This window comes from Macaca fascicularis, chromosome 10, assembly GCF_037993035.2.
Source record: "Macaca fascicularis isolate 582-1 chromosome 10, T2T-MFA8v1.1".
In the NCBI taxonomy this organism is placed as follows: Eukaryota; Metazoa; Chordata; class Mammalia; order Primates; family Cercopithecidae; genus Macaca; species Macaca fascicularis.
Genome location: NC_088384.1, coordinates 31,475,901 through 31,594,153, shown reverse-complemented (window position 1 = coordinate 31,594,153; position 118,253 = coordinate 31,475,901). Strand labels below are relative to the sequence as shown.

At 51.7% G+C, this 118,253-nt stretch overlaps 5 protein-coding genes and 2 non-coding genes across 18 annotated transcripts; 5 read left to right on the top strand and 2 right to left on the bottom strand.

Annotated features, from left to right (window-relative positions):
• The first annotated feature begins 11,315 nt into the window (after positions 1–11,315).
• On the top strand, positions 11,316–11,459 carry LOC123567357 (small Cajal body-specific RNA 17). The gene has a single exon (XR_006690272.1).
• Positions 11,460–11,543: 84 nt separating this feature from the next.
• LOC123567353 (small Cajal body-specific RNA 18) lies at positions 11,544–11,626 on the top strand. The gene has a single exon (XR_006690268.2).
• Positions 11,627–12,405: 779 nt separating this feature from the next.
• Positions 12,406–17,868, bottom strand: LOC102116596 (RIMS-binding protein 3A). Its single transcript, XM_005567872.5, has one exon. It carries the CDS (start codon positions 17,755–17,757, stop codon positions 12,823–12,825), a length of 4,935 nt encoding a protein of 1,644 aa, XP_005567929.3. The 5' UTR covers positions 17,758–17,868; the 3' UTR covers positions 12,406–12,822.
• Positions 17,869–31,768: 13,900 nt separating this feature from the next.
• On the top strand, positions 31,769–83,426 carry UBE2L3 (ubiquitin conjugating enzyme E2 L3). 3 transcript variants are annotated; one of them, XM_045363921.3, is made up of 4 exons: positions 31,769–31,821; positions 59,203–59,298; positions 73,419–73,605; positions 80,943–83,426. In XM_045363921.3, the coding sequence occupies exons 1-4, from the start codon at positions 31,795–31,797 to the stop codon at positions 81,095–81,097; spliced, it is 465 nt and encodes a 154-aa protein (XP_045219856.1). In that variant the 5' UTR covers positions 31,769–31,794; the 3' UTR covers positions 81,098–83,426. The 3 variants fall into 3 exon arrangements, with proteins under 3 accessions (XP_045219856.1, XP_073860399.1, XP_045219858.1); XM_074004298.1 differs by having other exon boundaries at positions 31,769–32,347; XM_045363923.3 differs by lacking the exon at positions 59,203–59,298.
• YDJC (YdjC chitooligosaccharide deacetylase homolog) lies at positions 80,941–89,736 on the bottom strand. Of its 10 annotated transcripts, none has more exons than XM_074004291.1 (5): positions 89,536–89,736; positions 89,219–89,447; positions 88,994–89,093; positions 88,695–88,889; positions 87,760–88,463 (listed from the first exon to the last, which is right to left on the bottom strand). In XM_074004291.1, the coding sequence occupies exons 1-5, from the start codon at positions 89,697–89,699 to the stop codon at positions 88,438–88,440; spliced, it is 714 nt and encodes a 237-aa protein (XP_073860392.1). In that variant the 5' UTR covers positions 89,700–89,736; the 3' UTR covers positions 87,760–88,437. The 10 variants fall into 10 exon arrangements, 9 of the variants coding, with proteins under 9 accessions (XP_073860394.1, XP_073860397.1, XP_073860392.1 ...); XM_005567874.5 differs by having other exon boundaries at positions 88,695–88,872; XM_074004295.1 differs by having other exon boundaries at positions 88,695–88,872; positions 89,229–89,447.
• Positions 89,737–92,287: 2,551 nt separating this feature from the next.
• On the top strand, positions 92,288–96,721 carry CCDC116 (coiled-coil domain containing 116). The gene is made up of 4 exons (XM_005567867.5): positions 92,288–92,651; positions 93,430–93,984; positions 94,099–94,683; positions 95,847–96,721. Exons 1-4 carry the CDS (start codon positions 92,382–92,384, stop codon positions 96,555–96,557), a joined length of 2,121 nt encoding a protein of 706 aa, XP_005567924.3. The 5' UTR covers positions 92,288–92,381; the 3' UTR covers positions 96,558–96,721.
• A 5,223-nt stretch (positions 96,722–101,944) lies between these two features.
• SDF2L1 (stromal cell derived factor 2 like 1) lies at positions 101,945–103,924 on the top strand. The gene is made up of 3 exons (XM_005567866.4): positions 101,945–102,163; positions 102,511–102,707; positions 103,523–103,924. Exons 1-3 carry the CDS (start codon positions 101,977–101,979, stop codon positions 103,802–103,804), a joined length of 666 nt encoding a protein of 221 aa, XP_005567923.1. The 5' UTR covers positions 101,945–101,976; the 3' UTR covers positions 103,805–103,924.
• Positions 103,925–118,253: the final 14,329 nt, after the last annotated feature.

Genomic DNA, 118,253 nt, shown 5'->3' with positions numbered 1-118,253 from the left:
AGTTGAGGCTATGATCGTGCTACTGCATTCCAGCCTGGGTGACAGCCAGATTCTGTCTCAAAAAACAAAACAGACAGGGCACAGTGGCTCACCTCGGCCTTCCAAAGCGCTAGGATTACAGGTCTGCACAACCATGCCTGGCCTGACAGTGCATGAATTAAAGTTTCTATTCTCTTGCTAGTCTTTCATTGCTTCCCTAGTGTGTGGGAACCATACTTGTCCCCGCTTCTCTGTCAGAGAGCAGCCTGCCAACCTCCAAGCCTGTTGTCCCTCACCCAAGAGGTCCCAGGCTGTCCCCTCTGCAGAAGCAGTTGTCTTGTGGCTTGCTGTGCTCAGACTCCATTTCTAGGCTGTGGGCTCACAGGGATCTAGTGCTTTGAAAAAATGTAAAGAAGAGCAGCGGTATTATTCACAGTAGCTAAAAGGTAGAAACAACTGAAGTATCCATTGACAGATGAATGGATAAACAAAATGCGTTACATAACACACAATGGACTATTATTCAGTCTTAAAAAGGACGGAGGCCAGGTGTGGTGGCTCACCCCTATAATCCCAGCACTTTGGGAGGCTGAGGCAGGTGAATTACTTGAAGCCAGGAGTTGGAAACCAGCATAGACAGCATGGGGGAACCCCCTCTCTACTAAAAATACAAAGATTAGCCAGGTGTGGTAGCACATGCCTATAATCCCAGCTACTCTGGAGGCCAAGGCATGAGAATCGCTTGAATCCAGGAGGTGGAGGTTCATTGAGCCTAGATCATGTCACTGCACTCCAGCCTGGGTGACAGAGTGAGACGCTGTCTCAAAAAAAAAAAAAAAAAAAAAAAAAAGATGGGGTGGAAGAAGGGAAGAAAATTGGCCAGGCACACTCTGGTAGGGGATGGTTAGATGAAGACAGACAGTCAATAGAAAAACCTAGATAAAGACCTGGCGCAATGGCTCATGCCTGTAATCCCAGTACTTTGGGAGGCTGAGGCAGAAGGAACTCTTGAGGCCAGAAGTTTGAAAGCAGCCTGGTAAATATAGTGAGACCCCAGTCTCCTAAAAAATATTAATTGGCCGGGGCCGGGCACGGTGGCTCAAGCCTGTAATCCCAGCACTTTGGGAGGCCGAGACGGGCGGATCACGAGGTCAGGAGATCGAGACCATCCTGGCTAACACGGTGAAACCCCGTCTCTACTAAAAGTACAAAAAAAAAAATAAGCCGGGCGAGGTGGCGGGCGCCTGTAGTCCCAGCTGCTCGGGAGGCTGAGGCAGGAGAATTGCGCGAACCCGGGAGGCGGAGCTTGCAGTGAGCGGAGATCTGGCCACTGCACTCCAGCCTGGGCGACAGAGCCAGACTCCGTCTCAAAAAAAAAAAAAAAAATATATATATATATATTAATTGGCCGGGCGCAGTGGCTCACACCTGTAATCCCAGCACTTTGGGAGGCCGAGGCAAGCAGATCACCTGAGGCCAGGAGTTTGATACCAGTCTGGCCAACATGGAGAAACCCCATCTCTACTAAAAATACAAAATTAGCTGGGCATGGTGGTGCGTGCCTGTAATCCCAGCTACTCAGGAGGCTGAGGCAGGAGAATTGCTTGAACCTGGAAGGTGAGGTTGCAGTGAGCTGAGATTGTGCCATTGCACTCCAGCCTGGGCAGCAAGAGTGAAACTCCGTCTCAAAAAAAATAAAAATAAAAAAGGAGGCCGGGCGCGGTGGCTCAAGCCTGTAATCCCAGCACTTTGGGAGGCCGAGACGGGCGGATCACAAGGTCAGGAGATCGAGACCATCCTGGCTAACACAGTGAAACCCCGTCTCTACTAAAAATACAAAAACTTAGCTGGGCGAGGTGGCGGGCGCCTGTAGTCCCAGCTACTCGGGAGGCTGAGGCAGGAGAATGGCGTGAACCCGGGAGGCGGAGCTTGCAGTGAGCTGAGATCCGGCCAATGCACTCCAGCCTGGGTGACAGAGCGAGACTCCGTCTCAAAAAATAAATAAATAAAATAAAAATAAAAATAAAAAAGGAATAGGCCGGGTGCAGTGGCTCATGCCTGTAATCCCAGCACTTTGGGAGGCCAAGGCGGGTGGATCACTTGAGGTGAGAGGTTTGAGACCAGCCTGGCCAACATGGTGAAACCCCATCTCCACTAAAAAAATTAGCCGAGCATGGTGGCAGGCACCTGTAATCCCAGCTACTCAGGAGGCTGAGGCAGGAGAATGGCTTGAACCTGGGAGGCAGAGGTTGCAGTGAGCCGAGATTGCCCCACTATACTCCAGCCTGGGCAACAGAGTGAAACTCTGTCTCAAAAAGTAAATAAATAAATAAATAAAACTTGTAAAAAGTAACAAGAAGAAGAAGAAAAAATATGAAAATAAAAAGAAAAAAAGAAAAAAAATAATAGGCCAGGCACGGTGGCTCATGCCTATAATCCCAGCACTTTGAGAGGCCAAGGTGGGCAGATCATGATGTCAGGAGTTAGAGACCAACCTGGCCAACATAGTGAAACCCTGTCTCTACTAAAAATAGAGAAAAATTAGCCGTGAGTGGTGGCAGGCACCAGTAATCCCAGCTACTCGGGAGGCTGAGGCAGGAGAATCACTTGAACCTGTGAGACAGAGGTTGCAGTGAGTCAAGATCATACCATTTTCCAGCCCAGGTGACAGTGCAAGACTCCATTAAAAAATAAAATAAAATAAATATTAATAATAATTTTAAACAATATAAAAATATGCTTTTTTTTTTTTTTTTTTTTTGAGACGGAGTCTCGCTCTGTCGCCCAGGCTGGAGTGCAGTGGCCGGATCTCAGCTCACTGCAAGCTCCGCCTCCTGGGTTTACGCCATTCTCCTGCCTCACCCTCCCAAGTAGCTGGGACTACAGGCGCCCGCCACCTCGCCCGGCTAGTTTTTTGTATTTTTTTAGTAGAGACGGGGTTTCACCGTGTTAGCCAGGCTGGTCTCGATCTCCTGACCTTGTGATCTGCCCGTCTCGGCCTCCCAAAGTGCTGGGATTACAGGCTTGAGCCACTGCGCCCGGCCTGCTTTTTTTTTTTTTTTTTTTTTGAGACAGAGTCTTGCTCTGTTGCCCAGGATGGAGTGCAGTGGCATGATCTCAGCTCACTGCAACCTCCGCCTCCTGGGTTCAAGTGATTCTTCTGCCTCAGCCTCCCAAGCAGCTGGGACTACAGGCACACAACACCACGCCCGGCTAATTTTTGTATTTTTAGTAGAGACGGGGTTTCACCATATAGGCTAGGCTGGTCTCGAACTCCAACCTTGTGATCCACCCGCCTTGGCCTCCCAAAGTGCTGGGATTACAGGCATGAGCCACCACACCTGGCCAAAAAATATGTTTTTTAAAATAATAGAGATGAGGCCGGGTGTGGTGGCTCACACCTATCATCTCAGCACTTTGGGAGGCTGAGGTGGGTGGATCACTTGAGGTCAGGAGTTCGAGACCAGTCTGGGCAACATGGTGAAACCCCATCTCTACTGAAAATACAAAACTTAGCTGGGCGTGGTGACACATGCCTCTAGTCCCAGCTACTCGAGAGGCTGAGGCAAGAGAATCACTTGAACCCAGGAGGCAGAGACTGCAGTGAGCCAAGATTGCGCCACTGCACTCCAGCCTGGGAGACAAAACAAGACCCTGTCTCAAAAAATAAAATAGAATAAAATAAAATAAAATAAAAGAGATGAAGACCAGGTGCACTGGCTCATGCCTGTAATCCCAACACTTTGGGAGGCTGAGGCAAGTAGATCACCTGAGGTCAGGAGTTAGAGAGCATCCTGGCCAACATGGTGAATCCCTGCCTGTACTGGAAATACAAAAAAATTAGCCAGGCGTTATGGCGGGCAGCCGATAATCCTGGCTACTCAGGAGGCTGAGGCAGGAGAATCACTTGAACCTGGGAGACGGGTGTTGCAGTGAGCCAAGATGGTGCCACTGCACTCCAGCCTGGGTGACAGAGCAAGACTCTGTCTCAAAATAATAATAATAGAGATGAGGTTTCGCCATGTTACCCAGGCTGGTCTCCAACTCCTCGGCTATAGCGATCCATCCACCTTGGCCTTCCAAAGTGCTAGAACTACAGGCTTGCGCCACCACCCTGGCCTTAAACAATTACTCATGAAACGATGGAAATTCTGACACATACTACAACATGGATGAAGCTAAAGGACATTATGCCAAGGGAAGGAAGCCAAGGACCTGCCAATCAAGGTCGCAGGCCATCAAGGGCTCCAGTGAACAAGAAGGATTGAGCAGGTCTCTGGGCTGAGCAGTGGGGGCTCTGCTTTGGTGAGAGTGTGGCACGGGTGGAGGCAGCCTTGGAGTGCAGGCGCCGTGGAGCAACTGGACACTCTGTTGAACGAAGTACAAGGTGGTAGGTTTTTGCTTTTTCTTTTTCCTAAGACGGAGTCTTATTCTGTCTCCCAGGCTGGAGTGCAGTGGCACGATCTTGACTCACTGCAACCTCTGCCTCCCAGGTTCAAGCAATTCTCTGCCTCAGCCTCCTAAGTGGCTGGGATTACAGGCGCGAGCCACCATGCCCAGCTAAATTTTTTTTGTATTTTTGGTAGAGACGGGGTTTTACCATCTTGGCCAGGCTGGTCTTGAACTCCTGACATCATGATCCACCCGCCTCGGCCTCCCAAAGTGCTGGGATTTTTTTTTTTTTTTTTTTTTTTTTTTGAGACGGAGTCTCGCTCTACCGCCCAGGCTGGAGTGCAGTGGCCGGATCTCAGCTCACTGCAAGCTCCGCCTCCCGGGTTCACACCATTCTCCTGCCTCAGCCTCCCGAGTAGTTGGGACTACAGGCGCCTGCCACCGCGCCCGGCTAGTTTTTTGTATTTTTTAGTAGAGACGGGGTTTCACCGTGTTAGCCAGGATGGTCTCGATCTCCTGACCTCGTGATCCGCCCGTCTCGGCCTCCCAAAGTGCTGGGATTACAGGCTTGAGCCACCGCGCCTGGCCTCAAAGTGCTGGGATTACAGGCGTGAGCCACTGCGCTCAGCCACAAGGTAGTGGTCTTTCTCAAGGACGCTGGGGCAACCCCATTGCATCTTCACCAACACCCTGGTATAGATCCTTCAGCTGCAGTTTACCCTGCATACAACATGTGCAATGATCCCTAGCTAGGCAAGGCATTCAGAAGTATTCCATAGGCCGGGTGCAGTGGCTCCAAACTGTAATCCCAGAAATTTGGGAGCAAGGCGAGGCGGGTAGATCATCTGAGGTCAGGAGTTCAAGACCAGTCTGGCCAACATAGCAAAACCCTGTCTCTACTAAAATACAAAAAATTAGCTGGGTGTGGTGGTGCATGCCTGCAATCCCAGCTACTCGGGAGGCTGAGACATGAGAATCACTTGCACCAGGAGGCGGAGGTTGCAATGAGCCGAAATCACACTACTGCATTCCAGCCTGGGTGACAGAGTGAGACTCTGTCTCAAAAAAAAATTAGCCAGACATGGCCACGTGCGGTGGCTCACGCCTGTAATCCCAGCACTTTGAGAGGCTGAGGCAAGCGGATCACGAGGTCAGGAGATTGAGACCATCCTGGCTAATATGGTGAAACCCTGCCTCTACTAAAAATACAAAAAATTAGCCAGGCATGGTGGCGGGTGCCTGTAGTCCCAGCTACTTGGGAGACTGAGGCAGGAGAATGGTGTGAACCTGGGAGGCGGAGCTTGCAGTGAGCCGAGATGGTGCCACTGCACTCTAGCCGGGGCAACAGAGCAAGACTCCGTTTCAAAAAAAAAAAAATTAGCCGAGCATGGTAGCATGCATCTGTAATCTCAGCTACTCGGGAGGCTGAGGAAGGAGAATTGCTTGAACCCAGGAGGTTGCAGTGAGCCAAGATTGAACCACTGCACCCCAGCCTGAGTGACAGAGTGAGACTCCATCTCAAAAAAACAAAAAAAAAAATCGACTATTCCATGGGAGGCAAAGTCAGGATGGTTTCAGGCCAGGAGTTGGAACCAAACTAGGCAACACGGCGAGAACTCCTCATCTCTACATACACACACACACACACACACACACACATAAATTAGCTGGGTGTGGTGGTGCGTGCTTCCAGATACTCAGGAGGCTGACGTGGGAGGATGGTTTGAGCTCTGGAGGTTGAGGCTGCAGTGAGCTATGATCATGCCATGACAGAATGGGGACCAGGTGGAAGAACTGAAAAAGTTGGGGATCCACTCCACCCTTTCAGATGGAAAGAAACACCAAGACTCAAAATGAGGGTGCCCAGGTCCTCACTGAGCAGAGACTCATTGCTAAAAAAAGCCTTACCTATTTGAGTTTTCACTAGTAAGCTAACAACTGCTACTACTGATCTTTATGGTTTGTAAGCAGTTGGTAATTTTAGTTTGTCTGGGTTTCAGCCAAGGATATTCTATTGTAAACTTAATTATGACAACTGCACTGTAATAATTCAATGTCCTATTATGATATTGCTATAGACAAAATTTGCCTTTACATTGTCATTTATTTTGTTTTATTTTTCTTTTGAGACAGGGTCTCACTCTGTTACCCAGGCTGGAGTGCAGTGGCTCGATCTTGGCTCACTGAAACCACTGCTTCCCAGGCTCAAGCAATTCTTGCACCTCCGCTTCCCAAGTAGTTGGGACCACAGGTGTGAACCACCATACCAGGCCAATTTTTGTATTTTTAGTAGATACGGGGTTTCGCCATGTTGCCCAGGCTGGTCTTGAATTCCTGTGCTCAAGCGATCCATTTGCCTCGCCTCCCAAAGTGCTGAGATTACAACTATGAGGCACTGATATTTATTCTTTCTTTTCTTTTTTGTTTGAGACAGGGTCTCACTCTGTTGCCCAGGCTGGAGTGCATTGGCGCGATCTCGGCTCACTGCAAGCTTCACCTCCCAGGTTCAAGCGTTTCTCCTGCCTCAGTCTCCCAAGTAGCTGGGACTATAGGCGTGTACCACCATGCCCAACTAATTTTTTTTTTTTTGAGATGGAGTCTTGCTCTGTCACCAGGCTGGAGTACAGTGGTGCAGTCTTGGCTCACTGCAACTTCCGCCTCCAGGGTTCAAGCAGTTCTCTGCCTCAGCCTCCCAAGTAGCTGGGATTACAGGCACCTGCCACCACACCGAGGTAATTTTTGTATTTTTAGTAGAGATGGGGTTTCACCATGTTAATCAGGCTGGTCTCGAACTCCTGACCTCGTGATCCACCCGCTTTGGCCTCCCGAAGTGCTGGCATTACAGGCGTGAGCCACCGCGACTGGCCTACTTTTTTAAATTAAATTTTAAAAATTAACTTTATTTTTAATGTTATTTTTTATTTATTTTTGAGATGGAGTCTTGCTCTGTCGCCCAGGCTGGAGTGCAGTGGTACTATCTTGGCTCACTGCAACCTCTGCCTCCAGGGTTCAAGTGATTCTCCTGCCTCAGCCTCCCTAGTAGCTGGGGCTACAGGTGTGTGCCACCAAGCCTGGCTAATGTTTTTGGATTTTCTTTTTTTTTTTGAGACGGAGTCTCGCTATCTCTGAGGCTGGAGTGCAGTGGCTGGATTTGGCTCACTGCAAGCTCTGCCTCCCGGGTTCACGCCATTCTCCTGCCTTAGCCTCCCGAGTAGCTGGGACTACAGGCACCCGCCACTATGCCCAGCTAATTTTTTGTATTTTTAGTAGAGACGGGTTTCTTTTTTTTTTTGAAACGGAGTCTTGCTCTGTCGCCCAAGCTAGAGTGCAGTGGCGCGATCCTGGCTCACTGCAAGCTCCGCCTCCCGGGTTCACGCCATTCTCCCGCCCCAGCCTCCCGAGTAGCTGGGACTACAGGCGCCCGCCACCTCGCCCGGCTCATTTTTTGTATTTTTAGTAGAGACAGAGTTTCACCATGGTCTCGATCTCCTGACCTTGTGATTCGCCCGCCTCGGCCTCCCAAAGTGCTGGGATTACAGGCGTGAGCCACCGCGCCCGGCCTAGAGACGGGGTTTCACCGTGTTAGTCAGGATGGTCTCGATCTCCTGACCTCATGATCCGCCCACCTTGGCTTCCCAAAGTGCTGGGATTACAGGCGTGAGCCACCGTACCCAGCCAATTTTTTTGTACTTTTAGTAGAGACAGGGTTTCACTGTATTAGTCAGGCTGGTCTTCGACTCCTGACCTTGTGATCTGCCCGCCTCAGCCTCCTAGAGTGCTGGGATTACAGGTGTGAGCCATGGCACCCTGCCTTATTTATTTATTTATTTATTTATATTTATTTATTTTGAGACAGAGTCTCGCTCTGTTGCCCAGGCTGGAGTGCAGTGGTGCGGTCTCAGCTCACTGCAAGCTCCGCCTCCCAGGTTCATGCCCTTCTCCTGTCTCAGCCTCCCCAGTAGCTGGGACTACAAGTGCCCACCACCACGCCCAGTTAATTTTTTTGTATTTTTTTTAGTGGAGATGGGGTTTCACTGTGTTAGCCAGGATAGCCTTGATCTCCTGACCTCATGATCCACCCGCCTCGGCCTCCCAAAGTGATGAGATTACAGGCATGAGCAACCGCACTGGGCCCAGCCTATTTATTTATTTTTAAAGAGTTGGGGGCTCACTATGTTGCCTAGACTGTAGTGCTGTGGTGCTATCTTGGCTCACTGCTGCAAGTGATTCTCCTGCCTCAGCCTTCTGAGTATCTGGGACTATAGGGATGCACCACCACGTCCGGCTACTTTTTGTATTTTTAGTAGAGATGGGGTTTCGCCATGTTGCCCAGGCTGGTCTCAAACTCCTAACCTCAGGTGATCCACCCGCCTCGGCCTCCCAAAGTGCTGGGATTACAGTCATGAGCCACCGCGCCCAGCCATCTGGTGTGTTCTTTGAGGATAAGGCAGCAGTAAGTGTGTTGGGTTGAGACAGCCCTCAGGCCTGTGCCTTCCCTATCCCCACCTTTAACCGCAGGGACAGTGTGGTAGAACCCAGTGGCGCCAGTTCATGAACTTTCCATGGAACCAGTTGGTAGCTCTGGTCCTTCTGCCCCAAGGTGCTTCTGGTCATTTCTGATGACACCGAAGAAGTCAGTGTCCTTTCCTTATTTTCTCTCTCTCTCTTTTTTTTTTGTACCTGGGTATTCTGGAAGTGTCTTCCCTCTGACAGTGTTGCTGGACATGGGGAAGCGAAAGGGTATGAAAGAGAAGGAGAGAAGGATAAAGACCACTCCTCATTCCCGCCCTCCCAGAGGGGCAGCCTGGGAAGTCTATGGAGGAGGTGACTTTGAGCCATGATGTGACCTTAGATGAGGAGCCCCTCTGAGCCTTAGGAGGCTCTTCTGCAAAATGGGACAAATAAAGAAATGTCACCGGGCGCGGTGGCTCACGCCTGTAATCCCAGCACTTTGGGAGGCCGAGGCAGGTGGATCACCTGAGGTCGGGAGTTTGAGACCAGCCTGACCAACATGGAGAAACCCCATCTCTACTAAAAATACAAAATTCGCCGGGCGTGGTGGCACATGCGTATAATCCCAGCTACTACGGAGGCTGAGGCAGGAGAATTGCTTGAACCTAGGAGGCAGAGGTTGTGGTGAGCTGAGATCGTGCCATTGCACTCCAGCCTGGGCAACAAGAGTGAAACTCTATCTCCAAAAAAAAAAAAAAAGAAAATGTTCACTGTGTGCAGTGGCTCAGGCCTGTAATGCCAGCACTTCGGGAGGCCAAGGCAGGAGAACCACTTGAACGCAGGAGTTCCAGATCAGCCTGGGCAACATAGCGGGACCCCATCTCTGCCAAAAAATTAAAAAATTAGCCAGGCACCAGGTGTGGTGGCTCCGGCCTGTAATCCCAGCACTTTGGGAGGCTGAGGCAGGTGGATTCTTGAGCCCAGGAGTTTCAGACCAGCCTGGGCAACATAGTAAGACCCCTGTCTCTACACACACACCAAATTTGCCAGGCGTGGTAGTGCACATCTGTGGTCCCAGCTACTTGGGAGGCTGAGGTGAGAGAATCATTTGAGTCCTGAAGCTCAAGACTGCAAGTGAGCTGTGATTGTGCCACTGCCCTCCAGCCTGGGCAACAGACGAAGACTCTGCCTCAAAAAAAGGAAAAGAGCCGGGTGTGGTGGCTCACACCTATAATCCCAGCACTTTGGGAGGCTAAGGTGGACAGATCACGAGGTCAGGAGACTGAGATCATCCTGGCTAACATGGTGAAACCCCGTCTCTACTAAAAATACAAAAAATTAGCCAGGCGTGGTGGCGGGCACCTGTAGTCCCAGCTATTCGGGAGGCTGAGGCAGGAGAATGGCATGAAGCCAGGAGGCTGAGCTTGTAGTGAACTGAGATTGTGCCACTGCACTCCAGCCTGGGTGACACAGCGAGACTCCATCTCAAACAAAAAAAAAAAAAGGAAAAGAAGGCCGGATGTGGTGGCTCATGCTTGTAATCCCAGCACTTTGGGAGGCTGAGGCGGGCGGATCACGAGGTCAGGAGTTCAAGACCAGTCTGACCAACATAGTGAAACCCTGTCTCTACTAAAAATACAAAAAATTAGCCGGGTGTAGTGGTGTGCACCTGTAACCCCAGATACTCAGGAGGCTAAGGCAGGAGACTCGTGTGAACCTGGGAGGCAGAGGTTGCAGTGAGCCAAGATGGTGCCATTGCACTCCAGCCCGGGCAACAGTGCAAGACTCTGTCTCCAAAGAAAAAAAAAAAAGAAAAAGAAATGCCATCCCAAGGTGGTCCTTCACAGGAAGGGACTCAGAAAAGCAGTGAGCTGGCCGGGCGTGGTGGCTCACGCCTGTAATCCCAGCACTTTGGGAGGCCGAGGCGGGTGGATCACGAGGTCAGGAGGTCGAGACCATCTTGGCAAACACGGTGAAACCCCGTCTCTGCTAAAAATACAAAAAAAAATTAGCCAGGCGTGGTGGTGGGCGCCTGTAGTCCCAGCTTCTCGGGAGGCTGAGGCAGGAGAATGGCGTGTACCCGGGAGGCGGCAGAGCTCGCAGTGAGCGGAGATCGCACCACTGCACTCCAGCCTGGGTGACAGAGTGAGACTCCGTCTCAAAAAAAAAAAAAAGAAAAAGAAAAAGAAAAGAAAAGCAGTGAGCTACAATAGCTATCTGAAGCTGGGAGACACTACTGACTACTCACTCTTCGCAAAGGGCTCAGCAGCACACAGCCTCCCTGTGGGGATGCCCTCGGGGAAGATGTGGCCCAGAGTAGTCTTTTAGGCCCTGCTCCTCAGTCCTGGCTCTTAATAGGACCCTCAGCAGTCAAACTAGCACAGCCCGAGCCAGGCTGACCTTAAAAAGTAAGAATTCAGGGCCTAGGGACCTTGAGCAAAGCAGAGAAGTTAGCGTCAGATGAGGTGCAGCAGGTATGGTAGAATAAGCTGTTCTCAGGTCCCCAGTGCAGCCCCCAGATAAGACTGCAGTATTTTCCTTATATGATCTGGTCCCACCGTGGGCAGCGCTGCATGCCCAGAGCCTGAGAGGATTATGAAAACATGGCAAGGGAAGTGAGGCCAGGGAACCCAGCATGGGGGCGTGAGGAGCAGGGGACGGTGGGTGGGGCTAGAGGACAGGGAGTTTAGGGAGGCCTCTGCTGCTGTGACTGTGAGTCCCAGCCAATGATGATGTGGCCACTGCACAATCTGAGTTCTGGGAACCACGTGGTGGAGTGTGTTCTGGGAATAGACTGCAGCAAGGAAAAAAAAAAAAAGCAGAAGGGTGCACCCTCCCTTCCCTGGCCAGGAAAACATTTCTGTAGCCCTTGCAGACCCACTGCACGGTAGTGAGAGGGAGGAAAGCCAGGCTCATGTTTTCCTTGGTTGTGCTTCAACTTCTAAAATATGTTTTTACTATGAACATTTTAATGAGGGGTTGGACATAAGACAGAAAAATAACATTCTGATAGCTTGTTTGGAGGTCCTAGCAGGGGAGCGCAGCTACTCTTTTTTTTTTTTTTTTTTTGAGACAGAGTCTGGCTGTGTTGCCCAGGCTGGAGTGCAGTGGCCGGATCTCAGCTCACTGCAAGCCCCGCCTCCCAGGTTCACGCCATTCTCCTGCCTCAGCCTCCCGAGTAGCTGGGAGTACAGGCGCCCGCCACCTCGCCCGGCTAATTTTTTTTTTGTATTTTAGTAGAGACGGGGTTTCACCGTGTTAGCCAGGATGGTCTCGATCTCCTGACCTCGTGATCCGCCCGTCTCGGCCTCCCAAAGTGCTGGGATTACAGGCTTGAGCCACCGCGCCCGGCCGAGCGCAGCTACTCTTATACCTTTGACTGAAGACCGATCCTCCTCTATCGGGGATGGTCATCCTCTTCCACTGAGCGCACAGCTTCTGGAGGGACACACACGGAGCAGTGAGGGAGGAAGGGGTACCTGCCCAGTCAGCCAGATCAGCCGAATCAACCCTGGTGATCAATGGGGTGACAGATGTCGCAGCCAGATCACCCTCACATCCCAAAAATAACATTCAGATTGCATTTTTTTTTTTTTAAGATATAGACTTTTCTTGAGACTTTCATACATACAAGGCAATGGATAGACAACCTTAACCTCCTAGAGAAAACACACATTGGCCACAGAAAAAAGGCACTTCTCCATATACCTACCATAGTTATCAGCAACTTTTGAAATGGTCTCTCAAACTCTCAGGGGTTGGCTTGTTTTGCTTGCTTTTGCAAATAACTCAGGCTTAAGTCCTGCTACTTTCAGAGCCTAGGGAACACTTAAGGACTACCATCAGTTTAAGGACTACCATCAGTTTAACATGGTGGCACTTGGAGCACATGCTACTTATGGTGGTGAGGAGGGGTGCTGGCGTGAGGGTCTGCAAGATTGCCTCTTCTCTGGCAGGGTGTGAGCAGCCAGAGACCACTACCTGGGCAAGGATGATTGCTCAGTGTCCATGGAGGGACATGTGATCCAGCAGGTGGGCAGGGACCAGACCTCTGTGGCCGCCCAACTCTCCATAATAGAATCCTTGATCATCCATAGGCCCAAAAACCATGACCACATCTCCTGCCCTCAGCGCCAGCCTGCCCTTCGCCTGGCCCCCTGTTTGCCCATCCATGGGATCATAGTCCAGAGCTGCTATCATGGTCTTTGGAGTCCACAGTGGGGGCCTCTTGGAGTTCCCTTGGAGCACCAGGGAGGAACCCTGGGGGATGGTGAGCCCCTGAAAGTCCTCAAGGTGGGCCACAGAAGGCAGGTGCCCTTGGGCCGGCAAACGCCGCATCCTGTCAGTCTGCTCTGTGCCCACCTCCATCTCAGCCACTAGGTGCCCAGGGATATTGCCCACTTGCCTGTTGCGCTCGCTGAGATAGAAGCCGTGGGTGTCCTGAGAGCCCCACACTCTTAGCAACTGCCTTTTCTGGAAGACCAGCTCCTCCTCTGCAGCCTTGGGGTTGGCAGACATCACCAGGGGGCTGTAATCAGAGAGGGCCACAAAGACCCTGGCTGGAGTGTTGGCCCCTGTCCCCAGCTGTTGGGGGCCACCCCTGGGCATCTCGATGACTTTGGCAGATGGAGCTGGACACGGTGCTGAGCTGGGCTTGTGGAGCTGGCACTCTCTCTTGGCCCCCAGAGCCTGTCCTTGCCTGCTCTGGGGCTTGGGCTCCCTCCTCTCCTCTTGCCTCTCTGTGCCCCACGGATCCAAGCACAGTGCCTCCTGCTCCTCCTCCAAAATGTTATGGAAGTCAGATGCATACTGTTGGCTGGCGCCCAGCTGGGGAGGTGTGAACCCTTGGGCATCTTGCTTTTGCCGAAGTATCCTCTCAAGGGCAGCCTTTTCCTGACACGGTTCTTTCCTGGACCCACACTTGGTGTGTAGTTGGATGAATCCTGCAGCAGGGCTTTTGCTGGTGCCCATGTGCTGGTAGCAATTTTCCTTCTCCCCAGGCTGGTCACTGAGCAAAGGTGGTCTGTGATGCTGGGGACTCTTCTGAAAGAGCAGGTCCTTTCTACAGCCCTCCCAGGCCTCTGCAAGCTCCTCGGCTTGGCTGCCAGTCCCTGAACTCAGATATTCTCCTTCTGAGCCCAGGTTGGACACTGGGGATTGCCTCCTTGGTGGTTCTTCAAAGAATGCTTCTAGGAACTTGTCCTGGGGCTCCCCACAGCTTCCAGGGTTGTGGGGGCTGGCCTTGGCATTCAGAGGAGCCAGTGCCAGCTTCTGGGGGCAGACGGGGAAGGTGACTCTGTAGGTGGATGGGTCGCCACAAGTGTAGCTGAAGGGTGGAGTCTCTGGCCATTGGTGACACATGAAGCAGTCCTCAGGGATCTGAGCTGGCACCGAATCCAGGGACTCACCACAGAGTGACATGGTTCTCACTGAGACCTTCTGCCACGTTAGGGGCACCTGTAGCTGGGAGAATTCCAATAGAGTGCTCCCAGCAGTGGCATCGGTGACCTCACAAACCTTAAGCCCATCTGCATACACAGCATAACCGGTGACCTGGACTCCATTGGAGGACCCAGCTGAGTCAATGGTCACAGGGAGCCAGCTGACCACTAGGACGCCTGGCGAGGCATGGCGCTCCACCAGCACATCCAGTGGTGGGTGGGGAGGTCCTGCCAAGAGTGTGTCAAAGGTGATGGTGGAGGACATAGTTCCCCAATACACCTGCAGCAAGTCCCATGGCAGCCGCACCTCCACCCGCGCCCGGTAGTGCATGCCAGGGCACAGGCCCTGGAAGGTGTAGCAGCTCACACCCGCTGGGGTCAGGGCATGCTCTCGGTCATCAAGATACACCACGTGGGGGTGGCGGTGGCTGCTGTAGACCCAGGTGATCTTGGCCGATGTGGCTGTGACATTCTGCAGGTGTAGCTGCATGGGAGCCATACGGAGCACCCCTTTGGTCCCCAGAAGGGATCTGGAAAGGCCCTGCTTCCCCATGCTCTGCAGCAAGCCCAGCTGGCAGGCTTCCATCTTGGTATCCAGGATCTCTGTTGCTACTTCTGTCTTGGAGCCCACCCTTACCATCTGGTATAGCCCTCTGTCCACCACTCCCTGGGCTTCCCCAGGTAATAAGCTGTCTTCCTCCAGAGCTTCATCCTGCCCAGCTGGGAGTTGATGGGGGCGTAGGTCAGGGGATTTTGCAGGCAGGCAGCCTGAGATATAGCTGTCTGGAATCTGCTCCACCAAGTTGGAGGGCACCAGCCCCCGCCGGCCATCCTCAAGCTCCCCCTCATAGAATCCATCTTCATCCATGTCCCCAAAGATATATATGTAGTCCCCAGCTGTGAGGGGCAGCTCACCCTCGGGGTGATCATTGGGCCCCTCGAATGGGTCATAGTTATACTGAGCCATAAAGATCTTGAGCTTGGGGGCAGCAGGAGCTGCTGAGCCCCCCACTTCCAGGGCCAGGGACACGCTGTCAGGCTCCAGGTCATCCACCTCACTGGCTGTGTCCCTATCCAGAGTAGGGCAGGATGGCACGGTGGCCCACATCGACCCCTCAGAGGAGGAGTTTGACTGGGAGCTGGTTTTCTTGGACACAGGTTGGCTGGCAGGGACTGTCTCTGAAACTTGGGGGACACTGGCTGGCTCCCCAAGGGCAACTGGGCTCTCCTCGAGGGAGACTTCCCTTTTCTCATGTATGTCTCTGTTGGGCTGTGACACTGTGTAGTCTTCAGGCAGTGCCTGGAACTTGGGCCTTCTGCTACCCTTAACTTGGGACTCCGGCATTTGACTGGTCTCCCAGGGCTGTTCGGGAGGGTGAACAGGCTGACACTGGAGCGCCTGTATCTCCTTCTGGGAAGCATGAACGTCACACAGGGCCTTCTGCGGGTCGCATTGCAGCTGCTGCTGCCTGTCCTGCCCGCGCGCCGCCTGCTGCAGCAGCTGTTCGGCCATCAAGCCGGCGGCATCACGCTCTTGACACGCGCGGCCCACCTGGCCGCGCACTTCGCTATTCTCAGCCTTCCGCACCCAGTCTGTCTTGGCCTGCAGCCGCCCATTCTCCTCCGCCAGCCAGGCGTTTTTGAGCAGCGCCGCCTGCAGCTGTGTCTCGGCCTCCTCGCCGCGTCGCCGCGCCGCCGCCGCCTGCGCGCCCAGCTCCTCGCACTCGCGCCGCCGCTGGTCCAGCTCGCTCTCCAGCGCCAGCATCTGCCGTCGCACCTCCTCGCAGGTTGTGCTCTGGCCGCCCGCCTCGGGCCTGGCGCCACCGTTGCCCTGCTGAAGCGTCAACTGCCTCTGCAGGCGCAGCACTTCCCGCTGGGACTCGCGCTGCAAGCGGTCTAAGTCTCTGACGTTGAGCCACTGGGTGCAGGGGCCTCCCCTTCCAGTATGCGGGTCGCTGCAGGGGCCCGAGGCGACACGCGCCTGCAGGAGGTGGCACTCCTGCCGCAGCTCTTCGATCTGCTTGTCCTTGGCCAGCAGCGCGCTCGCCTGCTCCGACAGGTCCTGGGCGCGCTGGCGGGCAAAGGCTTGGCATAGCTCCAGGCCGGCGCAACTCTCGCCGGGCACAGGCGCGCTCACCGCCCGAAGGTTGGTCTCCTCCAGCTTGCGGGCGCGGTCAGCTAGGCGCCGCGCGAGCCCGGTCAGCTCTGCGCGCTTTACCTTGAGCCGCTTCACCTTCTCGTCTGCCTGGTAGGGGCAGCCTGCACGCCGCAGCTGCTTGTTCTCCTCTTGCAGGGTAGAACAGCGGCGCGCCAGCACCCGCAACGCCTTGGCCAGCAGCCAGTTCAGCTTTATCAGCTCTTGGTGGCCCAGGCCCGGGGGTGAGGGAGTCAGGACTTTGCAGGGCTGGCTCTCAGAGCCTTCTCCTCCCTGCGGGTTGCTGAGTTTCCTGGGGACTGATGGTGGTAGTGGTGGCAGGAGTGGCGATGGTGGCGGCCGGAGTGGCGATGGTGGCGGCGGGAGACTCTGGGAGCCAGGGATGGAGGTGTATGGTGAGGAGGACCGCTCCTCGGATTTGGAGGCCTTGGGGAGACTCCGGGTGCTGTCAAGCGAGCGGGAACGTGCTGGTGCAAAGCAATCAAGGGAGCTGGCGCGCGTCGAGAGCAGTCCGTCTAGGGAGCTGGAGCACGCAGAGGACACCAGGTCAAGCGGGCGGGAGTGGACACCGACGTCGGCACTCAGGCTGTCTAGAGATCCGAGTTGACAGGCGGGTTTAGGGGCGTGGCAAGAGCCGCTCGAGGTCTGGGGCAGCGGCTCTTCCAAGGAATGCACAGCTTGGGGGTCCGCGGGTTCCGACAAACTGGGGTTCCTGCGGAAGTGCTCCAGGATGTACTTGAGGAAGAGCTGGCGCTCCACCTCCAGCGCCGCCTGCAGATAGCGGATGCGCGCCGCCTGCTCGCCGTCAGTCTGCCAGCGAAGCTGCCCCAACACTTCCTGCAGGCGACAGCGGCACTGCCCCGCGGAGACCTCGGACGCCCCCGGGCGGCTACAGTGGCCGCGGTTCACCAGCTCCTCGGCCAGCTGGCGCTGCAGTTCCCGGGCTTGGCGCACCACGCCATCGCGCTCACGGTGCAACAGCTGCTGCAGCTGCCGCTGCTCGGCCTCCTTCCAGCGCAGCAGCTGCCGGATCTCGGCCTCGCGTTCCCGCTGCATCTCCTCTTGCAGCTGCCGCAGCTCCCGGCCGCGCTGTGCCTCCCACTTGGAGCGCAGATGGTCAGCCAGCTGCCGCCGCTCCCTCTCGGCCTCCTCCCGCAGCTGGCGCGCCTGAGCAGCGAAGCGCCGGCGTTCCGCCCGCCAGCCCGCCCGCTCCGCCTCCAGCTCGGCCCGTAGCTTTTCCAGCTCCCGCCTCTGGTTCTCCAACACTGTCGCTGCCGGGCTGGAGCAGCCCAGCTTCTTGGGCGACGCGCCCAAGGGGCTGGGCGAGTCCTTGGCCATTGCGGCCGCGGCCCGGCTGGACTCCAGACTTCGCCTGGCCGACCGCAGCTCGCCAACGGCCGCCGCCCCGGCAGCGGCCAACCGCCCGGCGTGCCCCTTCCGGCGCCCCCTGGGGGTCTCCGCGCGCCCCTTCCGTCTCTTGGAGTGTTCCCCCGCCTCCTGCCACGGATGTCTGGCCCACGTGCCTCTCCACCTGGCAAGGCCAGGGCTGCACTCCCACACCCCTGCTCAAACTGGCCCATGTCCCTTCCAGGATGCACGAGGGCTTTTCTGGTCCCTACACTTTTCCTGCTTTTAGCACCAAGTTCCTTGTGACCCTCCCTAGGCACCCTCCCAGGCACTGTGCAGTCCCAAGCAGGCTGAGGTGCCCTGAGGGAAGTCTGGGCTGCTGCTCCTGGACTTGGAGAAAGGGGCAGGGTGTGTGTGTCAAGGCCACCCAAGGGGTGTGGGCATACCTGGTCGTGGGTTCAGGTGGTGTATTTGGGTCAGGTGGCTGGAAAATGCAGTAGGATATGCCTCAACTTGGCTAGACCTGGACTCCCCAGGACACTTCAGCCCCCATAACAGCCCTGATCACCCAACTGGTCATCCACCTTTTGGGGAAAGGATGTGCCTGATACCCATTTGTGTTACTGTGCAGAGTCGGCTCAGAGGAGGTATAAACGAAAAGACCCTCCCCAGCAAGGTGGCATAGGGACCCAGGGCCAGATAGGCATGAGGGGCACTGCCCAAACTGGCCATCTGGCCTGCCTACCTCCCACATCCAGGTACCACCTGGTGACAAACGCTGGAGCCCCAGTGTCTGGGCTACTCATTGGCACTTTAGGTAGAGGCCTCAGGATGGGCCAGGAGTGAGAGTGAGGCTTCAGCAGAAATGCTGGAGGCATCCTGAGCCACAGAAGACACACACACACACACACACACACACACACACACAAAATGAGCTGCAGAAGAAACATACAGACACACACACACACAATGAGCTGCAGAAGAAACATACACACACACACACACACACACACACACTGCCTGTCTCTGACTGGTGGCCACCTGTGTGGCTTGGAAGCTAAGGAGCCCTGCTTCAGTCTGGCTCCTCTTTGCCCTTCCTGCCTGTTCCTGGTGCCAAGTGGCTTTTGGGAAACATGGATGGACACCTGATATCTGGCCATCTGCATCGAGACATTGGTTTTTAAATTATTATTATTATTATTTATTTTTGAGACAGATCCTCACTCTGTCACCCAGGCTGGAGTACAGTGGTGCAATCTCGGTTCACTGCAACTTCTGCCTTCCAGGTTCAAGTGATTCTCCTGCCTCAGCCTCCCAAGTAGCTGGGATAACAGGCTCGTGCCACCATGCCCAGATAATTTTTTGTACTTTTTAGTAGAGACAGGGTTTCAGCATGTTGGCCAGGATGGTCTTGAAATTCTGACCTCAAGTGATCTACCTGCCTGGGCCTCTCAAAGTGCTGGGATTACAGGTGTGAGCCACTGAACCCGATGAGACCTTGATATTGAAGTCACATCAGAGGCCCCTTTACTTCTCGGTCTGTCGTGTCTCCCTGTCCCCAGGAAGCACCTGGGACCTCTTGCAACTGCTGTGTTCACTCAGCTTATGACTCTCTGGCTCCACTCCTTCACAACACTCAAGTTTTTCAAATCAAGTTCCCCTGAACCCACAGAAAATGCCTTTAGGCAGTGTCAAGTAACAAGAACATCAGGAATTATGGCTCCAAATGTTCTTTTTTCTTTTCTTTTTTTCTTTTTTTTTGAGATGGAGTCTCGCTCTGTTACCAGGCTGGCATGCAGTGGTACGATTTCAGCTCACTGCCACCTCCGAATCCCTGGTTCAAGTGATTCTCCTGCCTCAGCCTCCTGAGTAGCTGGGACTACAGGCATGTGCCACCACGCCCAGGTAATTTTTGTATTTTTAATAGAGACAGGGTTTCATCATGTTGGCCAGGATGGTCTCGATCTCCTGACCTTGTGATCCTCCTGCCTTGGCCTCCCAAAATGCTGGGATTACAGGCGTAAGCCACCATGCCCAGCTCAGATGTTCTTTTTGAGAGGTGAAGCAGATGTAGTGTGTGTGTGAGAAGGAGAGGAGGTGAGATGCAGGGATGCCCTCAGCCTTGAACTGGTGCTGGGCTCCTGGAAGTGGTAGCCACAGGGAGAACTATCTTCAGAGAATCATCATCACAGCCCTGTTTCACCGAAGAGAACCTGAGGCTCAGTGGGAGCCACTGGCTTGCCAGGGCACATGGGCAACTGAGGCAGAGCTGGTGGGTGGGGCTCCACAGCCTGGATGCCCTGCTGCAGTCTCTGGTAGGGCCTTAACTGTCAGGTCAGGAGGGCAGGCTGGGCCAGGCATGGTGGAACAGGCCTGTAATCCCAGCCCTTTGGGTGACCAGGGTGGGAGGATCACTTGAGCCCAGGAGCTCAAGACCTGCCTGAGGCCGGGCGCGGTGGCTCAAGCCTGTAATCCCAGCACTTTGGGAGGCCGAGGCGGGTGGATCACGAGGTCAGGAGATCGAGACTATCCTGGCTAACATGGTGAAACCCCGTCTCTACTAAAAATACAAAAAACTAGCCGGGCGTGGTGGCGGGCGCCTGTAGTCTCAGCTACTTGGGAGGCTGAGGCGGGAGAATGGCGTAAACCCGGGAGGCGGAGCTTGCAGTGAGCCGAGATCACGCCACTGCACTCCAGCCTGGGAGACACAGCGAGACTCCGTCTCAAAAAAAAAAAAAAAAAAAGACCTGCCTGAGCATCATAGAGAGACCCCGTCTCTACAAAAAAATAATTAGCTGGGTGTGCTGGTGCATGCCTGTAGTGCCAGCTACCCAGGAGGCTGAGATGGGAGGGTCACTTGAGCCTGGGAGTTTGAGACTAGCCTGGGCAAGAGAGTGAGCGAGACCCAGTCTATAGTTCCAGCTGAGGTGAAATGATTGCTTGAGCCTGCAAGGTGAGGTCAAGGCTACAATGAGCCGTGATGGCACCACTGCACTCCAGCCTGGGCAACAGAGCAAGACTGTCTCAAAAAAAAAAAAAAAAAAAAAAAGTGCTGGGCGTGGTGGCTCACTTCTGTAATCCTAGCACTTTGGGAGGCCGAGGCGGGCAGATCACAACGTCAGGAGATTGAGATCATCCTGGCTAACATGGTGAAACTCTGTCTCCACTAAAAAATACAAAAATATGGCCGGGCGCGGTGGCTCAAGCCTGTAATCCCAGCTCTTTGGGAGGCCGAGATGGGTGGATCACAAGGTCAGGAGATCGAGACCATCCTGGCTAACATGGTGAAACCCCGTCTCTACTAAAAAATACAAAAAGCTAGCCGGGCGAGGTGGCCAGCGCCTGTAGTCCCAGCTACTCAGGAGGCTGAGGCAGGAGAATGGCGCGAACCCGGGAGGCGGGGCTTGCAGTGAGCTGAGATCCCACCACTGCACTCCAGCCTAGGCGACAGAATGAGATTCCATCTCAAAAAAAAAAAAAAAAAAAAGAGAAAGAAAGAAGGAAAGAAAGAAAGAAAGAAGAAAGAAAGAAAAGGAGCTGGTCAAAATTCCTGTGCTAATCAGCAGTAGGATCGTGCTTGTATGAATAGCCACTGCGCTTCAGCCTGGGCAACATAGTGATGAGATGCTATCCCTAAAAAAAACACACATAAACTGGGTGCAGTGGCTCACACTTGTAATCCCAGCATTTTGAGAAGTCAAGGCAGGAAGCTTATGTGAAACCAGGAGATTGAGACCAGCCTGGGCAAGAAAGAGAGACCCTCATTTCTACAATTTATTTATTTATTTTTTTTGAGACAATGTCTTGCTCTGTTCTGCAGCCTGGAGTGCAGTGGCATGATCTCAGCTCACTGTAACCTCTGCCTCCCGGGTTCAAGTGATTCTCCTGCCTCAGCCTCCCTAGTAGCTGAGATTACAGGCGTGTGCCACAACACCAGGCTAATTTTTGTATTTTTAGTAGACATAGATTTCACCATGTTGACCAGGCTGGTCTTGAACTCCTGACCTCAAGTAAAGTCATCTGCCTGACTCGGCCTCCCAAAGTGCTAGGATTACAGGCATGAGCCACCAGGCTCGGCTGCCAATTTTTTTTTTTTTTTTTTGAGACGGACTGTGCCCGGCCCCAGCTGACAATTTTAAAAACATTTTTGGGCCAGGCGCGGTGGCTCATGCCTGTAATCCCAGCACTTTGGGAGGCTGAGGCAGCGGATCACGAGGTCAGGAGATCAAGGCCATCCTGGCTAACACAGTAAAACCCCATCTCTACCAAAAATACAACAAATTTTTTTTGTAGGCTGGGCGCGGTGACTCATGCCTGTAATCCCAGCACTTTGGGAGGCCAAGGCAGGTGGATCACTTGAGATCAGGAGTTCAAGACCAGCCTAGCCAACATGGTGAAACCATGTCTCTATTCAAAATACAAAAATTAGCCGGGCATGGTAGTGTGAGCCTGTAATCCCAGCTACTCAGGAGGCTGAAGCAGTAGAATCGCTTGAACCCAGGAGGCAGAGGCAGAGGTTACAGTGGGCTGAGATGACGTCATTGCACTCCATCTCAAAGAGAAATTTAAAAAAATGTGGCCCAGCATGGTGGCTTAAGCCTGTATTCCCAGCACTTTGGGAGGCGAAGATGGGTGGATTGCTTGAGCTCCGAAGTTTGAGACCAGCCTGGGCAACATGACACCCCTCTACAAAAACCACAAAAATTAACTGGGCATGGTAGTATATGCCTATAGTCCTAGATACTTGGGAGGCTAGGTGGGAAGATTGCTTGAGCCTGGGACGCCAAGACTGAAGTGAGCCATGAGTAAGCCACCACAGTCCTGCTTGGAAGATATAGTGACACCCCGTTTCTAAAATAAACAAAAAAAGTCAGGCATGGTGGCATGTGCCTGTAGCCCCAGCTACTTGGGAGGCTGAAGCGGAGGATAGTTTCAGCTCAAGAATTCAAAGCTGCAGTGAGCAATGATCATGCCACTGCACTCCAGCCTGGGCTACAGAGAGAGACTCCATCTCTAAAAAAAAAAAGTAAAATAAAATAAATTTTAAAATTGTTTTATTATTTATTTTTTGGAGACAGGGTCTTGCTCTGTCATACTGCAACGTTTGCCTCCCAGACTCAAGCAATCCTCCCACTTCAGCCTCCCGTGTAGCTGTGACTACAGGCTAACACCACCATGCCCGGCTAATTTCTCTTTTCCCCTCCCCTCCCCTCCCCTCCCCTCCCCTCCCCTCCCCTCCCCTCCCCTCCCCTTCCCTCCCCTTCCCTTCCCTCTCTTTATATATTTTTTGTAGAGATAGAGTCTTACCATGTTGCTTAGGCTGGTCTTAAACTCCTGACCTCAAACAATCCACCTGCCTCGGCCTCCCGAAGTACTGAGATTATAGGCAAAAGCCACCACACCTGGCCAATAAAAAAAAATTTAACAGGCCAGGTGCAGTGGCTCACGCCTGTAATCCCAGCGGGGAGGCCAAGGTGGGCGGATCATAAGGTCAGGAGTTCGAGACCAGCCTGGTCAATATGGTGAAACCCTGTCTCTACCAAAAATACAAAAATTAGCTGGGCATGCTGGCAGGTGCCTGTAATCCCAGCTACTCAGGAGGCTGAAGCAGAATTGCTTGAACCCGGGAGGCGGAGGTTGCAGTGAGCAGAGATCACACCATTGCACTCTAGCCTGGGCAACAGAGCGAGAGTCCGACTCAAAAAAAAGAAAAAAAAATTAACGACAGGCCGGGTGTGATGGCTCATGCCTGTAATCCCAGCACTTTGGGAGGCTGAGACAGGCAGATCACTTGAGCTCAGGAGTTCAAGACCAGCCTGGGCAATATGGCAAGGCTGCATCTGTATTAAAAAAAAAAAAAAATATATATATATATAAATTTAGCCAGACATGGTGGTGCACGCCTATAGTCCCAGCTATTTGGGAGGCTGAGATGGAAGGATAGCTTGAGCCTGGGAAGCAGAGGTTACAGTGGACTGAGATTGTGCCACTGCACTCCCACCTGGACGAAAGAGCCAGACTCTGTTTCAAACAACCAAAAAAACAAAAAACCCAACCCCCAAAATAAAAACAATAATAAAAAATTAAAAAAAATACAACACAGAAATACCATAGGCCTGTTGGGAGGAGACCTGCAGGAAGTGGATGGGGAGACACTGCCCCTACTTGCTTCAGTGGGTAGATCTACTCTTAAGTGTCATTTGGCTGGGTGCGGTGGCTCAAGCCTGTAATCTCAGCACTTTGGGAGGCCGAGACGGGCGGATCATGAGGTCAGGAGATCGAGACCATCCTGGCTAACCCAGTGAAACCCCGTCTCTACTAAAAAATACAAAAAACTAGCCGGGCAAGGTGGCGGGCGCCTGTAGTCCCAGCTACTCAGGAGGCTGAGGCAGGAGAATGGCGTAAACCTGGGAGGCAGAGCTTGCAGTGAGCTGAGATCCGGCCACTGCACTGCAACCTGGGCGACAGAACGAGACTCTGTCTCCAAAAAAAAAAAAAAGTGTCTTTTATCAGATTCGAAGAAGCACTTTGGTTTAATAAAAGGTTATGCTCCTTGAAATACGTTTGAGAACCCCTGGGTTAGAAGACCTCTTGCCTATTATGTGCGCACACACACACACACACACACACGACACACACACCCGCCATCCCAATACGTCATGAGTTCTCTGACCTGGAGAGAAGGTGTTATGTCCCCTTTACATCTCAGTTGGCCCCATAGCGCCAGCCCTGTATTCCACTTTCCCTCTCTCTACAGCCCCAGTCTATGACTTTTGGGCCATAGAATCTGGGTTCCTGGGCAACCTGGTTCACATCCTTCTCCTGCCGGCCTAGCCTGGCTCCATTTCTGTTCGGTTACCAAAGCCCCAAGCTTTGTAGAGCCTGCCTGGCCTTGAGGAGGCGAATGGGCTCCATCCGAGAGCATGCAGGAGTGTTTAAGCATCCCATCCCCCATTGCTACAGTAGCTCCCCCAGCTTTTCATTCCATATCCTTTATTTTTATTTATTAAAAACTTAAATTTTTTTTTTTTTTTTGTAGAGACAGGGTCTCCCTATGTTGCCTGGGCTGGTCTCAAACTCGTAATCTCGAGTGATCCTCCCACCTCAGCCTCCCAAAGTGCTGGAATTACAGGCATGAGCCACCATCCCCAGCGGCATATTTTTTATTTTTGTTTCTATGTGTTTTCTGTCTGTTCTTTGCTGTCTCCTCCATGTCTAGAACAGTGCCTGGCACACGATAGGTGCTCAGTAAATACATGACTGAAGAAGACAGAGGCAGACAGGCCAGATGTGGCTGCTGCCCTCAGGGAACTGACAGTCCATGATCTATGAGAATGAGCTGCAGACTGGGAAGCAGGTGTCCCAGCATGAGCTCACCATACTCCTGCCCTCTCCTGGTCCAGCTTTCTCACATATTAAATGAAAGCGAAGCTGGACATGGTGGCCCACGCCTGCAATCTCAGCACTTTGGGAGGCTGAGGTGAGTGGATCACTTGAGATCAGGAGATTGAGACCAGCCTGGCTAACATGGTGAAATCTCTACTAAAAAATACAAAACATAGCTGGGCGTGGTGGCAGGTGCCTGTAATCCCAGCTACTCCAGCGGCTGAGGCAGGATAATTGCTTTAACCTGGGAAGTGGAGGTTACAGTGAGCTGAGGTTGGGCCACTGCACTACCGCCTGGGTGACGGAGCAAGACTGTCTCAAAACAAACAAACAAACAAACAGTAAATGAAAGTGATGGATTACCTGAATGGTTTTCAAACTGGGTTCCTCAGGGCTCAGTCTGGGGGAGGATGCAAAGGTCAAATACAAATAACAATGGAATGTAGTAACATTGGTGCTTGGGCAAGTGCTCTGGGTGAGGAATGTGGCGCTGAGGGGGAGAAGAGCCACATCAGAGCAGGATTCCTGGATGAGGCAAGGAGGAAACACAGGGACTGAGAGCTGAAGGAGAGGGAGTGAGGGCTGCCAGAAGAGCTGAGAGGCGATTTCGGGCAGTGGGAACTGGAGCTGCAAACCCCCAGCCTCCTGCAGTCTGGCTGTCTGTACCGGCCCTCACTCATGCCCACCACCCTCAGGGCAGGCACATCCCTTCTTGCACTGATATTTGCCCATCCTATTATGACCCTCATTTGAGGGTGCAGGGAGGACTGGAGCTCAGAGAGGGAGGGTCACCTGGCCAGACTCTAACCAGCTGAGTTCCAGTGGAGTTCCTTCCATCCCCCAGCACTGGGTGGGGCTGGATACCTGGAGAGGTATCGTGGTGCTCTTCCTGGGCTCTGCAGCCTGCCCGGCTGGTCCACATCTTCCTGGGCCAGGAGGGCAGCATTGTGCCAGCTTCTAGGTCTCTGGCAGGGGCCCCCTGGCCTGCTGGGCTGGCCTACTGCCTTGGTGGCCCTGGCTCAGCTCCCCAGCTCATGTGCCTCTGCAGCAAGTGGTCAGCCCCTTCCCATCTGCACTTTACAAGCCTCATCCCTGAATCCCCCCTATAGCCATGGAGCCTAGCACTATCCTCTCCAGAGAAGGAAACTGCCCAGGGTCACACAGGGACTTATGTGCAAGTCTGTGTGACCTGAGTCTGGGCTCTGAACTGGTGCTTGCAGGGTCTTACCCGCTGGCTCTGGCAGCCTGAGTGTTACTGTAATCCCTGAGCCTTTGGACAAGCAGGCACTGCTTCCTGAGATCCCCATTGCTGCTGGCAGTGTCTCTGTTTCCCAATTCCACACTGCTACCAGGACAGACATATCTTCTGTCTTCTAGCATCTGCATTTCTCTTCCCTTTGGATCTATTTTTTTTTTTTTTTTTTTTTTTTTGAGATGGAGTCTCGTTCTGTCATCCAGGCTGGAGTGCAGTAGAGCGATCTTGGCTCACTGTAACCTCTGTCTCCTGGATTCAAGCGATTCTTCTGCCTCAGCCTCCCAAGTAGTTGGGATTACAGGTGTGTGCCACCACGCCTGGCTAATTTTTGTATTTTTGGCAGTGGCGGGGTTTCACCACATTGGCCAGGCTGGTCTCAAACTCCTGACCTCAGGCAATCCGCCCACCTTGGCCTCCCAAAGTGCTGAGATTACAGGCATGAGCCACCAATCCCAGCCTGGATCTATTTCAATCACCCTCCTTCCTCTGCAGTCTGAAGCTTGAGGCTTTGCCCACTTCCCAAAGGCACCAGTAGCAATGACCATTTGTTCTGTCATTTGGCCATAGCTCTAGGTCAGAGGACCGTCCTTCATCAAATGTTTATTAAGCATCCAATCTGGCCAGGGGATTACAAGGGCTAGTAATGTGCTAATTTCTTCATTCACCAAGCGCAGAGAACGGAGTAGAAGGAAGGTGAAAAGGAGAAGGAAGGAAGGAAAAGCGAGAGGAAGAAGGATAGAAAGGAAGGAAGGTGGGAGGGAGAAAGGAAAGAAAGAGGGAGTCCTTTAGGTTATCTAAGCCCCTCAGGACTTGGTCTGGTCCTCACAGTCCAAGAACAGACTTGGGCTTCAGCCTCTGACCAGTCAGATGACTGAGAAGTTGAGGAACAGCTTGAGCCTCAGTTTTTTCCTCTGTAAATGGGGTTGATAGCAGTTCTGACCCAGAGGGCTATAGCAATTCTGACCCAGAGAGCCCCCCAACAGAGGGCTGTTGGGGAAGTCACAGAGATGCTGGGTGTTGCCTTTGCACTCAAAAGCGTCCAGGCCAGCTGTGGTGGCTCACACCTGTAATCCCAGTACTTTGGGAGGCTGAGGTGGGAGAATCTCTTGAGTCCATGAGTTAGAGACCAGCCTGGGCAATATGGAGACAATCTGTCTCTACAATTTTTTTTTTTTTTCCAAAAAGTAGCCAGGCATGGAGGTGTGCACCTGTAGTTCTGGGAGTCTGAAGTGGGAGGATAACTTCAGTACAGGAGGTTGAGGCTGCACTGAGCCATGATCACACCACTGTACTCCAGCCTGGGTGACAGAGCCAGACTCTATCTCAAAAAAAAAAAAAAAAAATTCAAAAGGGTCCAGTATGCATCTTACTGTCAGCTTACCCAAGGGAGCATGATAAATTGAGTCCCTGACATGTGGACATGGGGAGTATAGGGGGAGGGAATGGCAAAGGCACCACAGGCAGAAGGACCAGTCTGGGCATGGTGGGGGGCGTGATGTGGCACAGCACTGATTGTGGGAAGCAAGGGATGTGGGAGATGAGGCTTCAGGTTGTCAGAGGGAGGTTGAGGCAGAGCCTCACCTGCATACTCTAGACAGGGTCCAACTCCTGATACCCAGCTTCCTAGCCCAGTGACGGGCCACTTCTCTCAGGGCCACAGTTTTCTCTCCTATCAAATAGAACATCTCAGCACTGCTCTGTGGTGCCAGTGAAGGGTATAAGTGTCCGGTGCCCAGCTGGCCATTTCCTGCCCCAGCAGAGGCATTTGCTTTTCCTTGTCCTCTTGCCTACTGGGAATTCCTTCCATCCCCGGTTCCTCCACCAGCTTCTGTGAGGCCCCTCCTATGAGCCCCCACACCTCACTAAACCCTCAACACCCTCTGGTGTTTTCCTTGGTGCCTCCTCAGGATGCTGCGAGCTCCTTGGGGGCAGGTGGTGCCTGTGTATCTCTCTTTTTTTTTTTGAGACGGAGTCTCGCTCTGTCGCCCAGGCTGGAGTGCAGTGGCACAATCTCAGCTCATTGCAAGCTCTGCCTCCCGGGTTAATGCCATTCTCCTGCCTCAGCCTCGGGAGTAGCTGGTACTATAGAGGCCCGTCACCGCGTCCGGCTTTTTTATTTTTTTGTATTTTTAGTAGAGACGGGTTTTATTGTGGTCTCAATCTCCTGACCTTGTGATCCACCCGCCTAGGCCTCCCAAAGTGCTGAGATTACAGGTGTGAGCCACCACGCACGGTCCTGAGTATCTCTTTTTCTGGACCTGGGCCCAAGGCCTAATAGATGAGTGCCCAGGACTCCATGCTGACTGGAGGAAGGAACAGCATGTGGTCAATGTGAGCAGAAGGGCCGGTAGTCCAGGAGGAAAAAGCAGTCACTTCTTTTTAAAAAAATTTATTACTTTTTTTTTTTATTTTGAGATGGAGTCTCACTCTGTCAGCCAGGCTGAAGTGCAATGGCATGATCTTGGTTCACTGCAACCTCCACCTCCTGGGTTTGAGCGATTCTCCCACCTCAGCCTCCCAAGTAGCTGGGACTATAGGTGCGTGCCACCACACCCGGCTAATTTTTGTATTTTTAGTAGAGACAGGGTTTCACTATGTTGGCCAGGCTGGTCTTGAACTCCTGACCTTGTGATCTGCCTGCCTTGGCTTCCCAAAGTGCTGAGATTACAGGCATGAGCCACTGCGCCTGGCCTATTTATTTTTGTAGATATGGTGGTCTTGCTCTGTTGCCCAGGCCAGTCTCGAATTCCTGGCCTCAAGTAATCCTCCCGCCTCAGCCTCCTAAATTGCTGGGATTATAGGTGTGAGACTGTGCCCAGCCAAAAGAGTCCACTTCTTTTTTTCTTTTCTTTTCTTTCTTTCTTATTTATTTATTTATTTATTTATTTTTTTGAGACATGGTCTTACTCTTTCACTCAGGCTTGAGTGCAGTGGCACAATCATGGCCCACTGCGGCGTCAATGGCGTCAATCTCACAGGCTCAAGTGATCCTCTCACCCCAGCCTCCCAAATAGCTAGAATTACTTGGCCATCACACCTGGCTAATTTTTTTCATTTTTATTTTTTGTAGAGCTGGGGTCTCCCTGTGTTGCCCAGGCTGGTCTCAAACTCTTGGGCTCAAGCAATCCTCCTGCCCTGGCCTTCCCAAGTGCTAGGGTTACAGGCATGAGTCACCATGAGGTTACTTCTGATGGGAGGCTTGGGGAGATGGCACAGAAAGGATAGGTGTGTATGAACAGGGTTTGGCTGAGTGGAGGGGATTGGGTATGACTAGAAGTCACGCCTACTAGAGGGAGGAATGAAGGTTTTAGAACGAGAGAGGGGCCCCAAAGGCCAGGCCGCCCTTCCACTGGGACTGGGTACATTTCCTGAGTGCTTGTTTAGCAAAAGCACTTTGCAGCTCAGCGGCTTGGCTCCCCACTTGCAAAGTGCAAGAGAGTCATCTTGCAGGCAGCGGTGAGGATGTAAGAAGATGCCATGGTAAAGGCTAGTCCTTGACATTGAGCCTCTGATGATCCCACTCTCTATTCTCAGCTTAGCACATCGGGTCAAAGGTATGAATTGTGCTTCCTCATCTGGCTTGGAATTTCTCAGAGTAAGGGTCCCTTTCCTCTGTAATTCTCCACAGAGGAAAGCAGTTCTCAATAAAGCTATGTTTTTCCTTTGTCCTGGGCTCAGTAAGGGCAGGCCCGGTGCTCACAGTAGACCCCAGAGTCAGTCCCAGGCTTCCAAGTCCACCATGACCCTAGGGAGCTGATGGGGTCCCTCATACATACGCTGAATGTGTATTGAACTTCCAGTGTACTGGCCTTGGGGGAGGTAAAAGGCAGGCAGAATGGCTGCTCACATGAGGCTTGTCATCTAGTTTCTCCCTCCTTTCCTGTGTCAAGCCTGGGGTCCCAAGATGAGTGTGAGGCCAGCCTTATTCCAGGATATATTATTTCCAGTTCCCTTTCCTTCTCTCCTTTCAGGGGAAACCCACTGTTCTTTTTTTTTTTTTTTTTTTTTTTGAGACGGAGTCTCGCTGTGTCTCCCAGGCTGGAGTGCAGTGGCGTGATCTCGGCTCACTGCAAGCTCCGCCTCCCGGGTTCATGCCATTCTCCCGCCTCAGCCTCCCGAGTAGCTGAGACTACAGGCACCCGCCACCACGCCCGGCTAGTTTTTTGTATTTTTAGTAGAGACGGGGTTTCACCGTGTTAGCCAGGATAGTCTCGATCTCCTGACCTCGTGATCCACCCGCCTCGGCCTCCCAAAGTGCTGGGATTACAGGCTTGAGCCACCGCGCCCGGCCGAAACCCACTGTTCTTAGAAATGGAGAAAAATGTCCAAGCCCAGTGACTCACACCTATAATCCCAGCACTTTGGGAGGCCAAGGTGGGTGGATTGCTTGAGGTCAGCAGTTTGAGACCAGCCTGGCCAAAAATGCTAAAACCCTGTCTCTACCGAAAATACAAAAATTAGCTGGGCATGGTGGCAGGTGCCTGTAATCTATGCTACTCAAGAGGCTGAGGCAGGAGAATCACTTGAACCTGGGATTCAGAGGTTGCAGTGAGCTGAGATCATGCCATTGCACTCCACTCTGGGTGACAGAGTGAAACTGTGTCTCAAAAAAAAAAAAAAAAAAAAAAAAAAGAGAACTCCTTAAGAAGGTCTGAGTATATTCTGAAGCTATGTTCTTCTCTCTTCTTTGCTCCCTGAGGTCCAAACCAGTGTCACCTCTTTGCCTGAACGATTGCAACAGGTTTCCAAGTGGCCCCTGCTCCCCTTCTTATCCTCTTACCCACCTCCATTCCCCATTCCAATCAGAGTACTTTTTTTTTTTTTTTTTAAGACGGAATCTCTGTCGCCCAGGCTGGAGTGCAGTGGCGTGGTCTCGGCTCACTGCAACCTCTGCCTCCCAGGTTCAAGCAATTCTCCTGCCTCAGCCTCCTGAGTAGCTGAGATTACAGACGCCCGCCACCACGCCCGGCTAATTTTTTGTATTTTTAGTAGAGCCACGGTTTCACCACTTTGGCCAGGCTGGTCTGGAACTGCTGACCTCGTGATCTACCCGCCTCGGTCTCCCAAAGTGCTGGGATTACAGGCGTGAGCCACCGCGCCCGGCCAACTATTTTATGCAATCAATATTTATTATTTGCCTACTACGTGCCAGGCACTGGTTGTAACTGTCATCTGATTGGACGATCCGTAAACGCTGCGGCTCAGCCTGTGCGGTTCACTTGTGTTCCTCCACGCGCCTCCGAGCACGCTGGGAAGCATACAGTAGGTGCTCTGCTCCGCTCCTGTGCCCCGCCCCGCGGCCCCTCCCCCGCTCCAGGAAGTGCGGGGGCTCCAGCCGCCCGGCCGGCCGCGATGCATTCTGGGGAAGGAGCAGCACCAAATCCAAGATGGCGGCCAGCAGGAGGCTGATGAAGGTAAAAGCCATTCTCTGGCCTCGGTCGGGCGTGGGGCGGCGTCCCAGGCTCCGGACCCCCGAGGCAGGCAGCGGCCTCTCAGGGCGCTGCCGTCTGGCCTCCTGCCCTACACGGCCTCGTCGGTTCCCTGGGCCGCGCGCAGGCTCAAGGAGCTAACGGGGCTGGCCTAGGCCGCAGCCTGGGCGGGAGCGCCAGGCCGCGCTGGGAGCCACTGTTGGCCCCTCAGCCCGGCCCGGGGCGTTCACGCCACCCTCCGCCCGGAGCGTGGCCGCGTCCCCCTGTCGCGGAGGCCGCGGTCCGACGCGAGGGCGTCGTTAATGTGAGAGCCCGGTTGGGAGGCTCCAAACTGAGCGCCTTCGGGGAAGGCCCGAGCGCCGGAGCCCCTGCCCGGAGCCCGTGCAGCGGAACCGCCCCGCCCTGGGCCTCAGCGAGCCGGGCTTGCAGCTCCGCTTGGCCCAGCCGCAGCTCGGAACTCTGGAAGGCTCGGGCTAGGAGAGCGGGGAGGAGGCCAGGCGGCCAAAGTTAGGTCAGTTTGTTGGTGGGTCGTTTGGAATTGCGCTGGGTCCTAGCAAACTGTCGCCTTGTGACTGCAGAGTCACACAGCGGGCAAGTTCCAACTCCAGGAAGGCCTGAGGTCGGCCCCCATCGCGGCGCGGTTCTCCTTCCCTCTCCTCCACTCAGTCATCTCGATCTCCCTTCCCTGATAAAGCAAAATGCCATTTTTTGGGGGGTAACGGTTGGTTTCAGTCGTTCGAATCAAAACGGGCCAAAGTTTATAATAATAACTTGGTACTTTGGATCTTGAATGCAGCAGGGTGCTTTCTTGCTACTTGGCACCTTTTAGTGAGGAACACATTAGCTAAATTGGCTTAGTTCTTTTGCCAGTGGATTTGCCAACGTCCTCCGGAGTCCCCTCCGCCAGCGTCTGTGAGTCGGCGGCTGGCTAGTGCAGCCGGCCTGCAACGGGCCGGAAATTAAAAAAAGGCCCCGGAGCCGGTTTCCTGAGGGGAGATAAAGAGCTGGGGTTCGTTCTGGGCAGAGCAGTGTTTGGTAGAACTAGACATTGAACTTGGAGCCACAGTCTCTGAGCCCTCCCTGCCTCCCTGGGAACGTTTCCTTTCTTTTGTTCCCTAAGGGCTAGAGAGGACATTAACTTTATAAAACTGGAGTGGAAGTGGGCACAAAAGAAAACTCAGAGGACTTCTGACTTCTCATCTCTTAAGCTAGTGACACCACCATTCACCAGATAAGGGGTCGGTTAATGGCTTTCTTTCCTACCCTACTCCCAGGTGCAGTCGTCCTTCAACCCTTGTGGATTTAAATTTAGAAAGTTTTCTGGAGTGCAGGCCGGGCGCGGTGGCTCACGCCTGTAATCCCAGCACTCTGGGAGGCCGAGGCGGGCGGATCACTTGAGGTCAGGAGTTCAAGACCAGCCCGGCCAACATGGTGAACTCCTGTCTCTACTAAAAATATAAAAATTAGCTGGGCGTGGTCGCATTCGCCTGTAATCTCAGCTACCCGGGAGGCTGAAGTGGGAGAATCGTTTGAACCTGGCAGGTGGAGGTTGCAGTGAGCCAAGTTTGCGCCACTGCACTCCAGCCAGGGCGACAGAGTGAGACTCCATCTCAAAAACAAACAAAAAAAAAGATTTCTGAAGTGCATGACTTGCTTTCTAATGTTACTGAAATTACTCTGAATCTGTATCCTCATCTCTTGGGTGCCCTCCGGAGTGCTCTCCTCCCCAGACTACCCCTCACGGACACCAGAGTTCTTTTAAGGCAGATAACTCAATTCTTTTCACTCCTGTTAAAAATGTCTATGGTCTTATTGTCCTCAGCAGTTAATCCTAACCTCTTACTTGGCATGCAAGACCTTTCTGAGACTGACGGAAAGCAATCAGTTGAGCCTCACCTCCTGCCCTTTGGTTTCCCACCATTCTTGCACCTAATCGCAGTAGCTACTATTTTTCCAGCTTTTACTTCGTGCTTTATATGCATGATCATGTTTAATCCTTCCTGTGAAGTAGACATTGTGATTTCCATTTTGTCGATGAGAAAAGATTATTTGGCTTGCCCTGGGTTACCTAGCTAGGGAGAGTGAGCTGTGATCGAACTGGGTTCTTTCTCCAAAGCAAAGTCTCCTGCTCTTACTTGCCCTCTGGTGTCTCTTTGCACGTGTCGTTTGCTCTGCCCCAAAAAAGTTGCCTTCTCCTCACTTCTGCCTTCCAGAGAAGTCCCAGGTTCAACTCCAATGCCAACTGCTCTGTGAGCCCCTGCTTCACATCCCCCTTCAGAATGAGTTGTTTCCTCCTCTGTGTGACCACAGCACTTTATGTTTCTCTTTGAGCACTTGTCACAATCTCTTTGTGTTACAGACTTGTCTTTCCTGTACTGGGTTCTGAGATCCCGAAGGGCAGGGATCTTGACCTAATTCATCCTGGAAGCCCCCTAGCCTATCCCAGTTGACCCAGTTTGGAATCCCCAGGCTCTCAGGGGTCTAAGAGGGGACTTATTACGGGTTTAAAATTATTACTCTGTTTCTAAAAAAATAGACCTTGGAAAAGAATTTGTAACATTAACTGAGTATTTATTAAATATTAGGTTATTTACATAAGTTATCTTTTCAACACTCCAAGTTAGTGTATTGTCGTTTTTATGTTTTTACAAATGAGGACATTGTGAGGTTAACTAGGTTAAGGGAGTTACCTAAGGTAGAATCGTAGAATGTGGTGGGGAGGGAGAAGACACTGACTCTTCCTGTCTTTAGGACCCAAATTCCATGCCTCTTGTCAGGCTGTCTTTCTTACTCAAAGGCTGCATGGAGCGGTGTGTTGTTTCTTAAGTTGAGGATGGAAAGGCTTTCAGTTCACTAGGGGAACGCCAGTTATGTAATGCTGATCATTGGCTGTGAGAGTCAATGTTTAAGACTGGGTAGTTGTTTTTTTTTTTTTTTAAAGAAGAAAAATTATTGATACAAGTTCATCAACAGTCTTTTCAGTACATGGGGTGGAAATAAAGTGATTTTCGTTGGTGAAAAATTGGGACTTAGTGCATAGAACAGTGCCTTAGGCATAGCAATCTAGCAAATGTTGAATGATCAAATTAATTACATCTTTTTTTTTTTTTTTGAGACGGGGTCTCGCTCAGTAGCCCAGGCTGGAGTGCAGTGGCCAGATCTCAGCTCACTGCAAGCTCCGCCTCCCGGGTTCACGCCATTCTCTGGCCTCAGCCTCCCGAGGAGCTGGGACTACAGGCGCCTGCCACCTCGCCCAGCTAGTTTTTTGTATTTCTTAGTAGAGACGGGGTTTCACCGTGTTAGACAGGATGGTCTCGATCTCCTGACCTCGTGATCCACCCGTCTCGGCCTCCCGAAGTGCTGGGATTATAGGCTTGAGCCACCGCGCCCGGCCAAATTAATTATATCTTAAAGAACTTTAGATTTCTGTTAAAAATGTTTTCTAGGACATTCCACAGCAAAGATTTCTTTGTAACAATGGACTGCAGATAGTGTAAAACACATTATTAAAAGTAGAGTGATTTGCATATACTACACTGAGAAGTTATCTTAGGCAAAGTGAGTATGATAAAGTCTTTTATTTCAAAAGCATTTGCCAAGAGGATTAACCTCTTTTAGAACCCTTTTTAGGAATTATAGTGTTAATAAAACATTAAGTACATTTTAATTTGCAAGCAGCTAATTTAGCATTGTTGGCCACAACCAGATTGTAACCATTGCTTCAATCAGGATGGGGAAATTGCTACAAAAGCCAAAAGTGAAACCTTTATGTGTGGCTTAGGCAACTGATTGGCATCTGATCATTTCTTTGCAGCTTCACACTGCACACACTTCCCCCAAGGGCCCATTGAGTAGCTTCCCAGAAGGGCTTTTCTCAGAAGGGAAATCTGTGGATTTAGAGGGGTGTGTGTGTAACATCTTATTACTTATCATGATGTAACTGTTGAGTTAAGGAGTTTCGCTCTTGTTACCCAGGCTGGAGTGCAATGGCATGATCTCTGTGCACTACAACCTCTGCCTCTCAGGTTCAAGTGATTCTCCTGCCTCAGCCTCCCAAGTAGCTGGGACTATAGGTGTGCACCACCATTCCCTGCTAATTTTGTATTAGAGAGGGGGTTTCACCATGTTGGCCAGACTGGTCTTGAACTCCTAACCTCAGGTGATCTGCCTGCCAAGGCCTCCCGAAGTGCTGGGATTATAGGTGTGAGCCACTGTGCCCGGCCTAATGCTATTTAAAAATGTTCACTCAGAACTTCATATTGTTATTCTTTCTCTCAGTCCATAGTCATAGTAGGAGGAGCCTATAAAAGTTCATTCCTTGGGTTTCGTTGTATTAAGCAGTGAGGTAGTTTGCTTTTGAGTATAGGTTTAGATTCTGAGGTTGGGTAATTAAGAAGATAGAGCAATGAGTGTGTCTAGTAGTTGTGTCACATGTGTCAGGAGTTGAGGGGAGTTTTATATGTGATGTTATGCCAGTGTAAATGTCCTGAATCCACTGAGGCTTTGTGAATTGAGAAAAACGTTGCATCTTTTAGTCTAAATTCATGCATTCCAGTAAGTTGGGACTGTTTCAGCCTCCCTTAATGATATTCTTTGTAAATGTTTGGGACAGGTGATGGGAAGGAGTATACTCAATTATTGCAACATTTGGGGCCTTTTAAGGTATTTACTAGAAAACTCTGAGACAGGCCAGGCGCGGTGGCTCACGACTGTAATCCCAGCACTTTGGGAGGCCCAGGCGGGCGGATCGTGAGGTCAGGCGTTCCAGACCAGCCTGGCCAACATAGTGAAACCCCGTCTCTACTAAAAATACAAAAAATTAGCTGGGCGTGGTGGCGGGTGGCTGTAATCCCAGCTACTGTGGAGGCTGAGGCAGGAGAATTGCTTGAACCCAGGAGGTGGAAGTTGCAGTGAGCCAAGATTGTGCCATTGCACTCCAGTGCGAGACTCTGTCTCAAAAAGAAAAAAACAAAAAACAAAACAAAAAAACACCCTGAGACAAAAACTCTTGTCTCAGGGTACTGGGGCCTTTTCTGATCCTGTTAAAACTCTAAATTAGGAGACTGTTGCTTTAAAATTTTATTATAAGAGAACACTTGAAAGTATTCTCATTTTATTGGAACATTTATTACGTTTAAGATATTTCTATATTCTTTGCTACAGCAGTAAATGTGAGAGCCCCACTTCTTTGCAGCTTCACACTGCACACACTTCACACTGCACACACTTCACACTGCACACACTGTGCCCATTAGAGAGCCACGGAGACGTTCCTCCTGAGTCCGGACTCCAGCCACTTCCAGAGTTTTCCTGGGAACGGCGCATAGATCTGTAGGCATCTTAAGTCTTAGCTCCTCCTGTGACTCTCTCCCTCTGGCCCCATGTGTCTCCTCCTGTCCCACCTTACTTAGTTAATAAGGAAAAAACGCCAGCTGACCCCTTCTACGCTCTTCCTCCCTTGTCTGGTCACCTGGCAGATTCTGCTGAACTATGCCTTCAGTCTCTGTTCTCTGCCTGTCTTCTCTCCATCCCCACTCCTACTCCCACTGCCACTGCCTCAGTTCAGGCCATCCCTGTTTATGGTAGACACCTGCATCGAGTTCCTTAATGGTTCGTCTGAACTCCTTACTGGTCAGCACACCCTCTGTCCCACACTATTCCTAACCAGCAGTGCATCAGAGTAGTGTGTGGTGTGTTGTGCAGTAGAATACACATGACCAGGCCCCGCTGACAGAGATTGGAGCAGAATTTAGTAGGGTGAGGATGAGGCTGGGACTCTGGATTACAAGTGCACATTCCTTGTTCCTTCAAGGTCTTGTCTTACCAGTCTTGTCTCTCCCCACTTACCCGTTGAGTCCCCTAAACACAGCATGCTTTGCACACTCTGGATCTCGTGATTGGCATCCCTGTCTCTTCTCTGTACCGGGTTAACTTCTTGACCTTTGAGACTCAGCTCAAGGGGCAATTCCTCTGCCCTTGTGGAGCTCAGCAAAGGAGAAAAATGGTGTGTACCTGGAACAAAGAAATCCTGGGCTGGTCACTGTGTGTTGGATGTCTGCCACCTTAATAATGGCTTGCAGGGGAGGGAAACACCCCCTCTGACACTGAGGAAGAGGTCGAACTTGGCCTGACCCTTTAAGCCCGAGTAGGGTTTCAGCAGTTGAAGAAGAGGGACCAGGTGACCAGTGAGGTTGAGTCTCTCTCATCCCTCAGGAGGGCTCTGGGCAGTGCCTATGGGAAATGCCATGAGGAGCCCCCAGACACCATCTGCCTACTTTCCAGTGCTGCTTGCCTCTGACCTTGTGCCATCCCGCTTTGGGTTTTAGTTAGGCCAGCCCCTGAGATGCTTTTCAGAAGTGTTGAGGCATTGGCTTGATTTTACCCTGGATTGGCATGTCCAGTGCACCTCCAGAGCTAGGAGCCCAGAGCTAGGAGCCCTCCCTCTGCAAGGCCAGCCTTGGAGGGTGAGCTCCCTCTCTATAGAGGGGTCACTGAGGGCAGTGCTGATGGATTTAAGGACAGGTGGCCGAGATGCCATAGCCTTTAGATTGAGGGGCCAGATCTACGTATCTCCTGGATGCTCAGCTATCCAGGAGAAGTGGCATGCCACTCACTCAAGAAGGGCTTTGCATGTATCTCCTGTGGCCCGCTTCATCCTGCGTGTTCTTGGGGGACATAGATAAACCTAACCTCCCCAAGCCCCCCACCCATATAAGAAAGGGAGGAAGGGGCTTTTGCTCAGAGCAAAGCTGTTTAGAGAAAGACTACAGGATAGCAGTTAAAAGCACTGGTTCTGGAGTTTCAATCCTGGGCCTGCCACATCTTAGCTGAGTGACCCTGGGCAAGTTACTTACTTTACCTCTCTGTGCCTTAGTTAGTTCATCTGTGTGTGAAGGTTAAATGAGTTAATACATACCAACTGCTTAGAAGAGTGCCTGGCATATAGTAAATGTGAGCTACTTGTAGATATTATTATTGAAAATAACCAAGACATGTTCCAGGGCAGTGAGGTGACCAGCCTGTCAGGAGGGGAGGATTTGGAGGAGTGATAGGAGATGGTAAAAGTGGTTTCGGGCCAGGTTGGGGCCAGCCTGCCTGGACATACCCTCATCATTGAGAGCCCATTCTCTTACCTGTGGTACTTTCTTATTTTGTAGTTTGGAGAAAGAGTTACTGAGACAGCTGTGTGAATGTTTGTTTAAAAATGTTGGCTGGGGGCCGGGCGCGGTGGCTCACGCCTGTAATCCCAGCACTTTGGGAGGCCAAGGCGGGCGGATCATGAAGGTCAGGAGATTGAGACCACTGGCCAACATGGTGAAACCCTACCTCTACCCAAAATACAAAAATTAACCGGGTCTGGTGGCACATGCCTGTATCTCAGCTACTAGGGAGGGGGAGGCACAAGAATTGCTTGAACCTCATGAGAGGCAGAGGTTACCGTGGCTCAGGCCTGTAATCCCAGCACTTTGGGAGGCCGAGGCAGGTGGATCACTTGAGGTCAGGAGTTCGAAACCAGCTTGGTCAACATGGTGAAACCCGGTCTCTACTAGAATCACAATAAAATTAGCTGGGTGTGGTGGCATGTGCCTGTAATCCCAGCTACTCGGGAGGCTGAGGCAGGAGAATCGCTTGAACCTGCAAGGCAGAGGTTGCAGTGAGCCAAGATCACGCCACTGCACTCTGGCCGGGGGAACAGAGTGATACGCTATATAAAAAAAAAAAAATAGGCCAGGCGCAGTGGCTCACGCTTGTAACCCCAGCACTTTGGGAGGCCGAGACGGGCGGATCACGAGGTCAGGAGATCGAGACCATCCTGGCTAACACGGTGAAACGCCGTCTCTACTAAAATACAAAAAAAAATTAGCCGGGCGTGGTGGCGGGCGCCTGTAGTCCCAGCTACTGGGGAGGCTGAGGCAGGAGAATGGCGTGAACCCGGGAGGCAGAGCTTGCAGTGAGCCGAGATCGCGCCACTGCACTCCAGCCTGGGCGGCAGAGCGAGACTCCGTCTAAAAAAATAAATAAAATAAAAATAAAATAAAATAAGTTTACTTGGCTGGGCATGGTGGCTCACACCTGAATCCCAACACTTTGGGAGGTCAAGGCGGGTGGATCGATTGAGGAGACCAGCCTAGGAAACATGGTGAAACCCCGTCTCTGCTAAAAAAAAAAATATAAAACTCTTGGGAGGCCGAGACGGGCGGATCACAAGGTCAGGAGATCGAGAGCATCCTAACATCCTTTAGTAGAGATGGGGTTTCACCTAACACAGTGAAACCCCATCTCTACTAAAAAATACAAAAAACTAGCCGGGTGAGGTGGTGGGCACCTGTAGTCCCAGCTACTCGGAAGGCTGAGGCAGGAGAATGGCGTAAACCCGGGAGGCGGGGCTTGCAGTGAGCTGAGATCCAGTCACTGCACTCCAGCCTGGGTGACAGAGTGAGACTCTGTCTCAAAAAAAAAAAAAAAATATATATATATATATATATATATATATAAAACTCAGCCGAGTGTGGTGGTGCCTTCCTGTAATCCTAGCTACTCCGGAGACTGAGGAGGCTGAGGCAGGAGAATCACTTGAATCCGGGAGGCGGAGGTTGCAGTGAGCCAAGATGGTGATGCTGTGCTCCAGCCTGGGTGATAGAGCGAGACTCTCCAAAAAAAAAAAAAAAAAAAAAAGTAAAAAAAGAAAAGTTTACTTTTCCGAACAAAATTGGGAAAAATTTTTTTTTTTTTTTTTTTGGAAACGGAGTCTCTATCACCCAGGCTGGAGCGCAGTGGCGCCATCTCGGCTCACTGTAATCTCTGCCTCCCAGGTTCAAGCGATTCTCTTGCCTCAGCCTCCCAAGTAGCTGGAACTATAAGCATGTGTCACCATACCCAGCTGATTTTTGTATTTTTAGTAGAGACGGGGTTTCGCCGTTTCCCAGGCTGGTCTTGAACTCCTGCCCTCAGGCGATCCGCCTCAGCCTCCCAAAGTGCTGGGATTACAGGCATGAGCCACTGTGCCCGGCTTAAAATTGAATAGCTCTTGAACTCAAAATTTGTCTTCCTAATATCTCAGAAATTTACCTGGCGTATTGTATACATCTAGTGTAGTGTGACAGTCACCGTGTCCAAAGATGAACATAGGTGCTATGGAAGGGTCCCACAGGCACTGAATTGGGGCAGGGTTGGAGGTTTGAAAGCAACTCTTTTTTTTTTTTGAGGTGGAGTCTTGCTCTTTCACCCAGACTGGAGTACAATGCATAATCACGGTTCACTGCAACCTCCGCCTCCCGGGTTCAAGCAATTCTCCTGCTTCAGCCTCCTGAGTAGCTGGAATTACAGGCGCGTGCCACTACGCCTGGCTAATTTTTGTATTTTTAGTAGAGATGGGGTTTTGCCATGTTGGTTAGGCTGGTCTCAAACTCCTGACCTCATGTTCCACCTACCTCGGCCTCCTAAAGTTCTAGGATTACAGGTGTGAGCCATCGCGTCTGGCCGAAAGCCACTCTTGATTGAGAAGTTGATGTCTCAGATGTCATATCGTTGCTTCTTGTCTTCTTTTCTTTTCCCTTTTTTTTTTTTTTGACACGGAGTCTCGCTCTGTCGCCCAGGCTGGAGTGCAGTGGCACGATCTTGGCTCACTGCAAGCTCCATCCCCCGGGTTCACGCCATTCTCCTGCCTCAGCCTCCCATGTAGCTGGGACCACAGGCACCCGCCACCATGCCTGGCTAATTTTTTTTTTTTTTGTATTTTTAGTAGAGACGGGGTTTCACTGTGTTAGCCAGGATGGTCTCGATCTCCTGACCTCGTGAACCGCCCGTCTTGGCCTCCCAAAGTGCTGGGATTACAGGCGTGAGCCACGGCGCCCGGCCTTTTTTTTTTTTTTTTTTTTTTTTTTTGAGACACGGTCTCACTCTGTCACCCAGGCTGGAGTACAGTGGCACGATCTTGGCTCACTGCAACCTTCACCTCTGGATTCGAGCAATTCTCCCTGCCTCAGCCTCCAGAGTAGCTGGAATTACAGGCGTGTGTCACCACACCTGGCTAATTTTTTTTTTTTTTTTTTTTTTTTGAGATGGAGTCTTGCGTAGTGGCGCAATCTTGGCTCACTGCAAGCTCCACTTCCCGGGTTCACGCCATTCTTGTGCCTCATCCTCTCAAGTAGCTGGAACTACAGGCCACCACGCCCGACTAATCTTTTGTATTTTTAGTAGAGACGGGGTTTCACCATGTTAGCCAGGATGGTCTCGATCTCTGATCCGCCCGCCTTGGCCTCCCAAAGTGCTGGGATTACAGGCGTGAGCCACCGCGCCCAGCCTAATTTTTGTATTTTTTAGTAGAGGTGGGTTTCACTGTATTGGCCCAGCTGGTCGTGAACTCCTAACCTCAGGTGATCCACCTGCCTCAGCCTCCCAAATAGCTGGGATTACAGGTGTGAGCTACTGTGCCCAGCCGTTGTCTTTCTTTTTTTTTTTTTTTTTTTTTTTTTTTTGAGACGGAGTCTCGCTTTGTCGCCCAGGCTGGAGTGCAGTGGCCGGATCTCAGCTCACTGCAAGCTCCGCCTCGCGGGTTTACGCCATTCTCCTGCCTCAGCCTCCCGAGTAGCTGGGACTACAGGCGCCCACCACCTCGCCCGGCTAGTTTTTTGTATTTTTAGTAGAGACGGGGTTTCACCATATTAGCCAGGATGGTCTCGATCTCCTGACCTCGTGATCCGCCCGTCTCGGCCTCCCAAAGTGCTGGGATTACAGGCTTGAGCCACCGCGCCCGGCCTTTTTTTTTTTTTTTTTTGAGACGGAGTGTCGCTCTGTCGCCCAGGCTGGAGTGCAGTGGCCGCATCTCAGCTCACTGCAAGCTCCGCCTCCCGGGTCTACGCCATTCTCCTGCCTCAGCCTCCCGAGTAGCTGGGACTACAGGCGCCCGCCACCTCACCCGGCTAGTTTTTTTTGTATTTTTTAGTAGAGACGGGGTTTCACCGTATTAGCCAGGCTGGTCTCGATCTCCTGACCTTGTGATCCGCCCGTCTCGGCCTCCCAAAGTGCTGGGATTACAGGCTTGAGCCACCGCGCCCGGCCCCAGCCGTTGTCTTTCAACCTTGAAGCAGAAAGTTAAGAAAGTTGCTTCTGGTGGCTGTGTAGTTTCTCCTTCTGACCCTTGCCGCACATACACTCTAGAATTCCAGAGCTGTGTGAGGGACCTTGGAAAGCAGACACCAGTGGCCTCAGTTTACAGATTAGGAGGCTGAAGCGAGTGGTAGAGCCAGGCCCACCGTCAAGGTCCCCTGCTCTCCGGGCCTTGCTCCTGCTTTTTAGATGGTTGCTTTTGGTTTTGAGGAAGGGACAAGATGGAGAGGAAGAGGGTTCATTTCAGATCCGGTGGCTGTTTGGGTTTTGTTTGTTTTGATTTTTAACACTTCCAGGACTGTGTTGATGATAGTTTTCTGTATTTCATTTTCTTGTCAGATTTTGCCCCCACTTTCCTAGCATAGGTAGGCGGAGCGGGGAACATTCTCTTTTGACAGCCCCTACCCCAGCAGGCACATCTGCAACCAAAGCAGGTGCTAATGTCAAAGGGCTCATGGGCTAATGTCAGGGCTCATGTGGTGCTCCATCTTTCTTTTTTTTTTGAGACGGAGTCTGGCTCTGTCACCCAGGCTGGAGTGCAGTGGCGCGATCTCGGCTCACTGCAAGCTCCGCCTCCCGGGTTTACGCCATTCTCCTGCCTCAGCCTCCCGAGTAGCTGGGACTACAGGCGCCCGCCACCTCGCCCGGCTAGTTTTTTGTATTTTTTTTAGTAGAGACGGGGTTTCACCGTGTTAGCCAGGATGGTCTCGATCTCCTGACCTCGTGATCCGCCCGTCTCGGCCTCCCAAAGTGCTGGGATTACAGGCTTGAGCCACCGCGCCCAGCCTGTGCTCCATCTTTCTAAGAGGGGACCCACCTGCTCACAGTGAGGGAGAGGGTATGACTCAGAGGTTGAATAGCCTCTGAACCCATCTGAGGTGGCTTGTAAAAAATAGTGTTTCACACCAGCACACCTCTCATTAAGAACAGTCAGCAGGCGGGCGCGGTGGCTCATACCTGTAATCCCAGCACTTTGGGAGGCTGAGGCGGGCGGATCACAAGGTCAAGAGATCAAGACCATCCTGGATAACATGATGAAACCCTGTCTCTACTAAAAATACAAAAAAAATTAGCCGGGCGTGGTGATGAGCACCTGTAGTCCCAGCTACTTGGGAGGCTGAGGCAGGGGAATGGCGTGAACCCGGGAGGCAGAGCTTTTAGTGAGCCGAGATCATGCCACTGCACTCCAGCCTGGGCAAGACTCTGTCTCAAAAAAAAGAACAGTCAGCATAAGAAAATCTAAGCTTCCTGAAGGATTCTCCTCAAGTTTTACACAGGCAGTTCCCGTCGTGCCCCTTTGTCCTGTGTCAGGCTTTGTGTGGTTGAATCTGTTGTGGACAGACTTCAGGAGGTCGGTGTCTCAGCCCTCAAGGAGCTATCAGTCTGTTAGTGGGGTGCTGGACTCTGGAGTATGTAATGGAGGTCAGGAATGCCAGGCACACCCATGTACAGATGGACACAGAAACACCTTCCAGGAATGAGGCCTGGCAGCCAGAAGCTGGTGTCAAGGCCTGCTGAGTTGGAGCCTTGGCCACACTTCCCCCATGCTTACTGTGGAGGTTGTGGGCAGTGCGTTCCTCTAAGCCTCTGTTGAGTGTTTTCTTTGTCATGTCCTGTTAGAATGACCACCTGGGAAGGAGTGTGTTGTAACCTCTGAGAAGCACTGTGCTGTGATAGAGTAACAGAGTTCAGATGTAGATTTCTGCCTTTGACTCCTTAGTGTTGTGCCTTTGAGCCTCAGTGCCCTGATTTGTACAGTGGATGATGAGATGACTTCATAAAGTTGTGATCATAGCCAAGTGTATTATTTGTTTATTTATTTATTTGAGATGGAGTTTCACTCTTGTAATCTAGGCTGGAGTGCAATGGTGTGATCTTGGCTCACTGCAACCTCCGCCTCCCAGGTTCAAGCAATTCTCCTGCCTCAGCCTCCCGAGTAGCTGGGATTCCAGGTGCCCACCACCACACCTGGCTAATTTTTGTATTTTTAGTAGAGACAGGGTTTCACCATGTTGGCCAGGATGGTCTTGAACTTCTGACCTCAGATGATTCACCTTCCTCGGCCTCCCAAAGTGCTGGGATTACAGGTGTGAGCCACCGTGCGCAGCCCCAGATGTAATTAGTTATGATGATAACTAAATGTAAGATAGCTATCATACTGCTGACCTACAGAAGTGATGATGTCTTGGCATGGGTCCTGCCCCCTTAGCTAAATATTAGGTGAAATGAGAGAATTGCATTAGAAGGCCATGAGGCTTATGTTTGGATTTTCAGTATATTGGTTTACATTTAAGTCATGATTTAGTGGCCAGGCACGGTGGCTCATGCTTATAATCTCAGCACTTAGGAAGGCTGAGGCGAGAGGATCACTTGAGCCTAGGAGTTTGAGACCAGTCTGCCCAACGGAGTGAGACCCTGTCTCTACAAAAAAATAAAAAGATTAGTTGGGCACATTGGCACATGCCTGTAGTCGCAGCTTCTCAGAAGGCTGAGGTGGGAGGATCGCTTGGGATCTGTAGGTTGAAACTGCAGTGAGCCATGATCATGCCACTGCACTCCAGCCTCGGCAACAAAGCGAGACCCTGTCTCAGGGAAAAAAAAAAAGTCATGATTTTAGTGTCATTGCCAACAGTTGCCTTATGCAAGCTTGGAAAGTTTGCATTTCTGTTACAAGTATTTACTTTGATAGACCAGTTATGCTGGAATTTGGAAGATTTAAGGCAGGTTTATGTAACTCTCCTCAGATATCCAGCTCCATCTGCCAGGTTTTGTTTTGCCTGGGCAGTAGGAGCCTAGAAATATTCCTTGCACAACAACACAGGCACATAATGACTAGCTGTGCAGGACTAGGGAAAATACTGAATATGTTCATGTTTTTGTTGATGTAAATATTGGTCAGTACTATTCCAGAGCAAGCTAAACCCTCCTGGGATCCCACAGAGTAAACAGGAGCACTTGCTCTGTCAGTTTCCAATGGGAGCATTAACTCACTGCTTAGGGTGGCTAAGATGGTCAAAAAAGCAGTTTCAGTGCTGGCTCTAGTCCTGGGCCTGCTCTGTACAAGTTCTTTGACTTGGACCTCTCTGAGCCTTGGCTTTACTGTCTGTGAAATGGGGCTAATGTGCTCTACTTGCCCATCTCAGGGCTGTTAACTGTAAACAGTGCAGAATGGCCTCATAATTGACCGCTTCCTCTCGTGCCATGGCTGCCCCTTTCCCAGCATCTCTCTGTTTTCTGTTCTTTGTTGGAATTACTCTTTTCTTCTCTTTCTTTTTCTTTTCTTTGAGATAGACTCTCTCTCTCTATTGCCCAGACTGGAGTGCAGTGGCGCGATCTCGGCTTACTGCATCCTCTACCTCCTGGGTTCAAGCAATTCTCCTGCCTCAGCCTCCCGAGTGTCTGGGACTACAGACATGCGCCACCATGCCTGGCAAATTTTTTTGTATTTTTAGTAGAGACGGGGTTTCACCATGTTGTTCAGGCTGGTCTCAAACTCCTGACCTTGTGATCCGCCCACCTGAGCCTCCCAAAATGCTGGGATTACAGGTGTGAGCCATCGTATCTGACCTAGTTTTTGTATTTTTAGTAGAGACAGGGTTTCACCATGTTGGCCAGGCTGGTCTTGAACTCCTGACCTCATATGATCTGCCTGCCTGAGCCTCCCAAAGTGCTGGGATTGCAGACATGAGCCACCGTGCCTGGCCTCTTTTCTTCAAGAGACAGGGTCTTGCACTGTTGCCCAGGCTGAAGTGTAGTGGCATGATCATAGCTCATTATAACCTTGAATTCCTGGGCTCAAAGGATCCTCCTGCCTCAGCCTCTTAGGTGGCTGGGACTACAGGTGTGTGCTACCATGCTGGCTAATTTTTTTTTTTTTTTTGAGATGGAGTCTCCCTGTCACCCAGGCTGGAGTGCAGTGATGTGATCTTGGCTTACTGCAACCTCTGCCTCCCAGGTTCAAGCAATTCTCCCACCTCCGTCTCCCAAGTAGCTGTAAGACTATAGGTGAACACTACCATGCACAGCTAATTTTTGTGTTTTTTGGTAGAGATGGGGTTTTGCCATGTTTTCCAGGCTAGTCTCGAACCTCTGGGCTCAAGCAGTCCACCTGCCTTGGCTTCCCAAAGTGCTGGGATTATAGGCGTGAGCCACCATGACTGGCCATTTTGTTATTCTAGTTTTGTTATTCTCAACATAGCAAAATGGGATCTTGCTATGTTGCCTAGGCTGGTCTTGAACTCCTGGCCTCAAGCGCTCCTCCTACCTTGACTTCCCAAAATGCTGGGATTATAGGTGTGAGCCACTGTGCTGGCCAGTGTTCACTTAAAGGAAAAAAAAAATTCGGACTGGGCGCGGTGGCTCACGCTTGTAATCCCAGCACTTTGGGAGGCCAAGGTGGGCGGATCACCTGAGGTCAGGAGTTCGAGACCAGCCTGACCAACATGAAGAAACCCCGACTCTACTAAAAGTACAAAATTAGCCGGGTGTGGTGGTGCATGCCTGTAATCCCAGCTACTCGGGAGTCTGAGACAGGAGAATCACTTGAACCTGGGAGGCAGGGGTTGCGGTGAGCCGAGATCACACCATTGTACTCTAGCCTGGGCAACAAGAGTGAAACTGTCTCCAAAAAAAATAAAATAAAATTCAGACCAAGCTGTGCCCAGTAGCTCACGCCTATAATCCCAGCACTTTGGGAGGCCGAGGCAGATAAATCACCTGAGGTCAGGAGTTTGAGACCAGCCTGGCCAACATGGCAAAACCCCATCTCTACTGAAAAAAAAAAATGCAAGAAAAAATTAACCAGGCATGGTGGCGCCTGCCTGTAGTCCCAGCTACTTGGGAGGCTGAGGCAGGAGAATCGCTTGAACCTGGGAGGTGGAGGTTGCAGTGAGCTGAGATCACACCACTGCACTCCAGCCTGGGTGACTGAGCGAGACTTCATCTCAAAACAAACAAACAAACAAACAAAAGGTTCAGAACAATGTCTGGGTTTCGGTGCCTGTAGACTTGTAGTCAGAGGTTTTTTTCCATGTGCTTAGCTCAGTGGGAGGTTTTAGTCCTTTTAGGAGCTTGTTTCTAGCTGTAGAAACGACACTGCATTCATCAAGGCCCCAGTTTTTTCCTTGCCAAGAGACTGAGTGATATGAATGTGGTGGTTTTTTTTTTTTGTTTTTTTTGTTTTTTTTGCGATGGAGTCTCACTGTGTCACCTAGGCTGGAGTGCAATGGTACGATCTCGGCTCACTGTAACCTCCGCTTCCCGGGTTCAAGCTATTCTCCTACCTCAGCCTCCCGAGTAGCTGGGATTACAGGCATGCACCAGGACTCCTGGCTAATTTTTGTAGTTTTTTTGTTTTTTTGTACAGAGTTTCACTCTTGTTGCCCAGCCTGGAGTGCAATGGTGCCATCTCGGCTCACCGCAACCTCTGCCTCTGCCTCCCGGGTTCAAGTGATTCTCCTGCCTCAGCCACCCGAGTAGCTGGGATTACAGGCGCGCGTCACCACGCCCAGTTAATTTTTTTATTTTTAGTGGACGAGGTTTCACCATGTTGGTCAGGCTGCTGTCGAACTCCTGACCTCAGGTTCCACCTGCCTCAGCCTCCCAAAGTGCTGGGATTACAGGTGTGAGCCACTGCGCCCCACCCTCAATATGGTGATTCTTAAGCAGAGCAGGGGTTACACATCACAGTCATCTGGGAGCACTCCCCACACAGAGGTACCCATCTTGTACTGGGGGATGATGCAATAAGCAAGTCCTAGATGGTGCCTAGGCACATCAGCTCTCCTTCCTTCTCCCCTATACCCCTCTGACCCCTTCCGCTACCTCTCTGTATTTTAAACAGCCCCCAGGGGCTTGGCCAGGCACCCTGGCTGGAAAGTTCTGGCCCTGATGATGACTGCCCTGAGTTGGTAAACACTCCAGCTAAGCTGGCTTCCTTTCTGCTTCCCTAACGCCCCTGCTGGTTTCTGCCCTCCATGTCTCTGCATACACATTTCCCACACATGGACACCTGTTCTCTAGCAGTTCTGTCTTCCCCCGTCTTTCAAGGCCCGTCTCAGAGCCTGTCTTCCATAAAGCTGTTCCCTCCACTGGTGTCTGCTAGACTTCCTCACTGTGACCTAAAGGTTCCTAGAGCAGCGTTTCTCAGTTCTTTTAACCCACCCTCAACAGCCAAGAAAAGTTGCCTTAAGCTTTACTTTCCTTTAAGGATATTACAGGCCTTTTGCCGTTTAACAGATATAAAATGACACAGTAGTATGGAATATGCTTGTTTACATTGCACCAGTGTCCTTGCATTGAAACTTTTTGCCCATAGCACTGCACTGACATCTGAAGCATCCCTGACTGGCCCCCCTGGTTATTGCTCTGCACGTCTGTTCACCTGCTCCTGGCACTGACTTCAGAGGAGGCTCAAGAGAGTGTATAGTACGGTCCTGCCCAGTGCAGGTGGCTCCTTTCTGACATCCCCGGCCACTGGCAGCCCTGTCTGCCCCACCCATTTGAGTATCTATAGTGACATGATGACTGCTGCCCCAAGTCAGGGGGGTTGGACCACGCGGAGGTGGCATTTAAGAGTTTGGCACTGAGTCAAAAGCTGCCTGTGATAGTGAATACTTGCCCCAATTCTTTCTTTTTTACTCCTGTAGAAAGTTGAATCCTTTATAGGTAAACTTTTTAAATTAATTTGTTTTTCTTTTGAGGCGGAGTTTCACTCTTGTTGCCCAGGCTGGAGTGCAATGGTACGATCTTGGCTCACCGCAACCTCCTGCCTTCTGGGTTCAAGCGATTCTCCTGCCTCAGCCTCCTGAATAGCTGGAATTACAAGTGTGCGCCACCATGCCCGGCTAATTTTGTATTTTTAGTAGAGATGGGGTTTCTCCATGTTGGTCAGACTGGTCTCAAACTCCCGACCTCAGGTGATCCACCCGCCTCAGCCTCCCAAAGTGCTGGGATTATAGGCATGAGCCACCGTGCCTGGCCTAAATTTTTTTTTTTGTTTGTTTGTTTGTTTTTTTTTGAGACAGAGTCTTGCTCTGTCACCCAGGCTGGAGTGCAGTGGCGTGATCTCAGCTCACTGCAACCTCCACCTCCCGGGTTCAAGCGATTCTTCTGCCTTAGCCTCCCGAATAGCTGAGACTACAGGCGTGCACCACCATACCTGGCTAATTTTTGTATTTTTAGTAGAGATGGGGTTTCACCATATTGACCAGGCTGGTATCGCACTCCTGACTTTGTGATCTGCACACTTTGGCCTCCCAAAGTGCTGGGATTACAGGCATGAGCCACCGTGCCTGGCCTAAATTTTTTTTTTGTTTTTTTTTTTTTTTTTTTGAGACAGAGTCTTGCTCAGTCGCCCAGGCTGGAGTGCAGTGGTGCGATCTTGGCTCACTGCAAGCTCCGCCTCCCAGGTTCACACCATTCTCCTGCCTCAGCCTCCCGAATATCTGGGACTACAGGCGCCCACCACTACGCCCAGCTAATTTTTTTTGTTTGTATTTTTAGTAGACACGGGGTTTCACCGTGTTAGCCAGGATGGTCTTGATCTCCTGACCTCGTGATCCGCCCGTCTCGGCCTCCCAAAGTGCTGGGATTACAGGCATGAGCCACAGTGCCCGGCCCTGGCCTAAATTTTATTTTATTTTATTTTATTTTTATTTTTATTTTTATTTTTTGAGGCAAGGTCTCGCTCTGTCACCCAGACTGGAGTGCAGTGGCATGATCATGGCTTACTGCTTCCTGGATATCCTGGGCTCAGGCAGTCTTTCCGCTTCATTTTTGATTTTTTTGTAGAGATGAGGTCTTACTGTGTTTCCCAGGCTGATCTTCAACTCCTGACCTCAAGTGATTTTCCTGCTTCGGCATCCCAAAGTGCTGGGATTACAGGAGCACTTTGGGAGGTCAAGGTGGGCAGATCATTTGAGGTTAGGAGTTGGAGACCAGCCTGGCCAACATGGCAAAACCCCATCTCTACTAAAAGTACAAAAATGAGCTGGGCGTGGTGGTGCATGCCTGTAGGCCCAGCTACTCAGGAGGTTGAGGCATAAGAATCGCTTGAGCCTGGGAAGTGGAGGTTGGAGTGAGCTGAGATCACGCCTCTACACTCCAGCCTGGAGAGCGAGACTCCATCTCAAACAAACAAAAAACAACAAAATGTGAAACTACTGGCATAAGCCACTTCATCTAGCCAGCAGGTGAACTTTTTAACATTTGAAGACAGATGTGTGTCATCTTCACATCTCTTTAGGACATAGGTTCCTGGTTCTTTTGATTGTTCCTGGTAGGACATGGTCCTTGCTGTTCTTGTCCTGAGCAGCCCTTATTTGATGTGGTCTTCTAAAGTACGATGTCCAGAACTGGACACAGCATTTGGCTCTGAATAGTTTAGGGTAGCCTGGACGTTAAACACGGCACAAACGATTGGTTAGCTAAACCAGTCAGTTTTTCACGCTGCTGCTAAGGTTCATGCCTTGTACTAGGTGAAAAATTAAGTGTTTGGAACCAAGTCCAGGTCTTCACTGGATCTCTAAAATATTTCATTCTGTGGCTTGGGGTGTTGTTTTGCTATCAAGGACCCTTACAGGTTTAGTCTTTAAGCCTATACTCGTTCCTTCCCTGATATGTGGTACCTGACTACATCTCTCTCAGCCCACTTCTCACCAGGGTGACTTCAGGCCACCAGTTCTAAAGCCATTCGATTCTCCTCAGCTCTTCTTGATCCAGCCTTTCTTTATTTTGTACAGAAACATTGTAGTGGCTGTTGAGAGAAAGGATCATCACTTTTAGCCAGGGCTTGGGGAGCTCCTTAGAGGAATGGGCATTTGAGAGAGGCTTTCAGTGATGAGCATGTTGGGGATGTGGGGCTGGTGATAGGCAGGACAGTTGGGGACATCCTTCCAGCAGACATCCTGGGGAAAGACATAGAGGGGGGAAATCACCAGGCTGACTTGGTAGGATTCTGCACACTGCTCATTTGGGTTGCACCAAAGAGCTTTAGTTGGAAATATTGGATGGCAGGATTCCTACATATTTTGCAGGGGGAAGAGTTGTCTGGTGCTGTTGGATTTCTTTTCTTTTCTTGTTTCTTTTTTTTTTTTTTTTTTTTGAGACGGAGTCTCACTCTGTTGCCCAGGCTGGAGTGCAGTGGCCAGATCTCAGCTCACTGCAAGCTCCGCCTCCCGGGTTTACAGCATTCTCCTGCCTCAGCCTCCAGAGTAGCTGGGACAACAGGCGCCCGCCACCTCGCCCGGCTAGTTTTTTGTATTTTTTTTAGTAGAGACGGGGTTTCACCATGTTAGCCAGGATGGTCTCGATCTCCTGACCTCGTGATCCACCGGTCTCGGCCTCCCAAAGTGCTGGGATTACAGGCTTGAGCCACCGCGCCTGGCCTTCTTTTTCTTTTTTGAGACAGGGTCTTGCTCTGTTGACTAGGCTGAAGTATAGTGGCGCCATCATGGCTCACTGTAGCCTCAACCTTTTGGGCTCAACTGGTCATCCCAAGTCAGCCTCGTGAGTAGCTGGGACCACAGGCATACATCACCACACCTGGCTAAGTTTTTAATTTTTGTAGAGATAGGGTCTTGCTATATTGCCCAGGCTTGTCTTGAGCTCCTGAGCTTAAGTGATCCTCCTGCCTTGACCTCCCAGTGTTGGGATTACAGATGTGAGCTACCGCCCCTGGCTCTTGGCCTAGATTTATTTTATTTATTTTATTTTTTTGAGACGGAGTCTCACTCTTTTGCCCAGGCTGGAGTGCAGTGGCATGATCTTGGCTCACTGCAACCTCCACCTCCCGGATTCAAGCGATTCTCCTGCCTCAGCCTCCCGAGTAGCTGGGACTACAGGTGTGCGCCACCACGCCCAGCTAATTTTTGTATTTTTAGTAGAGACAGGGTTTCACCATGTTGACCAGGCTGGTCTCGAATTCCTGACCTCAAGTAATCTGCCTGCCTCGGCCTCCCACAGTGTTGGGATTACAGGCTTGAGCCACTGCGCTTGGCCTTTTTTTTTTTGAGACGGAGTCTCGCTCTGTCACCCAGGCTCAAGTGCAGTGGTGAGATCGCAGCTCACCACAACGTCCACCTCCTGGGTTCCAGTGATTCTCCATTCTCCCCCTCCCAAGTAGCTGGGAATACAGGAACCCGCCACCATGCCTGGCTAATTTTTGTATTTTCAATAGAGACGGGGTTTTACCATGTTGGCCAGCCTGCTCTCGAACTCCTGTCCACAAGTGATCCACCGCCTTACTTCCCAAAGCGTTGGGATTACAGGCGTGAGCCACTGTGCCGGCCTTTTTTTTTTTTTTTTTTTTTTTTTGAGACGGAGTCTCACTCTGTTGCCCAGGCTGCAATGGTGCCATCTTGGTTCACTGCAAGCACCGCCTCCTGGATTCAAGTGATTTTCCTGCCTTAGCTTCTTGAGTAGCTGGGACTACAGGTGCGTGCCATCACACCTGGCTAATTTTTTGTATTTTTAGTGGAGATGGGGTTTCACTGTGTTAGCCAGGATTGTCTCCATCTCCTGACCTCGTGATCCACCCACCTAAGCCTCCCAAAGTGCTGGGGTTACAGGTGTGAACCACCGTGCCTGGCCTTTTTTTTTTTTTTTTTAGACAGTCTCGCTCCGTCGCCCAGGCTGGAGTTGGAGTACAGTATGCAATCTTGGCTCACTGTAACCTCTGCCCCACTGGTTCAAGCGGTTCTCATGCCTCAGCCTCTCAAGTAGCTGGAACTACAGGCATGCACCCCTATGCCTAGCTAATTTTTGTGTTTGTAGTAGAGATGGGGTTTCACCATGTTGGCCAGGCTGGTCTCAAACTCCTGGCCTTATGTGATCCACCTGCTTTGGCCTCCCAAAGTGCTGGGATTACAGGCATGAACCACCATGCCTAGCCCTGGCATAGATGTCTTTTTTTTTTTTTTTTTTTGAGACAGAGTCTAGCTCTGTCACCGGGCTGGAGTGCAGTGGTGCGATCTCGGCTCACTGCAACCTCTGACTCCCTGGTTCAAGCTCTTCTGCCTCAGCCTCCCGAGTAGCTGGGACTACAGGCATGTGCCACCATGTCCAGCTAATTTTTGTATTTTTAGTAGAGACGGGGTTTCACTATGTTGGCCAGGATGGTCTTGATCTCCTGACCTCATGATCCGCCCGCCTCGGCCTCCCAAAGTACTGGAATTACAGGCGTGAGCCACCGTGCCCAGCCTAGATTTCTTGATGAATGGCTCCTGATGGGTTCTGGAACCTGGCCTTGTGTGAGGATCATCTGGGGAGATTTTGAACGGTTTTCTAGGCTTCATTGTAGACCCCAAAAAGAAGCAAAAGAGAAACTTTGTTAACTGCTTTGCCAAGACGCAGGTGTGTACATCTGAGCCGTGTGACTGAGCACTGGCTGTACACAGCAGTCTCCTGGTCTCCCATCTCCTCTCAGGACTTAGGTCGGTGGCCTTCTGCTGGGGCCCAGGGCCCATCTCTCCTGTTAATGCTTGCAGAGCTGTTAAGTAACCATCCCTCTCTGCCATGCTCCACACTTCGTCCTGGAGTGGGCATCGAGCTCTCTGGACTTGAGTTTGGGGTGTGGATGTTTTCCATTTTCAGGAGCTGGGTGGCACCCCTGGGCTCTTTCAGTTTCCCTCTATACACTGAAGTCTACTTGGGCTCAGAAGTGGACCTCATTCTAAGAAGCATTGCTCTCTTTCTCCTGCACCACCTGCCCTGGTTGGGAAGCCTGCTGTCCCCATCAAGAGAAGGAACATGTGAGCTGCCTGGCGCTTTCCCTTGAACTCTTCTCTCTCCATTTGTCAGCACTGCACCATCAGCCCTGAGCAGCTGATTTGGGCTGCTTCTTGCTCTGAGCAGAACTGAAACAAACCTTTGTGGGAGTGTTGTTTGTAAGCGTCTGTCATTCTTGGCTTTGGTCTTCCTAACTGTTCTAGAGCTGGGCTGCTCTTGTGGTTTTTATCAGGTCCTTTCTTCTGTCATTTGTAACATCCTTTTGAATTCCACTTCTTGGAGTTTACATTGGTTTCCTTCAATTCCTTCCCTAATTCTTCACTATCAGGACCATTCTCAGTTATCGGGGCACAGTTTTGCTTGAGGGTTTACAACCATCTTGAGGGTTTGAGTCATCTGGCCTTTTGAGTCTCATATATTCAGATGGAACTGATCTCTGAATGTTTCCGATTTTTCTTCTTTCTTCTTCTTCCTTTTTTTGTTTTTGGAGATAGGATCTCACTCCAGTTGCCCTGGCTGGAGTGCCGTGGTTGTAATCTTGGCTCACTGCGTAGCCCTGACTGCCAGGGCTCAGGTGATTCTCCCACTTTTCATCTCTCAGCTTCCCAAGTAGCTGGGACCACAGGCGCACACCACCATGCCTGGCTACTTTTTTTTATTTTTTATTTTTATTTATTTATTTTTGAGACAGAGTCTTTCTCTGTCACTCAGGCTAGTGTGCAGTGGCGCAATCTTGACTCACTACAACCTCCGCCTCCCCGGTTCAAGCAGTTCTCTGCCTCAGCCTCCCGAGTAGCTGGGATTATAGGTGCCTGCCACCACGCCCAGCTAATCTTTTGTATTTTTAGTAGAGATGGGGTTTCACCATCTTGGCCAGGCTGGTCTTGAACTCCTGCCCTCGTGATCTACCTGCCTTGGCCTCCTAAAGTGTTGGGATTACAGGCGTGAGCCACCGCGCCCAGGCTGTATTTTTTTTAGTAGAGACAGTGTTTTGCCGTGTTGGCCAGGCTGGTCTCGAATTCCTGGGCTCAAGCAGTCCACCCGCCTTGACCTCCCAAAATGCTGGGATTATAGGCGTGAACCACTGTGCCCGGCCTGAATTTATCTTCTTGAAGTTGTTTTCCTCAGTGGAGGCATGATTGGCATTTTGGGCTAAATGGTTTCTGTCCACAGGGCTGATCTTGTGCAATGCAGGTCTTTTAGCATCCTGGCCGCTCATAGTGCCCGTGGTTCTCAGTGGAAGCTGTAGAGGACGTTGGGAAATTGGGGTGGGTTGGTCACAATGCCTGGCATCTGTCTCAGGGTAAGGAAGGGCCTGGGAGGCTCAAGTGCAGAGTCGTATCTGGATTCCTGCAACACGCTGTTGAGAAATTTTCTTCTATGGGATGCTCATCATTCTCTGAAGATGTCAGGGCCTGTTTGTTTGTTTGTTTGTTTGTCTGTTTCTCTCACTTCTACCTTATAATCAGTTCTTCCTTGTTGGTTAGAATTATGTAAAGGAGGTTGCCTCTTCTGTCTTTGGAGAGCTTAACTTGAAGGCAAGGTAAGTTAGGAGTTTATCTGATAACCCTGCTTTGGATTCTCTGAGCTTCCCAACCCTGCTCTCATTAGCATCCTCAGGATTACCCGTTCTTCTTTCTGGCCAGGTGTGTGGCTCACTCCCATGGCAGTATTGCTTTTCTCTTTGTCTGTGGATCCCCTGGATCTCCTTGATCCCAAAGCACCAGTAAGTGTCCTTTCTGCACTCCTGCCTATAGTGCTCCTCACTGACTGCCTCCTCTCCTTTTTCTTGAGCAAGATACAGGTTTTCACTCTCATGTTACAGTTGAGTTCCATCTTGCCATATTTTTGTAATTCTTGTGGAATTTACTTTGTGTTTATCATCCATACTTTTTTTTTTTTTGGGAGATAGTTTCGCTCTTGTCGCCCAAGCTGGAGTGCAGTGGTACGATCTTGGTTCTCTGCAACCTCTGCCTCCCGGGTTTGAGCTATTCTCCTACCTCAACCTCCCAAGTAGCTGGGATTACAAGTGCCCGCCACCACGCCTGGCTGATTTTTGTATTTTTAGTAGAAATGGGGTTTCACCATGTTGGCCAGGCTTGTCATGAACTCCTGACCTTGGGTGATCCACCCACCTCGGTCTCCCAAAGTCCTGGGATTACAGACATGAGCCAGCGCACCCAGCCATTGCCCATACTTTATACCGTTGGAGTGTGGATTTTTGAAACCATAAACTATTTACAGATGATTTTAAAATTTGTTTTCTCCCATAAATATTCACTGTTGTTTCTTCTTTTGTTAGTTGTCTAGTTTCAAAGTTCTATCTGGCATATTTTTTTCCTATCTGTATTTGGTTTAAAACATTTTGTTTGCTAGGACTCCAGCCTTAAGGGACATGCATGCTATATTCTGTCTTTAGCCAAGAATCTTAGTCAAGTGTCTTGAGCCAAGGTCAAAAAAGCCAAACATTGGAATTGTAGTTATAGAAAATCCTTCCCACCCCAGATTCTTTTTTCCTCCCAAAGCCCCAGCTTCCCATCTACCCACCAACCTGGTCATTAAGCACATGTTTGAGCACCACTGTGAGCTAGGCCCTGGCAGGACCGGGGCTTCCTGATCCCTGCCCTCGTTGAGTTTACATTCTCTTTGGAGAGTGGAAGGAGGTGGTAGTGTGGGTGTGAGATGTTTTCCCCTTCCTGAGTCTGCCCAGGCTTCATAATCCCCAGGGGAGCATTTCTGATGAGTGAGCAGGAGGACCAGGTAGCAGCTGGCGGGTTGGAGTGGTCCCTCAGGTTCCGTACCTCCTTATGCAGGGAAAGAGGGACCTCATGCAGGTGGAGAAGGGCCAGACCACTCCATTCCTCACTGCAGAAGGTTGCAGCCCATGCTGCTGACACCTCAGGGAGAAATAGATCCGTCATCTCTCCCAGCGGTGCCTCTTCTCACCACAGGCACAGCCTGTGAGAAATCCCTGTGTTCAAGATCCACCCACCCTTGCTGGACCAGAATTTCTGGGGCTCGGCCCAAGTCCAGGTGATCGTGGTGGGCAGATTAGGGTGACAGGCAGGAGCACCCTGTGGGGAGAAACTTGTGCCTGTTGCCTGCTATGAAGCACCAGTGTGTTCCAACTCTTCCGTGCGTTCATTCAGCGCGCACTCCCTCTCTGCTGCTCTGGGCCGGGCGCCCAGTACATCTTCCTACTCATAACCAGTAACCTGAACTCTGGTTCCCCCTTCCTTGCAAATTGTTTCCTTCCCTGCCTGTGTAGCCTCAGGGTGCCTTTTAAACTACCACTGTATGATGGAAGTATGAGCTTTTTGGGCTTGATGTGAGGGCTAATAGGGAGCCCCCAAGCCACTTTGAGTTGAAGCACCATATAAGGAGGTTCTGGAGGGTGCTGGAGCTGGGCCAGAGGAAGCAGCCTGGCAAAGGAGGCAGGGCTTAGCTGGATGGTGCTCAGGCTGCAGAAGAGAAGGTGCCTGACAGGTGTGGAGGCAGCTGTTGTGCCACTGGATGGGAGGCCGGGCTGAGGCAGGTTAAGTGGCACTCGTGTGTCAACAGTGGAGGAATGTTGGCGAGGCTGGTGTGCTGGCGGGAGGGCGTGCTGGCGGGAGGGCATGCTGGGTGGCTTGGGTTATAGCACCTGCCAGGCATTCACTGAGGTGTTGGAGGCAATGGGAAATGTCAGGCTGGCGCACAGTTGAAAAACAAGTGACAGTTCTGAAGACATCTCAGGCAGGACCCTGAAGTCGTGAAGTTGTGCTTTCTGGGTGAAGTGGCACTTGCTGCATTGACTGTTCATACACCAATAACCCCACATATTTGCAAGGGGTCCTGTTGCCCACAGCATGGCTTCCCCTTCCTTTTCTGCATTCTGGGTCTGTTTTGCAGCTGAGGAAACTGAGGCTCATTGAAGGTTTCCCGTCCCCACCCCACCCCCCACTCCCACCCCAGTCCCAGACTGGATGGTTCTCTTTGCTGTGTGCCCATGTTGAGGTGGAGTCCTTCTGAAATCACACTTACAGCATTGGGTAGAAAACTGGATATGTGTTTGTGTCTGGTTTGTTCCCAGTCCCCAGTTTTATTCATCTTTAGGTTCTCAGCATCTGATGCATAATCAGTGCTTAATGAATCTTGATTGGAAGGTATCAGGTGTACAGCACCTCAGTATAGCTCCTGCCACGTGTCTGCCCTATGCAGGGTGCTGAGGGATTTAAACAGGCATGATGACCAACCCAAAGAGGAGGTGGTACATCTGCAGAAGCACAGTTCCCCCTGTCGTGTTTAGGGGGTTCACTGAGGTGGGGACTTGTCTTGGTCTGGGGCATGGGTAGAGGCAACGACCTTGCAGAGGGGACCGCCATGGCAGCTCCATGCCTCCTTAACCACTCCAAGCACAGTTTAGTCCTCACTCTCCAATTTTGACATTGGCATTGTTGGCACTTGGTTTAATTTGAGGGCATCAGGAGGGATCTTAATATGTGGTGCTTTCCCCTATTTGACACCCCTTTATGCTTTGTCAATCAACAGGAGCTTGAAGAAATCCGCAAATGTGGGATGAAAAACTTCCGTAACATCCAGGTTGATGAAGCTAATTTATTGACTTGGCAAGGGCTTATTGTTCCTGTGAGTATTGAACACTTCCACTTCCTACCAGATTATTCTTTAAGGTGATGTGTGTGCTGTTGGGCTTGTTTTTCTGCTCCTTAGTAGGCTCTTAGTCTAGGCAGCCAGCAGATGCACAGAAGTGGCTGTCGCTCTAGGGTGATAAGGTAGGGAGTGTAGCCTTGGGTCCTGAGTAGAGTCACATCTTGGCACTGGTTTTGTCAAATTCAGGGGCTCTTGAGCTTTGCAGATCTGTGGACACAGAGAAAAGGAGTGTGTCTGTGCTCCTGCTCTTTTCCTGGCTTCCCTGCGCCTGGCCTGATGGATCAGTAGGACCTTCTTCTCTGAGCTCCTTGGGAGGGGACAAGCATTGCCCTCTAGATATTTTGCTTTCTCTCTTGGTTTTGCATTCATGTCTCTAACCCTTTGGATACCTGTATTTCGGGCTTTATTCCTGGTCCCCTCCAACCTGTGCCTTCCATTTGTCTCAAGTCCCTTTTCCTAATTGCCCACATGTTCACCTCACCCCATGTCTTTTTCTGGGGCTTATGCCTCCAGAGTCTGCCCCCACAGCCCAGTTCCCCCGTCTCACAGACTTCTGCCTTCTGATGGGCTCAAGCCCCTCCTAACAATGGCCTTCCCTGGAACTTAGCACCCTCTTAGTGTCTACTCTTTTCTGCATCCTTTCATCCCCTCCCCTTCAAGAGGCTTATCTTATAATTAACTCCAGTTTGCAGTCCCCCTTCCTCTCCTGAAACCACATCACACCCAGCCCACGGGCTGCCTCCACTGTTGTCACACCTCTAGCTCGGTAGCGCTGGCGTCATGGCCTTTGCTTGCCTCCTGAGCTTTTAGAGCATGGGCAGCGTTCCAGGCCCCAGTCCTGTGACCAGCCTGCCACTCTCTCCTGTCTTGCCACTCCTTAGCCTCCTCACTCTTAAACATGGCTCTTATTAGTCTCCTGCTGTTCTCCTGTTCTGTTTTGTCTCTGGGGACCCTACTACTTTCAGCATCATAGATGATTATGCTGGACGTGAAGGATTCCCACACCTGTCTCCATTCCTGCCTTCTCCCCGGAAGCTGCACCATCTCTCCACCAGGCAGCCTCACTTGGTCGTTGTGTAGCCTTCCAGCTACCCCAGCTCACAGCCTTGTCCTGTGTGAGTGCCCTCCTTTCCTGTTCTTCCTCATCCACTCACCTTCTTTCTTCCTTTTCTTTCCCACTTTGCACATCTGAGCCTTAGGCCCTTGCCCTGTGCCTAACCCTGTCCTGTATGTAATTTTTTCTCATGGATGGATTGGCTACTTTGCCAAAGCAGAGCATGGAACATGCTTCCTCCTATAGATGCTTCTTGATGCTGGTTATAAGGTCATGCCTTTTTTTTTTTTTTTAAAGTCCCTGAATTTGATCAGCAGTTATTGGATTTGTAGTTTATTTCCATAATCATTTGGATAACTAAGGAAAGATATGCTTTGTAATGATTTAGTATGCTCAGAATGTTTAAATCTGGGAGCTTCCAGTCTGATTTTGAAGATGAGTCCTTTAGATTTCTTTAGGCTTGATGGTGTTAGGGCTCAGGGCAAAGGGTATGGGTGGCAGAGACACCTCTGCATGGGAGAGGTTGGCCTGTGAGTACAGCCCTTGCCTACTCTAGGGACCTGAAGATGGCCGGGACCATCTGACATCTTGTCCCCTTTCTAATTGAGATTGTGTAGCCTACCAAGCAAAGAAGTGAACAGTTAATCTGTGGCTCTTTGGAAAGTGATAAAAATGAATGGAATGGTTTTAAGTGGTAAGGCTTGGGCAGTCTGGCCCTGAGAGTTTAGTGGCCTGAGAGCCTGCTAGCCGGCTCCAAGGGTAGACTGTTGCTGGGCATGTTCTGCCCCAACTCATGCAAAGGCCTCACTCTGGTTTCACGCTGGCAGGGGCTGTGGAGCAGTGGGCTAAGATCTTACTAGGCCAAAGGTGGAGGCTGGCTGGTAGAATCCCAGTGCGCTTGGACTGAGGCTCTGGGGAGCTATCCAGGCCAAAGTTTTGCCTTGGAGACAGTAAGCCACAGTCAGGGCTGCTCTTGTGCCTGTGTATACCACTTCTTCTCGGTCCTCTCCATTGCTTTCTTCCAGGGCCCTAGGTTTGTATGAGGAGTGTTTCAACAAAGTCTTCTTCCTTCTCCAGAGCAGTTAAGACATTCTTAACATCTGACATCCCCAAGGTCCACACTTGTACCCCAACCTGGGCCTTAGGTCTTCCTGCATTGGACGGGCTGGGCCAGCATGGGAATCTACTATACAAATTCACCTGAGGTCTGCCCAGTTGGGATGAAAGCAGAGCCAGGTCGATGAAGGCATGGCAGCCCAGCCCTGGTCCTTAGTGGAAGGTGCTATCCTTGGGTAGCCACTTAGTGATTGCCCTGGTCGTAGTGCACAGAGGAGGGCAGGTGGGAGGGGAGGCTGGAGAGGTACTTCCTAGAGACTTCATTGTTGCCAACACAACTCAGGTCTATTCCCTTTAAACATTTGTTTTTCTGTAATTTTTTTTCATCGAAGATTCTAAGGTAACGTCTAAGGAAGAAAATATTACCCATAATCACATCATCAAGAAATTCAGTTACGTTTTGGGTATTGCCCTTTAGGAACTAGAGATATGGTGGTGAACCTTCTTGAAGCTTCTAGCCCAGTGAACGTGTTTACTCTTAACCTTCAGCATACTTCCACTCAGCCTTTTTTCATGCAGTTTTTTTTTTTTTAATTGAGATGGAGCCTCGCTCTGTCGCCAGGCTGGAGTGCAGTGGCATGATCTCTGGTCACTGTAACCTCTGCCTCCCGGATTGAAGCGATTCTCCTGCCTCAGCTTCCCAAGTAGCTGGAACCACAGGTGTGTGCCAGCACACCCAGCTAATTTTTGTATTTTTAGTAAAGACGGGGTTTCACTATGTTGTCCAGGATGGTCTTGGTCTCTTGACCTTGTGATCCACCCACTTCGGTCTCCCAAAGTGCTGGGATTACAGGCATGAGCCACTGCGCCCGGCCTTCATGCAGCTTTTAATAAACCATTTCATAACTTCATAATAATGTTTTGTTGTTTTGAGGCAGAGTTTTGTGCTAATCACCCAGGCTAGGGTGCAGTGGTGCCATCATGGCCCATTGCAGCCTTGAATTTCTGGTCTCAAGAAATCCTCCTGAGTAGCCAGGAATACAGGTGTGTGCCACCACACCCAGCCAATTTCTTTTCTTTTTTTTTTTTTGAGACAGAGTCTTGCTCTGTCGCCCAGGCTGGAGTGCAGTGGCATGATCTGGGCTCACTGCAAGCTCCCCCTCCCGGGTTCACGCCGTTCTCCTGCCTCAGCCTCTCTAGTAGCTGGGACTACAGGTGCCCGCCACCACGCCCGGCTAATTTTTTGTATTTTTTTAGTAGAGACAGGGCTTCACCGTGTTAGCCAGGATGGTCTCGATCTTCTGACCTCATGATCTGCCCGCCTTGGCCTCCCAAAGTACTGGGATTACAGGCGTGAGCCACTGCGCCCGGCCGCCAATTTCTTTTTATTTTATTCCATTTTATTTTATTTTTTGAGACAGTCTTACTCTGTCACCTAGTCTGGAGTGCAGTGGTGTGATTTCGGTTCACTGCAACCTCAGCCTCCTGGGTTCAAGTGATTCTTATACATCAGCCTCCCGAGTAACTGGGATTGCAGGTGTGCACCACCATGCGCAGCTAATTTTTGTTTTTGAGACAGAGTCTTGCTCTGTTGCCCAGGGTGGGGAGTGCAGTGATACGATCTCAGTTCTCTGCAACCTCCATCTTCTGGGTTCAAGCAGTTTTGGCTAATTTTTGTACTTTCGTGACTGGGTTTCTCCATGTTGGCCAGGCTGGTCTCGAACTCCCGACCTCAAGTGATCCACCCGCCTCAGCCTCCCAAAGTGCTGGGATTACAGGCATAAGCCATTGGGCCCATTCTGTAACATCTTAAATTCCCACTGCAAAGGTTCCAGTTTGTCCATATCCTTCCTAACATTTGTTATTTTACTTTTTTTCTTCTTACGTTACAGCCATTCTAGTTGGTATGTAGTGCTGTCTCATTGTGGTTTTGATTCCATTTTCTTCATACTAAGGATGTGTGGGTTTTGTTTGTTTGTTGTTTGTTTGTTTGTTTGTTTTGAGACAGGGTCTCACTTTGTTGTCCAGGCCAGAGTGCAGTAGCACGGTCTCGTCTCACTGCAACCTCTGCCTTCTGGGTTCAAGTGATTCTCCCACCTCAGCCTCCCGATTAGCTGGGACTACAAGTGTGTACCACCACAGGCAGCTAATTTTTGTATTTTTTGGTAGAGACAGGGTTTTACCCTGTTGGCCAGGCTGGTCTCGAACTCCCGACCTCAAGTGATCCCCCCGCCTCAGCTTCCCAAAGTGCTGGGATTACAGGCGTGAGTCACCGTGCCCGGCCTGATGCACTAACATTTTAAATTTTTTAATTTAATTTTTATTTTTAGAGACAGGGTCTTGCTCTGTCATCCAGGCTGGAATGCAGTGGCTCAGTAATGGCTCACTGCAGCCCCAAACTCCTGAGTTCAAGCAGTCTTCCCAAGTAGCTGGCACTACAGGCACATGCTGTGACACCCAGCTAATTTTAATTTTTTTTTTTTCTGTAGAGATGGAGTCTTGCTGGGGCTACAGGCATGCACCACCATGCCCGGCTGATTTTTTTGTATTTTTAGTAGAGACGGGGTTTTGCTGTGTTGCCCAGGCTGGTCTTGAACTCGTGGCTTCTTTCACCGTTTTGCAGTTTTATTTGTAGTTAGACCTCTCACCTTCTTTCTGCAGGCTTATTTGCACAGCACGTTGCTCCTAAAATCCATGCCCTCCAGTTGCCTCATTCCTCCTCCTCTCTACACTGCCCCTCTGGCCTTTGTTGGGAGCTGCATCCTGTCTCCCTGGGCTCAGCTCTTGCCTGTTAATTGTCAGTTCTTTTCTGCTTCCTACTAATTGTGCTACTCTGCCTTCTCCCTCCGCTACTTCTATCTCCTGTAGCTGTAATAGTTTGTTTGTTTGTTTTTTTGAGATGTAGTCTCGCTCTCTTGCCCAGGCTGGAGTGCAGTGGCGCGATCTCAGCTCACTGCAAACTCCGCCTCCCGGGTTCATGCCATTCTGTCTCAGCCCCCCAGTAGCTGGGACTGCAGGCGCCCGCCACCACGCCCAGCTAATTTTTTTGTATTTTTAGTAGAGACGGGGTTTCACCGTGTTAGCCAGGATGGTCTTGATCTCCTGACCTTGTGATCCACCCACCTCAGCCTCCCAAAGTGCTGGGATTACAGGCGTGAGCCACCGCGCCTGGCCCTGTAGCTGTAATGGTTGAGACCTAATGAGGGCAGCCCTGTTTTCTGACAAAGAGCCACACATAAAAAATAATTTTGCCATCAACCTCAGGGCACACTGGAGTTGTTTTTGGGAGGAAGAGTATCCCCCTATGTTTATGGGCTGTTGAGCTCCTATCACAGCCAGACACAAGGCTCTGTGGACAGAGGCTGCAGAGAAGCTGCCCTCCTGGAATCCATGGTCTTTTAAGCACTGAGTGTGACTCCACCTGCAAGGCACTTAAGACCCAACAGAAGAGGGGCAGCAGTGGGTGGGAGGGTGACAACATCTGGACTGCATAGTGGAAGGCAGTGTGAGCAAAAACTACGAAAAAATATAGTCAATGTGAGGACATATGAGTAGTTTGCATAGATGTACAGAAATTAGGGGCTTTGGCCGGGCGCAGTGGTTCACGCCTGTAATCCCAGCACTTTGGGAGGCCGAGACGGGAGGATCACGAGGTCAGGAGATTGAGACCATCCTGGCTAACATGGTGAAACCCCGTCTCTACTAAAAATACAAAAAATTAGCCGGGTGCAGTGGCAGGCACCTGTAGTCCCAGCTACTTGGGAAGCTGAGGCAGGAGAATGGCATGAACCCGGGAGGCGGAGCTTGCAGTGAGCCAAGATTGCGCCACTGCACTCCAGCCTGGGCGACAGAGCAAGACTCCGTCTCAAAAAAAAAATAAAAGAAAAAGAAATTAAGGCCTTTGAGAGCACCATGTATGCACAGAGAACATTCTCAGGCTGGGCAGCAGGGGCCTGACAGCATCCTGGGGAATGGGATGTCTGGTGGGTTTTGGTTTGTTTGTTTGTTTTGTTTTTTTTCACTTCTGTTTTTGGCGTGAGGGCTGTATTTTTTCCATTCTTGGGAGAAAAGTGAATTATGTATGAGAAGTACTCATGGCTATTTGAGTTCAAAGGAAGGAAAGGTCTTTGTCAAATTCAGTTAATAGAGATTGTGATTTTAATTGTAGATATAATTCAGAAGGTAGTTTATGAACATTATGAAGTCATGAAAGATTGGAAAACCAGTTCTAAAATACTTATTCCTGGCCGGGTGCGGTGGCTCATGCCTGTAATCCCAGCACTTTGGGAGGCCGAGGCAAGTGGATCACCTGAGGTCAGGAGTTTGAGACCAGCCTGGCCAACATGGCAAAACCCCATCTTTACTAAAAATACAAAAAAATTTAGCCGGGCCTGGTGGTGGGCGCCTGTAAATCCCAGCAACTTGGGAGGCTCAGCCAGGAGAATCGCTTGAACCCGGGAGATGGAAGTTACAGTGAGCTGAGATTGCGCCATTGCGCTCCAGCCTGGGCAACAAGAGCAAAACTCCGTCTCAAAAAAAAAAAAAAAAAAGTTATTCCTACTAATACGTACTTCCAAAGGGAATGTGATTGAACTCTTTAGTGTTGAAATATTTGTTGCCGGCCGGGTGTGGTGGCTTATGCCTGTAATCCCAGCACTTTGGGAGGCCAGGGGAGGCGGATCACTTGAGGTCAGGAGATTGAGACCAGCCTGGCCAACATGGTGAAACCGCATCTCTACTAAAAGTATAAACATTAGCTGGGTGTGGTGGTGGGCACCTGTAATCCCAGTTACTCGAGAGGCTGAGGCAGGAGAATCTCTTGAACCTGGGAGGCGGAGGCCGCAGTGGGCTGAGATCGCACCACTGCACTCCAGCCTGGGCGACAGAGTGAGACTCCATCTCAAAAAAAAAAAAAAAAAAAAGAAAAAAAAGAAAGAAACGTTGGTTGCCAAAGAACTGTATTATGAAAAATCCCCAAAACCAAATTGTTGAAAACAGTACAAAGAAGTCATCTTCAGAAACCAATATTAGAACAAGAGGAATCTTATGTAGCAGATTTTGTGATTCAAATAACCAAAAAGCCTGTTTTCAGAAGAGGCAATAAATACTTAAAGACAAGGTGGGGTGCGATGGCTCAGGCCTGTAATCCCAGCACTTTGTGGGGCCAAGGACGGTGGATCACCCAAGGCCAGGAGTTTGCGACCAGCCTGGCCAACATGACGAAACCCCATCTCTACTAAAAATACAAAAAATTAGCTGGGTGTGGTGGCAGGTGCCTGTAATCCCAGCTACTTGGGAGGCTAAGGCAGGAGAATTGCTTGAACCCAGGAGGTGGAGGTTGCAGTGAGCTGAGATCGCGTCATGCACTCCAGCCTGGGTGACAAAGCGAGACTCTTTCAAAGAAAAATAAATAAAGACTTAAAGGCAATTTACAAAGTTAAGTTCTTATGACTTTCGAATGTAGAGTAAGGACATATTCCATATTTAGAAATTACGAGAACTTAACCTCCTAAACTTAACTCTTTTGGTTGTTTTTGTTTGTTTGTTTGTTTGTTTGAGACACAGTCTCTCTTGTCCCCCAGGCTGGAGTGCAGTGGTGTGATCTCAGCTCACTGCAACCTCCGTCTCCCGGGTTCAAGCGATTCTCCTGCCTCAGCTTCCTAAGTAGCTGGGATTACAGGCGTGTACCACTATGCCTGGCTAATGTTTTTGTATTTTTAGTAGATATGGGGTTTCACCATGTCGGTCAGGCTGGTCTCGAACTCCTGACTTCAAGTGATCCACTCACTTCAGCATCCCAAAGTGCTGGAATTATAGGTATAAGCCACCATGCCTGACTTAACTCAGTTCTTGACAAGGTTCCAGAGTGGATCACGAAGGCTTGAGAGCATAGAAACCAGCCTGGGGCACTCCGAGCAGGCCAGGCCACGTCCCCTCGTTCTCTCTTAACAGTGGACTGGACTGTGTGGGGATAGGCAGCCCACAGGGCTGGTCTGAGTAGATATCCCTATGGCAGGGAAAGCTTGGGCTTTGTTAGTTCACTGGGTGAAAAAGGTTAGTCACAGGGAAAGGACGCTGCTGTGGAGTCACTACCACACTAGACAGAAGTGACAGCAGTGCACAGGACCCTTCAGTCTATCTGAAGCCTGGCATGAAGAGGAAGCATGCTAGTTAGATCCAAACTAGGATCCAACTCTTCAAGTCAGCCATGAGTCCTGTCTGTGGTGTCCTACAGCCAGGTGGGAACACATCACAGGGATGTGCCATGTAGCAGCAGTCCAAGTCAGACAACCAGAAGACACCTTGACTTCCTCTGTGGCTGCCAGAGAGCTGTATAGTTGTCTTCACTGCTTCACAGCAGTGACATGAAACTGTGACTTCTGTGGGATGAAGGACTCCAGGTCTTTACTTGGGAAGGGAAAACATGAAGTGGAATGGGGTTTTAGGATTCTTGAAGGGTTGCCATAGGAAAAGAAGATTGGATTTGACCACAGGGTTAGAGCTAGGACAGGTGGGTGAAAGACCCCAGATGGTTCGGTGCCATATGGCAAAGAGCTTCCTCTTAGTCTTAGCTGCCACAAAATGGCTTTGTGCCATGGGAGGTTGATGTCAAGAGCTGTGAAGGATCTGAGATTTTTACCTTACTTGCAGCCTAAAAAGGTGGCCTGCCAATTTATTGAATGTTGGTAGAAGACTTGAGAAAAAGGCCAGTTCCCCTCGTCCCTGCATCCCACAAAGGTGGTGAGGATGGACCCAGATGGATACCTGCAGATATGAGGGGTGGGTTCCGGAACAGGAAGGCTGAGTTTAGGAGAGGTCTCAGGCCAGTCACTCAATTGTACTTCACTTGCTCCATTTCCAAATGTGAGTGATGGCAGCACTGGCTTCCCAGGGCTGGTGTTAGGGGACCAGGACGGGTGGAGTATGGACTGGAGATGGGACGGGAAAGCACCTGGCATCTAAGTACTTGAGAAACTTTGGTCAGATTTTTAAAAATTGGCTTTCCCAGGTTGAAATGATCAACTCTTATTTACATGCATGCATATAATGACTAGAAGCAAATACAGGAAATTGTTAGCCAGGCTATATATAAAAGAAAATCCACTTTAGGCCGGGCGCGGTGGCTCAAGCCTGTAATCCCAGCACTTTGGGAGGCCGAGACGGGCGGATCACGAGGTCAGGAGATCGAGACCATCCTGGCTGACACGGTGAAACCCCATCTCTACTTTAAAAAATACAAAAAACTAGCCGGGCGAGGTGGCGGCGCCTGTAGTCCCAGCTACTCGGGAGGCTGAGGCAGGAGAATGGCGTGAACCCGGGAGGCGGAGCTTGCAGTGAGCTGAGATCCGGCCACTGCACTCCAGCCTGGGCGGCAGAGCGAGACTCCGTCTCAAAAAAAAAAAAAAAAAAAAAGAAAATCCACTTTAAAACAAGTATCTTTCTGTCTTTATAAATAGCAAGTGGGCCGGGCGTGGTGGCTCACACCTGTAATCCCAGCACTTTGGGAGGCTGAGGCAGGTGGATCACCTGAGGTCAGGAGTTCGAGACCAGCCTGGCCAACATGGTGAAACCCTGTCTCTAGTAAAAATACAAAAAATTAGCTGGGAGTTGTGGTGCGGGCCTGTAGTCCCAGCTGTTTGGGAGGGTGAGGCAGGAGAATCGCTTGAACTCAGGAGGTGGAGGCTGCAGTGAGCTGAGATCGTGCCACTGCACTCCAGCCTGGGTGACAGAGCGAGACTCCATCTCAAAAAAAAAAAAAAAAAAAAGGTGGGCCAGTCACGGTGGCTCATGCCTATAATCCCAGCACTTTGGGAGGCCAAGGCGGGTGGATCATGAGGTCGGGAGATCAAGACCATCCTGGCTAACATAGTGAAACCCTGTCTCTAGTAAAAATACAAAAAATTAGCTGGGCGTGGTGACGGGCGCCTGTCGTCCCAATTACTCGGGAGGCTGAGGCAGGAGAGTGGCGTGAGAGGCAGAGCTTGCGGTGAGCTGACACCGCGCAACTGCACTCTAGCCTGGGCGACAGAGCAAGACTCTGTCTCAAAAAAAAAAAAAGACAAGTGGATAAAAAGTCTGCAAAGTCTGTCCTAGAATTTAGACATGGATTGAAAAGATGTCTTTTTGTTTGTTTGTTTTTTGAGACAGGTTCTCACTCTTGCCTAGGCTGGAGTGCAGTGGTGCAATCATAGCTCACTGCAGCCTCCAACTCCTGGGCTCAGGTGATACCTGGCCTTCCAAAGTGCTGGAGCTTCAGTTTGTGAACTAGTTCAGAGTGTGTAAAATTATCATAAGGAATTAATTTACTTCTCAAATGATTTCCTCAATACAGCAGTATGAGCTTAGGGAGCACAAGACATTCACATAAAGGCAGGCATAACAGAAAAACACTAGTCATGTTCAGTGAAGATAATGCTGAAATCAGCTGGGCATGGTGGCTCACTCCTGTAATTTCAGCACTTTGGGAGGCTGACATGGGTGGATTTTCTGAGCTCAGGAGTTTGAGACCAGCCTGGGCAATACGGTGAAACCCTGTCTCTACTAAAATACAAAAAGTTAGCTGGGTGTGGCAGCCTGCCCCTGTAATCCCAGCTACTTGGGAGGCTGAGACAGGAGAATCATTTGAACCCGGGAGGCGGAGGTTGCAGTGAGCCGAGATCCCGCCATTGCACTCCAGCCTGGGCAAAGAGTGAGACTCCATCTGTAAATAAACAAATAGATAATGCTGAAATCTTTGGTTTATTTGACACTGAAATGTTGCAGCTTAAGTTGGAGGCAAATTTTCTGCAATGTTGTGTGATATTTATATTTTTTACAATAAAACCGTGATTCTTCATTAACATCCCTTATTATTTCTGAGCGGCCTTCCCAAAGGGCAAATTTAGCTCTAATGTTGAAATTCACTTGTAAAGCTTTAGACCTTTACCCGGAAGGTATTATCTCATGTTTTAATTTTTGCACACCTCTTTCACCAAAAATCTCTGGGACAGGCACATAATTTGTGTGACTTGTGCACACCTGAGCCACTCCTTTGACCATCCACAGAGCCCCAGACTAGGAAAGAGGCCCAGAGAAGTTCAGATGAGTTTGACCAAGTTCCCTGGGTGGTGAGAGGCCTGGCCTGCCTCACGTAACAACAGAACTGCTTCTTTTTTTTCTTCCTCTTTTTGGAAGAAAAAAGAGGTAGGATCTCACTCTGTTGCCTAGGCCGGAAGGCAGTGGCGTGACCATGGCTCACTATAGCCTTAACAACTAACAACTTAACACTACAGCCGCAAGCAGTCCTTCTACCTCAGCCTCCTGAGTGGCTGGGGCTACAGGTGTGCACCAGCAGCGTGCACAGCTAATTTTTAAAAAATTTTAGCAACAAAGTGAGATCCTGTCTTTACAAAAGGATTTGTTTTTGTTTTGTTTTGTTTTGTTTGAGACAACGCCTTGCTCTGTCGCCTAGGCAGGAGTGCAGTGGTGCGATCTTGGTTCAACCAGTTCTCATGCCTCAGCCTCCCAAGTAGATGGGATTACAGGTGCGTGCCACCACTCCCGGCTAATTTTTTGTGTTTTTAGTAGAGACGGGGTTTCACCGTGTTAGCCAGGATGGTCTCGATCTCCTGACCTCGTGATCCACCCATCTCGGCCTCCCAAAGTGCTGGGATTACAGGCTTGAGCCACCGCGCCCGGCCATAAAATCTTTTTAACAAAGAAATTGAGTCTCACTCTTGCCCAAAATGGAGTGCAGAAGCTTGATCACAGCTCACTGCATTCTCAAACTCCTGGGCCTAAGAATTCCACCCTTCTTAACCTCTCAAGTAGCTGAGACTACAGGCACACGCCACCATGCCAGGCTAATATATTTATTTTATTATTATTTTTTGAGGTGGAATCTCGCTCTGTCACCCAGGCTGGAGTGTAGTGGCGCAATCTCAGTTCACTGCAACCTCTGCCTCCAGGGTTTCAGCGATTCTCCTACCTCAGCCTCCTGAGTAGCTGGACTGCAGGCGGGCACCACTGCGCTCTGCTAATTTTTTTATATTTTTAGTAGAGACAGGGTTTCACCATGTTGGCCATTCTGGTCTTGAACTCCTGACCTCAAGTGATCTACCCAGCTCAGCCTCCCAAAGTGCTGGGATTACAGGTGTGAGCTACTGAGCCTGGCCCAGGCTAATATATTTTATTTTTATTTTTATTTTATTTTTTGTAGAGATGGGGTCTTGTTATGTTGCACAAACTGGTCTTGAACTCCCGGCCTCAAGTGATCCTCCCTCCCTGACCTCCCAAAGTGCTTAGATTACAGACACGAGTCACTGCTCCTGGCCCAGTTTGGCAGTTTCTTACAAAACTAAACATACCTCTTACCATTCAATCTTGCAATTACATTCCTTAGTATTTAGCCAAATGAATTGAAAACTTGTATCCACACAGAACCTGCACACAGATGCTTATAACAGCTTTATTCATTAATTGCTAAGGTTTGAAAGCAACCCAGATGTCCTTCAGTGGGTTAATGGATAAACTGTAGTACATATAGACAAATGATATTTAACACTAAGAAGAAATGAGGCTGGGTGCAGTGGCTCACACCTGTAATCCTAGCACTTTGGGAGGCCGAGACAGGCAGATCTCTTGAGCCCAGGAGTTTGAGACCAGCCTGAACAACATAGCAAAACCCAGTCTCTACAAAAGTACAAAAAATTAGCTGGGCGTGGTGGTGCCTATCTGTAGTCTCAGCTACTTGGGAGGTTGAGGTGGGAGGACTGCTTGAGCCTGTGAAGTCAAGGTTGCAGTGAGCCAAGATCATGCCACTATACTCCAGTGGGCAACAGAGCAAGACCCTGTTAAAAATAAATAAGTAAGTATGAAGGGAAGAAAAACAAGTAACAGCTGGGCACAGTGGCTCATGCCTATAAACCCTGCACTTTGGGAGGCCGAGGTTGGCAAATCACTTGAGGTCAGAAGTTCAAGACCAGCCTGGCCAACATGGTGAAACCCCATCTCTACTAAAGATACAAAAATTAGCTGGGCATTGAGGTGGGTGCCTGTAATCCCAGCTACTTGGGAGGCTGAGGCAGGAGAATTGCTTGAACCCAGGAGGCGGAGGTTGTGGTGAGCCAAGATTGTGCCACTGCACTCCAGTCTGGGCAACAGACTCTCAAAATAAATATATAAATAAAAAGAACAAATAGCTTCTAACAACAAATTTATTTCTCAGTTATTGAGGCTGGGAAGTCTGAAGATCAAGGCTCCAGCAGATTCAGTGGCAACTGAGGGCCTGCTTTGTGGTTTATAGATGGTGCCTTCTCACTGTGTGTTTGTATGATGGAAAGGGCAAGGCAGTTCTTGGGGTCCTCTTTGATAAGGACACCAATCCCATCATGACCTAATCACTTCCCAGTGGCCCCAACTCCTAATACCATCACATTGGTGATTAGGTTTCAACATAAGATTTTTGGGGAGATACATTCAGACATAGCAGCTACATATTGCATGATTCCAGCTTGTCTGATAACCACATAAAACCTATAGAATATGCAACACCAAGTGTGAGCCCTAACATAAACTAGGGAATCTGAGAGGTCATGATGTGTTAAGGTAAAAGGTTCATTGATGGTAACAAATTTGCCCCTCTGGCGAGAGATGCTGATAGTGGGGAAGGCTGTGTGTATTTAGGGGCAGGGGGTATATAGGAACACTCTGTCCTTTCCTCTCAGTTTTGCTGTATACCTAAAGGTATTCTAAAAAGTGAAGTCTATTTTTTAAAAAAGTATAAAGAGACCAGGACATCAATCTCAAGCCTTTTCTCAGTTTAGGAGATATCTTGCTCTAGAAATACTAATGGGTGGCTAGGTTGTCCTGAAGGTGGCAGGGCTTCAGTTGATACTTGAATCCCTTGAAATAAATTGATTTTTCAGATAAACAATTGAAACATTCCTATCTTGGCCATAGGTTTATGAACCATGGTGTGTTCATTTTGATCTCTCTTTCCTTCCAGGACAACCCTCCATATGATAAGGGGGCCTTCAGAATCGAAATCAACTTTCCAGCAGAGTACCCATTCAAACCACCGAAGATCACATTTAAAACAAAGATCTATCACCCGAACATTGACGAAAAGGGGCAGGTCTGTCTGCCAGTAATTAGCGCTGAAAACTGGAAGCCAGCAACCAAAACCGACCAAGGTAAGACATGTGCCTGTGTCTTCCTTGGAGGGGGTCTTTGGGAGTGCTGCTCTGGGGTGGGGGTTTCTGATACCAGATCAGACAGAATCCAGAGAATCTTTCCTACCTTACCAGGTACACGCAAAATGTAGCTGAGGTCCTGTCAGGCCTTGTGGGAATGACTCATCTCAGCTGAACTTTTGACCTGTACAGGGATTGAGGAGGCCCTCCCAGTGCTCAACCCTGGGCTGCTGTCCACAGTGGGAACACACATGGACAGACAAGCCCAGCGGCTTGCTGCTGGTGCAGAGGGGTTCAGGCCCTGGTTTCTGGAAGGGATGAAGGACTGTGGGGCTGCCTACAAGGGGAAGGGAGAGTGGGATTTAAGGTGGCCTTACACAGTAGTTAGTGCCTGAACTCAGACTCCATGGAGGAAAGGAGGTTGGAGAGGGCCTTCCAGGCTATAGGAAGGGGGTGAGCTAGAGCCTAGTGGCTCAAGGGGTGATGTGAGCGGAGGGACAGAGGCAGATGTAAGGGCAGTATTCCCAGATGAAGGCACATGGTTGGCTTTAGTGGGCCTGGGATTCCCTGGAGTTGGATGTGGCTGTGCGTGGTGCATGTGTCTGTGTGTGGCTGTGTGAACATACACATGCTCATTCTTCTGGGAAGAGTATTCGAGTCAGTATTGTGGTTGTCCTCACTTTTGTCCCCTAGAAGTGACTAGAGTTTGTTATGGACTGTGTCTAGTTTTCATTTAATTCCAGACTTTCTTTGGAAGCCCTCATCTCATATTGTGGTGGCTTTCTTTTAGTGTAAAGTCTGTTTAGATTAGAGTGGGCAAAGCTGGCACCTGAGAGGCTGCAAGTGGAGGGTTTCTTTGGGTGGTACTGCTCTCGGGTGGGGGCTCATGGGTCCTTTCTAATGCCAGCTCCGACAGAGTGCAGAGAACTCCTGCCTTGCCAGGTGCACGCAAAGTATGGCTGAGGTCCCACCAGTCCCATGGGAATAACTCAGTTGAACTTTTGACCTGCACAGGGATTGAGGAGGTCCTGTGTTTCAGTGACTGAGAAAAGCCCTGGAAGGTGGCGTGGAAAGCCTTTCACAAGAAAAGTTGAGCCTCACTTGTTGGAAATAATCACCATGAAAGGTGCCCATTAGACTCCCACACTGAGTAGAAGAAAGGAGTGGGTGCTAAACATTCGGTCAGGGCAGAACAGTCTCTAGTGGGCTTGGTCCTTGTTTGTGTACAAGTTGATGTTTATAAAAGCTTGACACAGTTCTTCTCAGTGCACATGGCCTGGTCTTGTTGTGTCATGTCGTGTCGTGTCGTGTCGTGTCCTGTCTTTTTTTGAGACAGAGTCACCTAGGCTGGAGTGTAGTGGTGCCATCCCAGCTCACTGCAACCTCCGCCTCTTGGGTTCAAGCGATTCTCCTGCCTGAGGCTTCCGAGTAGCTGGGATTACAGGCGCCCGCCACCATGCCTGGCTAATTTTTGTATTTGTAGTACAGACAGGGTTTCATCATGTTGGCCAGGCTGGTCTTGAACTCCTGACCTTAGGTGATCAACCGGCCTCAGCCTCCCAAAGTGCTGGGATTACAGGCATGAGCCACCATGTCCGGCCGACCTGGTTTTTTTTTTTTGTTTTTTTTTTGTTTTTTTTTGTTTTTTTTTGAGACGGAGTCTCGTTCTGTCGCCCAGGCTGGAGTGCAGTGGCGCGATCTCAGCTCACTGCAAGCTCCGCCTCCCGGGTTCACGTCATTCTCCTGCCTCAGCCTCCCGAGTAGCTGGGACTACAGGCGCTGCCACCACGCCCGGCTAGTTTTTTGTATTTTTAGTAGAGACGGGGTTTCACCGTGTTAGCCAGAATGGTCTCGATCTCCTGACCTCGTGATCCGCCAGCCTCGGCCTCCCAAAGTGCTGGGATTACAGGCGTGAGCCACCGCGCCCGGCGACCTGATTTTTTTTTAATACAGATTCCTAGCACTGTTGAAAACCTATAACTGCATTTGATCAAGAGTGTTCAATAATTCCTGGAGTCCTTGCTGAGTCATGTCTGTTAAACTACCGTGCCTGGGGAGTGGCAGTCCTTCTAGGCCAGGCTGCCTAGGAAAGCCCTGCACCTCAAGTTCTGGCCACAAAGAGTTCTGGGACTCCTTCCTTACCTGTAGACTGAGAGGGTGGAGCTAGGGCCAGGGAGGCTCTCAGGAGATAGATGCACGCGCTTTGCCCCTCTCATGGGGCTGCTGTGTAGAAGGCCGTGGCAGGATTATTCACTTTTTACCTTCCTCTCCAGGTGCATTGCCAAAATGCTGTGCTTTTTCACACTGTGGCTGCTTTTTTTTCCCCCCCCTAAAGGGCCAAATAACTTAGGGGCAGCTTTTAATTTTTTTATAAAAAGTACTGTTGACTTGGGATTTTTAAGGTAAAAATTTTGGTACAGGAGCTTTTCTGTGTGCCACGATGGACAGAGCCAGAATTGCTATTTTGTGATTTGGAACAGTTGAGGATTCCTTCCTAGAACATTATTATGTAGATTGTTTGTGGCATGGCCTTGATTCATCCTCACATGCATCAAGAATGTTCCTGGCACTTGATGGCCACATTCCCATGTTTGTTATCTATTACTACATTATAACCCCTATCAAAACTTTGCGGCTTAAAGTAACACCAGTTTATTAGTTTTTACTCTGGAGGTTGGCTGGGCTCAGCTGCATGGTTCTACAGCTGACCATTCGTTCCTGGGGTCACTCATGCAGCTGTATTGAGCTGAGAACTCAATTTGACTGGGAAGTGCTGGTAGGCATCGTGCACATGTGTGGAAATGGCATTAGCTAAGGCACTTTGGTTCTCTTTGTGTTCTCGTATTTTCCACAAGGCTAGATTGAACGCTTTCAGAGCATGGTGGTGTCAGGGTCCCAGGGTGAAGGTACAGAACTGGTACAGTGTCGCTTCTGCAGATTCTTTTGGTCAGGCAAGTCCAGATTTAATGAGAGGGAAAATAGACTTCAGCTCTTGATGGGAGGAGCATGCAGGATGGGAGACAGGATGGCAGAGGTGGGACAGGCAGGCAAGGATGCTGAGTCCCCTTGCTGCCTCCTCAGACCCACTTGGGCCTGCTTTTCCCAAATGGCAGCTCTTCTGGACATGCCATTCCTTCTCCCACCTGCCTGATTCTTCATATGTTGGGTGTCCCTGTTTTTCTGGTGCTGTTTCCTGACTGCTGTTCAGCTGCCACTGTCCTGCAAACCCTGCCCTTTCAAATGCCTCACCATTCCTTCATTTGTTTCCTAAATATGGTAAGTGAAAGTGCCACTTGAGGCCGGGCACAGTGGCTCACTCCTGTAATCCCAGCATTTTGGGAGACTGATGCAGGCAGATTGCTTGAGCCAAAGAGTTTGAGACCAGCCTGAGCAACACGGTGAAACCCTGTTTGTACCAAAAAAAAAAAAAGGAAGGAAAGAAAGAAAGAGAAAGCCAATTGTGCCACCCTCCTGCTGTAATCTTCCAGTGCTCTTCCTTTGTCCCCAGAGCACCTGCTCATGATTTTTGTCTCCTGCCCTTGTCCTTAGAAACTTCGACATTCCCAATTATGGCTTCTTCCAGATCCAGCCTTGAAGTTCTTTGACCTCCTCAATTCACAACCTCTAGCTAACTTTAGCCATCTACAAGTACAGAAAAGTAAGCATAATGGAAGAAATAGTAATATGAAAAGATGCTCATATGACCCAGCAGTTCCACTCTTAGCTATATCTACCCAAGAGAAATGAAAACATATGCTCAATAAAAACTTGTACACAGATGTTCATAGCACCATTATTCACAATGAACAGGAAGTGGAAAGAGCCCAAATGTCCATCAGTTGGTGAGTGAATAAACAAAATGTGAGCCAGGAGCGGTGGCTCACGCCTGTGATCCCAGCACTTTGGGAGGCTGAGGTGGGTGGATCACCTGAGGTCAGGAGTTCAAGACCAGCTTGGCCAACATGGTGAAACCCTGTCTCTACTAAAAATACAAAAAATTAGCTGGGCGTGGTGGCGAGCACCTGCAATCCTAGCTACTTGGGAGGCTAAAGCAGGAGAATCGCTTGAACCTGGGAGGTGGAGGTTGCAGTGAGCCAAGATTGCGCCACTGCACTCCAGCCTGGGCAACAAGAACCAAACTCCCTCTCAAAACAAAACCAAGCAACAACAAAAAAGTAGTGTATCTCTACAATGAAATCTTATTTAGCCATAAAAAGCAATGAAGTACTGTCTTATGGTACATAAATGTTGAAAATATGCTAAATGAAAGAACCATCCATGGAAGGCCACATATTGTATGATTCCATTTGTGGTTGAGCCTCATTGTTCATAGAGTCTGTGTTTGTGAATTTGCCTACTCACTAAAGTTTTTTGTAGCCCCAAAATCAATATTCTCGGCACTTCTGGTCTATCACAGATGTGCGCATGTGCAGAGCAGCAAAAAATTTGAAGTACCCAGTGCACGTGTTACAGGCTCACGCCTGTAATCCCAGCACTTTGGGAGGATGAGGCAGGCAGATCAAGACCATCCTGGGTAACACGGTGAAACCCCATCTTTACTAAAAATACAAAAAATTACCAGGTGTGGTGGTGGATGCCTGTAGTCCCAGCTACTCGGGAGGCTGAGGCAGGAGAATCACTTGAACCCAGGAGGGGGAGGTAGCAGTGAGTTGAGATTGCGCCACTGCACTCCAGCCTGGGCGACAGAGGCAGACTCCATCTCTGCTTCTCAATTAAAAAAAAAAAAAAAAAAAAAAATTAAGACTTGATCAAATTAGTGAAAGTGAAACTTTAGAAAATAATGAAATAGACAAATGGCATCTTTTGAGAAATAGGTCTTTTATTTTTAATTTTTATTTTTTAATTTTTTTTGCGATAGGGTCTCGCTCTTGCTCAGGCTGAGTATAGTGGCACAATCACAGCTCACTACAGCCTCAATATTGTGGGCTTGAGCAATCATCCCACCTCAGCCTCCCAAGGAGCTGGGAGTACAGGCATGTACCACCATGCCCAGCTAATTTTATTTTTTAATTTTGTAGAGGCCAGGTCTTGCTGTGTTGCCCAGGCTGGTCTCAAACTCCTGGCCTCAAGTGATCCTTCCTCCTTGGCCTCCCAAAAGTGCTGGGAATACAGGTATGAGCCACCAACCTCTGCATTAGTCACCAAGGTGATGATAGTGAGAAGTAGAGAGCCTAAGTATTCATATCAGAGAGTGAGGTGAAAATGAGCGTGCCCCTGACAAAGTACTCAGCCTGTCCTTAGCCCAGCAAGGTTTCTAAAATGCTAATACAGTGGTAATTCTCCTGTTAGAGAGCCATTTCTAATCATGGGAAAAGAAAGGGAGCCACCTGTTTGTGCTCTTAGGCGACTGTTGTTCAGTTTCCAACCCTGAAGTCAAGAACAGCCAGGAAAAGGGAGCAGTCTCACACCGAGGGTGGCGTGCACTGAATACACTGTGGCCAGTGAGCCAAGGGTGGGCTTCGTTTATTAATTAAATAAATGTTTATTAAATCAAAATACACCTCCAGGGCCTGCTGCCTCTAGGTGGCTTGTACAGGGAGGTGATACCATCTACCCCTGAGGAGGCTTGGAGACTAAATTAGAGGCCACCCTGGCCTGCAGAGAGCTTTCCAGGCCCCTTGCCCCTGCTTGCTGTTGACAGTCCACCCTCCTTGCCCAGCCATCCCCTAGCCCCAACAAATGTGGAACCTGTCAGCCTTGCATGCGCCATGCCCTCCTCGCCTCTGCCCCACTGCTTCATCTCTACCTGCTGTGGTCACAGGAGCTCTCTCTTTTCCCTTCTCACCAGGCATGGTAAGAAGCAGAGGTTAGGCAGGTGGGCTTTGGATACCAGGCCAGGAGTACTTTGTGCTGTGGCCCTCACTATGTGCTGTTGAATGATTGTGCCTTTGCATATGACTCAGCCAGCATCAGCATTTTGTTTTATTTATTTATTATGTATTTATTTTTGAGACAGAGTCTTGCTCTGTCACGCAAGCTAGAGTGCAGTGGCACGATCTCGGCTCACTGCAACCGCCATCTCCTGGGTTCAGACGATTCTCCTGCCTCAGCCTCCCGAGTATCAGGGACTATAGACATGGGCCACTGTGCCTGGCTAATTTTTTGTATTTTTAGTAGAGACGGAGTTTCACCATGTTGGCCAGGCTGGTCTTGAACTCCTAACCTCAGGTGATCTGCCTGGCTAGCATCAGCATTTTAGTCCATTTCTTGTAATGCTGAGTGAACGATACGAGCCCTCAATAAAGGAATTGTGGCATCAGCAGTTCGGAGAAGAGGGGCACCATTTTACAATGGGAAGGAACATTCTGAGGGTGCTGATCCTGACAGGGTTGGGGTCAGCTGTGGCAAAGTATGTGAGGAGGTGTGGGTAGCAGCTGCTTCTGATTCCCCACTATCCTTCCACCCTGGAGCACGTCTGGGCTATGGCACCTAGGGGGAGTACTGTCGCACCCATCAGAGCCATCAGTGTGACATCTGCCTGTGGTCTTGACAGTGTGATGCGATGGCGGTTGTCAGCTTCCCATTGGCTGGCCCCAGTGATCCTTTCTGGAGGGTGCAGAAACTCCTAAGGGTCTTCCAGAGTTGGGTCGTTGCACATTGATAAGTGCAGTGCTGCCACATACCCTTCTTTCTAGTGCCCACTCAGTCACCTTAACCAAAACTTCCCTGAGCCGAGCATGGTGCTGGGTGCTGGGCTGATGCAGGGAAGTTCTACCCAGTCCTGCCCCGAAGAAAGTGACCCTGTGTGTGTGTGTGTGTGTGTGTGTGTGAGAGAGTGAGCAGTTCAATGCTAGGCCTCCTATCTCCAGAGCACACAAGAGGACTGGATTAGCCAGGCATGGTGGTCCCCCAGCTACTCGGGGGACTGAGGCTGGAAGATTGCTTGAGGTCAACCCAGGAGGTTGACGCTGCAGTGGGCCAAGATGGTGCCACTGCATTCCAGCCTGGGTGACAGAGTGAGACCCTGTCCCTCCTCCCCAACCCCCTTCCAAGAAAAAAGGGCTGGGAGTGACTGAGGGCTAAGACTTCCCCAGGTGTCAGGTCAGGAAGGTTTCCTGGAGGCGGAAGCACATCACTGTGAACAATTATCCACTGTAGTGTTAGCTATTTGTTGTCCATCAATGTCTCCTAATCACAGAGGAAAGATGAGTTTTCTGGGGGTCAGAATTTTGGATAGATAGGCTGCTTTGGCTTAAAAGCACATTAGATATAAACCAGTGGTAAAGCCAGAGTTTTGTTCCCGGGATTAGCTGCCTCTTGCCTGTGCCATTTCTGAGACTGTGTTAACCCCCCATGCCTTGTCCTTCTCTTGGCAGTAATCCAGTCCCTCATAGCACTGGTGAATGACCCCCAGCCCGAGCACCCGCTTCGGGCTGACCTAGCTGAAGAATACTCTAAGGACCGTAAAAAATTCTGTAAGAATGCTGAAGAGTTTACAAAGAAATATGGGGAAAAGCGACCTGTGGACTAAAATCTGCCACGATTGGTTCCAGCAAGTGTGAGCAGAGGCCCCGTGCAGTGCATTCAGACACCCCGCAAAGCAGGACTCTGTGGAAATTGACACGTGCCACCGCCTGGCGTTCGCTTGTGGCAGTTACTAACTTTCTACAGTTTTCTTAATCAAAAGTGGTCTAGGTAACCTGTAAAGAAAGGATTAAAAATTTAAGATGTTCTAGTTCTGCTCTCTTTGTTTTAAAAATCACTGCTTCAATCTATTCCAAAAGAATGGTGTTTCTTTTCTTGTCCAATTTTATCCAAAATCTTCAAGTTGCATTTAGCCCATAATGTTTTAAAAAAAGGAAAAAAAAGGTTGTGGTTCCCTTTCTTCCCTACCCTTGCCACTCCCACTTTCTGGCACTGAGTTTATTTTTCACTTACTTCCCCAGACCCGGGGCCCGCCTCCACAAAAGAGAAGAGACTGCCCTGGCGGTCCTGGTGGCTTTTCTTAGCACGTGTGGGACTGTTGCCCAGTGTGGGAGTTGGTTTAAATTCTCCTGACTCCAGTTTATAACATCCTTTTAAAAATTTTAAAAACAAACAGCCACACCCCTCCTCCAGTCCTTCTCCTCAGTTCTTGTGTGAATCTTCAGCTGATGTTACCACAGTAAAATGAGTTAATTGGGCAAGCTCTGATGTCAGTGTGTGTAACTGACCTCTGGCCTGGCCTGCACAGACAAACCCTATAATCACAGGTCTGTGGTGGCCCCGAAATGGGGGGCCTGCTAGTCAGGAGGATGCTGTGCACACTGTGTGTGATGAATCTCGCCAGAAAGGCTCCTGATGTCCCAGGTTGGCACTTCTTCCTGCAGCCATTGTAGAAGATCTGCTGGTCCTTGCAGGCAAAGCTACAGCCAGAATGTCCGTTTGAAATTCCCAGCTCATCTGTCACCGAGTTTCATCTGAATGTGCCACGGAGCTTGCTCTCCACTTCCTCTGTGCAGCGGCCCCGCCACAGCCCTCCCTCGGCACACTTTGACCCTTTGTAGGATTGGAATTAGCAGGACTCGGCTATTTAAAGCACCAGTCTGGGGTCTCCTGGGCCCCTGCTGACCCCTTCCTCCAGAGCAGCTGGCCCAGCCCGGGAACAAGACGGACTTCCTCTCCCTTTGGACTCACAGCCTTTGCAGAGTCAAGCTCCACTTGAAGCTCACTCAGTAATATCCTTTCAATGTGTTTTATATTGTTTTGACTGCCTTTTTTTGTAGAAATAAAAATTGACCTTAGAATTTATCATCAGATAAACTTGTAAAGATTTGAATATTAATGTCTTTTCAAGGCAAATGGGATTGTCCCCAAACTAGTAGAGAATCTGTGTCACTCTGACACCCCAAGGAAGCCGACGATCCAAATGCCGTGTGTCACCAACCCCGCTTCTGCCACTGGTGGCTTCCCTTCTTGGCTTTTGGGGGGGGACTAGATCCTGTGGAGAAGATGACTTAAACTTTGCTTTTTGTTTTAATTTTAATTCTAGATCTTTCCGGTCTGATCTGTGCAGAAGTGGGGAGTGATGGGCAGGTTAGGTAGCCTAACATCATTCAGGCGCGTGGCCCCTGTGGTGTGTACATGAACTCAGCTTCTTTTGTCCTAGGTACGCCAAGGGCAGGTTTCTGGAGACTCGTGTGCCCAGAATGGCAAGGGCACCGGGCTGGCGTTTCCGTATATGTGTCTTCATTAGCAGAAAAATGATGATGGATTTTATTTCACTCACACTCCAATTTGTAATAAAATGCCAAATTCTGTCAGAAACTATCCAAACAAGCCACCATTTGTTCTTGTTGCTTCTCTGGATCCAGAAATGTTGCCATTCTTGGAAACTGTCCCATTGCTTCATATTTCTGCCAACGTAGCTCTGCCTGCCTGTCACCCCCTCACTGCGCTCTGCTCACCACGGGAGGATACCTGTGTGCCAGCAGCCCCTCAGGGACTCTCAGCCCTGGCACTGGCACCCCAGGGTTGGCCCCGTCAGCAGAGGCCTGGCTTTCGAGCCAGTGGGTGTCTCTCCTTCGGGCCTGGGCGACTTGCTCCTGCCAGCCATGCCCTCAGGGTAGGCTCTGAGCAAGCTGGTGAACAGCTTTGGCTGCTCCAAAACCAAAAAGCTGGGTCCTCTGGAGGAGGGGCGAGCTGTGGAGCAGCCACCCACTGCTGCCCCTAGCTCACTCAGGAATTCACACCCGCCTGGTTTCTTGAAGTGTGCCGGGTCCTTCCCTCTGCTCCCCACTCCCCACCACGGCAGAGAATAGGCTTTCTAAGATGCTGCGATCCCGTTCTGCTGCCCTTAATAAAAATGCTCTCAGACACTGGTTAGTCGTGTGGGTTTCTTCCTTCCTGGGAGCGGGCAGTGCCAGGGGCCTGTGCTCTTGGAGATGGGAGGGCTGGCTGGGGCCCAGGTCCTGGGGCTTCTGATCTCTCTCCCCATTCCCAGCCTCTCCAAAAGAGGTACATAGAGGTGTTCCTGCCTCCCTAGAGGGAAGGAGATGAGGTATAATCAACGAGAAAGCCAGAGACTCCAGACAGTCGGGGCCTGCAGAGGGCGCTCTTGGATGTCTTGTGAGGGGACAGGGAATAACGTGTGGGTGCATCACTTACATGTGGGAGTCATCCTGGAGCCCCCTGGGAGTGTTACGATCCGTGTTTTGAAGAGGCAAACCTGGGGTCCCAAGAGGTCACAGAATTAATAAGGCTGTGCCTGAGGGTGGAGCTGGACCATGTCCATGAATGGTGCCAGACAGAAACACTATTTGAGTCCCCCAGTGCAGCCCGCTGCCAGGCGCTACAGCAGTGGTGCTGACTCAGCAAGGGCTCAGCCAGGCCCAGGACTTTTTTGGCCAGGCCTTCCCTGCCTGGAATTTGACACCTGCTGAGACCAGGCCTGCACTGTCAGCTGGATCTGCAGGTCTTGGGGAAGGAAGCTTCCTGCGGTGTCATTTTACTAGCCTTTAACATACCTAGCACTTTACCCTCTGAGCCTCAGGAGAGCCCTGTGGCATCCTTATCCCTGCTTTTAAAGACAACCAAGACCCCTGGCCTGTTTTTGTTCACATTCTGACTGCAGAGCCTGTTGCATTCCACCACTTGGCATGTTTCCTCCCACAGGGTCCCTCTGAGCCCAGAAACAGCCAGTTACCCCCCTCCCCAAAGCCAGAGACCTTTAAGCCCCTCTGTCAACTTCCTCTTTCCTGCAGCCACCGGCCACCAGTTTTGGCCTTGTTCACTATTAATTGTTCAGCTTGAAATAAGCATCCATTTCATCACTCCTGTACCTGCCGCAGCCTGACTTCTGTCACCTGCTGCCCCTTGCTGCTGCTCCTTTCATTTGGTGCCATCTAACCCAGCCCTAAAAGAAAGCCAGAGCTGGCCGGGCGCGGTGGCTCAAGCCTGTAATCCCAGCACTTTGGGAGGCCGAGACGGGCGGATCACGAGGTCAGGAGATTGAGACCATCCTGGCTAACACGGTGAAACCCCGTCTCTACTAAAAATACAAGAAAATTAGCTGGGCGAGGTGGCGGGCGCCTGTAGTCCCAGCTACTCGGGAGGCTGAGGCAGGAGAATGGCGTGAACCCGGGGAGGCAGAGCTTGCAGTGAGCCGAGATCGCGCCACTGCACTCCAGCCTGGGGCACAGAGCAAGACTCCGTCTCAAAAAAAAAAAAAAAAAAGCCAGAGCTGCTCTCTGCATTTCCCACCCTGTCCTGCCCACCTCTTCCTCCTCTCCCTGCTTCCTGGGTATGGCGTGGGGGAAGGGCACCAACCTGGAACAGAGGGGAGCTGAGGGTACCATTGCTCCCAGTGCAGTGCAGTGCTTGGCCCAGGCCATGCCTGGTAAGTGGCCATTTCCCAGATTATTGGAATGTGTTCTTGTTCACTGACGGTTCCTAGGGAACCCTGGAGGCCTCAGAGGATCAGAGTGGAAAGGACCACCGTGCAGAGGCCGTAACTGAGGCCCTTGGAAGGAAGTCACTTGCAGAGAGCATTCCCTACCCTGTGCTGGCCAGGTTCGGAAACCGCCCTGTGGCTGCACACGTTGCCGCGGGTTTCTCCTACATCTTCCTGTGTCACTGGATGGACTGTCCTTGTGTGTACCAGACTGGGAGCTCCTTGCAGACCAGGCCGTTTCAGCTCCAGCCCTGGCCTGGCACAGTGTGGACCCTCCAGACACGAATGCTGAGTGGGTGGGTAACAGTGAACCACTTGGCTAAGACATACCCCTGTTGCTGCCCCCACAACCTCCGTGGGCCACAAGTCACCACCCTAACAGGTCCTTACCACTTTCACCTCCTCGTGAGGAGGGCCTCATTATAATCAGGTGGGCCTGATTATCCTGTGAGTCTGTGGCCCCTCACTTCACTCTTTTTTTTTGAGCCGAGCTCACTCTGTCGCCCAGGCTAGAGTGCAGTGGCATGATCACTGCTCCCTGCAGCCTCTACCTCCCAGGCTCAATAGATCCTCCTATCTCTGCCTCCTGAGTAGATGGAACTACAGGCTCGTGTCACTACACCCGGCTAATTTTTGTATTTTTTATAGAGACAGGGTTTTGGCATGTTAGTTAGTCTGGTCTCGATCTGCTAGCCTCAAGCCTTCCCGACTCAGCCTCCCAAAGTGCTGGGATTACAGGCGTGAGCCACTATGCCCAGCCATTATTTTTTCTTTTTAAAATAACAGAAATGAGGTCTTACTGTGTTGTCCAAGCTGGTCTCGAACTCCAGAGCTCAAGTAATCCTCCCACTTCAGGCTCCCAAAGCGCTGGGATGATAGGTGTGAGCCACTGTGCCTGGCTTCACTTCACTCAAATGCTCATGGTCAGCAGGGCGCTGTGGCTGACGCCTGTAATTCCAACACTGAAGGAAAGGCCAAGGTGACCAGATCTCTTGATCCCAGGAGTTTGAGACCAGCATGGGCAACATGCCAAAACCCCATCTACAAAAAATAAAAAATGAACCAGACATGCCTGTGTTCCCAGCTCCTCGGGAGGCCAAGGTGGGATGATCAACTGAGCCTGGGGAGGTCGAGGACTGCAGTGATTGTGCTACTGTACTCCAGCCTGGGTGACAGGATGAGATCCTGTCTTTAAAAAAAAAGTTCATGGTCCCCAGCGCTGCCGTCGGCTCTTTGCTCATCCCTCCTTCCCTCCGTGGGTGACAGTAGCCACTCATCTAGCATCTGTGCAGACGCCCAGATCTCTCCTGCCCACCCACACCTCTCTCCTGAGCCTAGAGCTGCACAACCAGCTGCCTGCTCCTCTCAGAACACTTCCATAACAGAAGCCCCTCAAGGGAGCTGCGTCTGTGCCCCCGGCTAACTTCAGGCCACCCCTCTCCCAGCCCCAGCCAGGAGTGTGGCCAGATCTCAGTAGGCTGAGGCGAGGAGATGGAGGCTAGGCAGCAGGAGGAGCCACCGTACAGTGATTCCAGCTCACAAGCATGGGTGCAAGAAAGCAGGAAAAGGGCTGTGGATGGGAGAGTCCAAGTCTAGTGAAGGTCAAGATGGAAGACGAGTGTGGAGCCAGAAAAAGGGACTGAAGCTGCAGTCAAGGGGATGGGGCATGGGTGGGTAGAAGCAGGAAGGCGGAGAGACACCCCACACTCACCCTTCAGAAAGCCACACGACCCTCTAAGCTGCCTAGGCTGGGTGAGAGCTCTCTTGGCCACTGATTCCATGTTTGGCCCAGGCTAGGGCCTGGTGCACATTAAATAAATGAATGAGTAGTTTCAAAGCCCTGTTCTGCCACTCCTGCCTCTACCCCTGTAAAATGGGGAGATCAGTGCCTGCCTCATAGATGCTATTTCATGAAATGAGATAAGAACCACATGGTATTCCATCTGCCTTTCCATCCTCCGGAGTGGGGCAGAAGGACTCTGTGCTCCAGAGGACTCCCACTGCCTTCCCCATCTGCTCCTGCACCTCAGGAGCTTTCGCCCAAGCCACATGGGGCCCCAGTCCACAGGGCATCCCTACATTGCCAGGTCAAGTTAGGAACCTTGGTATCCCATTTCCTGGCAAGACTGCTCCTCCTAGAAAAATTTAAATGTATTCCCACGGGGTTGCAGGGTCTCCTCACGCCTATCCCCTAGAATGGCTTACATCTAAACAGATGACTTCTTTTTCTTTTTTTTCCGAGACGGAATTTCACTCCTGTTGCCCAAGCTGGAGTGCAATGGCGCAATCTCGGCTCACCATAACCTCCGCCTCCCGGGTTCAAGCGATTCTCCTGCCTCAGCCTCCTGAGTAGCTGGGATTATAGGCATGCACCACCAACGCCCAGCTAATTTTGTATTTTTAGTAGAGATGGGGTTTCTCCATGTTGGTCAGACTGGTCTCAAACTCCTGACCTCAGGTGATCCACCCGCCTCGGCCTCCCAACGTGCTGGGATTACAGGTGTGAGCCACCGCACTCGGCCTACAGGTGACTTCTAAAAATCAGTACTGAGATTATAGTATTATGCCTCTTCAAAAGCAGCCTGGTGAGGACAGTCTTCTCCCACTCCCACCCCCTAAAAAGGAATAAAGAAAACCGCAGCATGAACAAATGAACAAAACCAGAATGGAGAATGGGCCATTTCCTGGAGTGGTTTGAGCCAAGAGGGAGCTGCTCTTTGTCCCTGCTTGTTTCTGTCTCCTGGGCAGAGCTAATAAACCACCCAAGTTTGAAAGACACACGTTATTTTATTAATATAGCCATCTCTCCCCACTGCCCCAGTAGTGAAGGTGTTTGCACTGCAGCATGGAGGGGCACCAAATGCTCTGCGGGCCCTAGCCCGCTGCCACAGGATGGACCCGCCTGCAGCCAAGAAGGCTGCTCAAACTCTAGATACCATTTGGAGCCATGAGGACCTGGGCCCAGACGTGGCAGTGTCCTACCCAGGGAAGTCAACAGACCCTGCTCCAGGGACCGGTTCTGGGCTGGGCCAGGACTAAATCCTGGCTCCCCTTGCTTGGTAGTAAAGGGATTAGTGCTTGGTTGTCGGTAGCGGGTCAGAGTAGGGAGGGTTCCAGGAAGGGTTCCAGAGTGGCCTCACGGGGGACCTCCTCCCCTGGCCTCTTGGAGTCCAGGTCGTCGAGGGCGCAAAGCTGCACGCCATCCTGGGCAAGCCGGGTCCGCAGCGTGGGCGCGGTGAGGACGCGCAGCTCATGCAGCCGCTCCCAAGAGCAAGAGAAAGCGTCGGGGCCTTCACCGCAGCCGCCGGTGGGAGGCACACTGGGATAGCCGGGGTGCGCCATCAGCTCGGCTGTCAGCGTGTGGCCCGCTAGGGTACCTTCCAGGACCCGCGCCAGGGCCCCGGACACGCGGTGAGCGGACATGTGCCGGCCGCAAGTGCTCAGACCCACGAAGGCGTCTGTCCACCTGTAGTGGGCGGGGCATCAGCCGCGGGGCCAGGCCAGGCCATGACCAGGGCTAGGCTAGGGTAGGGTAGGATAGGGTAGGGACGGGGGGCGGGAGGGGGGAACTGGGGTGGCGGCAGCGATCGACGCCAGACTCGCTTCCGGGCTGAGAAACGGACACAGCTAGCCAGGTGAATAGTCAGTGCGGAGGGACTGAGGCAGCTATGGTAGGAGACAGGGCGGGAAGCCTCACCGGAGGCCGTGGCGGGAGAAGGGGCCCACGGCGGCCCGGGCGTCGCGCTCCACGGCGCAGGCGAAGGCGCGCGCGGGGGCCTCCAGCCAAGTGCAGCCACCCACACCGCGCTCCAGCGGCAGTCGCGTAAAGCGCACCCCATAGGCCTGCAGCGCCTCGGCGAACACCTGGCACACGCCTGCGGGCGGAGCGGGTCTAGGAGGAGCACGTCCCTTCACCTGGGGGCATCGAACTACCCCTACTTCCCCAGCCCCACCTGGGAGTAAACGCCCTCCAAACTGGGATCACCAACCACGCACCTGGGAGCACGTGCACGTGCTGGTGGCCATCCACGTGCGTGGGGGCCCTGCCCATCAGCTCCCGGAAGCAGCTTAGTTGGGCCTCGAGCTCCTCCCGCACCTAGAGGGCGAGCGAGAGACACCTTGAGCAACCGGGAGTAGCTGCCGAGGACACCCTCCTCGTGCTGCCGTGTGACCGCTCCAGTGTTTAAATGAAGAAGTCATCCACCGCCATCTCCTAATGACCTCACAGTACCCTCCGGGCGGAGCTCTGGGGGTCCTCGCGAGCATCCTCCTGCAGCTGCGGCTCCGCACCTGAGGCAAATCCACGTCTCCGGCCGCCACCGCCTCCCGGAATCCCATCTTGCCAAGGAAGAAGCCTTCGGGGCCGAGCAGCGACGAGGCGCCACGGCGGGCCGGACCCACTGGGCGGCCCTCGGACAGGTTGGCGTGGAGGCCCGTGGGGATGCTGTGCCTGAGGGCGGAGCGCGAGCTGGAGCACTGGCGGCCGCGGAGCAGCGCGCCCCAAGCCGATCGCCGCCCTGCTAGGGCCCTCCCCTCACCTGCGGGCCAGCTCCGCCGCGCTCTCCGTGGCCGCACCGTTGACCAGCAGGGACACGCTGGTCACGGCCCCGGCCAGAAAGGCCTCCACGATGCCCTCATCGCGTCGCGGGCAGTAACCAAAGTCGTCCGCGGTGACCACCAGGCGCACGCGAGGGCGGGACATGGCCGCCCGGGCCCACCGCTAGCGCTCCCAGGGGAGTGGGCCGGACAGCCCAGGCCCCGCCCCTGGACGCTGCCCATGCCCCGCCCCGACGCACACTCCCAGGTGCGGCTGCGCTTCGCCTTTGTTCTCGCCACCTAGCGGTCCGGCGTGCCCCTGCAAGGACCCGGCAACAGCTCCCGCGCTAACCAGACCAGTGCTGGATTCATTGCAACGCGGAACTTTCCTTGACTGCAAAAGTGATATTTAATATGAAAAATACCAAAAGGAAGTCGGGCGCAGTGGCTCACGCCTGTAATCCCAACACTTTGGGAGGCCGAGGCGGGTGGATCACGAGGTCAGGAGTTCAAGACCAACCTGGCCAACATGGGCAAACCCCGTCTCTACTCAAAATACAAAAATTAGCCGGGAGTGGTGGCACGCGCCTGTAATTCCAGCTACTCGGGAGGCTGAGGCAGGAGAAATGCTTGAACCCGGAAGGCGGAGGTTGTGGAGAGCCGAGATCACATGACTGCACTCTAGCATGGACGATAGAGCGAGACTCTATCTCAAAAAAAAAAAAAGAAAGAAAGAAAGAAAGAAAGAAAAAAAGAAAAAGGAAAAATACCAAAAAAGAAAAAAAAAAAAAATCTCCTACCCTTCCCAGAGATTGCCATTGTAAACTTTCTGGGTTGTGTCCTTCCAGTGTTTTCTCTAAGCAAATAAACACACCCAACTCCCTTTCTCCCCAACCCACCTTTTTTGTGTGTTGTTTTGAGAACATAAAGATGATTACACCAATGTTATCACATTCTAGTAGTTTCTTAGATAGCAGTGTGAATGAAAATTTTCATATTATTAGCTATTCTTATTCTTTTTCAAATTGCCTATTGATCTTTTGCAGATTTTTATAAGAGCAGGCATTTTCTTGATTTATTTATTTATTTTTTCTTGAGCTCTAGACACTAAGAAAATGAAAGCAAGCATATACACTAATGGGTTTTTTTGAGAAAACATTATCTCCTGTTTCCATCTTGAGCTCTCTGCCAGGCTACAGCTTTTACATTAATAACTTCACTGTTTTTCTCTTTGGTCCAGAAAAGCTTTCCTTACCCATGACTGTATATGGTAGGCAGCCACAGTTTTCACTGCAATGTGGCAGTCTTGATTTTTCCCATGGTATTTGTGTCCAGACTATGAAATTGGTAATGTCATTCCTGTTTCACAGATTAGGAAACGGGGGGTCAGAGAGCGAAAGTGTGGTCCTGCCAGGAGTAGTGGAGATAAGACTGAACCTCACAGCTCAGGGCCTGCACCCAGACCTGCTTTGTCCTCTCTGTCCCTGACCTAGTGGGTAGCCAGAGCTGAGAGGACAGAGCAGAACTCGAGAGTAACAATATTTCATGAGGTATGTGAGGATTGAAAGCCTCATAGAGTCCTTCAACCATGCTCTTGGCATAACGACTGTTGTGTTTATAGTGACTGGTGAATTGTCAGACCTCAACCAACCACCATTCTCCACTGGAAGCTGATCTTGGAAAGGTCAGAGGTCCCGAGGGTGCGCAGATGGGAAGGAGGAGACTGACATTTATTGAGCACCTACTTGGTGCCAGACACTGAAAGTATTAAAGATTCAGGGTGACTTGCCTCAGTTCTGGCCCCAAAGGAGCACCATCTGGTAGACACATAAGTAGCAACATGGTATGGTGGAGTCTGGAATGGGGTTTACTGTGAATCGTGTACGGAGTGGCAGAATTCACAGTAAAAGCTTTTTGGAAGAAGTGACACTGTGGTGGGGTATTACTGAGCAAAAGAGAAAAGGAGGGAGGGAGAGGAGGTAAGAATATTCAAGGCTTCACTGGGATACGGGGTGTGTTGTAGGGAGATTGTATTGAATCCCATATTCCCATATTGGAAGAACACTCAAGCCCATTTAGAGTGCAGGACCAATGCTAAGAGAGGCTGAGTCACATTGGCAGGAAAGAGCAGAGCCAGGAACTGAAGCTAGGTCTGTGACTGAGAGCCAGCACTCTCTCCACTGCAGAGGGGAGAAGTCTCAAGGTAGAATCTGGGGCTGTGCACACCGCGGGAGGGGCAGAGGCCCCTGGAAAGGAACAGGAGCAGGAGGCCCAGGGCTGCGCAGCGACCAGGTAGGACACGAGGAAGGTGCTTGTATCACCGGTGGAAGACGTGGCTTTGGCTTTTAGACTCCCCTCGGGGCAGGAGCGGATCATAGAGCCTAGCCCCAGCTTCGGTGGTGGGTGGGGGTCCTCCCGGCAGCGGGGACGTAGACACCAACATCTTCACCCTGCGGCTCCCAGACGAGTGTGGGAGAGCAGAGTCCAGAGAATTGGAGGTTGGGCCAATGTGGGCCCCGCCCCCAACTATTGTGTCGGAGAGGGTAGTGGATGAGCTCCTCGGTAAGAACCAATGAGGATGTGGTATGCAAATAAGCAAGTGGAGGCCGCCAGTCGACTTCCTCGCACTGTATAGCTGTCCCAGTGAGGGCGCAGACTGTACTGGCCTGCGCGGAGCAAGGCGGTGTTTCTGGTGAGTCCGTTGATTCCGGGCTGGGGCGAAAGCCAGGTTGCCCAGGGTTTGGGAGTAGGGAGGGTTAAGCACACGCAGATCCAAAGATGATCGGAGACAGGATGGTCCTCGGCGATTCCATCCCGATGACTCTGGGAACTGCCTGCCTGCAGACGCATGAGGGCCATGGAGCAGAGGAAGGGCTGGATGCATGAAGGACACGGGGTGCGGGCAGCAAGGGAACCGCAGATTCCAGGGCCACAGATGTGTGGACCTATTGGAGACCCTCACGTTGTCTCCCCAGCCCACGCAGAGAGGAATGCGCAGCTGAAGAGAGAGGTGGGCAGCAGGCTCGGTCACCTGCCAGGTGACCACATGGCCAGGTGCCGCCACCACTCGGGCTACGTGGCTGACGATGAGGCCAGCCACTCCATGTGCAGTGCACGAGTAAGTGTGCCCAGTAGGACCCCGACCCTTAAGGCCACAACATGTTCCCCGCCAACCCTGACACCCAAGACCACAGCCCCCATTTCTCATTGTCTATTGACCTGCTCTGTGGGCCTCTTAGCTGAGTCCTTATTGCCTTGACTTCTCCTATGACTCCCCTGCTTGCCCCTGTCACACTCAATTTCATTCCTTGTTTCCTTCTGACTTCCAGCGACCTGGAAGGTGCTTGGGTGAACTGGGACCCTAGAGTGGGAACTGGGAGTTGACTAGGTGCCTAGGGCTCAAGTTGGAGAAACAGCCCTGGGTAGCACAGGGCTCAAGACCTCAGCTATTGTCTGCACTCAAGACCTCAGGTGTTGTTTGCAGCCCTGCCATGGAGACAGGGATGGCCTGCTGCATGGACAGATGAGGAGCTGGAGGGAGACTCCAAGAGGTTCATGATTGCTCATCCTGCCATGTATCAGGGCAGAAGCAGGCTAAGTCCCTTAGCCAGGACTTGTGTGTGTGAAATGTAGGTGTTAGGAAAGCTTCAGGGCGACCCTGAATAGACCTCCACTTTGCAGATAAGGAAATTGGACCTCAAGAGGGGCCATCTTGCACACTGTCATCAGGCTGTAGGTGGCAGAGCCAGGGTCCAAATCCAGGGCCTCCAGACTTCAAAATGCAGCTCCTTCCACTACTCACTCTCACTCAGGTCCTAGTGTTACCCTAGGAAGACCCCAGGGAGCCCTTCACCTGTAGGGCACCCATGCCCACTGTGACATACCTGTCTGCTCAGGTGCAGCTACCCAAGAAGCCACTGGTTCCAGAGATGGGGCCAGCCTCCAAGCCGGGCCATGTGCCACACCCACCATCCACATGTGGCAGCTCAGCGCTCCAGAACCAACGCCGAAACAAGAGGCACCCTCAGCCCTTTAGCCACTTTCTGGATTTCCTGACTGAGAGCCATGTCCTGGACAGCCTGGAGACAGTGGTGGAGAAGGCGACTGAGCGCATGGCTGCCATGAAGACCGAGGCTGGGGTGCCGCTTGTGGAGGTGCAGGACCCAGTGGAGGTGCCAAGTGGTGGGCGGCGGGCACATGCCCGGCCCAGCCTCAGCACTGTACACCGGCACCGTGTACGGCCGACCCTCTGCACTGGACACCCCAACAACTACCCATCCAGCTCCAGCTCCATGTCCGACTCCCATAGCAGCCTCATGGCTGGCTGGCTGGGCTCCCACAGCCGGGACAGTGACCTAGGTGCCCAAGGTTTAGGCTCACTGCCACCTGTGAAGGACAAACTCCTGCTGGAGAAGAATCTCAAGCGGCTGCTACAGCTGGAGAGGAAAGGGGTGAGAGCCGGGGCCATGGCTGGGTGGGGTGGACTCCCACGGAGAGCCCAGGGCCAGGGTCAGCCCTGGCTTGGCTGCTCCTGAACACTTCTCAGAGTCACCCTCTTTCTGCAGAAAGGCCTCAGTCAGTCCTGCTCCAAGAGGGACTCCCTGCTGTGGGATTTGCTGGGCAGCCAGACCAGCTTTCAGTGGACCCAGGAGCAGCCCCTGTCCTGGTTCTCGGAGCTGCTGGGCTCAAGCTCTGGTGTGCCTGAAGCATCAGAGCCGAGGCCTGGAGAACAGGAGCCGATCTGCAAACGAGAGTTCAATAAAGAGATCAAGTCGTTACTGAGCCAGCTGGAGTCCCTCGACCTGCCTGGCTACTGTCCGCTCCGTGAGCCCCATCGCACACTGAACTTCCTGGCTGACCACCGCCTCTTCCCTGCCCTGCAGAGCGTCGTCAACCAGGCTGTGGATAAGCTCCGCGGCGCCCGCTGCCGCGACGGCCGTCCTCTGTTCCCCACCAGCTTGGAGCCCCCCTCAGAGCTGCAGGTTCAACGCAATCTGCCGCCGCTGGGCTCTGAGCCGGCTAAACCCACCAACAGCGGGCAGCCCCACCCCACAGTCTCCAGCCCCAAGACGCCTCAGAGAAAACACAAGGACAGAGGAGGCTCCCCCTCCATGTCTAGTGCCCAGGTGGCCACCAGATTCAAGCTCAAGGTGACACCCATGGAGAAGCCCGATGTCCCCAGCCCCTCACTCCACTCCAGGGAGAAGGAGCCTGACTCAGATCCCAAATTACAAAACCCACCTGTTTCCCTGAGCTCCAGACAGAGGGCCCAGCCCTGGCGGGGCCTGCACCTCACCCTGCCCGCGCCCGGGATAGTGGTGGAGGTGGCCTGCGGCCAGGGCCACCTCAGGGTTGTCACACCTCCACTTGCCTGCCCCTACCCCCGCTCTTCCTGCTACCTTCTCCCTGAGCTCTCCCCAGTTACTTCCTCATCTCCCTCCTCACTGTGTCCAGAGGTGACCTCCTCGAAGGTAGGACCGGACATGAGTTTGCAGGAGAAAGGCTCCTTGACCCACCACTCCTAGCAGCCACTATCACTGGCAGGTGCTCAAGGTCAAGGTTTCTTGCCCTGCACTGTGGAAACCTCCTGGGCAGGGGTCAAGCTGATGGGGGCCCGTGAATCCTGGCCTAGCTACTACCAGGTGTTGTCACAGATAAATAAAGGCTATTTATTTATGCTGGGTATTTTTGCTAACGTTTCTATGTGAATCTAGAGACGCTCCGATGTGGGAGTGGAGGGTCCCGTCCCTTGTGGACAGAAGCACTAGCCTGGCCGGGGCCTTGCCTCCTAGGTCTAGTTCCCTTGAATCCAGCTGCCTCCAGCAGGACTCTCCAGTCTCTGGACTTTGCCGAGGGAAAGTTGACCAGGCAGGATGTGCACAAGACGTAGGTGGCCTCACACTCGTGGATCTCCAGCATGGTCCCTCGACCCTTTCCTCGGCCATCAAGGCTCCTGCAGGCATCTCTCTGGGCAGGCCTGGGCGGAAGCCTGCCCAAACCCAGTTGTCAAAGCTCAGATTAACCTCACCCTGTGACAGTTCTCTGCCCTTGCCCCAGGCCCAACAGGTGTAGGAGGTGTGATGGTGAGGTGAGCATGAGAGTGGGCAGTTGAGTGCATCAGCATAGCAGATGTGGCAAAGCTGTACCCTTTGTGTGACAAGTGTGTTTGTCACACGAAGTGTACCCATTCATGTTTGCGATGGGCAGGGCTGGCAGGGCTCTGAGGAGGGCACAGTGGCTGGAAGGGGTGTCACAGAGGGATGGGGCCGGCAGATGTGACATGTGTTCCTTTCCCTCCCCGGCTGCTATGCAGAGCCCCCGCAGCAGTGGCAGGTTCACAAAGAAGAAGCCGCTGCCCTCCATCTCATCGAAGTCCAGCATGTCTCACTTCTCCAACCGCCTTTATGAGGAGCTCGCCGACTTCCTGACCCAGCAGGCAGCCTCCCTGCTCATCCGCAAGTACGAGTTTGAAAAGGACCTCAGTAAGCAGCTGGGCTTCTTCTCCTTTCCTGTCACCCAAGTGCTCAGGGACCTTTCCCTGGGCTTAAAGAAGGTGAAAGGCTCCCGCATCCAGCTGTCCTCGGAGACCCACCGGAGCTGCCTGCTGCGTAAACTGGAGGAGGCCAAAAGGGCCCGGCAGACCTCCCGGCTCAGCACCCCCCACCGCAGCACAGAGACACCCTCTGTGCAGCAGGAACCGGCCACCCACACTGCCCAGGACCAGGCCACAGAGCCCTGCCGCTCCATTTACACTAACTTGCCAGCCAGCCGGCAGCTCAGCCCATTGGAGCCCAAGCTCTCAGTGTCCGCTGGCACCGGCATGGGTTCCAGTCTCCCCAAGTCCAAGGACACGGACAGTGAAGGCCATGATGAGGCCGAGGTTGAAGATGAAGATGAGGATGAGTACAAGGATGAGGACCAGGATGAGGACAAGGAGGAGGATGGAGTCCAGAGCCTCCCAGAACCTGGAGAGGAGGCCTCGGTCAGCCACTCTGTGGACGTGGGCCATAGTGACCCACCATGAAGTCCCCACTAGCCACTCGATTCCCTGCTCTGTCAGAGTTGCTGCCCATCACACCAGCCCCTGCCATGAGCAGAGTCACCACAGGCTGAATGCCCACGAGGAGCTCTGCTGAGACTCTCAGGGGAGCCAGCGAAAGAAATAGAAATAAAGCCTGTGTTGCTGGGACACAGGTTTGTTGTCCTGAGATTTCAGCCGCCATTTTATTTATTTACTTATTTGTTTACTTATATTTAAGATGAAGTCTTGGCTGGGCTCATGCCTGTAATCCCAACACTTTGAGAGGCTGACGTGGACAGATCACTTGAGGCCAGGAGTTGGAGACCAGCCTGGCCAACACGGTGAAACTCTGTCTCTACTAAATACAAAAATTAGCCAGGTGTGGTGGCAGGTACCTGTAATCCCAGCTACTTGGGAGGCTGAGGCGGGAGAATGGCTTTAACCTGGGGAAGCAGAGGTTGCAGTGAGCCGAGATTGCACCACTGCACTCCAGCCTGGGCAACAGAGTGAAACTGTGTCTAAAAAAAAAAAAAAAAAAAAAAAAAAGTCTTGCTGTGTCTTCCAGGCTGAAGTGCAGTGGCATGATCTTAGTTCATGGCAACCTCCACTTCCTGGCTTTAAACAATTCTGTCCCCTCAGCCTCCTGAGTTGCTGGGACTACAGACGCCCGCCACCATGCCCAGCTAATTTTTGTATTTTTAGTAGAGACGGGATTTCACCATGTTGGCCAGGGTGGTCTCGAATTCCTGACCTCAAGTGATCCACCAACCTCTGCATCCCAAAGTGCAGGGATTACAGGCATGAGCCACCACGCCTGGCCACTAATTTTTTATGTATTTTTAGTAGAGATGGGGTTTCACTATGTTGGACAGGCTGGTCTTGAACTCCTGACCTCAGTTGGTCTGCCTGCTTCAGCCTCCCAAAGTGCTGGCATTACACACATGAACTACCGCACCCGGCTTTTATTTTTATTTTTATTTTTATTTTTTGAGACAGAGTCTCACTCTGTTGCCCAGGCTGGAGTGCCTTGGTGCGATCCTGGCTCACCACAACCTCTACCTCCCAGGTTCAAGGGATTCTCTTGCCTCAGCCTCCTGAGTAGCTGGGACTACAGGCGTGTGCCACCATGCCGGGCTAAAATTTTTTTTTTTTCTTTTTGAGACGGAGTCTTGCTCTGTCGCCCAGGCTGGAGTGCAGTGGCACGATCTCTGCTCACTGCAAGCTCCGCCTTCTGGGTTCATGCCATTCTCCTGCCTCAGCCTCCCGAGTGGCTGGGACTACAGGCGCCCGCCACCGTGCCCAGCTAATTTTTTTGTATTTTTAGTAGAGATGGGGTTTCACCGTGTTAGCCAGGATGGTCTCGATCTCCTGACCTTGTAATCCACCTGCCTCAGCCTCCCAAAGTGCTGGGATTACAGGCATGAGCCACTGCACCCGGCCAATTTTGTATTTTTAGTAGAGACAGGGTTTCACTATATTGGCCAGGCTGGTCTCCAACTCCTGGGCTCAAGTGATCCTCCCGCCTTGGCCTGCCAAAGCACTGGGATTACCGGCATGAGCCACCGTGCCCCGCCCAACACTGGAGTTTGGAGGCTCAGTGGGGCAGTGGTGTACACTGGAGTTGCTTATGTGACTGCTTTCAGCTGCTCACTGAACTGAGACCGGAACATTCCAGGGTCCCTCTCTATGTGGCTTTTTACCACGCAGTAATCTGGCACTTCATTATCGCAAGGTGCATTGTCTAGCTTCCTAGAAGGATGAAGCCAGACCTGCCAGAGTTCTTATGGCCGGTGCTCAGAAGTCCCCAAACAGCACTTCTTCGGCATTCGATTGGTCAGAACAAGTTGCGCTACCTACCCAGATTCAAGGAAAGAGGAAATGAACTACGTATCTTTGGCTTACGGGGATGGGAGGAATTGTAAGTATTTGGAGACTAGTTACCACCCTTCCTCCTCTCCACAGCTGATTGTACCTTTAGCAGTCCTTGGGCCCAAGTTGAGCCAATCAGATTCTCTCTTGAGAACCTGAACCTTAAGACAAATTATGGTTAGTAGGTGGAGGGCATTGGAGAGGCCATAATCAGCCCTGAGGAGCTGCCCATAGGGTGAGCAGGGGAAGGCAGTCTGCAGCAGGAGGCTGGAGAAGGGAACAGCAAAGAGAGGCCATGAGGCTCCCCGTGAGAGTCAAGGGAGTGCTACATTGGCTTCCCCACTCTAGGTCTGGTATCTCAGCCTACTTAGAATCCTGTCTTGCTTGTCAGGAAGATCGCCTGCTGTGTCCTCACCCTCCTGTGGTCCTAAATGCAACTGGGAAATGGCTGGCAGCTTCTAGCAGGGAACTGGCATGATCTTTTGATCTATGCTTTTACCACTTTCTTTTGAGACGAAGTCTTACTTTATTGCCCAGGATGGAGGACAATGGTGTGATCTTGGCTCACTGCAACCTCTGCCTCCTGGGTTCAAGCGATTCTCCCACCTCAACCTTCTGAGCAGCTGGGATTACAGGCACATGAGACCACGCCTGGCTAATTTTTGCATTTTTAGCAGAGACAGGGTTTCGCCATGTTGGTCAGGCTGGTCTTGAAGTCCTGACCTCAGGTGATCTGCCTGCCTCATCTTCCCAAAGTGCTGGGGAGTCACCGTGCCCAGCTGCTTTTACCACTTTCCTGTGTAGAAAGAATGCTTTGGAGGGGCCAGCATCATAATGGAAGCAGCTAGACCTGTTAGGAGGCAGTGGTCAATATCTAAATGGGAGATGGAGGGGCTTGGGTTAGAACTGTGATGGGGACTCAGGAGAGATGCCTTGAAATGTGATTTGGAATGACAGCCATAAAGACACGTTGAGTGGGCTGGGCATGGTGGCTCACGCCTGTAATCTTTTTTTTTTTTTTTTTCTGAGACGGAGTTTCGCTCTTGTCGCCTAGGCTGGAGTGCAATGGCATGATCTTGGTTCACCACAACCTCCACCTCCTAGGTTCAAGCGATTCTCCTACCTCAGCCTCCCAAGTAGCTGGGATTACAGGCATGCGCCACCATGCCCAGCCCACTCAACATGTCTTTATGGCTCTGATTTAGTAGAGATAGGGTTTCTCCATGTTGGCTGGGCTGGTCTTGAATTCCTGACCTCAGGTGATCTGCCCACCTCGGCCTCCCAAAGTGCTGGGATTGCAGGCGTGAGCCACCGGGCCCAGCCTATGCCTGTAATCTTAACACTTTGGAAGGCCAAGGCGGGTGGATAACCTGAGGTCAGGAGTTCAAGACCAGCCAGGCCAACATGGTGAAAACCCGTCTCTACTAAAAACACAAAAGTTAGCTGGGTGTGGTGGTACTGGGTACCTGCCTTAATCCCATTAGCTGGGTACATGCCTGTAATCCCAGCTATTCAGGGGACTGAGGCAGGATAATCGCTTGAACCCGGGAGGCAGAGGTTGCAGCAGTGAGCTGAGATTGCGCCACTGCACTCCAGCCTGAGCGACAGAGCAAGACTCTGTCTCAAAAAAAAAAAAAAAAAAACAAAGGAAAAAAAAAGAGTTGTTAAATGAGGCACATGTGGGGACTCAAAAGTTAAAAAACTAACTAAATAAATAAAGGCTGGGAGTGATGGTGGTGGCTCACGCCTGTAATCTCAGCACTTTGGGAGGATGAGGCAGGTGGATCACCTGAGGTCAGAAGTTCGAGACCAGCCTGGTCAACATGGTGAAACTCTGTCTCTACTAAAAATACAAAAGAATTAGCTGGGCATGGTGATGCATGACTGTAATCCCAGATACTCAGGAGGCTGAGGCAGGAGAATCTCTTGAACCCGTGAGGCAGAGGTTGCAGTGAGCCGAGATCGCGCCATTGCACTCCAGCCTGGGTAACAACAGCAAAACTCCATCTCAAAAGAAAAGAAAAAAAAAAAGACTTGTTGAATGAGATGTGAGGAGCAACAAGGTAAAGAGACGAATGAAAGAAGAATCCCAAGTTTTGGGCCTGAATGGAGGTGCCATTTACTGAGACTCAGAGGCCTGGGGGAGGGGCAGTTTGAGGGCAGAGACCAGGAATTCTGCTTTGCATGTGTTGATTTTGAGGTGATGGCTGACATGTCCAAGAGTATATATCCGTTGCCTCTCAGATAGTACTTCAGCTCTTCCACCCTAGACTGGAAACCCCTCAAGTGCAGTGACTACCAAATCCAGGGTAGACTGACCTTTAACTGTTTGGACACCTAAATGCTGAAAAGATCAAGGTGACTTATACTACATGTAACTCAAAATAAAAACAATATGAAACATGAAACCCCCAAAATAACATGTTGCTGTAATGAAAATCGCTTTACTCTGGATTTTCTGAATGCAAAATTCTGGACGATTTAATTAAATATGAACTTTTGTCTCTGCTTTGCCTGTGCTTCAACTACACCCTAGCCTCTTGAGCCCAGAGCTATTTCCTCTGTGACCCCACAGGATCTGGAGTGAAGCCGCTGCAACAATGTCCCATGAATGAATAAACAGTGGTATAAGTTTTCCTCCCTTTGAAGGTTGAGCTGACAACACTCTGAGAAGGCGGCAAAAGGGAGACCTACTCATGGCCAGGAGACTGGGACACAGTCACCCAGGCTTGGTTCCCACAGCCCCTTGGTCTCCTTGGACTCTGGTTTCCTAAGACAGCTCTGGGGCTTTCTGGTGGGAAGCTGCCATTATTCTCGACGCCACAGCTCCCTGCTGCCCTCTCCTGCCCGATGACCCAGTGACCACAAGATTTAGCCACGAAAGGAGTCAAATGTATAAGTGGCCAGGGGAATTCAGAAACCCCAGGGTCTAGGGACTGTGGTGACCCAGTGTCAGAGAGGCGGCTAGGGCCGAATGACTGGGGGTTTCATTAATCTCGGGGTCCAGGGACTGAAGGACCAGACGATTCAGTGATTCTGGGATCTGTCGACTTTGTGACCACAAAATCTAGTGATCCAACAGCCTCAAGACCCTGCAGTTGTGGTCCCAGGTTCTGAGGGGAGAGACTAATTACTGAGTGCCCAGGAGTCCAGGATCAAGGGGCGTCGTGAACACGTGCCTGCAGGGTCCTAGGATCCTGAGCTGGTATCCAGGCACTCAGCGGCTGCGGGGCTCGGACTCGGCGTCCTCACCAAGCGCTCCCGCTCATTCTCCGCCGCTTGGCTACTCAGCCGCCCTTCCCTGGACACTCATTGGAAAGTCCTCGGAAGCGTGTACCAATCAAAACCCTCCTCGTGTCTCCAGTCCCCGCCCAGCTACTGCTCTAGCGAGCCGGGGGCGGGCCCTCTCCTCAATGACCCAATGGCAGTGCAAGCGGAGTGCCGCGCGGGCCGACCATTGGCTGCCGCGAGCGGGCGCTGTCAGAACTGGATTGGGCCGCGGCGAGGACGGAAGCAGCCCTAGGGCCGGAGCGGCTGGAGCCGGGCCGGGGCGATGTGGAGCGCGGGCCGCGGCGGGTCTGCCGGGCCGGTGCTGTTGGGGCTGCTGCTGGCGCTCTTAGTGCCGGGCGGTAGTGCCGCCAAGACTGGCGCGGGGCTCGTGACCTGCGGGTCGGTGCTGAAGCTGCTCAATACGCACCACCGGGTGCGGCTGCACTCGCACGACATCAAATACGGATCCGGTGCGTGTGACCTGCGACTGGGAGAGCGCGGGGATCGGGGGCTTGGGGTTGGGAGTGTGGAGACAGGGTGGTCGTGGGGGTCTGTGGGCCATCTCGAAGCCGGGCGGCGGAGGCTCTAGAGTCGTTGGGGGGTCGAGGGGCGCAAGGCTTTGAGTGTGTCGAGGATATTGAGGGTGGGGACGGTCGTCGGGGAACTGCAGGCCCAAAGACTGAGGGGGGTGTCAGGCGGGGGCCGGGACTGGGGGTGAGCCCCTTGGGGTCCCCTGGGAAATGTTATGGTCCCAGGGCGAGGGTCCGGGGTTCTGCGATTGACGGAGACCCTGGGTGGGTGGGGTGTCACTCCTCAGGCAGCGGCCAGCAATCGGTGACCGGCGTGGAGGCGTCGGACGACGCCAATAGCTACTGGCGGATCCGCGGCGGTTCGGAAGGCGGGTGCCCGCGTGGGTCCCCGGTGCGCTGCGGGCAGGCAGTGCGGCTCACGCATGTGCTTACAGGCAAGAACCTACACACGCACCACTTCCCGTCACCGCTGTCCAACAACCAGGTGAGCCCCTCCCGGAGCCCCCAGAGAGATTCCTGGCCTGTGTGAGGGGCCAGAGATCCTGGGTTCCAATCCGAGCCTCAGCTTCTTCGTGAAATGGAAATTTCACTTCAGAGATGGTTATTGAGCACCCCTTCGGGGGAAACAGAGTAACTCCGCCAAGATCCTGCCCCCAGGTGCTCCCGGCCCTGCAGGGAGACCGATGGGAGAGAGATCCGAAGAGATCCTCCTGGATAGCTCTTCCTCTGGGGGCAAGTGGGACCCAGGAGGAGAATCCACACAGCCTTGAGGGTGGGGAATAGGAAACTCCACTGGGGAGGAGGAACTCAGGCTGGGTCTGAAAGGATGATTAGGAGTCCTCCAAGCCACAAAGGGAAAAGAAGGACTTCCCAGGCCAGCAGAAGAGATTGCACCAATGCGTGGAGGTCAGTGGAATTCAGGGGATTGGGATGGAACAGTGGGTGCCCTTGGAGAGTTGGTGGAAGAAAATGTTTGAGATAGATAGACAGCTTGACTGCTAGCCTGAGGGGCTGAAGGTAGGTCAGAGGGATTAGGACTGGGAGAATGTGGAGGAGGAGGCCTTAGCTCTGTGGGGACCAGTAGTCTCTGCACAGACAGATGCAATGGTGTGTGCACGTGTCTGAAGAGCCCATGCTGGGGAGGGAGTGCCAGAGGTTGTGCGGGCGGGTCATGGTGTCACCTTTTGCAGCTGTGGGAGCTGAGTCTCCAGGAAGGGCAGGGAAGGATCCTAGGCTCAGTGTAGGTACGAATGCCGCCTTCTGTGGTGACCACTGTCCCCTCACCCTCTGCACCTATAGGAGGTGAGTGCCTTTGGGGAAGACGGCGAGGGTGACGACCTGGACCTATGGACAGTGCGCTGCTCTGGACAGCACTGGGAGCGTGAGGCTGCTGTGCGCTTCCAGCACGTGGGCACCTCTGTGTTCCTGTCAGTCACGGGTGAGCAGTATGGAAGCCCCATCCGTGGGCAGCATGAGGTCCACGGCATGCCCAGTGCCAACACGCACAATACATGGAAGGCCATGGAAGGCATCTTCATCAAGCCTAGTGTGGAGCCCTCTGCAGGTCACGATGAACTCTGAGTGTGGGATGGATGAATGGGTGGATAGAAGGTGGGGTGTCTGCGGGCCCACTCTTGGCAGAGACTTTGGGTTTGTAGGGGTCCTCAAGTGCCTTTGTGATTAAAGAATGTTGGTCTATGATTGTGTTTCACTGTGAACCTGAGGATGACCAGGAGCTGCCAGCCCAGGCCCAGTTGATCATCTCTTCCTCAGTGTAAAACCTGTCTCCATCCCAGCGTGACTGCTGAACCTGTCCAAACCCTTTATTATTATTATTATTATTCTTGGTTTTTTGGGGGGTTTTGCTTTTTTTTTTCTTTTGAGACGAACTCTCGCTCTTGTCCCCCAGGCTGGAGCGCAATGGTGCAATCTCAACTCACTGCAACCTCCGTCCCCTGGGTTCAAGTGATTCTCCTGCCTCAGCCTCCTGAGTAGCTGGGATTACAGGCATCTGCCACCATACCCGGTTAATTTTTGTATTTTTTTTTTTTTTAAGTAGAGACGGGGTTTCACCATGTTGGCCAGGCTGGTCTCGAACTTCCTACCTCAGGTGATATGCCCACCTCAGCCTCCCAAAGTGCTGGGATTACAGACATGAACCACCATGCACGGCCTGGGTTTTGCTTTTTTAGAGATGGTCTCACTCTGTTGCCCAGTCTAGAGTGCAGTGGCATGATCATGGCTTGCTGTAAACCTAAACTCCTGGGCTCAAGTGATCTTTCCACTTCAGCCTCCTGAGTAGCTGGGACTACAGGCACACACCACCATGCCCAGCTAATTATTATTTCTGATGAGACAGAGTCTTGCTCTGTCATCCAGGCTGGAGTACAGTGGCAGTGATCATAGCTCACTGCATCCTGGGCTCAAGTGATTTTCCTACCTCAGCCTCCCAAGTAGCTGGGACTACAGGCATGTGCCACCATGCCTGGCTAATTTTTTTATTTCATTTTTTTGAGACAACGTCTTGCTCTGTCGCCAGGCTGGAATGCAGTGGCAGATCTCTGCTACTGCAAACTCTGCCTCCCAGGTTCAAGTGATTCTCCTGCCTTAGCCTCCTGAGTAGCTGGGATTACAGGCATGCGCCACGACGCCCAGCTAATGTTTGCATTTTTAGTAGAGACGGGGTTTCACCGTGTTGGCCAGGCTGGTCTTGAACTCCCAACCTCAAGTGATCCGCCCACCTTGGCCTCCCAAAGTGCTGGGATTATAGGCCTGAACCACTGTGTCCACTCCCCCTGGCTAATTTTTAAAATTGTTTTAGTAGAGACAAGGTCTCATTGTATTGCTCTGGCTGGTCTCAAATTCCTGAGCTCAAATGATCCTTCCACCTTTGCTCCCATAAAGTGCTGGGATTACAGTTGTATTACTTTTATTTTGAGACAGGGTCTTACTATTTTGCCCTGGCCAGACTTGAACTGCATAGTTCAAGCCTCCTCCTGACTCAGTCTCTCAAGTGGCTGGGATTACAGGCGAGTGTCACTGTGCAATCTAAACCTTTTCAGTGGTCTTCCATGTACTCCAGTGCTGCCCTGGGCATCCCCCTGTCCACCCTCAGGCGATCTGATGGCAAGTGACCCCAGTTCCCTGTTCCCCAGCCCCTTAGCTTTATGAACCTTCCTGTTAAGGGCCAAGGCCAGACCTCAGAGCAGGATGGATGGCAGCCCCACTCCCTGTCAGCTGGGATGAGGCACAAGCTCTCCAGCTCCCTCATCCCTAGATGTGAAGAGCTCACTCTCCTGTCAGTTGTGGCAGTCTTGACACCTGTATTTGACCAAGAGACAGATGAGGATTCTGCCCATCCACTGGAAAGTAGCATCACAGTTTCCCTCACTCGGTGCAAATGGCACCTCACCCACCCTAGCCTGCCTAGGCACATGGCATCTCAGGCCCCCACCATGACCTTTGAAAGTATCAGTGAGATAACAGAACTACAGAAGATACTGCAAGGGAAGGCAGCCGCGTACAACTGCTACCTGCAGAGATCTGAGAAGACTTCCTGGAAGAGTAAGCACAATTTGGGCAGGCCAGAGTATGGTACCTTTTTTTTTGTTTTTTTTTTTGAGACGGAGTCTTGCTCTGTCGCCCAGGCTGGAGTGCAGTGGCCGGATCTCAGCTCACTGCAAGCTCCGCCTCCCGGGTTCGGGCCATTCTCCTGTCTCAGCCTCCTGAGTAGCTGGGACTACAGGCGCCCGCCACCTCGCCCGGCTAGTTTTTTGTATTTTTTAGTAGAGACGGGGTTTCACCGTGTTAGCCAGGATGGTCTCGATCTCCTGACCTAGTGATCCGCCCGTCTCGGCCTCCCAAAGTGCTGGGATTACAGGCTTGAGCCACCGTGCCCGGCCAGTATGGTACCTTTAAGGCAGGAACAGATTAAATAGGAGAGCCCTAATAAAGGAAGATCACTGTTAGCTTTGCTGGTGTGTGGGTGGCCTCTAGCGGTTACGGCAGAGATTACAGGCTTCCTGGACTTGGTAACTCAGCTGGGCAGCTGTGGGTTGGCTTAGGACACCGGAGCTACTGAGTATAATGGTTCGCTTCCCTGAAGCAGAACAAAAGAGCCCAAGGAGAGAGGCTAGGGGTGGCAACTGACTGGAAGAGGCTCGGAGTAGTGTGGACAGAGCACCCTGCATTGGATAAATCAATTGACCTTTCATGGTTTTTTTTGGTTTGTTTTTGTTTTTGAGGCAGTGTCTCTGTTGCCCAGGCTAGAGTGAAGTGGTGCGATCTCGGTTCACTGCAACCTCCACCTCGCAGGTTTAAATGATCTTCCCACCTCAGCCTCCGGAGTAGCTGGGACTATAGGCATGCACCACCACGCCCAGCTAATTGTAGTATTTTTTTCTAGAGACAGGGTTTTGCCATGTTGCCCACGCTGGTCTCGAACTCCTGGACTCAAGTGATCTGCTCACCTCAGCCTGCCAAAGTGCTGGGATTACAGGTGTGCACCACCACGCCTGGCCTCAGTTGACCTTATTAAAGGATGGAGCAGCTGGACATGGTGGCACACGCCTGTAATCTCAGCGCTTTGGGAAGCTGAAGTGGAAGGATTGCTTGAGCCCAAGAGTTGGAGACCAAGAGTTGGTGAGCTATGATGGTGCTACTGCATTCCAGCTGGGCAATAGAGAGACTCTGTCTCTTTAAAAAAAAAGGCCGGGCGCAGTGGCTTACGCCTGTAATCTCAGCACTTTGGGAGGCCGAGGCAGGCGGATCACAAGGTCAGGAGATCAAGACCATCCTGGCTAACATGGTGAAAACCTGTCTCTACTAAAAATACAAAAAAAATTATCTGGGCATGGTGGTGAGCACCTGTAGTCCCAGCTACTGGGGAGGCTGAGGCAGGAGAATGGAGTGAACCTGGGAGGCGGAGCTTGCAGTAAGCCAAGATCCTGCCACTACACTCCAGTCTGGGCAACAGAGCGAGATTCCATCTCAAAAAAAAAAAAAAAAAAAAAAAAAAAAAGGCCGGACGTGGTGGCTCAAGCCTGTAATCTCAGTACTTTGGGAGGCCGAGACGGGCGGATCACGAGGTCAGGAGATCAAGACCATCCTGGCTAACACAGTGAAACCCCGTCTCTACTAAAAGAATACAAAAAAAGTAGCGGGGTGAGGTGGCGGGTGCCTGTAGTCCCAGCTACTCTGGAGGCTGAGGCAGGAGAATGGCGTGTGAACCCGGGAGGCGGAGCTTGCAGTAAGCTGAGATCCGGCCACTGCACTCCAGCCTGGGCAACAGAGCGAGACTCTGTCTCAAAAAAAAAAAAAAAAAAATGGCTTGGGGTCGGGTGAGGGGGCGGGAGAAAAGCTCTAGCCAATTATGAATTTGAACTCCTGGGCTTAAGCACTTCTCTCATCTCAGCCTCCCAAAGTGTTAGAATTGTAGGCGTAAGCCACAGCATCTGGCTTTTTCTTTTTTATTTTTTTGGGGAGATAGGATCTTGGTCTGTCACCCAGGCTGGAGTATAGTGGCTCAATCACAGCTCACTGCAACCTCTACCTCCTGGGCTTAAGGGGTCGTCCCATCTCAGCCTCGAGTAGCTGGGACCACAGGCATACCATACCACACCTGGCTAATAGTTGAATTTTATGTCGAGATAGTGTTTTGCTATGTTGCCCAGGCTGGTCTCAAACTCCTGGGCTCAAGTGATCCTCCCACCTTGGTTTCCTTTTTTTTTCTTTTTTTTTGAGATGGAGTCTCACTCTGTCACCCAGGCAGTGCAGTGACTTAATGCAACCTCTGCCTCCCGGATTCCAGTAATTCTCCTGCCTAGCCTCCCGAATAGCTGGAATTACAGGCATGTGCCACTACACCTGGCTGATTTTTATATTTTTAGTAGAGACGGGCTTTCACCATGTTGACCAGGCTGGTCTCGAACTCCTGACCTCAGGTGATGTGCCTGCCTCAGCCTCCCAAAGTGCTGGGATTGCAGGCATGAGCCACTGCGCCTGGCCCCCGCCTTGGCTTCTGAAAGTGCTGGAATTATGACCGTGAGCCACTGCACCCGTCTTCATCGTTAAACTTCTTGAGGATCATCTACAAGTCTATCCACCTCTCCCATCACTCATCTGACCTGAGAGGATTTGAATGGAAGTATTGCTGGCATAGAGGAATGGGGCTGTGAGAGGGGACGGGAAAGAAGCCAGTGAAAGGTACATTATTGAGCAAATTACCCCCGTGGGCAACTGGAGCTCAATCCCATTGGGGATCTCCGGGACCGAGTGCAGAATGTGCATCAAAGTTATCCTACCCAGCCGGGTGCAGTGGCTCTCACGTGTAATCCCAGCACATTGGGAGACCAAGGTGGGTGGATCACTTGAAGCTAGGAGTTCGAGATCAGTCTGGTCAACAAGGCGAAACCCCAGCTCTACTGAAAAAAAAAATATATATATATATAAAAATTAATTGGGCATGGTAGTGCATGCCTGTAATCCCAGCTACTTGGGTGGCTGAGGCACTCCAGCCTGGGTGACAGAGTGAGAGTCTATCTCAATAAATAAATAAATAAATAAATAAATAAATAAAAGCTATTCCACCCAAGGGGCAAGGAAGTGAGGTACTCACCTCCCAAAGTAGTTTCCCTCACAGGCTGGGTCTGCTGAGTGCATGGCGGGAGCCACTGTAGCACTTTGCACTGGCCTTGTACATTGGCTAAGGGACTCCTGAAGCCAGAATACGGCCCCCAGGGTGAGCCTCAGGTAGTGGCCATGAGGATCCTTTCTGTAGAGGTGAGTGCCAAGGGGATGTGGGTGGGGCACCAACAGGATGGACTACATCCTATGTATTCATCCGTTCTCACACTGTTATAAAGATACTACCTGAGGCTGGGCACAGTGGCTCATGCCTTTGGGAGGCTGAGGCAGGCGGATAACCTGAGGGTAGGAGTTCGAGACCAGCCTGGCCAACATGGTGAAACCTTGTCTACTAAAAATACAAAAATTCGCTGGGAGTGGCCGGGTACGGTAGCTCACGCCTGTAATCCCACCACTTTGGGAGGCCGAGGCGGGTGGATCATCTGAGGTCAGGCATTTGAGACCAGCCTGCCTAACATGGTGAAACCCCGTCTCTACTAAAAATACAAAAAGTTAGCTGGGCGTGGTGGCGGGCACCTGTAATCCCAGCTGCTCCGGAGGCTGAGGCAGGAGAATCACTTGAACCTGGGAGGCGGAAGTCGCAGTGAGCCAAGATCACACCATTGCATTCCAGCCTGGGTGACAGGAGCAAAGCTCTGTCTCAAAAGAAAAACAAAAATTAGCTGGGAGTAGTGGTGGGCACCTGTAATCCCAGCTGCTTAGGAGGCTGAGGCAGGAGAATTGCTTGAACCTGGGAGGCAGAGGTTGCAGTGAGCCAAGGTTGTGCCATTGCACTCCAGCCTGAGTGACGAGAGCAAAACTGTCTCAGTTTAAAAAAAAACAAAAAAAAAAAGATACTACTTGAGACTGGGTAACTTATAAATAAGAGATTTAATTGACTTACAGTTCTGCATGGCTGGAGAGGCCTCAGGAAACTTACAGTCATGGCGGAAGGCAAAGGGCAAGCAAGTCATGTCTTACACAGTGACAGGAGAGAGAGAGAGTGCTCAGGGGAAACTGCCACTTTTCTTTATTTTTGAGATGGAGTCTTGTTTTGTCGCCCAGGCTGGAGTGCAGTGGTGTGATATCAGCTCACTGCAACCTCTGCCTCCCAGGTTCAAGCGATTCTCCTGCCTCAGTCTCCTGAGTAGCTGGGACTACAGGCGTACACCACCACACCTGGCTAATTTTTGTATTTCTAGTAGAGACAGGGTTTCACCATGTTGGCCAGGCTGGGAAACTGCCACTTTTAAAACCATCAGATCTTGTGAGAACTCCTTCACTATCAGCATGAGAACAGCATGGGGGAAAGTGCCCCCATGATACAATCACCTCCCATCAGCTCCCTCTCTTGACACTTGGGGATTACAATTCTAGATGAGATTAGGCTGGGGACACAGAGCCAAAACATATCACCCTGCAAATTCAAGGGGGCACTCCTGTGGTCCAGCCCCAGCTCCTGTGGGCTGTCAAAGCCCACTCCTCCCTCTCTGTCTATTCCCCCACCCCCACCACCACACATGGGTAAGCAGTGAGGTGAGGAGCATTGACTAAGACGAACCCAACAGTGCACAAGTGGGAATCCCTGGGCAACCAAAGCCCAAGCTGTGGGAGCAGATAAGATTGTTCCAGGCAGAATGCAGGACGAGACCAAAAATAAAAACTGCAGTGGCAGCAGAACTCACTTTTAGTGAAAACTTACTAAATGCCAGGTGCTGGGCCAACAATTTACACAGCATCTCATTTGCTTCTGGCAACAGCCAGCCCTATGGAGCAGGTTTGATTGCCATCTGGGTTTTGCAAGAAGGCAACAGGGGTTCATAAAGATTCAAAACCACCTCTGCCTGCCTCAAAAACATTTGCTCTCAGCCATTGGACTGATAATAAAGCAGGAGGGGTTACAGGGGCACAGTTGTCTAAGCACAGTTTCCCCCTTCCCCCTAGGAGCCGTTCAAGAGCCCGGTGACCAATATACTTCCTAGTCATCAGCGGAGGGTAGGCGCTTAATGAATGCTTATCCGCAAAGTGGATCACAATCACGAAGAAAGCAAAGCTTACACTCCGTTCCCCGTATTTCCCACAGATCCAAAAGACCACGGGCCCAGGACCGGGTCTCCATAGCCCAGTCATACCCGGGGGTTTTCAGGAAAGCCCCACTCGCGTCCTGCCGGGCGATCCGGGGTGGCTGAGTTGGGAGGGAGGCTACCCCAGTTCGGAAGCCCACCACGTCCGAATATCCCAGAGAGCAACCTCAGCACGCACAACAAAGCCCGCGGCCGCGTTCACGGCAGGCTTGGCTGGGGGTTCGGGAATTTCCAGAGGGTCTCGGCCTCCCCCACGGCGGGCTCGCGCCTGGCGTCCCTCACCGGGCTTCCAAGCGCTCTTGTCGGTGTCGCTAGAAAACTTGCAGAGATTGGAGCTGAGAAAAGGCGGGCAAAGTTCCTTTTGATAAGTTATGAATGGGGAAAAAGTGTTTGTAAAACTCATTGTTAAAACCACGGAGCCCGAGACTCGGCCGGCGCCGGGCCAATGGGAGCCCGGAGGCTATTTTGAAATCGCTCCCGTCTCAGCCAATAGGCGTGCAGGAGGCGAATCCCCGCGCCAGCGCCGGCCAATGAGCGCGGCGCTATGCTAAGGAGTCGGGGGCCCGGCCCCTCCGACTGTCAGCGGGTTAAAGATGGAGCCGGCAGGCGAGGGGCCGCCACGAGGTACAGGGTCGTCTGGTTGGGGACCCGGGGGCAGACGATGGCCGGGATCCTCCTCCATCTAACCCTCCGCATCCTGACCCGGCCCTGGGCGGAAGGGATGTCTGCGTGAGTAGCTGGGTCTGAGGAGGGGATCCTGGGTTGGGCTGGGCGGCCCTACCCGGCGGGTCAGGCGGAGGGGCGCGGCCAGGATCCCGGGCGCCCTCTTTGGAACAGGGAACTCTAGAAGGGTGGGGACCCCCATCCTCTGCTCCGCTCTGGGCCTCCAGGCAGAAGAATATGTTAGAACAGAACCCGGAGCCTATGTAGTGCAGGGTAAGGGGCCAGGGAAGGGATGGGGTCGTCAGCTAGAAAGGGCGCGTCGTCCCGGGGTGGGGCCGCCCTTCTTCTGCTGGAGCCGCGGGCTGAGTCAGGGCGCAGGGTCGTCGGGCTGTACCCACCCCGCTCCGGGCGCTAGCTGGCTTTGGACTGCGGCTGAACGCGGGTCCGTCTTTGTGTGTGCGCCCCCTCCCCTGCGTGGCCCATCAGCTCCTGCTCCGGGACTGGAACTACCCCCTAGTCTGGGGTTTCTTCTCCACCTGAATCCGGAGCGTTCTGGGAAAGGCCTGGGTGTCCTGGGTTCTGAAGACCCCAAGGACGTACCGCGCTGCGGCCTCCTTCCCTGCCCAGATGGACTGGACAGGGGCTCTGGCCCCACCCACCTATCCATGGTTGAGCTTCCCGCCCTGCATGTATTGGGGGTGGTGGGGTCCCCCCTGCTGACCGCAGGTGCTCTGACGAGGTTGCACTACTGTGCTCTGAGAAGCAGTGCAATGATATTGTCAAAGCATCTGGGACCAGCCTTGGGGATCTCCCTCCCTACAACCCTCACCTCCCACTCCCCAGGCAGGGCCTCTTGGGCTTGCAGGCCCTCCCCTCCCCCCTGCCCAGTTCGCTCCCTTCTCCATGGAAACTTGAGATTCTAGCCAGGCCTGGGCCTCTGGGGTCAGAGGGCACCCTTCCCCCAGGCAGAGGCCCCGCCCCAGCCAGCCTGCATTCCAGGTCTCAGATCCCTACAGACCACCCTGTGGGAGGCACTGGCAGGCCTGCCCGACACTCTTTCCCTGTTGCACTACTGTGGGCCACTGGGAAGCAGTGCAATGATGAAAGGGCATCGGTCAGGTCCAGCCTGCTACCCTGGGAAGGGGAAAGGGAGCTTGCTGCCTCACTCCACTTTTCAGTTGAGAAAGTTGAGGTGCCCAGAGGGTAAGTGTTCCCACTGGTTAGGCACAGATATGAAGCTGGACTGGACCCTCCATCAGAGGATCAGGTGGGTGCAGAGCTGGAGGATCATCCCTAAACTCTCCATCCTGGTCATGGCTGGACAGGTGCAGGAGAAGACCCCCCCAGCTTCTGAAAAGCTCTTGTTTGAAGGTCTTTCCACATTGGGTCCCTGGGGTAAGACTGGGACTCCAGGCCTGATCAGGGTCTTAGGGGAAATACAGGCCCACTCCTTTGCATGGAAGATCATTCTGGGCCTGGCTTGGACCCAGTCTCTGGAGAGAATGTTCTTCTGGGTAGCAGTTGGGGAGGTGGGGGTAAGGCAGGCCTTCCAGGAGGCAGCCTTTACCCCAGGGCATCAGTCATATCTGGACTCAGCTGGAGTGGTATTATGTGAGATGGATGGGTGGACTTGGGATACAAAGCCTGCAAATGATGCCTACCAACCATACCAGTTTGTTCTCTTACAGAGAGGTGTGCCCTGAACCTGCAGGAGGGACTGAGAAGTGTCTAGTATGCCAACCATCCCGGCTGGAATGAGGGGTTGGAGCTGAACTTCCAAGGAGCCTGACCCCAGGCATGCTTGGATGACCACCTCTACCATCAGACCTGACACACTGCAAAAGGTTTCTTTTTTTTTTTTTTTTTTTTTGAGATGGAGTCTCACTCTGTCACCCAGGCTAGAGTGCAGCGGCACAATCTTGGCTCACTACAACCCCCACCTCCTGAGTTCAAGTGATTCTCCTGCCTCAGCCTCCCAAGTATCTGGGATTACAGGCATGTGCCACCATGCCTGGCTACTTTTTTGTATTTTTAGTAGAGATGGGGTTTCACTGTGTTGACCATGATGGTCTCAATCTCCTGACCTTGTGGTCCTCCCTCCTCTGCCTCCCAAAGTGTTGGGATTACAGGCGTGAGCCACCATGCCTGGCCTCAAATCTTTAGAGGACTAGGTTTCCAGATGGGCTTTTGGGAGTTCCCCTCACCCCTAGCTGGGCACATTGGGAAACTGCTTTACCCCTATCCTGGGGAGAGAAGCCCTGGCACCCGTGGGCGGAACAGGGGCAATGACACATGTTCCTTGCCTTCCTAGTCCTGATCCCTTGGGGTTCCTTGATCCCAGGGTCATTTGACCTAGATCCATCCTCCCTTCCTCTAGGCACCAGGGGACATGGCTGGTGGCCACCCCTCAGTCCTGTACAGATTCTGTACCCACTGGCTGGAGACCCCCATGCAACTGTCTCCTGCTCTTGCTGGCGGGGACTGAACTCAGGGCTCTGCTCATGGGCTCCTTCCCTGTGGAAGCCTTCCCTGGGCTCCACAGCATTGAATGTTCCTGCAGCACAACCTGTTAAATCCATTTTTTTTTTTTTTTAGATGGAGTCTTGCTCTGTCACCCAGGCTGGAGTGCAGTGGCACAATCTCGGCTCACTGCAACCTCTGCCTCCCAGGTTCAAGCGATTCTTCTGCCTCAGCTTCCCAAGTAGCTGGGACTACAGGTGCCCGCCACCACGCCCAGCTAATTTTTGTATTTTTAGTAGAAACAGGGTTTCACCATGTTGGCCAGGCTGGTCTTGAATTCCTGACCTCCTGATCTGCCCTTCTGAGCCTCCCAAAGTGCTGGGATTACAGGTGTGAGCCATCGCACCCGGCCTAAATCAAAATTTTCTCCCTGTGGCAGAAGTGTCCATTAGACTGGGAGCCCCTGAGGACAGAGACAACTGTCATTTAAAAAATCTCTGGCCAGGTGCAGTGGCTCATGCCTGTAATCCCAGCACTTTGGGAGGCCAAGGTGGGTGGATCACCTAAGGTCAGGAATTCGAGACCAGCCTGGCAAACATGGCCAAACCCCATCTCTACTAAAAATACAAAAAATTAGCCAGGCGTGGTGGCGCATGCCTGTAATCCCAGCTACCTGGGAGGCTGAGGCAGGAGAATCACTTGAATCCAGGAGGCAGAGGTTGCGGGGAGCTGAGATTGCACCACTGCACTCCAGCCTGGACAACAAGAGGGAAACTCTGTCTGAAAAAAAAAAAGAAAAAAGGCTGGGCGCGGTGGCTCAAGCCTGTAATCCCAGCACTTTGGGAGGCCGAGACGGGCGGATCACGAGGTCAGGAGATCGAGACCATCCTGGCTAACACGGTGAAACCCCGTCTCTACTAAAAAATACAAAAAACTAGCCGGGCGCGGTGGCGGGCGCCTGTAGTCCCAGCTACTCGGGAGGCTGAGGCAGGAGAATGGCGTGAACCCGGGAGGCGGAGCTTGCAGTGAGCTGAGATCCGGCCACTGCACTCCAGCCTGGGCGACAGAGCGAGACTCCGTCTCAAAAAAAAAAAAAAAAAAAAAAAAAAAAAAAAAAAAAAAAAAAAAAAAAAAAGAAAAAAAATCTCTTGGCAGTGCCTGAACAAAGAGGAGGGGCCCAATACCTTTTTTTTTTTTTTTTTTTTTTGAGACGGAGTTTTGCTCCTGTTGTCCAGGCTGGAGTGCAATGGCACGATCTCGGCTCACCACAACCTCTGCCTCCTGGGTTCAAGCAATTCTCCTGCCTCAGCCTCCCGAGTAGCTGGGATTACAGGAATGCGCCACCACACCAGGCTAATTTTTTGTATTTTTAGTAGAGACGGGGTTTGGCCATGTTTGCCAGGCTGGTCTCGAATTCCTGACCTCAGGTGATCCACCTGCCTCAGCCTCTCAAAGTGCTGGGAGCCGTGAGCCACTGTGCCGGCCTACAGTTTTTAAAAATACAAATAAAGGTATAAAGTGTGAAGCATGGGTTATTAGAATGACATGATGGGAGGGTGATTAGGGATCTGCTCGACCCTCAAGGGGGTGCTTGTCCTGTATGAAAAAAGGCATGGGCCGGGCGCCGTGGCTCATGCCTGTAATCCCAGCACTTTGGGAGGCCAAGGCGGGTGGATCACGAGGTCAGGAGATCGAGACCATCCTGGCTAACACAGTGAAACCCCTGTCTCTACTGAAAATACAAAAAATTAGCCAGGCGTGGTGGCAGGCGCCTGTAGTCCCAGCTACTCGGGAGGCTGAGGCAAGAGAATGGTGTGAACCCAGGAGGCGGAGCTTGTAGTTAGCAGAGATCGTGCCACTGCACTCCAGCCTGGGCAAGAGAGCAAGACTCTGTCTTAAAAAAAAAAAAAAAAAGAGGCCGGGCGCGGTGGCTCAAGCCTGTAATCCCAGCACTTTGGGAGGCCGAGGCGGGCGGATCACAAGGTCAGGAGATCGAGACCACAGTGAAACCCCGTCTCTACTAAAAATACAAAAAATTAGCCGGGCGCGGTGGCGGGCGCCTGTAGTCCTAGCTACTCAGGAGGCTGAGGCAGGAGAATGGCGTGAACCCAGGAGGCGGAGCTTGCAGTGAGCCGAGATCGCGCCACTGCACTCCAGCCTGGGCAACAGCGTGAGACTCCGTCTCAAAAAAAAAAAAAAAAAAAAAAAAAAAGAAAAAAGGCACATACTGGCCAGGCATGGTGGCTCACGCCTGTAATCCCAGCTCTTTGGGAGGCCAAGGCAGGTGCATCACCTGAGGTCTGGAGTTCAAGACCAGCCTGGCCAATATGGAGAAACCTCGCCTCTACTAAAAATACAAAAATTAGCTGGGTGTGGTGGTGCACGCCTGTAGTCCCAGCTACTCTGGAGGCTCACCCAAGAGAATCTCTTTAACCCCGGAGGCAGAGGTTACAGTAAGCCGAGATCGTGCCATTGCACTCCAGCCTGGCGACAGAGTGGGACTCCGACAAGAAAGAAAGAGAGAGAGAAAGAAAGAAAAGAAAAGAAAAGAAAAGAAAAAAAAGGCACATACTATAGATTTTAAAGTTTCATTTTGTTGGCCGGGCGCGGCGGCTCACGCCTGTAATTCCAGTACTTTGGGAGGCTAAGGCAGGCAGATCACGAGGTCAGGAGATCAAAACCATCCTGGCTAACACGGTGAAACCCCTTCTCTACTAAAAATACAAAAATAAATTAGTGGGGTGTGTTGGTGGGCGCCTGTAGTCCCAGCTACTTGGGAGGCTGAGGCAGGAGAATGGCTTGAACCTGGGAGGCAGAGCTTGCAGTGATCCGAGATAGCGCCACTGCACTCCAGCCTGGGTGACAGAGCAAGACTCCATCTCAAAAAAAAAAAAAAAAAAAAATCATTTTTTAAGTCACACTGGGCAGGAAGCAGAATAGAGTTTTGTTTTTTTTTTTTTTTGAGACAGAGTCTTGCTCTGTTGCCCAGGCTGGAGCGCAGTGGCCGGATCTCGGCTCACTGCAAGCTCCGCCTCCCGGGTTTACGCCATTCTCCTGCCTCAGCCTCCCGAGTAGCTGGGACTACAGGCGCCCGCCACCTCGCCCGGCTAGTTTTTTGTATTTTTTAGTAGAGACGGGGTTTCACTGTGTTAGCCAGGATGGTCTCGATCTCCTGACCTCGTGATCCGCCCGTCTCGGCCTCCAAAGTGCTGGGATTACAGGCTTGAGCCACCGCGCCCGGCCCAGAATAGAGATTTGAGTCCAGGTGTACCTGACCGAGTCTCTGCCTGCACTCCTAGACAAGATGCTCAGGACAGACCTCATTCTTTGGTTGTCCCCAAGTAGGAGGAAACAAATGCCACTTCCTATGTTGGGAGAGCTGAGGGCTGGTGGTTTAGCAGCAGGAGAAGAAAAATCTGATTAGACGTCTCAGGCACACTCCATGGATCTCAGGGCTGATGGAGGACAAGGGAGGATGCAGTCCAGGGTGCACCTCCTTGTTAGTGGCTGGGGTCAGTGGCTGACCAAGTAGGAGTGGGGAGGGGTAAGAAAAGTAGCTTTCAAGGGGAAGAACCTGTGTGTGAATGTGGATATGTTCAGCATGAGACGTCCAAGAATCGTCCCCAGTGGTCATTTGGATGTGGGTCTGGAGCTAAAGGGTGAGACACAGTAGGTGGGTTTTTCAGTCAGTTATGGGTTCTAATCAGGACCAAGAAGTGTGTAAGATCATCCCAGATGAGACGGTGAAGCCAGGACCTTCAGAAACGCATTCGAGGGGCAAGAGGAAAAGGACAGTGAGGTGGAACAGGAGGAATAGGACACTGAGGAGGGGCCGGAGATGCTGGTAAAGAAGTGACAGCAAGTACTGAGCAAACAAGTGGCTGTAAAGGGGAGGAGAGGACAGAAGCTGGGGAGGCCGCTGGAGAGTGAGGGGGTGAGAGGAGGGTGAGAGAGGAGGGTGAGAAGTCGGAAGTTCTCGAGGCGTTTCCTGCATGAGGGGGAAACGCTGCTTGAGGCCCGGGAGGGTACAGACAGCGAGGAGGGGCCCCCGTCGGAGGGGACTGGAGGCCTGCCGAGAGGTGGGGGCCTTAAAGAAGTTGCTGGCCAACCACGCCCTCGGCGCTGCCAAGAGCCGGACCCAGGTTAAAGGCCCGATGGCCCCTGCAGAACTGGGCCAGGACCCGCCCAGCCGCGTTCGC

Coding starts and splice junctions, on each gene's coding strand:
- CCDC116 (XM_005567867.5), top strand. CDS start 92,382: ATGAGGGCCATGGAGCAGAGGAAGGGCTGGATGCATGAAGGACACGGG. Junction 92,652..93,429: donor ACTCCATGTGCAGTGCACGA/GTAAGTGTGCCC, acceptor CTGTCTGCTCAG/GTGCAGCTACCCAAGAAGCC. Junction 94,684..95,846: donor CCACCAGATTCAAGCTCAAG/GTGACACCCATG, acceptor GCTGCTATGCAG/AGCCCCCGCAGCAGTGGCAG.
- SDF2L1 (XM_005567866.4), top strand. CDS start 101,977: ATGTGGAGCGCGGGCCGCGGCGGGTCTGCCGGGCCGGTGCTGTTGGGG. Junction 102,164..102,510: donor CGACATCAAATACGGATCCG/GTGCGTGTGACC, acceptor GTCACTCCTCAG/GCAGCGGCCAGCAATCGGTG. Junction 102,708..103,522: donor CACCGCTGTCCAACAACCAG/GTGAGCCCCTCC, acceptor CTGCACCTATAG/GAGGTGAGTGCCTTTGGGGA.
- LOC102116596 (XM_005567872.5), bottom strand. CDS start 17,757: ATGGCCAAGGACTCGCCCAGCCCCTTGGGCGCGTCGCCCAAGAAGCTG.
- YDJC (XM_005567874.5), bottom strand. CDS start 89,699: ATGTCCCGCCCTCGCGTGCGCCTGGTGGTCACCGCGGACGACTTTGGT. Junction 89,094..89,218: donor CGCCCGGAGGGTACTGTGAG/GTCATTAGGAGA, acceptor CTCGCCCTCTAG/GTGCGGGAGGAGCTCGAGGC. Junction 88,873..88,993: donor GCACGTGCACGTGCTCCCAG/GTGCGTGGTTGG, acceptor CTCCGCCCGCAG/GCGTGTGCCAGGTGTTCGCC.
- UBE2L3 (XM_045363921.3), top strand. CDS start 31,795: ATGGCGGCCAGCAGGAGGCTGATGAAG. Junction 31,822..59,202: donor CCAGCAGGAGGCTGATGAAG/GTAAAAGCCATT, acceptor GTCAATCAACAG/GAGCTTGAAGAAATCCGCAA. Junction 59,299..73,418: donor GGCAAGGGCTTATTGTTCCT/GTGAGTATTGAA, acceptor CTTTCCTTCCAG/GACAACCCTCCATATGATAA.